Source organism: Nyctereutes procyonoides, unplaced genomic scaffold (genome assembly GCF_905146905.1).
Source record: "Nyctereutes procyonoides isolate TBG_1078 unplaced genomic scaffold, NYPRO_anot_genome, whole genome shotgun sequence".
Lineage (NCBI taxonomy): Eukaryota > Metazoa > Chordata > Mammalia > Carnivora > Canidae > Nyctereutes > Nyctereutes procyonoides.
In genome coordinates this window covers 20,563,394-20,704,463 of record NW_026575037.1, presented here as the reverse complement: position 1 = coordinate 20,704,463, position 141,070 = coordinate 20,563,394, and the positions used below count along the sequence as shown (strand labels likewise).

General features: G+C 42.6%; 2 protein-coding genes and 1 long non-coding RNA gene across 14 annotated transcripts; 2 read left to right on the top strand and 1 right to left on the bottom strand.

Annotated features, from left to right (window-relative positions):
* The first annotated feature begins 19,431 nt into the window (after positions 1-19,431).
* Positions 19,432-50,145, top strand: LOC129505914 (membrane cofactor protein-like). Of its 6 annotated transcripts, none has more exons than XR_008663630.1 (12): positions 19,432-19,643; positions 24,752-24,931; positions 25,262-25,361; positions 28,870-28,955; positions 29,854-30,051; positions 36,647-36,829; positions 39,709-39,756; positions 44,403-44,453; positions 44,949-44,984; positions 45,531-45,591; positions 45,903-46,013; positions 47,131-50,145. XR_008663630.1 is itself a non-coding variant. In XM_055319268.1 (11 exons), the coding sequence occupies exons 1-11, from the start codon at positions 19,526-19,528 to the stop codon at positions 47,156-47,158; spliced, it is 1,089 nt and encodes a 362-aa protein (XP_055175243.1). In that variant the 5' UTR covers positions 19,432-19,525; the 3' UTR covers positions 47,159-50,145. The 6 variants fall into 6 exon arrangements, 4 of the variants coding, with proteins under 4 accessions (XP_055175243.1, XP_055175244.1, XP_055175246.1 ...); XR_008663631.1 differs by having other exon boundaries at positions 45,903-46,027; XM_055319268.1 differs by lacking the exon at positions 45,903-46,013.
* LOC129505916 (uncharacterized) lies at positions 26,110-69,787 on the bottom strand. Of its 2 annotated transcripts, XR_008663632.1 has the most exons (5): positions 68,333-69,787; positions 53,625-54,480; positions 45,457-48,032; positions 30,005-30,125; positions 26,110-27,164 (listed from the first exon to the last, which is right to left on the bottom strand). It is a non-coding gene; the product is annotated as an uncharacterized LOC129505916 (long non-coding RNA). The 2 variants fall into 2 exon arrangements; XR_008663633.1 differs by lacking the exons at positions 26,110-27,164; positions 30,005-30,125; positions 45,457-48,032; positions 53,625-54,480 and adding an exon at positions 62,039-64,566.
* Positions 69,788-73,339: 3,552 nt separating this feature from the next.
* On the top strand, positions 73,340-120,635 carry LOC129505913 (membrane cofactor protein-like). Of its 6 annotated transcripts, none has more exons than XM_055319263.1 (13): positions 73,340-73,566; positions 81,692-81,874; positions 82,249-82,351; positions 92,525-92,619; positions 93,992-94,189; positions 102,959-103,141; positions 103,538-103,582; positions 103,688-103,732; positions 109,516-109,560; positions 111,219-111,254; positions 111,839-111,899; positions 115,568-115,639; positions 117,938-120,635. In XM_055319263.1, the coding sequence occupies exons 1-12, from the start codon at positions 73,440-73,442 to the stop codon at positions 115,617-115,619; spliced, it is 1,173 nt and encodes a 390-aa protein (XP_055175238.1). In that variant the 5' UTR covers positions 73,340-73,439; the 3' UTR covers positions 115,620-115,639; positions 117,938-120,635. The 6 variants fall into 6 exon arrangements, with proteins under 6 accessions (XP_055175238.1, XP_055175237.1, XP_055175241.1 ...); XM_055319262.1 differs by having other exon boundaries at positions 115,568-115,660; XM_055319266.1 differs by lacking the exon at positions 115,568-115,639 and adding an exon at positions 112,455-112,488.
* The last annotated feature ends 20,435 nt before the right edge of the window (positions 120,636-141,070 follow it).

Below are 141,070 nucleotides of genomic sequence, written 5' to 3'. Positions count from 1 at the left end.
GGCTGCTCTCCTTGACCAGCCATGTGACGTGTTCAGTTACGCAAAATTTCTCGAAGGATCCCTGACCACAGAGGTGCCAGGGCTTCAGCCCATCAGGAACCAACCTCAGTTTCCCCATCAGGAAGGAGCATCCCTCCACCCAGGCTTGAGCATTTCTCTTTTCTGTGATCTTTTCTCTCCTTTTGTTTCTTGGCTCACAGAATTGCAGTCTTGTCTTATTGGGCTGGCTTTGTTTTTAATGTGTGTATGCGTAATCTTCCATAACGTCTCAGGAAGTAGGTAAAATCTGCATCGCAAGTCGCCTTTTCATGAATGGGAAATGACAGAAGAAAAACAAAGATGTGACTAATTGATTACAGTAAAATATTTATTCAGGTCAGGATGCAGGAATAGACTCTGCACAGAAAGATAATCCAACAGCACCATTTATAGCACATACAGCACATTTCAGCAAAATGCAACCCAGGATATCAGATACATTGTAGCCATTTGTTTTTTAAAAAATACATTATGTTCTCTCTTACCTCTGCAATAAGGTATCATAGATGCAGCTAAAGAAGTTAGTGAACAAAGTGCCAGATCGTCCTTCCCCACTCTCTGCCCATCCTTCTTCCAAGAAACCACAGGCGGCCGCTCACCAGAGTTGGCATGAGGCTTCGAGGCTGCTGCTTTTCCCCCTACATCATAACCGATTTCAAATGGTGCTAGACAAAAACAGACTCTGAACACCAGGAGAAATCGGTCAGCCTGTGTAAGAGATGGGTCCGGTGGTGCTCCTGGGGGTCCTGCACTTGGCCGTGCAGGTGGCAAGTCTGACTCCAGCTGCACCGCAATGGCAGCTGAATGTTCCAGGGCATCTAGGAGCAGGTGCAGTGCTGATGTGGATGGAATCGTCCTCCGGGTACAACAGAGGAGAAAATCCCGGTATGAGTCATGATGAAATGGAAAGCTATCAGGTCAAGTTCCCAAACACCAGACAATAAGCAGTTCTGAGTCAGGAAGATACATACAAAGAGAATTAGATTAGGCCAACTATTAACCAGTAGATTCCTGGAACTCACACCTTAGGGTAGACTTCTCATGTTCACATGTAAACCCTTTCATCCCTCTGGACTTAAAACAGATCCAGACTAAAAGCACCTCTCCTTGCACTCTTGTTCCTACTCTTTATCATGTTACCTGGTCCTTGAAATCTTACCACTCTCTAGTGAGAAGAGGCAAACAAATATAAGACAATGGAAAACAGAGGGGAAAAAAAAGAATTTTCCTTAAGACTTAGGGTAAATTGCTCAAGATACCAGCCCTAGGCCTTCCTAAAAAGGAAGCTGGGGAAACCAATTAGGGACTTGCAAGAATACACAGGGAGCAGTTTGAGAGAAAACAGCAAGCCAAATAAGAATTATTTGAATGCTAGCATCACAGAATGAAGAACTTCTTGGGATGCTCAAAAATACCATATTTCCTATTTCAATGGCCCAGTTAGGCCAGAGACCTGATTTATATAATCTTCCTCACAGTAAGTGGTGATCTTGGGCTCCCCTTTAAGCCTAGAATATGATGCTAAAATATGTATGGCCTATATTTAACTGTGTAGTCTCAAGACTACTGTAACACAGTATTGCCTGGCCACTAAATAAATTTAACTCCAGAAATCATGGAAAAGGTAAGACTTTACTGGAATATCCCAGCAAGGCTCAAGGAAGTATTACATTATGTGACCCTTATAAAAATGTCCTAAAATCCACTTTACCCATTTCAGTTCTCCAAGGATCCATGTGTTAATGCAACTGCTTTCTGAGAACCTAGCTTCTTTCTCTTCTACCCAGATTGTCTCTCAAAACCTTCAGCTGAAGTTGGCTTATTGTTCTACTACCCATCTCACTGCCTGGATCTCCTACTTCACAAAAGTCTCCATGACCTTTCTAAGGTAAGTGAAGTTTCTTTAGCAGAGTTCAACACAACACAGCACTAAAAAAGGAGCAAGGAAATGCAGAAACTATCTTAGAATGCAGGATAGGGAGAAAGAATATATTTATCCTGCATGTAAATCTGGAAACTTTAACCTCATTAAAACTAAAGAAATGCAAAAGCAAGGGGCAAGATACCTTCTCCCCCCCATTACATTAATGACAATAGAAAGGTTCTTTTTTATTTAAAAAAAAAAAAGTTTATTTATTCAAGAGAGAGAGGCAGAGGGAGAAGTAGGCTCCATGCACGGAGCCCATTGTGGACTCCATCCAGGGACTCCAGGATAAGGCCCTGAGCCCATGGCAGACGCTCAACTGCTGAGCCACCCAGGGATCCCCAATAGAAAAGTTCTTATGTGAACATCCAATAAAAAGCAAGGATGTGATGAAACGGATATCCTCATATGTTGAAGATACCACAGCAACTGGCAAAAAGCCTATGAAAAACATGGAATATATAGAGAGAATAATACAAATATTCATACCAATTAGCCCTCCTAGGAATCCACTCTAATGGAATATTTTAATTTGAAAAATATTTCATGCATTTTTATCAAGGCCTTCATTACAAATAAAACTGGAAACAACTTAATTATACAATAGAAATCTTGGATTGCACTGATACATCCACTAGAGTTTCTATTTATTTGCCTCTGTCTTTATTTGGATTTCTACTGTATAAAACGTAAATGCATGGGAATGCACGTTTTTACTGTGTAAAAACGTAGATGCATGGGAAAATGTACCAGAATGGATTGTACAAAACATGTCAGAATAGGAGGATTATAGATGGTATCTTTTGTTCTGTAAATTTTCTGCTGTAATTATTTTATTTTAAAAGTATTAACAGGGATCCCTGGGTGGCGCAGCAGTTTGGTGCCTGCCTTTGGCCTGGGGCGTGATCCTGGAGACCCGGGATCGAATCCCATGTTGGGTTCCTGGTGCATGGAGCCTGCTTCTCCCTCTGCCTGTGTCTCTGCCTCTCTCTCTCTCTCTCTCTGTGACTATCATAAATAAATAAAAAATTAAAAAATAAATACATAAAAGTATTAACAAAGAAAAAAAACACATACTTTGTGGAGTGCACAAGATAAAATGAGTGTGTGAGGGAGACCGATGGCTTTTTATATTAGAAAAACAGTAGACTGTATGCTGAAAAGAAATCAGGATGAATCGTCCCCGGCTGAAAGCTCCTGTTTGATCCTGCTGCATGCCACACTTGTGTCATCCTGGCTTTTGTCTTCCCTTCAGGCACACGGGATGCTCTCACAACTGGTAAATTTTGAGAAGGGTTTGATGAGGGGCTTTAACACCTTTCACAGTAAGTATTCACTTACAATGAAAGAAACGTAAAATGAGAGATCAACATCTCTTACAATTCCAGCTGGAAGGAAAGAAAGTCGAAATTCAGGCCACAGTGTGGCAAGATTGGCATCCCTACAGGCATGTAGAGTGAGTGTCCTTTATGGAAGTTTCTTAAAAATATAAAAAAAAAAGGATTTTATTTATTTATTCATAAGAGAGAGAGTCAGAGGGAGAAGCAGGCTCCCTGTGGGGAGCCCAATACGGGACTCGATCCCAGGACCCCAGGATCACGCCAAGCCAAAGGCAGACACGCAACCACTGAGCCACCCAAGCACCCCCTTTATGGAAGTGTCTACGCTGGCTTTGAATTGTTACAAATGAATAAGCAACCTTCCTTTTCTAATGGAGCTGGAGAGCACAACTTCCTCTTTGGTTGATAACCCGGGAAGCTTCTCAGGATGGTAGTTGTGTTCACTTGCACAAACTGGAAGCCACAGAGCCCAATCTCCTAAGCCCATTTCCATGACCTGCCTACATAAGAGGAGTGGTTTTGGGGTAGACTTTGCTGCCTAGAAGAGCTTGTGCCTGTGTCTAACACGAAGACAGAGGAGTTTTAGGTCCTGGGGTGCCGGAGGCAGGAGCTCCAGTGCTGTTCTCACCTATTTGCTGAAAGGCTGCTCTGGATTAAAGGTCACAAACTGCTCTGCTCACCCCTTATCTAAAACTTTGTGGTAATACAACTAATGCACCAGATTAAGCTGGGAGCAGTTTAAAGGTAAACTTACTCTTAAAGGTAAGCCTGTGTGAGGTGTTTCTTAAATGTAGAATTTATAGTTACATATAAAAAACTCACTGGTAACCGCCAGTGGGACTAGGTATTTAGAGTTTAAAACCTATGGGTTATGTTTTCCATGCCTTCAGTGACCCTGTTTTACTGCCTGGGCCTTTTCTTTGGTGCAATCTTTCTTTCACCCATCGTTGTTTCCTGTTGAATAATTCTAACATACAAAAACGGTAAGTACAGCCATATTCTTCTAAAAAAAATATTTGTAACTGTACTTTACTCTTTTGGAAGCCACAGAGAAGTAAAATAAAACTTAAAAAAAGCACTACTACATAATATATAATAATCCATAATTATAAAGAAGGCCCTTGATGTATATTATGGGTAGAGAATTATTCACACTAAAAGCAATATATATGACAATAAGAACACTTAAAAAAAAGCTTAGAATTTTAAGAAGGATTCAAATTTTACAAAAAGGGAAAATAGGCAGAAGGAATTTTTCCAAATTTCCAGTGTTGATAAGACAGTTGGTATCCCAGTTTTGCTGAAACATTCCTAACCCAGACCTCTGTATGCAGACTTTATCAAGGCACTAGAAGTTACATAGTGTGTCCCACTGGCACACACATTACAGGTTGCCAGTGTCAAAGAACTGAGGCTTTTTGAAGGGCATTAAAAAATATTTTGTAAACCCACCTAGTTTTTAAACTTTTTTTTTAATATTTTATTTACTTATTCATGAGAGACAGAGAGAGAAGCAGAGACACAGGCAGAGGGAAAAGCAGGTTCTCTGTGGAGCCCAATGTGGGACTTGATCCCAGGACCCTGGGATCACGACCTGAGCCAAAGGCAGATGCCCAACCCACTGAGCCACTCAGGTGCCCCAATATTTAAACTTTCTAAAACCTTACAAGGATTAGATCGAAATAAACATTTCTGAGTAGGAAGAGAACGTATCCAGCTTTTGTATTCACTGATTGATTGACTGATTTTATTTATTCATGAGATACACAGAGAGAGGCAGAAACAGGCAGAGGGAGAAGCAGGCTCCTTGCGGGGAGCCTGATGTGGGACTCGATCCCTGGACCCCGGGGATCATGCCCTGAGCTGGAAGATAGACGCTCAACCACTGAGCCACCCAGGTACCCCTTTGCTGATTTATTTAGAATAAAGTCTGCAAGGTCACAGTCAATACTATCAGTGTTTAACCATGATAAAGAAATTCTATACCCATGAGGAACAGTTTATACCTTTAAGAGAATAGCTTGCTATAGCAAATGTTCTAAATAAAGTCTCCTAATTAAAACAAACCTAACAGAAACTAAAGTTGCTCTTTCAGAGGAGGCCAGTGTACATTTTTTAAAAGCAGAATATTACAGCAGAGCACCTTACAATCTAGTCAGGAACTCAATTTCATGATAAAATAATTAGCAGAGATTTACATTTAAATCTTTATCCTTCCTAATATTCTCTACATGTTATGGCTTGATAGGTAAAGACACTTCATTCTTCTTCATTATAAAAAAAGTGAAAAGTAGCCTTGATGCTTTCTATTAGCAAAAGTCTATCAATAACCTCTTCCCCTTAAAGTCTCTTTTAGTACTACTACAGTTTTAAGTCTTAATTTTTTTTTTAAGTTAAGGCTGAACTAAAGTAGTTGAGGCTTCTCACTTTCTATTTCTAGACCAATATCAAGTTAAAACTAGCCCAGGCAAATGACTCTCTTAGAAACATTCATGACTGCCTCTCCCATCCTCTCTTCTCCCAAGGACTTCATTCTGCATTCCTATGGCCTGTTCCTAGTTCAACTGAAGGATCAAATTCTTAAGTCTAGCATTGATTTGTTTCCTTCATGTAACTTAAGACCATTTCTTCATATTATCATCCTTGGGCACAAAACGGATTCAATAGCCATTTCATAAAAATTATTTCTTTAGGGATCCCTGGGTGGCGCAGCGGTTTGGCGCCTGCCTTTGGCCCAGGGCACGATCCTGGAGACTTGGGATCGAATCCCACGTCAGGCTCCCGGTGCATGGAGCCTGCTTCTCCCTCTGCCTGTGTCTCTGCCTCTCTCTCTCTCTCTCTATGACTATCGTAAATAAAATAAAATTTTAAAAATAAAAAAAAAAAAATTATTTCTTTAGAAATGGTAGGGTGCCTTGGTGGTTCAGTGGGTTGGGGATCTGCCTTTGGTTCAGGTCATGATCCCTGGTCTTCTGGAATTCCTGCTCAATGGGGAGCCTGCTTCTCTCTCTCTCTCCCCTCCCCGTCTTAGATAAATTAAAAAAAAAAACACACACACACAAAACAATTATCTTGTCTCATCTAAACACCCTCAGATCATACACCATGTGTATGTTCATGTATTCCAGGTTTTAAAATCTGCCCCTGTTGTGCCCATGTTCTTTCTGAGTGTGACAGCCTCACACAAGCATTCTGTGATCAGTAGCGACCAGGGATGTGGCTGGGAGTAAGATCACGGTCTTTAACCTTAAAGCTTAGAGAGTAAACCCCCAAACATCGAAGTAACCCACCAGAGAACCTATCACATATATGTAATCCATGAACATTTCAAAACTTCTCTAAGCCTTTACTTTTTGGGCCTGTTTTCACTTCTTGGGATATGAGATTACTGTAAGAAAATGCCATTTATTTTCGTGTTAGAAATAACACATAAGATCAGCACGAGGAAGTGTTGGATGCCCAAGATCCTGGTGTGGAAGCAGCTGGGTAATTAATCATTGTTCTATGTCCATGTGTGCGTGAAGCTGATAAGACTAAGTGGCTGCACCTACATAGGGTGAGCTGACTATTCTGGATTTAAAGCATTTCTCACAGGAAGGGCAGGAAGGCCCCATCAGGGAAACAAGAGGGAAGCCACATGACAGGCACAGAATAGGAGTGGAGGGGACCTTGGCTCTTGCTTCCACAGCCATGCAGTTTCCATCAGAGCCCCAAAACACAGAACAGGATAGAAGGCCTGCTCTGTGGGAGCCGCAGGATCAAACCAGGCCCGGAGGGGTGCAGGCACAAGTCTGCGTCTGACGCAGGAGACAACTCAGAAACTACCCAGGTTTTTTTGTGGTAGCACTCTTAGAGGACGTTTAGCACACACATTTCATTTTGTAAGTATTTATTGATCACTTCTCTGTTCCAGGGACAGTTCTGAGGCTTGTTAAGCACCCATCAGTGAAGATAGACTCCTTTATGGAGTTCTCATTCCAGTGCCAATAGAGAGACTAAAAATAAGACACATAATTAATTAAAATAAAGGGGGATAAAGGCTAGGAGAAAACAGGGCAGAGTGAGAGAGCTCGGGAACGGGGGTGAGGAAGAGACGCAATCTTTAATACGATGGCCCCATTGAGCAGCATTTTAAAGTGAGATTGTGTCTGTGTATATATATCCTATTTTAAATTTTAAGTTTTTAGTAAATCTTTAAGCTATTTTTTTTAGAATAAATGTTAACTGTGAACTCGTTAAGTTTATTTTTTATTTTTTATTTTATTTTATTTTTTTATTTATGATAGTCACAGAGAGAGAGAGGCAGAGAGGCAGAGACACAGGCAGAGGGAGAGGGAGAAGCAGGCTCCATGCACCGGGAGCCCGACGTGGGACTCGATCCCGGGTCTCCAGGATCGCGCCCTGGGCCAAAGGCAGGCGCCAAACCGCTGCGCCACCCAGGGATCCCCTTTAAGCTATTTTTTTAAAGATTACTTTTTTAATGCCTTGTTTAGCCAGCAACTTAGGAGTGAAGTGGCCAGAAGTGGTGTTAACAGGGAAAACAGGAGCTACAAAATAGGAGTCAGCTGTCTGAGGTGGTGGTTAGCATCCAGGAGAAAGCAATGTTATTATTTAGTGGCACCTTCTGGCAGTTGCGTTGTGATCTGAGACGGAAGGACCTGATGGCTCTAACTAGCTCTCTCCTCCATCAGGGAATTCTGCTGCAACCGTCTACCAGGTAGTATATCTTCAATTGTCCTAAACTTACCATAGGTTTCAAGGTTGCTCTTTCTTTTAATATACTAACACTGAGCTTGGGGAGCAAGCCTGCTTCACACTTGTGTCACATGGCTAATGATGGCATATGCCTCCTCGATCCTTAGCTTTCCCAGTTTCTGTATGTCTATGGGTGTACTCCCTCTGCCCCACACTGCACTTCCCACTCTATTACATTCTCTTGTCTCCTTGATCTCTAATACGTTCCTCCCTGGCCCCTCAGCCCCAGCAGAAAATGAGCTTATCGTGAGCAGAGACTACCTATAGGTACTCAAAATCATTTTTATTTAATGATTTTGGACTTCCACTGGTACAGTCGTCAGGATTAATAAGAATAGTAACAGCTAATATATATTTGTTTACAAAATATTTTAAAATTTGTTGTCTTCTTTGGCTCCCAAAGCAACTGTGAGGTAGGTTGGCCCAATAACATTGTTATCCCAAAGCAGAGAAGATTCTGAGGAGCAGAGAAATTCAGTGACATGCTTAAAATCACAACAGAAGGAAATTGTTCGGGGGTACCGCTTCAGTCCTGATGACTGGACTCCGAATCCTGGCCCCATTCAGCTATCTGGAAATAATTTCAGCCGCCACTGCTTCTGAATCAGATTCTGTATCACCAAGAACTGCATACATTACAAAGGTGAAATATTTCCTTTTTTCTTTCAATATTCCTCCTTCCCATCAATTTTACTTGATCTTTTTTTAAGCTACTCTGGTACATTAAACCAGTATCCTTTTAGAGAATAGTAGGCAATTCCTCCTTTTTTTTTTTTACTCTAGTCTGAGTTATTAGCTTATAAGAAAATTAAAGTATTTCTGTAAGGGACTCTGTCCTTATTAAGGTTTGGTGAAAATGTTCCTGTCCATTTACACAGACTAGCAGGTTCTGTGATTTACATCAGTGGCCTTTCACTAGTCAGAAACAAGTGTCATCTGCATACCTTATATCTCACTATATATTTACACGATAATTTGTGACAAAGGTTAAATAAGGTAAGTCATGCACTGATATCTGAGGAATAATAGATTCCTCCATTCACAGCCCATTTATCCTTGCCTCCGATCCATTCCCATTCCTGTACAATCCAGCTTTCCTGCATATACTCAGAGCTCTCAAGTACTCAGAGCTCTCTAGTCTTCACTGGTGACAGAACTCTTAAGACCACTCCCTATAAAGCATCCTTGCATAATTCCATGTTCGCAGGAACTACCATCAATTAGGTGGACAGCCACTCCTTCAGCACTCACTAAGGCTGCATTGTCTCACACCCATGTATCACTCATTGGTCAAAACCAATTTCAGGCATTCCTTAGCTAACCACGTAGTCATTTCTCCTGGAAGCCCTCCCAGAACACCTATCAGTACCACCCTCTACTCTTCCTCATGTGTGGCACTTGTTTGCTCTTCCTCATCCTGTGACCACTTTGGCTCCTGATTCAGTCTTCCCTGACACTTTTGACTCCTGATTCAGTTCCTTTCTGTTGTGAGGGATGATACCCTTCCTTGTTCCAATTTCCAAGAAAGGGTAAGAGTAACTAGTAAATAGGAAGTACTGGTAAGTGGTGGAATGAGTTAGCTCTTTGTGCTTCCTCCCTAAAGTCCCTATTGTTATTAAACATATTTGAAATCTCAAGGTACTGGCACTGAATCACTTATCATTTCATTTATGTACAATCAAGTGCTTGCTTAACTCTGGAAGAGGCAGAGATCATGAGCTTTGCAATCAGTAAGACATGTGTTCACATCACTTACTAGTATGAAACCCTCAGCAGGACACTTACCTTCTCAAAACCTCATTTTCCTTGTCTGAAAAATAGAGATAATCATCCTGACCTCACTTAGTACAGTGCCTCGCTTAGGATGAAGGTCAGAAAATGTTAGCTATTGTTATTTTACACGTGACTGTTATTGGCATTTAGAAGGGATTAAATCCTTGGAATTATTCTCAGTCCTCATATGCCTCATGACAAGGACCACTGGGAGTTAACTCTCCACACCATGGGAGTTAATTGTACAGAAAACAGAACTATCTTTGCTAAAACAGAAAAAGGAAGCCTTATGTAAGATCGCCGTACAGAGCTTATGACCTTGCCAGGCTTAAATGTCACAATCGGGCAGTAAATGATTATTTACCAGTCAGAATTACTTTGGAAATAAGTGTTGTTTTAAGGCATGGACACCTGTCTCTAAGAATTCAGACTCTTCTGACAATGTACAGGATGGTTTTCACATTTCAAAACTTCTGAGTTTTGACTTAGTCCTGAAAGGTGGGATTTGGTATGTGTTGCTTTTACATATCTTGCAAAGACTTTAGAAACTTGAGTCAAATTCTGCCCTAAATTTCAAGATGAAAGCTGCTGGCTAATTTCCCCCAAGACTGAAATATATATAACTAAGATATTTTCCTATTTTTCTTCCTCTGCCAATTAGCACCAATACAGATGAAAAACCTAAAGAGAATATCCATTTAAGTCCTCAAGAAGACAGCGGCATACAGCCTCAAACTCTGCAAACAAATCAGGAAAACAGCAGGTACCTACCGTACATATCGAATTCATTATGTTGTCAGGAACTCAAATACTGAAAATGAGAACAGGATTTGCACATGATGATGCTCTAGTTGCATCACTGGTACCAGGGGAATTAGAAAGTACTTCAGGAAGTGGAAAGGCCTTGGTGGTTGTTTTTCTTGGGACTCTGGTTGCTTCCAGGGAGTTGGGTGAGGACTGTCAGCGCTGTGCCCAGGCACTGTTTTCACAAAGCTTTCCGTAGGTTTGTGCAGTGATGCCATGAACCTTTGAGAAGGAAGCTTTCGTTTTCCTTGTGGAACCCACGCATTTGCCACTTGGGTGTGCCTCCCGCTCCCCCACTTCCCTTCAATGTGCAGGGTCACCTCAGGATCCTGAGGAGACTCTGGACTTCCCCTCCTCTGCTTCCCCATTCTCCCTGAATTCTGTGCCACAGCTGGCCTCCTGACTGCTCTGTCCTTTCTATCTGCCCCCCACAGAGGCTTGTCACCACACCTCATTCCTGCAATCCAGGAATTCAGATACCAGCTTACTAGCATAGCTATTGTGTCCTGAATGTTCAGCTGGTTTGCTAAAGGATTGGGGTGAAAGGGAAATTATACTACAACCCAAAGTGGCCCACAACTTAGAATTGAATATTAGAAATCACCAAACTAAAAAATAAAGTTTTACTGCAACACAGTCTCACCCACTGTCAGCCTACTTACCACTACAACAGCTGAGTGAATAGAAGCCACAGAGAGGGCAGCCACGGTGGCTCAGCAGTTTAGTGCTGCCTTCAGCCCAGGAGACCTGGGATGGAGTCCCACGTCAGGCTCCCTGCAGAGGGAGCCTGCTTCTCCCTCTGCCTCTCTCTCTCTCTCTCTCTCTCTCTCTCTCTCTCTCTCGAAGGAGCCGCCACAGAGACCCAGAGACTGCATGATTGTCTCTGCAAAAGTTAACTTAAAAACTATTTCACAAGAGGGCTTAAAATAGCATTTAATTTCTCCTCATTCCTGCCAAGTGACTTTCCTAAACATTTTACTACCTTTCTTCCAGTTTAGTTGCAATAACCTGGCTCAGAATCCACTTACTCAAGGAGCTCTAAGTGCTCCAAACCAAAATGATGTCTTTCTTTAACTCAAAGCACTTGCTGTCTATAACAATATTTTAAAAGCAAACTATTTCCTCTTAAGTACTCATTATCAAAAACAGAAAAGAAAAATATAAAAAATATAAGAATTACCTGAAATAGCCTCCACCCACTGGTTAGTATTCTTAAGCTTCTTTGCATGTTGTTTTACATTTGCAGGATTATAAAGAGAAAATATTGACTGTATAATATTGAATTCTGATTTTGTTTTCACCAAATGACAACCGTTTCCTTTATAAAAAACCTTATATCCTATAGTAGTCAATATTTCATTTGTTATTATTTTGCCTATTAACACTATTGTATTCATTTGCTCATTCCTACATTCTTCAAAACATGCATTAGTCATTTATAAAATGTACCATATATTGTGCTTCTATCTTTTTTCTCATGCTAACTTATGAGTAAAGGCTCACTTTTTAAATTTCCCTAAATTTCTGAGTAGAGACTTAATCAAATGACAAGTGTAAATATTTGAGAGAAAATTTATCAGAAATTCATTATAACTAACCATTTAGAATTTTTCTCTTACATCAAGGTATGGGTCAAATTGTGTACATTGACTGTGGATCAACTTTTAATAAAATGGGAGGAAGTCATTAATGAATTTGTCTCCAATCTCCTTCTAAGACTGGAATTTTGGCCATATTGTTCTATAGGAGAAAGGTTGATCATGTGGTAGACCAGGAGTGAGTCACAGTCTGTAGCTTGCTTAAGACCTGGGCACCCGGGGATCCCTGGGTGGCTCAGCAGTTGAGCGTCTGCCTTCAGCTCAGGGCCGGATCCTGGAGTCCCGGGATCAAGTCCCATGTCGGGCTCCCTATATGGAGCCTGCTTCTCCCTCTGCCTGTGTCTCTGCCTCTCTCTCTCTCTCTCTCTCTGTCATAAAAAAAATAAATAAAATCTTAAAAAAAAAAAAAAAAAAGACCTGGGCACCCAAACCAGGCACAAGGTCAGAGAGGGTGATACAGGTAAAGAGGCAGATTCCAAAGACACAGCTGCGAGCTGAAGGACGTGAGAACGTTGAAAGATGATGCAGGTAACACATAATGTTGGGAAGCCTCGTGAGATAGAAAGAGAACAATGATGAGGCATCAGGTGGCAAGAATAATAGGGGTGTCAGCTGAGCTGATGAGCCTCAAGAGGGGTCTGGTCTGTCCCCTGGCCTTAAGGAAGAGGAGAGGTTCCAGCAGGGCCAGAGAAGAGTTTGGACGTCTTGGACTAGCCAACATCTTCTTTCAGTCTTGACTGTGTTAGGGAAAGAGGACATGCTCTCTGAGGCTGACCCTCCTCCAAACTGCCAGCTCCTGTTTACTTTCCCCTGCCATGCCATGGCTCAGAAACAAGAGGCAGAAATTTTTTGTGCGTTATGAGGGACCTTTATGTTTCTGGAACAAGGCCTTTCTAACAAGTTGCTCAACACTGAGAACACACTTCCTTTGACAAAAAAGGCAATGAGGAAAGGTCAACTTATTCCTTAATGTCTCTTATCTACTCAGTGTCTCAGTATTTTCTTGTGCCCTACCTAGCAACCACTAAGGAGGGCATAAACACTTCTTCTAAACTCAGACTTATGTGTAATGCTAGTAACACGATTTTAATGAGTAAATTCTGGGGGGTTCGCTTGTCACTCATGCTGTCACCCAAATAAAAATATCCTGTTATATCAGTGCCCTTCCCTTCCTTGAGAAAGTACTCTCATGCTGGAGAACATCTTGAATTAAAATGTTGTTGGAAAGGAGCTAATTCAACAGAGGAAGATGTGAAACTCATAACTTCTTGGAAGTGACCTCACAGAGATACAAACATGTGCACCTGAAGATGCTGAAGTGCTCCCAGGAGCTTGGATACTGTCACTCCATATGCTCTTTCCTTGTGCTGGAAACACACATCATCCAGTTAGGGGAAAAGTCTGCACTAAAGCTATATAAATAGTCTCAATAACTTAAAGGAAGGTGTCTCTTAGGATTTCTGTTTACAAGTCTGTTCTTCACCTTTCTTATTTTCAAATGCTCTTGCTACACAGAATGGTCTCCTTAACAAGAATATCAAAATCCAGGCTGAAGATGTGAAAAACATATAAGTCACATACAATTATACTACTCAGTGGTAACTGCTGTTAATATTTGATTTTCTGCTAACCTTTCTTCATAGATGTTTTTTATACACACGTCTTTTTTTTTTCTGTAGAGCAAAATCTATTAGATCAGAGTAATCTAGCTAGATCAGTTTTTATGTTCTCTAGGGAAAGAAGTATTTTCTGTTTATTAAAAAGGCATTATGGGCAGCCTCGGTGGCCCAGAGGTTTAGCGCCACCTATAGCCCAGGGCCTGATCCTGGAGACCCAGGATCCAACCCACGTCAGGCTCCCTGCATGGACCCTGCTTATATCTCTGCCTCTCTCTCTCTGTCTCTCATGAATGAATAAATAAAATCTTAAAAAAAAAAAAAAAGGCATTAAGTGAATCTGGGAGAGAGGTTTTCAGGAGAAACATTTTAAACAATGAGCTTTGGATATTTCCTAAGCTCTATTTCTAAATCAATTTGAACTATGTTCTAATATAAAAAATATTATTTTAAATAAAAGAAGTTTCATTATAAAAGGAAGGGACTTAGTTCTGTGTAGACTCAGAACACATCAATAAATTAAAAAACCGTGACTTTTAGTAACTGCAAAATTAACGTACAAGTATAGAACTAAGTGGTCCTGGATTCCCACACTGGTTCACGTACTTACAGATCAAAAATTTATTTGGTATGATATCATGGGTTGTGCTAATGACCTAGAGAATATCAGAGCCTTTCTGGATATTTAACAACAGGTTTGCATAGGAGTACTGCTAACCACTGTACAATTCGGGTTTAGGTGGCTTTTAGAGTCTAGTCTGTCACACTTACCTTGAAAACATACAGAATGAACTGCACATCAACTTGAAGTTTTCTTTAAAATCATGGAAGATAGGAAAAAACAGGAGCAGCAAAGTCAACTGACAAACTAGGAGGAAAAAATTACAACCTGTATCACAGACAAGCATAACTGGAATATTTGGAGAGTTAAAAGTTTAAAGGCCAACCCTCCCCACCCTACTTCCCTTAAATAGACAAAGGACATACCACCAAGCCACCAAGAGAGAGGCAGGTAACCCATGAATATAAGAAAAGATCCTCAATGGTTTTGCTTGTTGAAACTTAGGGAAATCTAGTAGGTCCTGAGTGTCTGAAGAAGTACACTTTAAAGGAGGGCTAGAAATTAACTGCTGGCAATTGGACTTTCTTAGAATTAAAATTCCCTATCACAAGAAAAAAATATAGGTTCCTCTCTCTTCCCAGAATGCAGTAGGTCAGTGAGAACTGTGATTAACTGGTATCTGATGCCTGGTACATTGAATTTAAAGAAATTCATGAGATTCTTTGGTCTGTGACATCAGTGACACATGGGAACTGCTGTGTATACTAACACGGGCAAAATACTGAATTGCCAACTTTCATTTGTGTCGCTGAGCAATTCTGTTAGCCTCTGGCCTTCCATTTTTCATCTGAACGTAGCGCTGGACCAACTAGTCTCCAAAGCTATTATTACTGCTAACAATCTAACTTTTCTTCTAGTTTCCTTTCTGTATACCTTACACGTAAGTGTGACACGTAATTTCAAGTCTATGCCGTTTAAATAAAATGTTCTGTGTCCACGTGTGTAACGGGGAAGGAATAAAAGATTTTTTTTCTTTCTACATCTATGCCGGCATATGGTTTGTAATGTGTTTACTTTTTGAAGCCTTTCAAGGCCAAGCGGAAACAAAATGTTCCTTCGGAGACAGGCCCTCCTTTCTGGACATGAATGTGTTCAGAATCCTGTGTAGGGTGAGGTTTACCACTGGAATGCTCTTGCTGGTAACAGCTCAGTATGGCCAACCGGCTGCCAGGTGCGTACCAGGTACAAATAGAGGCGGCACCCCTTCAGGGCCAACATGAAAATGATGGCTTAAAATTATCCTGTGTTTAGTCATTCTCTTTCAGGTTTTCAGATACCTAATGTGTAATTCACCAGGACACTGAAAGCTCTGTCTCAGAGTACTCACAGGCTCACTCATGCTGCTACCGCCACCTCTGAGAAGCATGATGTAAACACGAATGTAGGAGGCCACGTCTCATCCAACATTGTGATTTCTTTTACAGAAGTTGGCCTCTGTTTGATGACATCCCCACACATCTACCTCAGCCCGACTGCCATTCATAAAGGAGATCTAGCACATAGCTCAAAACCTGGCGTACACACAGGCATATTCTCCATGTTCTTTTTCACTCTGTCAGCGTGACAAAATCTTTAGGGGCAGTTGCAGGAAAACAGGAGCCTTTACTGCCCTACATCACTCAAAGCCTTGACTCTTTTTTTTTTTTCTTTTTAAGACTTTATTTATGATGGTGGGGAATGCACAAGTCTGGGGAGCGGGGGGGGGGGTGGGGAGAGAGGTAGAGGGAGACGGAGAAGCAGGCTCTGCACTGAGCAGGGCGCCTGATGTGGGCTTGATCCCAGGACCCTGGGATTATGTCCTGAGCTGAAGGCAGATGCTTAATGGACCGAGCCACCCAGGCGCCACCCCCAAAGCCTTGACTCTTGAGTTTTATTCCTGTCGAGGCTACAGGATGTTCACTGTCAACACTCTGTCTTTGAACTAAGTCACTAAAATGATCTCAAGGCTAAGAGACAGACAGTAGCTCCACTTCATATCACGGTTTGCCCTGCTTGATACAGGAGTGTTTTCTGTGTGTAGACAGTTGTAGTTCCCTCCTTTCGAGGCAAGCCCCACTTTGTTCCTAGTGTCTAAAATTATTAAAATCTCTCAGAACTTTCCCAGCATTTCTTTGGTAAATCCATGCTGGGGGAAATTGGCAGAGACACGTTAGATGCTTCTGACAGCAACACCTGTTTATTTCATACTGTATTCATAGGCATTTATTACACACCTACGACAGACCTACAACTTTCTTAGCACTGGAGCTACAGAGGAAAACTCTATCCCTGTCTCATGGAGCTTTTCCAGAAAAATAGGGAACGGGGCTCAGAACCTTTTGAACGGAGCCTTAATGGATTCACATGAAAATAAATCAATGTGAGATTTTTCAATTATTTTTAGAATGGTTGATCAACCCCAGGTATATATTTTACTGATTGAAAGAAAGTTCCAGTAAAACCCCAATTCTTAAATGTAATCAAGCTTTTGTAACTAGGAAACCAAACAGCAGCCATTTTTTTGGGCCATCTTTTACTTTTAAGAAGTAAAAATTTACTTCTAAGACTAGAAACAGATGGGAAAACGTTATCATCTGACAGAGATGTAACTGACATATACCTCTGTACATAGATGGATCCAGAGAACAATAAATAGACTCCCGTTTTTCACAAATAAGTGTCAACATTGAACAGAACATTTCTGTTGTATCACTCTCTCCGTACCTGTAAAAATGAACAGGAATGATTTCCTCTCTTTGAGTTTCCTACTCAGTCTCCTTAATTATACCTCCTTCAAGTCAGTGTCATATGGAATCTCTGGATCTTAGAGCACAAGATAATACGGTGTTTTAGATATCACTCCCACACTTACTGTTTTATATGCCCTGCCAAGAATCCAAACGTTGTGCTGTTGTGGGAAAAAGAGAAAATGCCATGGTTTGGACATTTTTAATGCCTCTGAACTATAGAATTCTTTAAATAGGCATAGAGTTTGGTAATTCCAGAAGATGCACTTGAAGTTAATACAGAAAAGCTTACATTTCATCACCATTCTGTTATATACCTTAATCCTGTGTGATGCAGGATCAACCCTCATCATTCTATGAACAAAATAGCAGTTGATATATAGGTTGGACTGAAAAATGTTTTTCTTCATCTGATTCCTGTGACACAGGGTCAGTAAAGAAAACTGAAAAGTGCAAGGAAAATGAAAAACGCATAATCCCAATGGATATTAGTTAAGTCTGGAGAGTTTTCAACTAATAGCTCACTGGGAATACCAAAGGCAAATGCTTATTGGGAGTCCTTTTTTCTGGACACATATATATTGTAGTTTCTCACATAGATTTTTTTTTTTTTAAGTGCTTCCTGCATAGACATTCCTAACCGGAAAGGCACCTATCAACAATTCCTTATACTTTTGCTAGACACTTAGGATATTCTTTTTCCCCAAGATCATCTATCTTCGGTCACAGCTCTGACGACTTATTTGGGATAAACTCCAAGTGGAACTAGTGGTTTAAGTCATGTCCACTGGAAAACTTACCACACAGAAAAGTTAAATTAAGAGGCTAAGCTTGGGGCCGCGGTGGCTCAGCGGTGGAGCGGCTGCCTTCAGCCCAGAGCGGGTCCCCGGGGTCCCGGGATCGAGTCCCGCATCAGGTTCCTCACTGGGAGCCTGTTTCTCCCTCTGCCTGTGTCTCTGCCTCTCTCTCTCTCTCTGTGTCTCTCATGAATAAATAAGATCTTAAAAAATAGGGATCCCTGGGTGGCGCAGCGGTTTGGCACCTGCCTTTAGCCCAGGGCGCGATTCTGGAGACCCCGGATCGAATCCCACGTCGGGCTCCCGGTGCATGGAGCCTGCTTCTCCCTCTGCCTATGTCTCTGCCTCTCTCTCTCTCTCTCTGTGTGACTATCATAAAATAAATAAAAATTTAAAAAAAAAAGATCTTAAAAAATATATATATATAATCATATATTAAAGCCTAAGCGTGAGGGTGTCAGCCCCCCTCCCCCCAGTAGTTCCTGCTTTGCCAGCTCAGGGGAGCAACGTGTCTGTCCCTCTCAGGCGCGCTTTCAATGCAGGCCACGTGACTCTCCCCCCCCCCCCCCCCCCCCGAGAAGTCGCACAGGTCCCACCGCAACTCTCCAACAGATCTGGCTCATTCCTCATTCTCCGCTTGATTTTCCACTGAGAGGCTGTTTCACCAGAAAAGGTCTCCCTCCTGCGGAGCAACTTTTTTTTTTTTGGATTTTATTTATTTATTCATGAGAGACACAGAGAGGGAGGGCGGGAGGGAGGGAGCGAGTGAGCGACACAGGCAGAGGGAGGAGCAGGCTCCCTGAGGCGCCCGACGCGGGACTCAATCCCGAGGCTCCGGGGTCACGCCGGGCCCCGCCCCCCGGGCGCCCCGCCCTTACCTTCTCCTCAGGGAAGCGCTCCCTTGCCGCGGGCAGGAGGCCGCCCTCCGCCGCCTCCCTCGAGGACGGGCTCGGCGAGCGCGGGCAGCGCCCCGGGGCCGCCACGCTGCGGCCGCACGACGACCCCGCTGCCTGGGCTCCGCGCTCTCCCCTCAGCGCGCCCTTCCGCTCCGGCCCCGGACGACGGCGGCGACGGCCCCGCCCGCTCCGCGGCCCTTCCCCGCCCGCTCCGCGCTGGCCGAGCTCCCGAAGCCGCCGGGGGCCTCCGCTCGGCGCGCACACGGGGTCGCCGCGGGACGAGACCCAGGGGCCCGGCGACCCGGGGGCGCGACGCCAGCACGCGCGCGCCGGCCGCGGAGGCCTCTGGGTCCCACGGCCCGGCCCCGCCCCCGGCCGCCCGCGGGCCCCGCCCCTTCCGCGAAGGCGAGACGCTTCCGCCCAGGCCCCGCCCACCTCCCGCCCAAGCCCCGCCCCGATCCCACCAGGCTCCGCCCACTTCCGCCCAGGCCCCGCCCCTATCTCTCCCTGGCCACGCCCCTCCGTTGCGCACCTGCCCGGGGATAACTGGGGGTGGGGGATTGTGGCGTGCGGTGCCAGTCCTCGGGGAGGAGTCCTCCCGGCCGGCTCGTAGGCTCCCGCTGGGCACCTGCAAGATGACGGCGTCCCGCGCACCGCGCACCAGCTGTCCCTGCTGCCCGGAGAAGCGCTTTTCTTGGCGCTTGGTCGGGATCCTATTGGTGGCCCCAGTGCTCCTGCTTTCTCTAAACTCTGGTAAGAGCCTGGAGAGGTTATGCCCTCTGGCCCTGAGCTGGAGCAGATCCGGGGAGCTGGCCGGAGGTACCCAGGGCCCTGGAGCTTTGCGTCCTTGACCTCCTGATCCTGATTTCACTATTGATCTGCTTGCACGCACACAAATGCAAGCACAGACAGTTTTGCTCACTGTGAGAACCCACACAGTGGCAGTCAAGACAAGGATGCTAAGACTGATTGACAACGGCAGACAAGACATACTGCTAGCGAGTACATAACCCAAGAGAAGTGCTCTGGAGGAGAGGAGCTTGATTCTCCGGTAGCATTTAACAAGGACTAGTGGCAGAGAAAATCTTTCACTAAAACTGGCCAAACTCTTCTTCTGTGGGATTCTGTACTTACTATTCCCTCAGACTTGCAATATTCTCCGCCGGCCCTTTGTATATAAGGCTCCTTCCTCTCATTCAAGCTCAATTGAGATGTCACCCCCCTCTCTGACCACCCTATCTCAGACACGCACACTCCAGCTCAGATCCCTCCCTGATGGGGAGACACTCTTGCCAAACTGCTTGCTCTCCCCACTAGAATGCAGAGAGCTCCTCTGTCTTGTCACACTTGTCATTCAAAATGCCCAGCTTTTTGCTCAGTATCAACAGTCTTGTATAACCTTTAAGTATCAGAAAATGAAATACAATATTCAGCTGAGGCTTATATAGAGTACCAGCAAAAGGTTCTTTAAAAACCCAGGGTTAGGATGGCCTTTCTGTGGTGCCTAAGCTAAGGCGGGGCAGCTGATGTCAGAAAGGCTCTGTCTCCTACTGTTTATGTAGACTCTGCGGTGCCCACAATACTCTTGTCTTGCTTGTTACTAGTGGGGAGGGGCCGGTGGCAATAAAAAGAAAGCAAAAAGAAAAAAAAATTTTAAAAGGGATCAAGTTAAAAAAAAAAAAGGGATCAAGTTGAGGTTAGCCATGGAGCTAACAATGAAGGAGACCATGAATATTGTTTGGAGGAGAGGAAATACAATGAATAGGGTGAAAATTGGAAGGTCACAGATACTTAGGAATGCAGAAAAGGAAGTTGCAGGTTCAAAGGTAAAATCAGGATAGGTATGGAATTAGAGAAAGCCCAAATGAGGCCTCATTATGTCGGGCAGAGAAATACGGAAATAGAATACACATGTCCGTTTTGAAGCAGCTCCCACGCCCAGAAGCAGGTTTGTAAGCAGACAGTGTTGTGCCTGGAGGCTCGCCATCTCCAAGGCACTCAGTTGCCAGCTGCGTGAGATCGCAGAAGGGAACATTTGTCCAGTTCGGGACCAGTCCTACTCTTCCAGAAGGAGTCTCTGCCTCAGTGGAGAAAACCCACCATCTCCTGTTGTGAGTGGTGTCTTTAAGTCTCTCCTTTCTCTCTAATGAAGAAGCCAAGATCCCTAAGTGCTTACTTACAGGACAGTTTCTTGGTCTCCTTCCTCTGCAGATTATAAAGCAGAGACAACAGTCCTTATCTGGCCAATTGTTAGGTTACCAGGATACTGGGAGATAGGCAACAGAAGAAATTGCGTGGCCAGATCTTTCTCCAGTGCATAAAACTTAAAGATGATTATTTTCAATATTAGATGCATCTCAGTGTATTCTTCAGCATGGTGTTCTGTTTGACTGCGGTGGCCCTTTGAGCGCCAGATGTTTTGCCTAGCCCCTCCAAGGGACATCCTGTGCTCGGTGTTAGGGCTGCATGTGTGAATGGCGTCAGCCAGGGGGACTATTAAACACAAAAACTTGTGATAGTGCCTGAAAGATCCATGCTGAGGACAGTCCAAGAGGAGGGGACTGGGCACTGCCTCCCGGGGAAGTGGAAAATGCTTGCTAGAGGAGCAGTTGACTGGGTTCAGTGTTAAGAAGTCAGGGGTTGAGCAGGAGCCACAGCTGAGCAGGAAGGAAGGGTGTTCAGAGCAGAGGGAGCAGTGTGATGGGTCAGAGGCTTAGACACATGACATGGCTGGGGGCATTCGATGACTGCAGAGCTACCCGGTGTGGCAGCAGGAGGACAAGGGAGGCAAGAGAGAGCCCGAGGACTAGATCCCAGAGCCAAACATTGTGAAGAGCAACAGGATAGTCAGCAATGAACAATCACCATCATTAAAATTCAGACATGACGTTATTATCTGTTCTTTCAGGGCACCTTGAGCCGTTTTGTTGGACTTAATACATAGCGAATCGAAACCAGGGTTACTTTAATTTTTCCAGACTCAGTAGAAGACCATGTCTTGAGGACTACATCGCTAAGTGTTTTGGTGGAAGCACGGGAGGGTTTCAGATGAGTGTGGTGGGAAGCAGTGTTGCCTAGTTGCTGGGGATGTTGTCTTGGACAAATTACTTAAGCTGCTGTGCCTTAGTTTGCTCATCTTACAGAGGGGAAAATAGTATCCTATTCATAGGATGAGTATGAAGTTAGTTAAATTGCCCTTAAAATAATGGTACACAGGTAGTGCTGAAGGTTCGCTATTGCTAAAATTATAATATCACCACTGTTGTTTTAAGAAAGAAGATGTAGAATCTTTGGTTACCGTACTTGGGGAAAAAAATCCCCATTATTTGGAGTTCTCCTTTGATACTGTTAAATACTGTTTGTAATAATAACAGTAATGGAGATTGGGTCCATGATAAAACAAGAAAGCATAAATATTTTGACATGAGAGAAATCAAATACTCTGATAAAGGGAAAGAGCTGTCATTCAACCAATGAAAAAGTTTGAAGAGAGGCATAAAACAACAAAGACAAAAATGATGATTTGGTGATTTCTCTGGAAGACATTGGCTGAGCAGAAAAGAATTTGAGTCTTTGTCTAAGAAGATCTGCTAACTGCACTCATTCAGCTGTGGTGCTGGGCATTACAAGTGCAGTGATATGTCATAGGTGGTCCTCAGAAGGTAACAGTCTCGGAGGGAGTACAAACAATAACGACTTAGGCTTTGAGGCATTCTGTGGAAGAAGTAAATCGAGCATCGTGAGGACACTTCACCTAGTTTTTTTTGTTTGTTTTTGTTTTTTTTAAATATTTTTTATTTATGATAGTCACACACAGAGAGAGAGAGAGAGGCAGAGACACAGGCAGAGGTAGAAGCAGGCTCCATGCACCGGGAGCCCAAGGTGGGATTCGATCCCGGGTCTCCAGGATCCCGCCCTGGGCCAAAGGCAGGCGCCAAACCGCTGCACCACCCAGGGATCCCTCACTTCATCTAGTTTTCTGATAAGAGATGTCAAGAGCCACAAGAAGTGGCATGCCACTGAAACTGAAAGATGAGTGGGGTGGGAGGAATGTGGGATCTCTGGTCAAAGCTGAAGTTAAATGATGCAAGGAGATCTGGAGTGCTGATGTAGTTTAGGCAATTGAATGGACACTGTAAGGAATCGAATAGGGCTTGAGAATATTATTCAAGAGTGAGCAGAGCCCTGATAGGGACAAGCTTTACAAGTCAGCTAGCCATGATAAGGAGCCCTTAGGCATTGTCATGAGGGCATTAGGGAAGTCATCGAAAGGTATCTGACTTGGAAGAGTTTTGGTCACTGTCGTATCAATGTGACTCTGGCAGCAATGTGAAACCTGAAATGAATGAAAGGTGGCGAGATAGGTAAGGGGGCCTGTTCAGAAACGCTGATAGCACTCTAGAGAAGAAATGGCAGTGGTGTGAACTTGAAGCAAAGGTAGAATTAGAGCGGTGGATCAGACATTCGAGCTGTGAAGACCATCTGTTATGTTTGCTGAGCGTGTGTGAAAACAAAACTATCTATCTTGTTTGCTGGGCAAGGGGTCACACTCTGGTTTCATTATGTTATTTGAGAGAGCATGACGTTTTCCAAGTGGAGTATGTGTGGCTAGAACCAAACCCAAGTCCTGGTACACAGCAAAGCCATTCACAGAGACATCAGGTATGCAGCAAGGAAAGTTTGAGAGGCAGTCAATGGAGGAGACAGGAGAGTAAGCCTGAAATTATCCTCTCCAAAGGGGGAGAGAACAAATTTTGTTTTGTTTTGTTTTGTTTTGTTTTTAATAATCATAGGGGTTAGGTTATATACATGTTGATGAAAATGGCAGGGTCTTATCCATGAGGTAGATGGAGCATGTACCTTAGTGACATATACGCATACATCCCATGTTCCCTTTGAAGTGGATGCTCAGCATCAGAAGGAGGCAAAATTTAGCCCCTGACCTCAGGAAATTATCTTAGGACAGGAGCAGAGGCTATGGTCCTGTGCTGAAAGCCTGTATAACCTGCTTTGGGTCTTAGCTCCTTATATCTGGTAAAGAATGCACAACCTTGCTTATTCATGGAATAGAGCCATATCCGCTGACCTTGATTCCAGGCTTCTGCAGAGACAGCTCATCAGTTTGTTAGTAGGTCTGAAAAGATACAATACCTGATTAGGGAGACATAGTTCTCTGTTAAAAAAAATGGGGGGGAGATATAAACTTTCTGGTAGTATTAACCTCATTTACCTTATGGGGTATAATTTCAGGGAGGCAATTGAATATGGACTAATCACGTGTTACTCTAACATTTCTGAAGCCTCCACTGGGTACAGAGTGCAGTAGAAAAAGATGACCTATGATCTCTGACCTCTAGGAACTTGCCTTCTGTGAGGAGACTGAGCCCGAAGTGACAAATTATCATCGTTTTTTTTCAGACTATGGAAGAGTCATTGGAGCAGAGTGCTATGGCCTACAGAAGGCTTCTTAGAGGCAAGGCGAGTTTTGAAATGAATTTAGGAAAAAATGGGGAAGGTTGCATACCTATATATATATTTAAGACTATAAACATTGGGGTTTTTTTTGTCTCTTCAATCTATCATTGCAAGAAAATTCAACTTATTCCCCATCAAATAAAAAGTTATTAGGCTGTTATTTAAAGCAAGGCAAGGGACATCCTCCATGACTCCCACCACCTGGGTAAAAGCATCTAAGAATTAATAAAATCTTGCCAAGGGTCTTTCCATTTATGCTGTATTACCTGCCTACTGCCAGACCACAGCCCTTGGCTGGTGAATGAAATAAATACTTACATATATTTTTAAAAATACATAAAATAAAACATTAACATTTTCTCATTTTCTTATTATCTTATCCTTAGATGCCTGTGGTGAACCACCAAAATATGACTCTATGACGCTGAAGAGTATCCTTAAAAACTATTATGCAGTTGGGGAGAAAATATTTTATGAGTGTAATCCAGGGTACTACATTACGTTTCCTGTCTCGACTTATTGTGAGAAGAATCACTCATGGTTCCCTATCCCAGAAGGTTGTTCAAGTAAGTGAACAAAAAAACTGTGCGTGTGTGTGTGTATGTGTGTGTTTTTGCTTTCGCTGGAGACTTATAAATTTTACAGCAAGATTTTTTCTCATGTGAAAATTGGTTTCAGATAGCAGTACTCTTTCCAGTATTTGAGAAATCCCTAGGGGATCTTTTTCTTGGTGATTGTTTATCTGGTTAAATGTGAATTTTAAGTTTGTACACCAGTTAGTTATAGAGAATAATATTGCATTAATTGCAGAGAGTAGTGCAAAATTTTGATTTTGATTTAAATCTGTTTTGAAATCAGTGTTAAAAAAAACACAAATTTTAAAATTTTTATTTTAGAGAAAGAATGTAATTATCCAAGAATCAAAAATGGTGAATTTGTTTTCCCAAATTTCACCTCGGGATTTAATGATCAAGTTCACTTTCATTGTGATGAGGGGTAAGTTGCTCCTTAGAGGAAATAAGGTAAATGTTACTAATTCCATTTTTTTGTTTTGTTTCTCAAGCTTTCCCAGAAAGTGGATTTTATTTGCTTTCTATGTGACAAGTCACACTTATTGCCATACAACCCTTGGGCTTTTTATAGAGACTGAAAAGATGCCTAAGTAATTCAGAGAAATTTATATTGAAGGAAAGCAAAATTGTCTAATACTTAATATATCTAATAATAAGTGTATTGTAAGCATCAAAATGTAGTAATCACAGCAATTTAATTCTTGACAAAGTGCACCCTATTTAAAATGCCAACTCTCACATTTGAAGGAAGACTCACAGAAATACTGTCTTCTTGAAGTCCTTTATTTCCTTACTTGTATTGTCTGGTTATTCTCTCCATTACTGTGAACTGGGTACTAAAGTCTCCAACTAGCAGAAATGACTATTATGTAGAAATGTGTATCTCTTTATTCAATTCTGTCAGTTTTTGCCTCATATGTTTTGATGGTCTGTCATCAGGTGGCATAAATGTTCACAGCTGTTAAGTCTTCTCACTGTGTGAACCCTTTATTAATATATAATGTATTTTGCCTCTTGTAATATCTTGATTTAAAGTCTATTTGGTCTGATATAAAAGTATAGTCAACCTTACTCTCTTTTGATTACTATTTGCTGAAATATCTTCTTTAGTTCATTTACTTTCAACCTGTTTTTGTCTTTGGATCTTAAGCAAGTATATAGTTGGGTCATGTGTTTTCATCCATTCTACCAATCTCTGTCTTTTTTTTTTAATTTTATGTATTTATTCCTGCGATATATATAGAGAGACACAGGCAGAGACACAGGCAGAGGGAGAAGCAGGCTCCATGCAGGGAGCCCGACATGGGACTCAATTCCAGGTCCCCAGGATCACACCCCGAGCCAAAAGCAGACGCTCAACCACTGAGCCCCCAGGTGTACCTCCTCTTGTGTATATTCTATGACTGTTTTCTATGTGGTTATCTTGGGGATTATATTTAACATCCTGAAATTATAACACTCTAATTTGAATTTATAGCAGTTTAATTTCATAACATACAAAAACTCTGCTCCTTTATAACTCCATCCCCACTCCATTTTGTTGTTTATTACACAACATTACATCTTTATACATCGTGTGTCCCAAAACATAAACTGATAGTTCTTTAAATTAGTCCTTTAAGTTATGTAGAAAACAAGATTTGGAGTTAAAAACTAAAGTTTCAGTAATACTGTTTTATATTTCCTTTTTTTTTTCTTTCAATGTATCAGTCTCTTAAGTTATAAAGAAAACAAAAAATTGCAATCATAAGCCATTGTTACAATAATATAAACTGTTATAATTGCTCATGTATTTGCTCATAAGCCATTGTTACAATAATATAAACTGTTATAATTGCTCATATTTATTTCTCCATATGGCTCAAAATACTTTCTCATATCTTTTCACTTCATCTTGCAGGACTCCCTTGAGCATTTCTTATTGCTTGCAGGGGATATGTAGTGGTCACTAACTCTTTCAGCTTTTGTTTATTTATAAAGTCTTAGTTTTCTCTTCACTTTTGAAAGATAGTTTTGCTAAATAGATGATTATTGGTTGATGGTTTTTTTTCTTCTTGCACTTTTTTGAGTATACTCTCCCAGTGTCTTCTGGCCTCCAAAGCTTCTGATAAGAAATCTGTTGATATTATTATTGAGGATCCCCCCTTGTTTGATGATGACTCTCTTCTCTCTTCCTACTTTTGAGATTCTCTCTTTGTTCAGTGTTTTGGTTTTTAATGTCTGGCTCCTGAGAGGGGAAAAAGTGAAAAATGAAGTGAGGAACAAAGAACACTGGATGTTTAAATGCCCTGGAAGTCACTTCAGACAGTTAGAAAGGGACTTATGAGAGTTAGGGGTAGGTATGATGAGAGTGGCTGCCCACTTCTTTGACTGTTTCTCTGTGATTAGAAGCAGAATTCAATAACAGCACGGATCCTCAATGTCTGGAGGACAGGGTCCCTTTTGCCCCTCCCCCCATGCTCCTAAAACTGCTTCTAAGCTGCTCCAGGAACAAATACACAGCTGCCTGCAGTGGGTGGGAGATGCGTACCTGACACTGTGTTAAGATGATAGTGACTGAAATCAATGCAATTCACCTGTCCAAGTCTTTCCTTAGAAATTACAAGCCATCAACAGACTCTGGAGTTCCACAATAACTCCATCAGGCAGATTCTGTCCTTGCAGTTGTCTGGTTGGGGAAATAGATTCTTAGTACTTCCTACTCTGCCATTTTCCCAGAATCCTCTCCTAAATACCATTGTGTAGAAAAAAGGCAATTGGATCCATATATAAACAGCTTCACCAACTATTTTTTTTACCTTGATCAAGTAAAAATATTGGAACATCTAGTTGGTAGTTATATAGAGAGAGCCCGTTAAGCAGTTTGAGGGGTACCAAACACTTAAGACATATTCTCTTCTCAAAGAAGTTGTAGCCTTATTAAGAAACACAGTATATACAGAGAGGTGTCAAAGGAAAATAATAAATGAGAAGTAGCGAATAAATGGAATTATTCATGATTACTACAGTAGGAGTCTAGCAGGAGAAAGGAGTACCATGAACTTAAAACCCAAGAGAAAATTTCATTGAGTAAGATTCCTGAGCTAGACCCAGAAAAATATTCTTACCTAAAAAATATTAACAAGAGCTAAAATTTAGCTAGCACTCACTATGTGTCAGGTGCTAGTCTAATTTAATCATTTAAACAGTCCCATGAAGTATGCAATGTTATCCCCTTTTCATAAATGAGGACGCTGAGTAATAGGACCATTTAGGGACTTGCCTGAGCTCAAATCCAAAGTGATTCATGGAGCTGGGGCTCAGATCCAGACAGGCAAGCTCTAGGGCCTAATCTCTCTACTTGGTCGTTGATTTTACTGAGAAGAATGGTGTGAACATAAGCATAGAAATGAATGTGTAGTGTGATCGCTAGAGATAGCAAAGAGACCAGACTGACAGGTATATGGCAGATTTATTTAGACATCTTTGCTTTTGGTCAATGAGTACTCAAAATGTAGAAACTCTAATTAATTGTAAATATGGTTAGCACTTTCACTATATACTGTTATTTAAGAAGCTTCTCTAAAAAAAAATAAAATAAAAAAATAATAAAAATAAAAAAAATAAAAAAATAAAAATTAAAAAAAAGAAGCTTCTCCCTCAAACTATTGTTGTGTAGTAAAGCAACAGTATTAAAATTTTCATTTTTGGGATCCCTGGGTGGCGCAGCGGTTTGGCGCCTGCCTTTGGCCCAGGGCGCGATCCTGGAGACCCGGGATCGAATCCCATGTCGGGTTCCCGGTGTATGGAGCCTGCTTCTCCCTCTGCCTGTGTCTCTGCCTCTCTCTCTCTCTGTGACTATCATAAATAAATAAAAAATTAAAAAAAAAATTTTCATTTTTATGTGCATCTTGTTAACTAACAGAGAAAATAGAAAGTTTTTCTTTTCTCAGTTATCACTTAGAAGGAAATGCAATTTTGACTTGTAACCTTCAAGGAGATGAGGTGTATTGGAGTGATGAATTCCCACAATGTGAAAGTAAGTAAATTTTCATTTTAGAATTTAGATCTGCAAGCCTCAATCTTTTAGGCCTCAGATCCCCTTTAAGCTTTTAAGTTGACAAAGATCCCAAAGACCTTTTCTTTATGTGGGCTGTGTTTATTGATATTCATCATATTGGAATAAAAAAATGAGAAGTTTTAAAAATAATCATTCATTCATGTTTAGGAATAGTAAGCTCAATACCTGTTAACATATGCAACACATTTTTATGAAAAATAAATCTTCCATAGCAAATACTGAAAGTAGTCCCATTGTTTTACATTTTTGCAAATCTCTTGAATATCTGGCTTAAAGAAGGATATCTGAATTCAGTCTCTTGTGAAATCACATAATTTGTAGCCTTGGAAAATTTCATGGTTATGTTCATAAGGATGAAAGTGAAGAAAGACAATATCTTGGTATTATTGTGAATCACTCATTTAGCAAATGGGTGTATATATATATATACACTGATGTAAAAACTGATGTATTTAAATATTTCAAGAATTTCTCAGCTAGCAGTAAATTTTATTTTTAATTACAAGCATATTAATTTAGCATATTTATTAATTATTTAATAAATTTAGCATATTTAATTTTCTCATTAAATTTTCAGTACCTTTTATAATGACTAGAACAAAACTTAGCATGGCCTTATAAAGTAATAATAAGTATTTTATATAGGTATTCAAGAAAATGAACTTTGTTTTGAAAATTCATTTGTGTATGGTTTGAATTTGGGATAATACATTTTCTCATAGAAACTGAAATAGATATTAGATTCACAGCTAGCCTATAGAAATTATGTTAATGAATTACTGAAGGTAGCTCATAGGACTTTATAAGGCTCTCTTACCACCTTTCCTTTATTTCTTCTTTTTATTTCCTTTATAAGAGATTTACTGTCAACCACCTGCAAAAATAAAAAATGGAAAACACACCAATAGCCACAGAACTATTTTTGAATATAATGAATTAATTACTTTTAGTTGTAATCATCTAAAAGGATCAGATCAATATTCCCTTGTTGGAGAAAGAGAACTTACTTGTATTGAGAAAAACAAGTGGAGTAGTCGCCCTCCTCAGTGTAAAGGTAATGATATTTCCATTTATTTCCTTCTTCATTTGTAAATTGTAAATTTGGAAACATTTTGTAAATAGTTTTATCTGTAAGTAAACAAAATAGTCATCTGTGCCTCCTCCTGGTAAATTGACTTCCAATGTAGGTTAATACAGGTCGAGTGAAATCAGTTCCAATTATAGAGTTTCCTGCTCCTCATCCCAAATGTTCTCAGCATTCTAGTTCACATGGTGGACTGTGTATATGCATGAGTTAGGAATTTTTTTGCTTGAAAGAACCCAAAAATTCAACACATACTGGGTTAAAAATAAGAAAATTTTTTTCTTATAAGATATGAAAGTTCTGGCTACAGAGTAAATTGTAAAAGAGTAACCATCTCACTGCCAAGAGATAAGCTCTGGACAAAACATATTTTAAAAACAATGTTTAAGGGATCCCTGGGTGGCGCAGCGGTTTAGCGCCTGCCTTTGGCCCAGGATGCGATCCCGGAGACCTGGGATCGAGTCCCACGTTGGGCTCCCGGTGCATGGAGCCTGCTTCTCCCTCTGCCTGTGTCTCTGCCTCTCTCTCTCTCTCACCGTGTGCCTATTATAAGTAAATAAAAATTTAAATAAATAAATAAATAAATAAATAAATAAATAAATAAATAAAAACCATGTTTAAGACACTGGAGAGTGATCGAAAGCAAGGAGGCACTAGAGGGATTTTACTCTTGGAAGAAAGGAACCACTGAATAACAGCAAAATATTTATTCTTTTCAAGTGCACATGGAACATTCTCTAAAACGAGCAAGATAATTTTTAAGAAATTTCAAAAAACTGAAATTTTTCAGAATACATTTGTTTATTGCAATGGAATGAAGGTAGAAATCAAGACAGATAACCCAGAAAATCTTCAAATATTTGATAATTATGCAAGACACTTTTTTTATTTTTTATTTTTATTTTTTTTTGCAAGACACTTCTAAGCAACCTATGAATCAAAGAAGAATTCATAAGAGAATTTAGAAAGTGTTTTGAATTGAATAAATATGAAAACATGGCATATCAAAATTTGTTACAACAAAAACATTGCTTTGAGGAAAATTCATAACATGAAATAGTTATGATAGAAAAAAAGAAGTCTTAATAATCTGTGCTTCTAAAAAGAAGAGCAGATTAAACTCAAAGAGACAGAGGGACACCTGGGTGGCTCAATGGTTGAGTATCTACCTTTGGCTCAGGTTATGATCCCAGGGTCCTGGGAGATCGATTCCTGCATCAGGCTCCCTGCAGGGAGCCTGCTTTCCCTCTACCTATGTCTCTGCCTCTCTCTCTCTCTCTCTCTCTCTCTCTCTCTCTCTCTCTGTGTGACTTTCATGAATAAATAAAATCTTTAAAAAGCAAACAAACAAGGAGACAGAAGGAGATAATATCAATAGAAATAAGTCAATGAAATTGAAAAGAGAAAATTAATGAAACCAACACCTGGTTCTTGGAGATAATAAGATATATAACGTAGCCAGACTGAAAGAAAAAGAGAGGATACTTTATCAGCATCAAGAATGAAGAAGAGGACAACACTAAATATCCTACAGATGTTTAAGGGATAATAGGGGAATATTATGAAAACAACTGTGCCTATAAATTTGACAACTTATATATGAAATAGGCAAATTCCTTGAAAGATACAAAATACCAACCAAAGCTCACTCAGATATACATAACCTGAATAGTCATCATCTTTTTTTTTTTTTTAAGTAAACTCTGTGCCCAATGTGGGGCTTGAATTCACAACCCCATGATCAACAGTCACATACTTTACCCACTAAGCCAGCCAGGTACCCCTGAATAGTCTTATATCTATTAAAGAAATAGAATGTTTAGTTAAATACCTTCCCACAATGAGAACTGCAGGCCCAGATGGCCTCCATAGAAAGTTCTAACAAACATTTCAGAAATAAAAAATAGTATGTCTATGCAAATTCTTCAAGACATATAAGAAAAGAGAATACTTCTCAACTCCTTTCATGAGAACAGCATTATCCTTATGACAAAACCAGAAAAAACTTTGCAAGAAAATTACAAACAATATCTTTAATGAACACAGAATCAAAACTTCTCAACATAATATTGACAAAGCAAATCCTGCCTTATATAACAATAATAATACATCATAGCAGAGTAATATTTATTCCATAAATGCAAGAATTCAAATGTAAAAATTAATCAGTGTAATTTACTAGATCAAGACTCTGGATAAGAAAAAAATGTGACTTTCTTAATAGATGTTTAAAAAAAGCACTTGACAGAATTGATCTTTTTTGGGATAAAATTTCTCAACAAGCTAGGAATGGAAAGGAAGCAACTATCTCATCATAAAAGGCATCAACAAAATCTCAGAGCTAACGTTATACTTAATTCCCTAAGTGTAAATAAGACTAATTTCCCCCAAGGTAGGAAAAAGAGGAGGAAGTCCATTCTCACCACTCTATCCAGCATTGTACGGGATGTCCTAGCTACTACGAGGCAAGAGAGAGAATTAGGCCTACATGTTGGAAAGTAAGAAAGTAAGGCTCTGTTCCCTTATGACTTGATTATGTAGAAGATTCCAAGGACCTAAGTTTTAACAAGTTTGCAAAATATAAGATCAACGTACAGAAGACAGTTATATGTCTGTATAATAGCAATAAATCATTAGAAATAGAAATTTTAAGAAGTATTTACAGTAGCTCCAAAACATAAAATACTTGAGTATAAATCTAACAATATATATGTAATATTTTAATGCTAAAATATACTAAACACTAATAAAGGAAATTAAACCTTAATAAATGAAGAGATATACATTAGTTATGGTTTAGAAGATTCAATATAATAGTTCTCTGTAATTTATCTAAATTCAGCAAAATCCCAATAAAAATCCCAGCAGAACTTTTTGTATAAAATAAACTGACTACAATTTATATGGAAAGACAAAATTACTAGAATAGTGAAAACAATTTTGACAAAAATTAGTGGATTCACTCTGATATTAAAACTATATAAAGCATACGTAAGGCATATAATCAAGACAATGTGGTATAGGTGAAAGCATAGCTATATAGAACAATGGCATAGAATACTGAATCCAGAACTAGATGCTTGTCAATATATCCTGTTGATTTTCTTCAGGTGTACAGGTGTACAAACAATTCAGTGGAAAAACGATGTTTTCAACAAATGGTATAGCACAATTAGAGATCCATGTGCCAAAAAAAAAAAAAAAAAAAAGGAACCTTGAAACCTTGACTAATGTTAGCACCATAATCCAACAGTTACTCAAAATGGATCATAGAGATCCAGTAAGTCCACTACTGGTTATTTGCCCAAAGAAAATGAAAAAGAAAAAAAATTTTAAAAAGATATATGCACTCCTGTTTATTACAGTATTATTTACAATAATCAAGATACGGAAGCAACCTGAGTGTCTATCAATAGGTGAATCACTAAAGATGTGATGCACACACACATACACACACACACAGAGGAATTTTACATAGCCATAACAAAGGATGACACTTTGCCATTTGTGAAAACATGAATAGGCCTGGAGGATACTGTGCTAAGTGAAATAAGTCAGACTGAAACAAATAAATATCATATGATTTCACTCATATGTGGAATCTAAGAAACAAAACAAATGAAGAAACAAACAAAACTAATTCAGACCCGTAAATACAGAAAATATGGTTGCCAAAGGAAAGAGAGGTAGAAGATGAACAAAATGGGTGAAAGGGAGTGAGAGATACAAACTTCCCATTATAGAATAAATAAGTCATGGAAATAAAAGGTGCAGCATAGAGAATGTACTCAATGATATTGTGTGGTAACAAGTGGTGACCACACTTGTGGTGAGCATAGCATAACATATAGAGTTGGTGAACACCTGAAACTAAGATAATGTGTGTCAACTATATTCAAATTTTTAAAATTAAAAATAAATAAAATTTAGAGGGAAAATGGATCATAGATTACATGTAAAACCTAAAACTGTACGATTTTGGCAAGAAAACATATAAAATATTTGTGACCTAACCAAAGATTTATTAAATACCACCCATAAAGCATGATCTTTGAAAGAAAAAAATTTAAAAAAAAGAAAAAAAAATTGCATGTTCTAAACTCAAAACTTCTGGTCTACAAAAGAACTGTTAAAAGAATGGGTAAAAAGTGAGCAGTAGACTGGGAGAAAATATTTGCAAAGCACCTATCTGATAATGGACTTTTATCTATGATACATAAAAAATTCTCAAGCTCAATAATTAGAAAACAAACTAGTTTTTAAAAAACGAACAAAGTATTTGAGTAGACCTAGTTCAATAAACATGATATATGGACGGCAAAAAAGTACGTGACGAGTTTCTCAATATAATTAGTAATTTAAGAAATGTATTTTAAAACCAAAAAAAGATACCACTAAACATCTATTAGGATGACTGAAATCAAAAACAAATAACTTACCATATGATTCATCAATCAAAATAAAATAAAATCATACTCACATAGGAACCTGTGTGAGAATATTCAGCTGCTTTAGTTATAATCACCCCAAACTGGGAACAACCCACTTGTCCTTCAACTGGTGAGTGAATAAACAACCACGGTACATCTACACAATGGAATACTCCTCAGCGATAGAAAGGAGTGTGCTCTAATCCATGCAGCAACGAGAATGAATCTCTAATGCATTATGCTAAGTGAAACAAGCCATACTCAGGGGCAGTGGTCCCATTATGACATTCTGGAAAAGCAACTGTATAGAGATAGAAAACAGATCAGTGTTTGGCTGGTTGGTGAGGGGGTTGTGGAGGTGGGGAGGGTTGATTACAAAGGGGCATGAGGAAATGTTGGGGGGTAATGGAACTCTTCTGTGTCTTTACTGTGGTGATTGCATGATTATTTGCATTTGTCAGGCCTAATACAGCTGTACACTTAAAAGGGTGAGTTTTACTGTATGTAAACTGTGTCTAGCAAACATAAGGAAAACCATTAGTGCAGTTAACAGCAGTGTAGCGCGACAGGGAAAAGATCGGTGAACCTGAAGTCAGGAGAATATGATTGGAAACGAATGATTAGAAAGAGAGAGACTTACAGATCCGTGGAAGAAGAGCAGGAAGTCAACATACGTGCTGTTGGTACTTCAGAAAGAGAGGAGAAAGAGCAGTATGGAGGTGATTTGAATAAATATTGGCCCCAAATTACCCACATTTGTCCCAAAACAATAACCTCACAGAAACAAGGAAGTCTGACCCCAGCAGGATAAACACATTGTTCTAATTTACCAAGAAACCCCCACTGAACTAAACACATCATGGTAGAACTAAAAGGGTCAAGGCAAAGCAGCCAGGAAGAGGGGAGAATAAACACATGTCACAGTGTCCTCCCCCAAGTAAGAGTGACAGCTGACTCATGCTGAGGAACAGTGGAGACCGGAAGACAGTATCTGCTAGCGTGCTGGAAAAACCCCAAAACGTGTAATCTAGAATTCTCCGTCAAGGAGAAGTCTTTCAAGACTGAGGTGATGAAATGAAACCTTCTGAGATAAACCCACGCCAAGGAAATTTGTCATGAGCCGACCTGCACCATGGGAATTGCTACAGGAAGTTCCTCAGGCAGAAGGGGAATGAGAGCTGATGGAAAGTCAGAACCCTGGGGAACAGAGGAAGAGCAGTCCTCTCGTTGAAAGAGCAGTCCTCTCTCCTCTTTCTGGCCCTTGTCTGTTGGTCAGATTGAACGTCCTAGGATGTTCTGGTGTAGTCCCTGCCCCAACCCTGTGGTGTTGGTTTTTGGTTCCAAATTCTGCCAAGCCCCTTAGTAGATCCTGAGAGCGATCTATCAGGTCATGACCAGTAGTTTACTTGGTAAGAAGCAGAGTAGAATGGGAAATTGAGCAGAGTCCACTGGCATGAGGCTAACTTTTGTATTTCAGGCCTGCGTGCTCACATACTGGTTTACAGGGTAAAATGTGCCATTTGATCTCTAGGCTGCAGGCCAAGATGTTTGGAAAACGCTGCCCTAAGTCCACTGGCCTTTCCATTTCTTGCACATCTCTGTTTGTGTATGTTGTTGCTCCCTGAGAACGACCTTTCTGCGTATGTGTGCATGGCTACCTGCTTTTCGACTTTTAAGTTTGAGCTCAAGTATTACTTTCTCAGAAGAGTATGTGTTCCCTGCTTTCCTGGGAAAGCAGGGTACTGCAATCAGTGTCAGCATGACCTTTAAAAAAATCCCTAGAGCAAAGGACGATCAAAAGTTGCTCTTGAACTTACCCCAAATGTGTATGTGGCGGTCAGACCTTTCTCAAAACTTGTCACTAATGGGAAAAAATGTAGGAAAGCCAATAAACTATAATGTTAGTCTTCTCTAGGAGGAAAATAGTTACTAGATTTTTCTAAATCCATTTCCCTGGAGTTAAAATATACATATATATACCAGGTTCTTACGTAGTTTTTTTTTCCTTTTAATTAACATCTTACCTTTCATTCCTTGTATTTTTCTTCACACTGGGAATTATTATTTTGCACAATTTTTTCTGATCCTGTGCTAAAGTAGCTTTCCATTAATTCTAGAGTTTCTCTATTTTTCAGTGGTCAAATGTGACTATCCAGTAATTGAACATGGAAGACTGATAGCAGGAATCAAAGAAAAATATTACTACCAAGCAATGGTTCTACTTGAATGCCTCCCAGGCTTCTATCTTAATGGCAGCAACAGAGTGTTCTGTGGTGAGAATAGTACTTGGGATCCTAAAATACCAAAATGTATTAAAGGTACAAATGTCTTTTTCCATCTTTTTGTTTTAGTTTTTATTTCTTTGACATTATATATCAGTGATACTGAATCACTGAGAAAAGGAAATTTTAGTATTTAACTCTGTCTTGTATTTATTTCCATGACAGAGACATGACATAATTTCTATGTTGTGATTCTGTATATTTTCATAGGGTCTTAACATGTCAGTTATATAAATTTCTCCTGTATAGTAGTTTTTTAAGACTTTATTTATTTATTTGACGGAAGGAGAGAGAGAGGGAGAGCACAAGCAGGGGGAGCGGCAGGCAAAGAGAGAGGGACAAGCAGGCTCCCTGATGAGTAAGGAGCCGGATGTGGAGCTCTATTCCAGGACCCTGGGATCACGACCTGAGCTGAAAGCAGATGCTTAACCGAGTGAGCCACCCAGGCGCCCCTTGTGTAGTATTTTTATGTATAAGAATGCATAGCAGTCGCTTTTAGAGTGAATTGAAACATGAAAATGTTTACATTTATAGGTCAACAATAAAAGGTATAATTCATATAAATGAAATGAAAGCAGTAATTCCCAAGTAGTTGGTTCTACATCATTGTGTTTTTCAGTACCAACTTCTCCCAATGTAAAGCCTCTAATTTTTTTTAAGATTGTATTTATTTATTCATGACAGACAGAGAGAGAGGGGGGGGTGCAGAGACACAGGCAGAGGGAGAAGCAGGCTCCATGCAGGGAGCCTGATGCGGGACTCAATCCTGGGACTCCAGGATCCTACCCTGGGCCAAAGGCAGGCGCCAACACTGAGCCACCCAGGGATCCCCATAAAGTCTCTAATTTTGAGTCATTCAGATTAGTACTCTCCTGCTTATGTTTTACAAAAATCCTTTACATTCATGTGATTTACACTCATTCATCACTTTTAGTAATGAAAGGATGAAGGATATGTGTATAGTCATTTTAGTTGTTATATCTAATTATTCTAAAATTATTTGGTGTAGTCTGCAGATATAAACAGGTGTGTAAAGCTGGGCAAGTTACATAAAGTGCAAATGGGATGCATTTAGCACTTAGCACAGTACCTGGCATATAGGAAGCTCCTAAAGGTAGCTTATATGACTTACAGGATCACTCGAATTAATATTAGTGAAGAAGGCCTATAGCTTCTGTTTTTTAACATGCATGTTTTCTGTGTCATTGCATTTGCTGTTTTATTCCTTTTAAAAGTGATGTAATCTGTTAGCTCCTTTAGGGTATCTTCCTGGTCCAGGACTATGTCTCAATTACTGGACTGCAATCAGCTTAGTTTTTGTTTTTTTATGTAGCACAGTATATTTTTTTTAAGATTTTATTTTATTTGAGAGAGAGAGAGAGCACACAAGCATAGAGAGGGGCAGAAAGAGAGGGAAAAGGAGATTCCTCCCTAAGCAGGGAGCCTGATGTGGGGCTCATTCCCAGGACCCGGGATCATGACCTAAGCCAAAGGCAGACAGACGCTTAACCCACTGAGCCACCCCGGTGTCCTATGTAGCACAATTTAAACTGGGAAATTTCTGTTGTCTCCAGAATAAGACCTGTATGTCTTCCTCCAGCCCCATCCCTTCCTGCTTCACACAATTATTCTTTTTTTCTTCACTGCACCTAAATTTGGCAACTGCACCTAAATTTTATTTGGCAACTGCACCTAAATTTCATAGCAACCAAAAGCCTAGAAAAATCTTTATTAATTGAAATGAAATGGAGATTTCTTTCAGAGACTGCTTGTCAGCTACTCTACTTAAGACTTGAAAGATGATTTTACTATGATGGAAGGAAATATATTCCTGATTTCAGTGCTGCTGTCTCTGACCTCTCTTTGCAGCAGAAAGAAGGAGATGTTAGGAATAGTGGGAAGAGCATTAGCCTGGGCTGACCTCACTCACGGTTTTGATTGGCTCTGCTTATTCAGATAACCTCATTTCTGTGGACTCTAATTTCCTATGTCATGAAGGTGTTGACCTCAAACACATCATGATTATTGGCTTTTAATTTGTATATTTCCTATGGCCATACTATTTCAAAGGATTTGGAAGAATTATGCATGTTAACATGGTAATGAGAACACTTCTTTTTATAATTCCTATAAACCTAGCCTCCTTGTGTACTTTAGTTGAGTGCTGTGAGGCTTAGGGGAAATAAATGGTTCTTTTGGTGGGCTGATAAAATAAGATTGTATGTGAAATTTATATTCCTTGACCCATCCATGTTTACTCACATGGTCCTGGTGGGTATACACACTGTGGTATACTATGTTTGTTGATATGCTCTTTTGAAGGAGTTGAACCATAAACATTTCATAAGAGATTTATAAAAAACTGATAGAGTTTAGTTTTTGGAAGAATCATGAGAAAAAGCTTTTGGAGAGGAGAAGCTACAGGGATCTTTTTCAAAAATAAAATCAAAACTCTCCATGGGATTGTCATTTTTTATCATCAATTGAGAAAGTCTTTATCAAAAGATCAGCAACATAGAATGGTGTTAAGGCATATCTAAATGTGCAAATATATTTTAAAAAGCCCAAGAAATACTAGGCAGAGAAGAAAAAAGATATGTCTTATGTAGTATGATACCACTTGGATGGTTTTTTTTTTTTAAGATATGTGTGTTTACTCTGAACACATTATTTTTATGGTTTATTATCAGTTAACTTCCAGGATTTCCATATAATATACAAAGCTGTAGTGAATGTTCTTGTGTACTTATGCAGATATATATTAGGTTAAATACCTAGAAGTAGAATTGCAAAGCTTCGAAAGCATGTGTGTTTTTCATTTTGAGAAATTATGAATCATTTTTAAAAATAAAAAATCAAAATTAAATCCATAATTTTATATTGATAAGGCTGGTGAATCAAATTTCTTTTCCCAGGTTTCAAGCCTACTCATCCAACCAAACCTCCAGTTTCAAGATATCCAGGTTCAGTAATTCTTTCTCCTGCTTATATTGCTAACAACTTTATAAGATGATGAGTGCAAAGTTATATCTTGTTATAATTTGCATTTTTAAAATAAATCGTATTTATTTATTCATGAGAGAGAGAGAGAGAGAGAGGCAGAGACACAGGCGGAGGGAGAAGCAGGCTCCATGCAGGGAGCCCGACGTGGGATTCGATCCCAGGTCTCCAGGATCATGCCCTGAGCCAAAGGCAGATGCTTAACTGCTGAGCCACCCAGGCATCCCTGCATTTTTTAAGTTACCAATGAAGCTGAACATTTTTGGTCTACATTGATTTATCCATGCCTTTTGCTCATTTTTTGAAATTAGGTTTCTAAAATATTTTTCTTGTTGATTTGTGAAAGCTCGTTATTATAAGTTAAAACCCTTCTAATATGAAGTGAACATTTTTTTTCAGGGGCTTTTTGGCCTTATTTTCACTAGTCAATTTTATTTTAAGATTTTTTTTATTGTATTCAATTGGTTATAGATTGCTTTTTTTGAAAATATTTTATCTATTTATTTGAGGAGGAAGGAAGGAGAAAGAGCATGAGGAGGGAAGGGGAGAGGGAGAAGCAGAACCCTGCTGAGCAGGGAGCCTGATATGGGCGGAGTTCCACCCCTGGACCCCAGATCATGACCTCATGATTGCTTTTTATAACTTTTTGTTGCATGAGTGGCATACAAATATATTTTTGTAAATTTTCAAACATTGTGAAAGTGTACAGAGCAAAGAATTACCCTTCTTTTTTTCTCTAGTTGATTAACTAAATTAATCATAGTTATTAGTTTAGGGTGTCTATTTCTGTACATCAACATCCTTCGATATGTAGTTATACATATAGTTGGACATCTTTTCTTTTATCTTAAATAAAATTGACATCATATTGTATATATTTTTCTGAAACTTGCACTTTTTCCATTTAATGTCTTATATGGGGGTTGTATTTAGATTTACTAGGTCAATGATGACCTTGAAATGTATACCATATTGATTTGGTTAGCTATTCTGTTAGTGTTCTTTTACACGTGTAGTTATTTTATATCAATAGATAGATGGATTAGCAGATGTAATGATCTTTTCCCTAATGGCTACACATGTTGTGTCTTCCTTATAAAAGTTTTAGGCTTTCCCCATGCTACAACTTTATAAACATTTTAACCCTGAGTTCTGATTGCAGTCTTTGCATTTAAATCATTGGTGCATCTGAAATTCATTATGGTGCATGGAATGAGACAGCGTTCCTGTCTCCTCCACCCACCCCCACCCGGTGGCCAAGGAGGGACATCTGTTGAGTAAATTGTCCTCTCTCCAACAATTTTCAAGAGCCACTTTTGTTGTCATTAAATTCATAGGTCTTCTGGTCATCTTTCTGTTTCCTTGGACTCTGACAATTCTCAGGGCAGCACTGAATTGTTCTTTTTTTCTCCCCACTCTAACAGAACTATGATCTGTTTTAATATGTGGCAGGAACACCTTTTCAGAAATATTTGGACCATTCTGTATGTTAATAAAAGATAAGCTTTTATTATATTTTATTACTATTTTAACCATGGTAAGTGTACATTTCAGTGGACGCTACCATCCATCTCTAAAACTTTTCTATCATCTCCAATTGAAACGTTACATTCATTAAACAGTAACTCCACCCCCCCCCCCCAGCCCTGGTAACAATTCTGTTTTCTGTCTTTAGGAATTTGGCCAGTCTAGGTATTTTATAGAAGTGAAATCATTTCTGCCACATCTCACTTGGATGTAAATCGTTGTCAGATTCAACATCATGAAGCATGTGCTCTTATTTGCTTCGAAGGGTTTTATAGTTTTAGATCTTTAGCATCTTTGATCCATTTTGAATTAATTTTCAAGTTTGGTGTATGGCAAGAGTTAAAATTCATCCTTTTGTGTATGTGATTATCCAGTTTTCAAAACCATTTGTGAAAAAGATTTCTGTTTCCCTATCAAATGTTATCAGCACCCTTGTGGAGAATTACTTGACTGTATACGCAAAGGTCTATTTTTTGGCTTCTAGTCCATTGGTCTGAATGCCCGTGCCATTCTGTTTGATTACTGTAGCTTTATAGTAAGTTTTTAAATCAGGAAGTATGACCCTTTCAAGTTTGCTTTCTCTTTTTCATGATTGCCTTGACTATTCCTAGTCCCTTGAGATTCTAAATGAATTTTTGGATGGATTTTTCTATTTCTGCAAAGAGCATCATTAGGATTTTGATAGCGGTTGCACTTCATCTGTAGATTGCTTTGTATCATATATACATCTTAACATTAGTAGATCCTCCAATCCATGAACACAGGATTGCTTTCCCTTTGTGTCTTTTTAAATTTCTTTCTACAATATTTTATAGTTTTTCAGTATACATGTTTATTTCAGTCTTTTACTCTTTTTGATTCAATTGTAAATGGAATTGTTTTCTTAATTTCCTTTTTAGATTGCTTCCTTTTAGTGTAGAAATGCAATTGATTTTCACGTGTTGACTTTGTCCTACAACTTTACTGAATTCATTTTTTAGTTCTACCAAGTTTGTGGTGTGTGTATGTCTCTGTGTGTGTCTGTGTAATCTTTGGAGTTTTCTATGCAAAAGATCGCGTCATCTATGAACAGAGATAATTTTATTTTTTCCCAATTTAGATGTCTTTTATTTCTTTTTTTACCTAACTGCTCTGATATAAACTTGCAATATTATGTTGAATAGAAGTGGCAAACACAGGCGCCCTCTCCTGCTTCTGACCTTTAGGGAAAAACTTTAGCCTTTCACTATTAAATATGTTGGTCATGGAGTTTTCATAAATGGCTTTTGTTAGGTTGAAAAGTCTTTCTATTCCAGACCAACTTTGAAACTGTTGTAACGTCCTCCTCTGTATTTTAATTTTAAATAGAATCATGTTGAATTCAGGCTAATTTTGAGGATATGGTAGCCCAATATTTGCTTCCACTACACAGAATATTTCCTGTGACAATAGAAAACTGTCCACAGGAAATATCAGTGGGCAGGAAGAAGGTTGTTGATGACATCAAATATAAATTTATAATTTACATACTGGCACAAAAACAGACACATAGATCAATGGAACAGAATAGAGAATCCAGAAGTGGACCCTCAACTTTATGGTCAACTAATATTCAACAAAGGAGGAAAGACTATCCACTGGAAGAAAGACAGTCTCTTCAATAAATGGTGCTGGGAAAATTGGACATCCACATGCAGAAGAATGAAACTAGACCGCTCTCTTGCACCATACACAAAGATAAACTCAAAATGGATGAAAGATCTAAATGTGAGACAAGATTCCATCAAAATCCTAGAGGAGAACCCAGGCAACACCCTTTTTGAATTCAACCACAGTAACTTCTTGCAAGATACATCCACCAAGGCAAAAGAAACAAAAGCAAAAATGAACTATTGGGACTTCATCAAGGTAAGAAGCTTTTGCACAGCAAAGGATACAGTCAACAAAACTCAAAGACAACCTACAGAATGGGAGAAGATATTTGCAAATGACATATCAGATAAAGGGCTAGTTTCCAAGATCTATAAAGAACTTATTAAACTCAACACCAAAGAAACAAACAATCCAATCAGGAAATGGGCAAAATACATGAATGGAAATCTCACAGAGGAAGACATAGACATGGCCAACAAGCACATGAGAAAATGCTCCGCATCCCTTGCCATCAGGGAAATACACATCAAAACCACAATGAGATCCCACCTCACACCAGTGAGAATGGGGAAAATTAACAAGGCAGGAAACCACAAATGTTGGAGAGGATGCGGAGAAAAGGGAACCCTCTTACACTGTTGGTGGGAATGTGAACTGGTGCAGCCACTCTGGAAAACTGTGTGGAGGTTCCTCAAAGAGTTAAAAATAGACCTGCCCTACGACCCAGCAATTGCACTGTTAGGGATTTACCCCAAAGATACAGATGCAGTGAAACGTAGGGACACCTGCACCCCGATGTTTCTAGCAGCAATGTCCACAATAGCCAAACTGTGGAAGGAGCCTCGGTGTCCATCGAACAATGAATGGATAAAGAAGATGTGGTTTATGTATACAATGGAATATTCCTCAGCCATTAGAAACGACAAATACCCACCATTTGCTTCGAGGTGGATGGAACTGGAGGGTATTATGCTGAGTGAAGTAAATCAATCGGAGAAGGACAAACATTATACGGTCACATTCATTTGGGGAATATAAATAATAGTGAAAGGGAATAGAAGCGAAGGGAGAAGAAATGGGTAGGAAATATCAGAAAGGGAGACAGAACATGGAAGCCTCCTAACTCTGGGAAATGAACTAGGGGTCGTGGAAGGGGAAGTGTGCGGGGTGTGGGGGTGACTGGGTGGCGGGCACTGAGGGGGGCACTTGACGGGATGAGCACTGGGTGTTATTCTGTATGTTGGCAAATTGAACACCAATAAAAAACAAATTTATTATTAAAAATAGAAAAAAATAAATTTATAATTTATGATACCACTCTTACTGAGAAACATTAGGGAAAATGAAATTATAAGTAGTTTTATACAAAGGCAAAAACCAAAAATCAGTGAATTTATGGATCTTTCAGCTTTCGTCTTTCTTTTTTACTTATTTCCATTTTTTCCCCTAGGTTATCCTGAGGCCAACGAATATCTATCAATTGACGACTTTGAAGAATTAGGTATAATTTTGACTACTAATTACTCTGCATTATGAGGGCTTGGAGTTCTACATGGACATATCTATTGTGTTCCAATTATTTGTAGTTAAGGAAGAAACAAAGTTTCACAAAATTTGACATTTACAATTATTTTAGTAGTCTAGATAAGATAATAAATGTAAGTGGTACTATGTATGGAGACCTGTAGGTAATTTACTCTAATTTAGGGAATTCTAATGGTCCTCATGAGCTTTACTAAATACCCTGGTGTAGTAGTGACAGCACAAAACAATGAAAAGTCAGATTCTGCTGAAGAGTTTCACAAAGTCCATCCTAAATCTGATAAAAAGAGTTCTGTGATCAGAATGAGCTGGACCTACTAGCACTTGTGCCCAAACTAACCTGAGCAACAGTTCTGTTGCCATAGCATATAGATGATCTGATCTAAATTAGATGCAGCTACCCCCCTGGGACCATTGTGTGCTCAATCTTCAAACTGTTTTCATTTTTTCTCAGATGTAGGCATCCTTGCTGTGATTGTTCTCACTATCCGTAAGTAGCCCAAACGCCGATGCCACTTAAATCAAAATATGACTGCCAAGAATTGCGTTATTTTTTAAATGACTTTTCAGTATCTATAGTTTATATAGCTTGAAATGAAGTACACCAGTCTAGAACAGCCTGACCTTGTATACGATACACTGATACACTACACACTACTACACTACACACTACGTTTTGCTGGTGGATGTATACCCTTTTATACTGTATGTGTCCACTTAGTAACAAAGCCTACTAAACACTACATGTGTTTTCGGGATGATTGGTCATGAGTTTGTGTCCCAAAGATGCTTTGGGTAATTTTCTAAACTAAGCAATTATTCTTCTGTGGTTTACTGTGGACTGTTCAAGTGACTCCAGGGAATGGACTTTAGATAGTGAAGAGTCCAGACAGAATGTAAAAAGATAATGTGCTTAAATAAAATAACATTTTTCTGACCACTGAAATGCAACCGACACTTACTTATTTCTGCTGCTAAATTTTGAGTCTTGGCAATCCATTCTCAGAGTTCTATGTCCTTTCCCGGTTTCTTACAGTTGTTGGCATCGTGGTACTTTGCACCTGCCTGTACAGATGTCTTAAAAGGGAGAAGAAAGGGTAAATTAAAGTATATTCCTTCCAGCTCATAATCCTTCTCACTCTTGACATACTTTTGTGCAGCTTTTTTATTTGTCCCACATGCTGTCTTTTTTGAAAACTATGCCTTTGTGAGTGTGCCATCCTGTTTGCATGTGTTTACTGAAACAATCTCTGGCTGCTTTTACTGTCACTGCACCCAGATCTCTCGCAGAGTGGCTCCAGCTATTAGGACTGCAAGAAACATTTCTGTGGGATTTGAGATTTAAAATATGTATCAAATCATGGACCATTCTGGTGCCTTCCCTACCCAGCTTTACCCTATTTCCTAGATTGGACTAGTGGCTGAGATTAGATTTAGAACTGTTCACTGTGAAGACTTGGGATGGTTATATGCACTGGAATTTTTACGATGGAAGTTTCCATCTGTCTATGCAACTCAGGTAATTATAAAAAGGTATGTAAATTCTCATGCAAATGCCCAACCTGATTTGCTTTTATTTAGAGTCGATACTTATCCTTGTTAAACTGGGGAAGGAAGAGCAGCACCATTTCATTTCCCTCTTACGTTCTCTTAATTTACTAGGTTGCCATAAAACTGATGGGGTTTATTAACATTACTGACGGGTAAGATTTACAAGGCACTGCATCAGCTCTATTCTTGTTTTTAATCTATAGAACAGCAAAAAAGAAGAGGCTTATAATAAAAAAAAAGTGTACAAGTACATATCTTCTAGGGAGAATAGAGTTTTTAAACATCAAACTTAAATTTTAATGAAATCTCTTTCAATTTAGCAAAAGACATAGAACAAATCCTAGAGCACAGACTAAGATTAGGTGCTTTGAAATGTCTGATTTGTAGTGATTTTTTTTTTTTTTTTTAGGAATTTTCTTTCCCTGTAGCTTTGGAAATAGATTTAAGATCAAATCTAACAATTTTTTTAAAGATTTATTTATTTACTTACTTACTTACTTGAGAGATAGAGTGAGAGAGCACAGAGGGAGAGAGAGAAGCAGACTCCCCACTGAACAGGGAGCCCCATGTGAGGCTCCATCCCAGGACCCTAGGACCATGACCTGAGCTCAAGGCAAATGCTTAACTGCCTGAAACACCCAGTCACCCCAACTCTAATCATTTTAAGGCTCTTGGTATTCATGGTTTTATGATATATTTTGTCTTTATATTAATCATTTGGTTTAGGCTATGTAAAAAAAAAGTACATTTTTTTACACAAAGAACTCAAAGTTTTTTATATTATTGCTTATCCTTTTTAAGTCACAAAGCCTTCATTTGAATCTTCAGTCTTATATTTGTAGAACACATGATATGTATATTGGATTTCTCAATCAGTAGTATATCTTCTAAATTACAAATACACAATAGTAGTGAGTAGGAAATATTGTCAGTGGACTATTTGTACAAGTCCATAAGTTTTGTGTAGAAAGAACTTCTCACAAAACAAAACAAAATAGCTCTCTGCTCCTCAGTTTTCCCTTTTTATTTAAATTCTCCTACATCAAAATACTTACTGGTTCCTTAACAAGTATTACTCTCTCCAGCTACCAATTAATGGATCTTGCAACCTGAGCCTCTGGTTTAATTTAAGATGGCAACGTTGGAGGACCCTAAACTCACCTCCTTCTCACATGCACGGAATCTACAGCTACATATAGAGCAGTTCTCTTGGAAAGAAATCTGAAAACTAACTGGATGGACTCCTATACATTTGTGGATAAAACACACATCAAGGGGCCCTGGCTGGCTTAGTCAATGGAGCATCTCTTGACCCTGGGGTCATGACTTCAAGCCCCACATAGGACGTGGAGCCTGCTTTAAAAAAAAAAAAAAAAAAAAAAAAAAACAAAATTCACATCAAAATGGGTAGGAGAGACTGGAATAGTATCTCGCCATAAACTCCTCCAAGAGTGGTAAACCCACAGTCAGGCAGGAAACCCACAACTCTGAGCGGCTTTCTGGGAAGCAAAATGTTTGAACCCCACATCTGGCACCCCATCCTTTAAGACCTGCACCGGAGAGATGGGTCTGCAAAACATCTAGCTTTGAAAGCCAATGGGGTTTATGTCTCGCAGGCTATATATAGCAAACTGAGAAACAGTTCCTGTAGTGCTCCTGTGGATTGACTTTGGCTAACCCCCCAGGGTACAATGGAGAGGCAGCTGTCTTGTCTTCCAGTGAAAGAGACCTATTTGCATGTCTTAAAAACTTTGGCCTGGAGGGCAGGCATCTAATGTCATACACACCTAGCAGGCAACTGAAATACTCTTCAAAGCCCATGAAGGCTGGAGGGCCCCATCTTCCTGTTGTCCCTCCGCCTGGCTCTCAGCTGCTGGTATCTTTCAGAAGGGAGCTTGTGCCCACATCCGAGGCTTTGGTGCTTGTGGCTGCCACCCAGAGAATGCCCCTTGGTGGCCTGGCACGAACATCCATGGGATTTGCAAGACTGTAACAGAGAAGGAGCTATTAACTGGCTATACTCTAGGACACGGCACTGAGGCAGCAGCCAGAAGTGCCCCCCCCCCCCAGTCTTTCTGTGAAAGAGGCCTATAGCTTATCCACACAGCTGAGGCCTGAGGGATTTAATTTCTGTTTAATTGATGTTTTCTGAATATGTTGCCCTTTAGGGAACGGAGGTTGGAGGTGAATATACCACTTACCAGAGTAAATCCACCTCAGAGGCAGAGCAGATGCACCAAATGGTTTCCACAAACCAGTGCATCAGTTTATCTTTTGATCCAATTAAAATCTTAAGATCTATTGAACTTATTTTCTAGTTCTAGTACTCTCATGAGTGCAACCACTAAGCCATAATGCTGACATTTTAATTTGTTTTAAATGTAGTCACCATCCTTTGATGCTGCTTTGAACTGTGCATGAATTTTGGTATGAACATCTGGCCTGTTTTCCCTTAAATGACATTTGTAGGACAACTTAGCAGAGCCTCCCTAGTAGTATATAGGTGGGGAAACAATTTTTAAAATACTCTCCATATGTAAAGAACTACAATTCAAAATAAATTATTCATTTGCAAAGAAAGTAATTTTAAAATGTTTTTGTTCAAAGATTAATGCCAAGCCTTAGGATTCATTCTTTCAACAGCTCTAAGATGTGTTTTATATATTGTTTAGTGTTAAGTGCCTTTACGAATATGTCTATGCTGCTTCTGCCCTTAAACATTACAAAACAGAAACCTGATTTTGAACAAGTTTGACTTCCTTAACTAAGAATACTTTTGGAAAATATTCTAAATAGGGTAGGATTCTATATGTTAACTATTTGTAATTTCTTGGTGATTTAAAGAAGCTAAAAAGTGTATGGCATCGGTACTGCACTTTTGAGAACTTTTTAAGCAGGCTGAGAAATCAATTAGGAATTCAGAATCAGTTGCGAACTCCTGTACGACATCAGAGAGCCCTGGCTCTCCTAACAAGAATGCCAGCCGGTGGGAAGAGTGAACACTGCGGCCTTGCAGAGGACTCTACTCTTTAAGGAAATTGGATTCCACTCTAAATTCTGGCAATGGGTCATCTTCTCCCTACACTTGAATAAAGAGGTGTCTTCCTTTAGACAATGTCATGTGAAAGGGGTGAGTTTAGCAGGAATATATCCATCAGTTAACCTCAGGTTGTATCAAAATCTTACTTTTTAAGAGCATCTCAGGCTGAGTAAAAATTCAGCCACGTATTTCAGAAAAGAAAACGGGGTTTCTGCCTTGGTCACACAAGGGGACAGAAAGAGCAAACAGCTGAAGTAGCATTTGATGCTGGGGCCCAACAGAAGGGGGCCTGTGAGTCCTCACACCAGGCAGGGTCTCTCAAAGAAGCCCCATGGGCAGAGGACGGCCCCTGGAATTCAGATGATGCTTTTCCCCTTGTTTTGTTTTGTTTTGTTTTGCACTTTTATATATTTAGCAGCACAAATTAGGCCAAAGAAATGTTTCCTGGAGAAGGATGTGATTGGGAATGGAGCGCGCACCAGAGTTAAGAATTGTCCTACAGATAAAGGCCCGTTCGTGAGGCGCTGCGAGTGTTCCCTCGGGGATCTGGGCAGGGACTTGGGGAAGAGAAGCTTGAACGTAAAGAAAGAGGAAATCTGAATTAAGCACAGCGGTGAAGTTTTATAATCCCCATGCCCAGACTTTTCAGGGACGTAGCACTTGCTTAGAAAGAAGCAAGGGATGGCTGTACTGTTTATTTTTGACAAGCCGAAATGGAGCGTCTTTCAACCAAAGATCATTATGCTTTTGAAAACAGACTTTTATAGTCGTTTCTGCTTCAGATTTAGATTTTTCATTTTAGTAGATTTATATGGCAAACGGATGTATATGTGTAAATATAAATTCTGTTTGTCAGATATTGACAAATGCGTGGGCAAACCTTTAAATGGAAAGTTCCATGGAAAGAAACGCTTGGAGCCTGTGAACAGTGTGTACAGCTGTCAGAATGGATTTGCAGTGAAAGGAGAAGCCTCGTGGGCAGGGGTCTTTACCGTTCATTGCTTGAAAAGTGGATCTTCAGATGTTGCAAAAAATAAACCGTGAGCCGTGGAGAACCGTATGGGCGGCGACGTGTGCGTTGGCAGAGTGTCCTCCCCCAGAGCACAGGTGGTGTCGCGGACTGGGCCCTGGGCGCCCTCCTCCTGCCCTGGGGCGCAGAGCTGCCGCCCTCCTCGAGGGCTTCCTGCGGGGAGACCCCAGCTGCCCCTGTCCTTGCCTGCACCTGCTGTGCACCTGCTCCCCTGCGGCCCGCAGCCCTCGGGGCCTTGGACACCTGCCTTCCTTGTCCTGGGATCAAGGCTACACTGGGGGACCCGGAAGCCCATGTCCCAACAATGAGAGCATCAAAGCTGATTTGTTTAACTAATAATAACGGTTTGCTTTTGTTCAGGGGGAAAAAAAAATCTTGGTCATTTTCCAGATTCGAGTTAAATCAGATTGTTAAACGTCCTTGATATTTTTGGAGCCACCGTTGCACATGGGAGTCACCTGGGGAGTTTTGCAGAGGCCTGAGTCCCACCTCCCAAAAGTTTCTCATGGACTTGATCTGGGATGTGGCCTGGGTATAGGGATTTTTTTTTTTTAAAGCTTCCCAAGTGATTCTAATATGCAGCTAAGGTTGAGAAGCTCTGCATTAGTGATTCTCAAGCTCCACTGCCGTTTCCACATATAAACACAGAAGGTAAAGGCTTATATTTACAAAATGCTGGGTCTTTTAAATTATTTTTTGAAAGATTTATTTTAGAAAGAGGAAGTTGGGGGAGGGGCAGAGGGAGATGGAGAGAGACTCTCAAGCAGACTCTCTGCTGAGCTCAGAGTCCCACTTGGGGCTAGATCCCATGACCCTGACATCATGACCTGAGCTGAAATCGAGAGTCAGACGCCTAACTGACCAAGCCACCCATGTGCTCCATGAAATGCTATTTTTTAAATTGAGCCTATTACATCAGAATACAGTCTGAGACATAAGATGTTGCCTAGTTAACAAAACATGGCTATTTGTGGTTGGAAAAACCAGAGGCAATCTTTCTGATAGCACTGGATGAAAATTAGGTTGTCTATAAGAAAACAATTTATTAAACTGTATTTGGCTTTAGCTAGAGACTACAGAATACTTTTTCAAATTGGCATAAAATGTACAAAGGAGCTTTTAAGGTAACTACCAAAAAGTCTCCTGTAGGAATGCTGAAGAGAGAGAGGATTGGCAGGAATCTGAATTTGCATTGTTTCAGAATATTTTTGCTTTAAAAAAAAATAGGCAGCTTTGGTATTTGAAAACTTAGTAATAATGCCTGACAGCTAACATATTAACCAAGAATGAACTTTCTTATATATTTTAATAATTGCATATTTCTACTCAAGAGCGGGATCTAACATAGTCTACTGACTCCCAGAAACGAAAAGCCAACTACCTGTGCACCTATATAATTTTTTCTCTGCTTACTTTTGCTTTAACCCTTTCCAATTCCATCCAGGAAAATTTGCACTAAAGGGAGTCAATCTTTATATCACGTAACACTGCTGCCCTCCTGTGGGCTCTCCGGGCATATGACGTTCCCGGAGTCCTTCCGACTTGGTCACTCAGAGGTTCCAGTCATCGCTGTGATTCCCAGAGGATATTTTAAATTTCATTTCGGATCTAGTATTAACTAAGCCTTTCTGTATTTCCTTCTGTGAAATTAACATTTTCATAAGGGGTAAACCCTGTTCCTGTTGCTTAAAGACGGGGAAAGTATAACTTTGGGGCCTGTAGTCAATCATTTTTCCCCTTCCTCTTTCATTTCCTTCCTCACTTAGAAAAGTGAACAAATGGCCACAAATATAGAGCATATGGAGCAAGCTCTCTTGCAAATGGGTAGTAAAATTGCTGTTCACAGGAGAAGCTGCTTATATTTACATTTTAAATAGGTATCTCCCCCTTACAAAGCTTTTTTTAAAAAATGGAATTATTTTATGTGGCAGTGGCAAGCCTTGTGCCGAACTATGGAAGCCAAGCAAGAGCTCCGGCATCCCGGTGCTCAGGGCCGGGGGCTTCGGGGCGCATCTGGCCGCCACGGCCCTTTAGGTGAGCACTTAGTCACGGTGCCTGGGGAAACGCCGCTCATCTGATCACCCAGCGCCACCTGCAGAGGCTCCTGGGAAACAGCCCCTCCGTTTGTCTTTGGCCTGGGCCTTGGGTAGCACCTGGGCAGGACCCCACGGCACCATGCTTCTCCCGCTCTAGTGTGCAGGCAGGTCTCGCTGAGACGCAGATTCTGAGTCCGGGGAGCCGGCTGGGGCCCAAGGCTGAGCCCTGCCCCTGACCTGTGATGCTACCTCTGGCGCTGAGGGCCTTGGCACGTGGGATCCGGGCGGGGCCCTCACTGTAACCACCAGCTTCCCTGCAGGGGAACCGTGGGGAAGCTGACAGCAGGAGGGGCGGTGTGACCCTGTGCTCTGCTGCCGGCCTTGGGGGTGGAGGCAGGGCCCTCGCGCCAAAGAGCGCAGCTCTGGGAGCTGGAAAAGCAAAGGAACGGATCCTCCTCGGACCTGGACCTCTGGCGGGAGCCCAGCCCTGCCAAGGCCTGGAGTCCAGCCTCGGGAAATGATGTCACACTTCCGGGACTGAAAGAAACGAGGCGGTGGTGTTTTAAGACGATGACCGTGTGAATGCTTGAGTGGCACCAAGATCCCCACGTTAAAATCCTACCCACCCCCCACCCCCACCCCAGGTGACAGGATTAGGAGGTGGGGCTTCTGGGGAGGGATTAGGTCAGGAGGGCAGAGCCTTCAAGCCTTCATGACTGGGATGAGTGGCCCTGTGAAGCGGCCCAGGAGCGACCCCTCAGCTCCTCTGGCCTGGGAAGGCGGTGTCTTGAAGCGGAACGCGGGCTCTCACCGGGCCCTGAATCTGCAGGGACCCCGACCTTAGACTTCCCAGCATCCCAGACCGGAAGTGCATGTTGTGTCTACGCTGCCCGGTCCCTGGTGTCGTCTTACAGCTGCCCAAGGAGGCTAAGACCAACCCCCAGTTGTTGTACTTGTTACAGGACACTCCTACACCCCGCCAGGGGTCCTCACACCCGTGTTGTGTAGGAAAGCCTTAGAAGCAAGCCCACAGAGGAGTGTCCGCACATCAGTCACCTGGGGAAACTTTGGGACAAAACTGTAGGTCCCGATCCCAGAACAGTATAACCAGACCCCATATGGGTGTACCCTAAAACTTGCATGGCCCTATAAACCAGATTCAAGATGTCTCTGATATCACACAAAGTACTCACTCAAGGGCCACAGTCCTTCTCCCTGAAGAGTCCCCAGGTGTAAGCCCCCCTAGAGACAAATCTGGCCAGTCACTGAACACCTTACAGAACTGGTTTGCCCTGCCCTCAAGGGTTCATAGAAACTTAGATTCACAAGTAGACCTCCTGCATCTTTTATAAAGTAACAAGAATCATCAGGCTGCTCTCCTTGACCAGCCATGTGACGTGTTCAGTTACGCAAAATTTCTCGAAGGATCCCTGACCACAGAGGTGCCAGGGCTTCAGCCCATCAGGAACCAACCTCAGTTTCCCCATCAGGAAGGAGCATCCCTCCACCCAGGCTTGAGCATTTCTCTTTTCTGTGATCTTTTCTCTCCTTTTGTTTCTTGGCTCACAGAATTGCAGTCTTGTCTTATTGGGCTGGCTTTGTTTTTAATGTGTGTATGCGTAATCTTCCATAACGTCTCAGGAAGTAGGTAAAATCTGCATCGCAAGTCGCCTTTTCATGAATGGGAAATGACAGAAGAAAAACAAAGATGTGACTAATTGATTACAGTAAAATATTTATTCAGGTCAGGATGCAGGAATAGACTCTGCACAGAAAGATAATCCAACAGCACCATTTATAGCACATACAGCACATTTCAGCAAAATGCAACCCAGGATATCAGATACATTGTAGCCATTTGTTTTTTAAAAAATACATTATGTTCTCTCTTACCTCTGCAATAAGGTATCATAGATGCAGCTAAAGAAGTTAGTGAACAAAGTGCCAGATCGTCCTTCCCCACTCTCTGCCCATCCTTCTTCTAAGAAACCACAGGCGGCCGCTCACCAGAGTTGGCATGAGGCTTCGAGGCTGCTGCTTTTCCCCCTACATCATAACCGATTTCAAATGGTGCTAGACAAAAACAGACTCTGAACACCAGGAGAAATCGGTCAGCCTGTGTAAGAGATGGGTCCGGTGGTGCTCCTGGGGGTCCTGCACTTGGCCGTGCAGGTGGCAGCTGAATGTTCCAGGGCATCTAGGAGCAGGTGCAGTGCTGATGTGGATGGAATCGTCCTCCGGGTACAACAGAGGAGAAAATCCCGGTATGAGTCATGATGAAATGGAAAGCTATCAGGTCAAGTTCCCAAACACCAGACAATAAGCAGTTCTGAGTCAGGAAGATACATACAAAGAGAATTAGATTAGGCCAACTATTAACCAGTAGATTCCTGGAACTCACACCTTAGGGTAGACTTCTCATGTTCACATGTAAACCCTTTCATCCCTCTGGACTTAAAACAGATCCAGACTAAAAGCACCTCTCCTTGCACTCTTGTTCCTATTCTTTATCATGTTACCTGGTCCTTGAAATCTTACCACTCTCTAGTGAGAAGAGGCAAACAAATATAAGACAATGGAAAACAGAGGGGAAAAAAAAGAATTTTCCTTAAGACTTAGGGTAAATTGCTCAAGATACCAGCCCTAGGCCTTCCTAAAAAGGAAGCTGGGGAAACCAATTAGGGACTTGCAAGAATACACAGGGAGCAGTTTGAGAGAAAACAGCAAGCCAAATAAGAATTATTTGAATGCTAGCATCACAGAATGAAGAACTTCTTGGGATGCTCAAAAATACCATATTTCCTATTTCAATGGCCCAGTTAGGCCAGAGACCTGATTTATATAATCTTCCTCACAGTAAGTGGTGATCTTGGGCTCCCCTTTAAGCCTAGAATATGATGCTAAAATATGTATGGCCTATATTTAACTGTGTAGTCTCAAGACTACTGTAACACAGTATTGCCTGGCCACTAAATAAATTTAACTCCAGAAATCATGGAAAAGGTAAGACTTTACTGGAATATCCCAGCAAGGCTCAAGGAAGTATTACATTATGTGACCCTTATAAAAATGTCCTAAAATCCACTTTACCCATTTCAGTTCTCCAAGGATCCATGTGTTAATGCAACTGCTTTCTGAGAACCTAGCTTCTTTCTCTTCTACCCAGATTGTCTCTCAAAACCTTCAGCTGAAGTTGGCTTATTGTTCTACTACCCATCTCACTGCCTGGATCTCCTACTTCACAAAAGTCTCCATGACCTTTCTAAGGTAAGTGAAGTTTCTTTAGCAGAGTTCAACACAACACAGCACTAAAAAAGGAGCAAGGAAATGCAGAAACTATCTTAGAATGCAGGATAGGGAGAAAGAATATATTTATCCTGCATGTAAATCTGGAAACTTTAACCTCATTAAAACTAAAGAAATGCAAAAGCAAGGGGCAAGATACCTTCTCCCCCCCATTACATTAATGACAATAGAAAGGTTCTTTTTTATTTAAAAAAAAAAAAAAGTTTATTTATTCAAGAGAGAGAGGCAGAGGGAGAAGTAGGCTCCATGCACGGAGCCCATTGTGGACTCCATCCAGGGACTCCAGGATAAGGCCCTGAGCCCATGGCAGACGCTCAACTGCTGAGCCACCCAGGGATCCCCAATAGAAAAGTTCTTATGTGAACATCCAATAAAAAGCAAGGATGTGATGAAACGGATATCCTCATATGTTGAAGATACCACAGCAACTGGCAAAAAGCCTATGAAAAACATGGAATATATAGAGAGAATAATACAAATATTCATACCAATTAGCCCTCCTAGGAATCCACTCTAATGGAATATTTTAATTTGAAAAATATTTCATGCATTTTTATCAAGGCCTTCATTACAAATAAAACTGGAAACAACTTAATTATACAATAGAAATCTTGGATTGCACTGATACATCCACTAGAGTTTCTATTTATTTGCCTCTGTCTTTATTCGGATTTCTACTGTATAAAACGTAAATGCATGGGAATGCACGTTTTTACTGTGTAAAAACGTAGATGCATGGGAAAATGTACCAGAATGGATTGTACAAAACATGTCAGAATAGGAGGATTATAGATGGTATCTTTTGTTCTGTAAATTTTCTGCTGTAATTATTTTATTTTAAAAGTATTAACAGGGATCCCTGGGTGGCGCAGCAGTTTGGTGCCTGCCTTTGGCCTGGGGCGTGATCCTGGAGACCCGGGATCGAATCCCATGTTGGGTTCCTGGTGCATGGAGCCTGCTTCTCCCTCTGCCTGTGTCTCTGCCTCTCTCTCTCTCTCTCTCTGTGACTATCATAAATAAATAAAAAATTAAAAAATAAATACATAAAAGTATTAACAAAGAAAAAAAACACATACTTTGTGGAGTGCACAAGATAAAATGAGTGTGTGAGGGAGACCGATGGCTTTTTATATTAGAAAAACAGTAGACTGTATGCTGAAAAGAAATCAGGATGAATCGTCCCCGGCTGAAAGCTCCTGTTTGATCCTGCTGCATGCCACACTTGTGTCATCCTGGCTTTTGTCTTCCCTTCAGGCACACGGGATGCTCTCACAACTGGTAAATTTTGAGAAGGGTTTGATGAGGGGCTTTAACACCTTTCACAGTAAGTATTCACTTACAATGAAAGAAACGTAAAATGAGAGATCAACATCTCTTACAATTCCAGCTGGAAGGAAAGAAAGTCGAAATTCAGGCCACAGTGTGGCAAGATTGGCATCCCTACAGGCATGTAGAGTGAGTGTCCTTTATGGAAGTTTCTTAAAAATATAAAAAAAAAAGGATTTTATTTATTTATTCATAAGAGAGAGAGTCAGAGGGAGAAGCAGGCTCCCTGTGGGGAGCCCAATACGGGACTCGATCCCAGGACCCCAGGATCACGCCAAGCCAAAGGCAGACACGCAACCACTGAGCCACCCAAGCACCCCCTTTATGGAAGTGTCTACGCTGGCTTTGAATTGTTACAAATGAATAAGCAACCTTCCTTTTCTAATGGAGCTGGAGAGCACAACTTCCTCTTTGGTTGATAACCCGGGAAGCTTCTCAGGATGGTAGTTGTGTTCACTTGCACAAACTGGAAGCCACAGAGCCCAATCTCCTAAGCCCATTTCCATGACCTGCCTACATAAGAGGAGTGGTTTTGGGGTAGACTTTGCTGCCTAGAAGAGCTTGTGCCTGTGTCTAACACGAAGACAGAGGAGTTTTAGGTCCTGGGGTGCCGGAGGCAGGAGCTCCAGTGCTGTTCTCACCTATTTGCTGAAAGGCTGCTCTGGATTAAAGGTCACAAACTGCTCTGCTCACCCCTTATCTAAAACTTTGTGGTAATACAACTAATGCACCAGATTAAGCTGGGAGCAGTTTAAAGGTAAACTTACTCTTAAAGGTAAGCCTGTGTGAGGTGTTTCTTAAATGTAGAATTTATAGTTACATATAAAAAACTCACTGGTGGGATCCCTGGGTGGCGCAGCGGTTTGGCGCCTGCCTTTGGCCCAGGGCGCGATCCTGGAGACCCGGGATTGAATCCCACATCGGGCTCCCGGTGCATGGAGCCTGCTTCTCCTTCTGCCTGTGTCTCTGCCTCTCTCTTTCTCTCTCTGTGACTATCATAAATAAATAAAAATAAAAAAAAAAATTAAAAAAAAAAAGAAGTCTTTAAAAAAAAAACTCACTGGTAACCGCCAGTGGGACTAGGTATTTAGAGTTTAAAACCTATGGGTTATGTTTTCCATGCCTTCAGTGACCCTGTTTTACTGCCTGGGCCTTTTCTTTGGTGCAATCTTTCTTTCACCCATCGTTGTTTCCTGTTGAATAATTCTAACATACAAAAACGGTAAGTACAGCCATATTCTTCTAAAAAAAATATTTGTAACTGTACTTTACTCTTTTGGAAGCCACAGAGAAGTAAAATAAAACTTAAAAAAAGCACTACTACATAATATATAATAATCCATAATTATAAAGAAGGCCCTTGATGTATATTATGGGTAGAGAATTATTCACACTAAAAGCAATATATATGACAATAAGAACACTTAAAAAAAAGCTTAGAATTTTAAGAAGGATTCAAATTTTACAAAAAGGGAAAATAGGCAGAAGGAATTTTTCCAAATTTCCAGTGTTGATAAGACAGTTGGTATCCCAGTTTTGCTGAAACATTCCTAACCCAGACCTCTGTATGCAGACTTTATCAAGGCACTAGAAGTTACATAGTGTGTCCCACTGGCACACACATTACAGGTTGCCAGTGTCAAAGAACTGAGGCTTTTTGAAGGGCATTAAAAAATATTTTGTAAACCCACCTAGTTTTTAAACTTTTTTTTTAATATTTTATTTACTTATTCATGAGAGACAGAGAGAGAAGCAGAGACACAGGCAGAGGGAAAAGCAGGTTCTCTGTGGAGCCCAATGTGGGACTTGATCCCAGGACCCTGGGATCACGACCTGAGCCAAAGGCAGATGCCCAACCCACTGAGCCACTCAGGTGCCCCAATATTTAAACTTTCTAAAACCTTACAAGGATTAGATCGAAATAAACATTTCTGAGTAGGAAGAGAACGTATCCAGCTTTTGTATTCACTGATTGATTGACTGATTTTATTTATTCATGAGATACACAGAGAGAGGCAGAAACAGGCAGAGGGAGAAGCAGGCTCCTTGCGGGGAGCCTGATGTGGGACTCGATCCCTGGACCCCGGGGATCATGCCCTGAGCTGGAAGATAGACGCTCAACCACTGAGCCACCCAGGTACCCCTTTGCTGATTTATTTAGAATAAAGTCTGCAAGGTCACAGTCAATACTATCAGTGTTTAACCATGATAAAGAAATTCTATACCCATGAGGAACAGTTTATACCTTTAAGAGAATAGCTTGCTATAGCAAATGTTCTAAATAAAGTCTCCTAATTAAAACAAACCTAACAGAAACTAAAGTTGCTCTTTCAGAGGAGGCCAGTGTACATTTTTTAAAAGCAGAATATTACAGCAGAGCACCTTACAATCTAGTCAGGAACTCAATTTCATGATAAAATAATTAGCAGAGATTTACATTTAAATCTTTATCCTTCCTAATATTCTCTACATGTTATGGCTTGATAGGTAAAGACACTTCATTCTTCTTCATTATAAAAAAAGTGAAAAGTAGCCTTGATGCTTTCTATTAGCAAAAGTCTATCAATAACCTCTTCCCCTTAAAGTCTCTTTTAGTACTACTACAGTTTTAAGTCTTAATTTTTTTTTTAAGTTAAGGCTGAACTAAAGTAGTTGAGGCTTCTCACTTTCTATTTCTAGACCAATATCAAGTTAAAACTAGCCCAGGCAAATGACTCTCTTAGAAACATTCATGACTGCCTCTCCCATCCTCTCTTCTCCCAAGGACTTCATTCTGCATTCCTATGGCCTGTTCCTAGTTCAACTGAAGGATCAAATTCTTAAGTCTAGCATTGATTTGTTTCCTTCATGTAACTTAAGACCATTTCTTCATATTATCATCCTTGGGCACAAAACGGATTCAATAGCCATTTCATAAAAATTATTTCTTTAGGGATCCCTGGGTGGCGCAGCGGTTTGGCGCCTGCCTTTGGCCCAGGGCACGATCCTGGAGACTTGGGATCGAATCCCACGTCAGGCTCCCGGTGCATGGAGCCTGCTTCTCCCTCTGCCTGTGTCTCTGCCTCTCTCTCTCTCTCTCTATGACTATCGTAAATAAAATAAAATTTTAAAAATAAAAAAAAAAATATTTCTTTAGAAATGGTAGGGTGCCTTGGTGGTTCAGTGGGTTGGGGATCTGCCTTTGGTTCAGGTCATGATCCCTGGTCTTCTGGAATTCCTGCTCAATGGGGAGCCTGCTTCTCTCTCTCTCTCTCCCCTCCCCGTCTTAGATAAATTAAAAAAAAAAACACACACACACAAAACAATTATCTTGTCTCATCTAAACACCCTCAGATCATACACCATGTGTATGTTCATGTATTCCAGGTTTTAAAATCTGCCCCTGTTGTGCCCATGTTCTTTCTGAGTGTGACAGCCTCACACAAGCATTCTGTGATCAGTAGCGACCAGGGATGTGGCTGGGAGTAAGATCACGGTCTTTAACCTTAAAGCTTAGAGAGTAAACCCCCAAACATCGAAGTAACCCACCAGAGAACCTATCACATATATGTAATCCATGAACATTTCAAAACTTCTCTAAGCCTTTACTTTTTGGGCCTGTTTTCACTTCTTGGGATATGAGATTACTGTAAGAAAATGCCATTTATTTTCGTGTTAGAAATAACACATAAGATCAGCACGAGGAAGTGTTGGATGCCCAAGATCCTGGTGTGGAAGCAGCTGGGTAATTAATCATTGTTCTATGTCCATGTGTGCGTGAAGCTGATAAGACTAAGTGGCTGCACCTACATAGGGTGAGCTGACTATTCTGGATTTAAAGCATTTCTCACAGGAAGGGCAGGAAGGCCCCATCAGGGAAACAAGAGGGAAGCCACATGACAGGCACAGAATAGGAGTGGAGGGGACCTTGGCTCTTGCTTCCACAGCCATGCAGTTTCCATCAGAGCCCCAAAACACAGAACAGGATAGAAGGCCTGCTCTGTGGGAGCCGCAGGATCAAACCAGGCCCGGAGGGGTGCAGGCACAAGTCTGCGTCTGACGCAGGAGACAACTCAGAAACTACCCAGGTTTTTTTGTGGTAGCACTCTTAGAGGACGTTTAGCACACACATTTCATTTTGTAAGTATTTATTGATCACTTCTCTGTTCCAGGGACAGTTCTGAGGCTTGTTAAGCACCCATCAGTGAAGATAGACTCCTTTATGGAGTTCTCATTCCAGTGCCAATAGAGAGACTAAAAATAAGACACATAATTAATTAAAATAAAGGGGGATAAAGGCTAGGAGAAAACAGGGCAGAGTGAGAGAGCTCGGGAACGGGGGTGAGGAAGAGACGCAATCTTTAATACGATGGCCCCATTGAGCAGCATTTTAAAGTGAGATTGTGTCTGTGTATATATATCCTATTTTAAATTTTAAGTTTTTAGTAAATCTTTAAGCTATTTTTTTTTAGAATAAATGTTAACTGTGAACTCGTTAAGTTTATTTTTTTATTTTTTATTTTATTTTTTTATTTATGATAGTCACAGAGAGAGAGAGGCAGAGAGGCAGAGACACAGGCAGAGGGAGAGGGAGAAGCAGGCTCCATGCACCGGGAGCCCGACGTGGGACTCGATCCCGGGTCTCCAGGATCGCGCCCTGGGCCAAAGGCAGGCGCCAAACCGCTGCGCCACCCAGGGATCCCCTTTAAGCTATTTTTTTAAAGATTACTTTTTTAATGCCTTGTTTAGCCAGCAACTTAGGAGTGAAGTGGCCAGAAGTGGTGTTAACAGGGAAAACAGGAGCTACAAAATAGGAGTCAGCTGTCTGAGGTGGTGGTTTAGCATCCAGGAGAAAGCAATGTTATTATTTAGTGGCACCTTCTGGCAGTTGCGTTGTGATCTGAGACGGAAGGACCTGATGGCTCTAACTAGCTCTCTCCTCCATCAGGGAATTCTGCTGCAACCGTCTACCAGGTAGTATATCTTCAATTGTCCTAAACTTACCATAGGTTTCAAGGTTGCTCTTTCTTTTAATATACTAACACTGAGCTTGGGGAGCAAGCCTGCTTCACACTTGTGTCACATGGCTAATGATGGCATATGCCTCCTCGATCCTTAGCTTTCCCAGTTTCTGTATGTCTATGGGTGTACTCCCTCTGCCCCACACTGCACTTCCCACTCTATTACATTCTCTTGTCTCCTTGATCTCTAATACGTTCCTCCCTGGCCCCTCAGCCCCAGCAGAAAATGAGCTTATCGTGAGCAGAGACTACCTATAGGTACTCAAAATCATTTTTATTTAATGATTTTGGACTTCCACTGGTACAGTCGTCAGGATTAATAAGAATAGTAACAGCTAATATATATTTGTTTACAAAATATTTTAAAATTTGTTGTCTTCTTTGGCTCCCAAAGCAACTGTGAGGTAGGTTGGCCCAATAACATTGTTATCCCAAAGCAGAGAAGATTCTGAGGAGCAGAGAAATTCAGTGACATGCTTAAAATCACAACAGAAGGAAATTGTTCGGGGGTACCGCTTCAGTCCTGATGACTGGACTCCGAATCCTGGCCCCATTCAGCTATCTGGAAATAATTTCAGCCGCCACTGCTTCTGAATCAGATTCTGTATCACCAAGAACTGCATACATTACAAAGGTGAAATATTTCCTTTTTTCTTTCAATATTCCTCCTTCCCATCAATTTTACTTGATCTTTTTTTAAGCTACTCTGGTACATTAAACCAGTATCCTTTTAGAGAATAGTAGGCAATTCCTCCTTTTTTTTTTTTTACTCTAGTCTGAGTTATTAGCTTATAAGAAAATTAAAGTATTTCTGTAAGGGACTCTGTCCTTATTAAGGTTTGGTGAAAATGTTCCTGTCCATTTACACAGACTAGCAGGTTCTGTGATTTACATCAGTGGCCTTTCACTAGTCAGAAACAAGTGTCATCTGCATACCTTATATCTCACTATATATTTACACGATAATTTGTGACAAAGGTTAAATAAGGTAAGTCATGCACTGATATCTGAGGAATAATAGATTCCTCCATTCACAGCCCATTTATCCTTGCCTCCGATCCATTCCCATTCCTGTACAATCCAGCTTTCCTGCATATACTCAGAGCTCTCAAGTACTCAGAGCTCTCTAGTCTTCACTGGTGACAGAACTCTTAAGACCACTCCCTATAAAGCATCCTTGCATAATTCCATGTTCGCAGGAACTACCATCAATTAGGTGGACAGCCACTCCTTCAGCACTCACTAAGGCTGCATTGTCTCACACCCATGTATCACTCATTGGTCAAAACCAATTTCAGGCATTCCTTAGCTAACCACGTAGTCATCTCTCCTGGAAGCCCTCCCAGAACACCTATCGGTACCACCCTCTACTCTTCCTCATGTGTGGCACTTGTTTGCTCTTCCTCATCCTGTGACCACTTTGGCTCCTGATTCAGTCTTCCCTGACACTTTTGACTCCTGATTCAGTTCCTTTCTGTTGTGAGGGATGATACCCTTCCTTGTTCCAATTTCCAAGAAAGGGTAAGAGTAACTAGTAAATAGGAAGTACTGGTAAGTGGTGGAATGAGTTAGCTCTTTGTGCTTCCTCCCTAAAGTCCCTATTGTTATTAAACATATTTGAAATCTCAAGGTACTGGCACTGAATCACTTATCATTTCATTTATGTACAATCAAGTGCTTGCTTAACTCTGGAAGAGGCAGAGATCATGAGCTTTGCAATCAGTAAGACATGTGTTCACATCACTTACTAGTATGAAACCCTCAGCAGGACACTTACCTTCTCAAAACCTCATTTTCCTTGTCTGAAAAATAGAGATAATCATCCTGACCTCACTTAGTACAGTGCCTCGCTTAGGATGAAGGTCAGAAAATGTTAGCTATTGTTATTTTACACGTGACTGTTATTGGCATTTAGAAGGGATTAAATCCTTGGAATTATTCTCAGTCCTCATATGCCTCATGACAAGGACCACTGCTCTCCACACCATGGGAGTTAATTGTACAGAAAACAGAACTATCTTTGCTAAAACAGAAAAAGGAAGCCTTATGTAAGATCGCCGTACAGAGCTTATGACCTTGCCAGGCTTAAATGTCACAATCGGGCAGTAAATGATTATTTACCAGTCAGAATTACTTTGGAAATAAGTGTTGTTTTAAGGCATGGACACCTGTCTCTAAGAATTCAGACTCTTTTGACAATGTACAGGATGGTTTTCACATTTCAAAACTTCTGAGTTTTGACTTAGTCCTGAAAGGTGGGATTTGGTATGTGTTCCTTTTATATATCTTGCAAAGACTTTAGAAACTTGAGTCAAATTCTGCCCTAAATTTCAAGATGAAAGCTGCTGGCTAATTTCCCCCAAGACTGAAATATATATAACTAAGATATTTTCCTATTTTTCTTCCTCTTCCAATTAGCACCAATACAGATGAAAAACCTAAAGAGAATATCCATTTAAGTCCTCAAGAAGACAGCGGCATACAGCCTCAAACTCTGCAAACAAATCAGGAAAACAGCAGGTACCTACCGTACATATCGAATTCATTATGTTGTCAGGAACTCAAATACTGAAAATGAGAACAGGATTTGCACATGATGATGCTCTAGTTGCATCACTGGTACCAGGGGAATTAGAAAGTACTTCAGGAAGTGGAAAGGCCTTGGTGGTTGTTTTTCTTGGGACTCTGGTTGCTTCCAGGGAGTTGGGTGAGGACTGTCAGCGCTGTGCCCAGGCACTGTTTTCACAAAGCTTTCCGTAGGTTTGTGCAGTGATGCCATGAACCTTTGAGAAGGAAGCTTTCGTTTTCCTTGTGGAACCCACGCATTTGCCACTTGGGTGTGCCTCCCGGTCCCCCACTTCCCTTCAATGTGCAGGGTCACCTCAGGATCCTGAGGAGACTCTGGACTTCCCCTCCTCTGCTTCCCCATTCTCCCTGAATTCTGTGCCACAGCTGGCCTCCTGACTGCTCTGTCCTTTCTATCTGCCCCCCCACAGAGGCTTGTCACCACACCTCATTCCTGCAATCCAGGAATTCAGATACCAGCTTACTAGCATAGCTATTGTGTCCTGAATGTTCAGCTGGTTTGCTAAAGGATTGGGGTGAAAGGGAAATTATACTACAACCCAAAGTGGCCCACAACTTAGAATTGAATATTAGAAATCACCAAACTAAAAAATAAAGTTTTACTGCAACACAGTCTCACCCACTGTCAGCCTACTTACCACTACAACAGCTGAGTGAATAGAAGCCACAGAGAGGGCAGCCACGGTGGCTCAGCAGTTTAGTGCTGCCTTCAGCCCAGGAGACCTGGGATGGAGTCCCACGTCAGGCTCCCTGCAGAGGGAGCCTGCTTCTCCCTCTGCCTCTCTCTCTCTCTCTCTCTCTCTCTCTCTCTCTCTCTCTCTCGAAGGAGCCGCCACAGAGACCCAGAGACTGCATGATTGTCTCTGCAAAAGTTAACTTAAAAACTATTTCACAAGAGGGCTTAAAATAGCATTTAATTTCTCCTCATTCCTGCCAAGTGACTTTCCTAAACATTTTACTACCTTTCTTCCAGTTTAGTTGCAATAACCTGGCTCAGAATCCACTTACTCAAGGAGCTCTAAGTGCTCCAAACCAAAATGATGTCTTTCTTTAACTCAAAGCACTTGCTGTCTATAACAATATTTTAAAAGCAAACTATTTCCTCTTAAGTACTCATTATCAAAAACAGAAAAGAAAAATATAAAAAATATAAGAATTACCTGAAATAGCCTCCACCCACTGGTTAGTATTCTTAAGCTTCTTTGCATGTTGTTTTACATTTGCAGGATTATAAAGAGAAAATATTGACTGTATAATATTGAATTCTGATTTTGTTTTCACCAAATGACAACCGTTTCCTTTATAAAAAACCTTATATCCTATAGTAGTCAATATTTCATTTGTTATTATTTTGCCTATTAACACTATTGTATTCATTTGCTCATTCCTACATTCTTCAAAACATGCATTAGTCATTTATAAAATGTACCATATATTGTGCTTCTATCTTTTTTCTCATGCTAACTTATGAGTAAAGGCTCACTTTTTAAATTTCCCTAAATTTCTGAGTAGAGACTTAATCAAATGACAAGTGTAAATATTTGAGAGAAAATTTATCAGAAATTCATTATAACTAACCATTTAGAATTTTTCTCTTACATCAAGGTATGGGTCAAATTGTGTACATTGACTGTGGATCAACTTTTAATAAAATGGGAGGAAGTCATTAATGAATTTGTCTCCAATCTCCTTCTAAGACTGGAATTTTGGCCATATTGTTCTATAGGAGAAAGGTTGATCATGTGGTAGACCAGGAGTGAGTCACAGTCTGTAGCTTGCTTAAGACCTGGGCACCCGGGGATCCCTGGGTGGCTCAGCAGTTGAGCGTCTGCCTTCAGCTCAGGGCCGGATCCTGGAGTCCCGGGATCAAGTCCCATGTCGGGCTCCCTATATGGAGCCTGCTTCTCCCTCTGCCTGTGTCTCTGCCTCTCTCTCTCTCTCTCTGTCATAAAAAAAATAAATAAAATCTTAAAAAAAAAAAAAAAAGACCTGGGCACCCAAACCAGGCACAAGGTCAGAGAGGGTGATACAGGTAAAGAGGCAGATTCCAAAGACACAGCTGCGAGCTGAAGGACGTGAGAACGTTGAAAGATGATGCAGGTAACACATAACGTTGGGAAGCCTCGTGAGATAGAAAGAGAACAATGATGAGGCATCAGGTGGCAAGAATAATAGGGGTGTCAGCTGAGCTGATGAGCCTCAAGAGGGGTCTGGTCTGTCCCCTGGCCTTAAGGAAGAGGAGAGGTTCCAGCAGGGCCAGAGAAGAGTTTGGACGTCTTGGACTAGCCAACATCTTCTTTCAGTCTTGACTGTGTTAGGGAAAGAGGACATGCTCTCTGAGGCTGACCCTCCTCCAAACTGCCAGCTCCTGTTTACTTTCCCCTGCCATGCCATGGCTCAGAAACAAGAGGCAGAAATTTTTTGTGCGTTATGAGGGACCTTTATGTTTCTGGAACAAGGCCTTTCTAACAAGTTGCTCAACACTGAGAACACACTTCCTTTGACAAAAAAGGCAATGAGGAAAGGTCAACTTATTCCTTAATGTCTCTTATCTACTCAGTGTCTCAGTATTTTCTTGTGCCCTACCTAGCAACCACTAAGGAGGGCATAAACACTTCTTCTAAACTCAGACTTATGTGTAATGCTAGTAACACGATTTTAATGAGTAAATTCTGGGGGGTTCGCTTGTCACTCATGCTGTCACCCAAATAAAAATATCCTGTTATATCAGTGCCCTTCCCTTCCTTGAGAAAGTACTCTCATGCTGGAGAACATCTTGAATTAAAATGTTGTTGGAAAGGAGCTAATTCAACAGAGGAAGATGTGAAACTCATAACTTCTTGGAAGTGACCTCACAGAGATACAAACATGTGCACCTGAAGATGCTGAAGTGCTCCCAGGAGCTTGGATACTGTCACTCCATATGCTCTTTCCTTGTGCTGGAAACACACATCATCCAGTTAGGGGAAAAGTCTGCACTAAAGCTATATAAATAGTCTCAATAACTTAAAGGAAGGTGTCTCTTAGGATTTCTGTTTACAAGTCTGTTCTTCACCTTTCTTATTTTCAAATGCTCTTGCTACACAGAATGGTCTCCTTAACAAGAATATCAAAATCCAGGCTGAAGATGTGAAAAACATATAAGTCACATACAATTATACTACTCAGTGGTAACTGCTGTTAATATTTGATTTTCTGCTAACCTTTCTTCATAGATGTTTTTTATACACACGTCTTTTTTTTTTCTGTAGAGCAAAATCTATTAGATCAGAGTAATCTAGCTAGATCAGTTTTTATGTTCTCTAGGGAAAGAAGTATTTTCTGTTTATTAAAAAGGCATTATGGGCAGCCTTGGTGGCCCAGAGGTTTAGCGCCACCTATAGCCCAGGGCCTGATCCTGGAGACCCAGGATCCAACCCACGTCAGGCTCCCTGCATGGACCCTGCTTATATCTCTGCCTCTCTCTCTCTGTCTCTCATGAATGAATAAATAAAATCTTAAAAAAAAAAAAAAAAAAAGGCATTAAGTGAATCTGGGAGAGAGGTTTTCAGGAGAAACATTTTAAACAATGAGCTTTGGATATTTCCTAAGCTCTATTTCTAAATCAATTTGAACTATGTTCTAATATAAAAAATATTATTTTAAATAAAAGAAGTTTCATTATAAAAGGAAGGGACTTAGTTCTGTGTAGACTCAGAACACATCAATAAATTAAAAAACCGTGACTTTTAGTAACTGCAAAATTAACGTACAAGTATAGAACTAAGTGGTCCTGGATTCCCACACTGGTTCACGTACTTACAGATCAAAAATTTATTTGGTATGATATCATGGGTTGTGCTAATGACCTAGAGAATATCAGAGCCTTTCTGGATATTTAACAACAGGTTTGCATAGGAGTACTGCTAACCACTGTACAATTCGGGTTTAGGTGGCTTTTAGAGTCTAGTCTGTCACACTTACCTTGAAAACATACAGAATGAACTGCACATCAACTTGAAGTTTTCTTTAAAATCATGGAAGATAGGAAAAAACAGGAGCAGCAAAGTCAACTGACAAACTAGGAGGAAAAAATTACAACCTGTATCACAGACAAGCATAACTGGAATATTTGGAGAGTTAAAAGTTTAAAGGCCAACCCTCCCCACCCTACTTCCCTTAAATAGACAAAGGACATACCACCAAGCCACCAAGAGAGAGGCAGGTAACCCATGAATATAAGAAAAGATCCTCAATGGTTTTGCTTGTTGAAACTTAGGGAAATCTAGTAGGTCCTGAGTGTCTGAAGAAGTACACTTTAAAGGAGGGCTAGAAATTAACTGCTGGCAATTGGACTTTCTTAGAATTAAAATTCCCTATCACAAGAAAAAAATATAGGTTCCTCTCTCTTCCCAGAATGCAGTAGGTCAGTGAGAACTGTGATTAACTGGTATCTGATGCCTGGTACATTGAATTTAAAGAAATTCATGAGATTCTTTGGTCTGTGACATCAGTGACACATGGGAACTGCTGTGTATACTAACACGGGCAAAATACTGAATTGCCAACTTTCATTTGTGTCGCTGAGCAATTCTGTTAGCCTCTGGCCTTCCATTTTTCATCTGAACGTAGCGCTGGACCAACTAGTCTCCAAAGCTATTATTACTGCTAACAATCTAACTTTTCTTCTAGTTTCCTTTCTGTATACCTTACACGTAAGTGTGACACGTAATTTCAAGTCTATGCCGTTTAAATAAAATGTTCTGTGTCCACGTGTGTAACGGGGAAGGAATAAAAGATTTTTTTTCTTTCTACATCTATGCCGGCATATGGTTTGTAATGTGTTTACTTTTTGAAGCCTTTCAAGGCCAAGCGGAAACAAAATGTTCCTTCGGAGACAGGCCCTCCTTTCTGGACATGAATGTGTTCAGAATCCTGTGTAGGGTGAGGTTTACCACTGGAATGCTCTTGCTGGTAACAGCTCAGTATGGCCAACCGGCTGCCAGGTGCGTACCAGGTACAAATAGAGGCGGCACCCCTTCAGGGCCAACATGAAAATGATGGCTTAAAATTATCCTGTGTTTAGTCATTCTCTTTCAGGTTTTCAGATACCTAATGTGTAATTCACCAGGACACTGAAAGCTCTGTCTCAGAGTACTCACAGGCTCACTCATGCTGCTACCGCCACCTCTGAGAAGCATGATGTAAACACGAATGTAGGAGGCCACGTCTCATCCAACATTGTGATTTCTTTTACAGAAGTTGGCCTCTGTTTGATGACATCCCCACACATCTACCTCAGCCCGACTGCCATTCATAAAGGAGATCTAGCACATAGCTCAAAACCTGGCGTACACACAGGCATATTCTTCATGTTCTTTTTCACTCTGGCAGCGTGACAAAATCTTTAGGGGCAGTTGCAGGAAAACAGGAGCCTTTACTGCCCTACATCACTCAAAGCCTTGACTCTTTTTTTTCTTTTTAAGACTTTATTTATGGGATCCCTGGGTGGCGCAGCGGTTTGGCGCCTGCCTTTGGCCCAGGGCGCGATCCTGGAGACCCGGGATCGAATCCCACGTCGGGCTCCCGGTGCGTGGAGCCTGCTTCTCCCTCTGCCTGTGTCTCTGCCTCTCTCTCTCTCACTGTGTGCCTATCATAAATAAATAAAAATTTAAAAAAAAAAAAAAAAAAAAAAAAAAAAAAAAAAGACTTTATTTATGATGGTGGGGAATGTGCATGCACAAGTCTGGGGGGCGGGGGGGGTGGGGAGAGAGGTAGAGGGAGACGGAGAAGCAGGCTCTGCACTGAGCAGGGCGCCTGATGTGGGCTTGATCCCAGGACCCTGGGATTATGTCCTGAGCTGAAGGCAGATGCTTAATGGACCGAGCCACCCAGGCGCCACCCCCAAAGCCTTGACTCTTGAGTTTTATTCCTGTCGAGGCTACAGGATGTTCACTGTCAACACTCTGTCTTTGAACTAAGTCACTAAAATGATCTCAAGGCTAAGAGACAGACAGTAGCTCCACTTCATATCACGGTTTGCCCTGCTTGATACAGGAGTGTTTTCTGTGTGTAGACAGTTGTAGTTCCCTCCTTTCGAGGCAAGCCCCACTTTGTTCCTAGCGTCTAAAATTATTAAAATCTCTCAGAACTTTCCCAGCATTTCTTTGGTAAATCCATGCTGGGGGAAATTGGCAGAGACACGTTAGATGCTTCTGACAGCAACACCTGTTTATTTCATACTGTATTCATAGGCATTTATTACACACCTACGACAGACCTACAACTTTCTTAGCACTGGAGCTACAGAGGAAAACTCTATCCCTGTCTCATGGAGCTTTTCCAGAAAAATAGGGAACGGGGCTCAGAACCTTTTGAACGGAGCCTTAATGGATTCACATGAAAATAAATCAATGTGAGATTTTTCAATTATTTTTAGAATGGTTGATCAACCCCAGGTATATATTTTACTGATTGAAAGAAAGTTCCAGTAAAACCCCAATTCTTAAATGTAATCAAGCTTTTGTAACTAGGAAACCAAACAGCAGCCACTTTTTTGGGCCATCTTTTACTTTATGTAAAAATTTACTTCTAAGACTAGAAACAGATGGGAAAACGTTATCATCTGACAGAGATGTAACTGACATATACCTCTGTACATAGATGGATCCAGAGAACAATAAATAGACTCCCGTTTTTCACAAATAAGTGTCAACATTGAACAGAACATTTCTGTTGTATCACTCTCTCCGTACCTGTAAAAATGAACAGGAATGATTTCCTCTCTTTGAGTTTCCTACTCAGTCTCCTTAATTATACCTCCTTCAAGTCAGTGTCATATGGAATCTCTGGATCTTAGAGCACAAGATAATACGGTGTTTTAGATATCACTCCCACACTTACTGTTTTATATGCCCTGCCAAGAATCCAAACGTTGTGCTGTTGTGGGAAAAAGAGAAAATGCCATGGTTTGGACATTTTTAATGCCTCTGAACTATAGAATTCTTTAAATAGGCATAGAGTTTGGTAATTCCAGAAGATGCACTTGAAGTTAATACAGAAAAGCTTACATTTCATCACCATTCTGTTATATACCTTAATCCTGTGTGATGCAGGATCAACCCTCATCATTCTATGAACAAAATAGCAGTTGATATATAGGTTGGACTGAAAAATGTTTTTCTTCATCTGATTGCTGTGACACAGGGTCAGTAAAGAAAACTGAAAAGTGCAAGGAAAATGAAAAACGCATAATCCCAATGGATATTAGTTAAGTCTGGAGAGTTTTCAACTAATAGCTCACTGGGAATACCAAAGGCAAATGCTTATTGGGAGTCCTTTTTTCTGGACACATATATATTGTAGTTTCTCACATAGATTTTTTTTTTTTAAGTGCTTCCTGCATAGACATTCCTAACCGGAAAGGCACCTATCAACAATTCCTTATACTTTTGCTAGACACTTAGGATATTCTTTTTCCCCAAGATCATCTATCTTCGGTCACAGCTCTGACGACTTATTTGGGATAAACTCCAAGTGGAACTAGTGGTTTAAGTCATGTCCACTGGAAAACTTACCACACAGAAAAGTTAAATTAAGAGGCTAAGCTTGGGGCCGCGGTGGCTCAGCGGTGGAGCGGCTGCCTTCAGCCCAGAGCGGGTCCCCGGGGTCCCGGGATCGAGTCCCGCATCAGGTTCCTCACTGGGAGCCTGTTTCTCCCTCTGCCTGTGTCTCTGCCTCTCTCTCTCTCTCTGTGTCTCTCATGAATAAATAAGATCTTAAAAAATAGGGATCCCTGGGTGGCGCAGCGGTTTGGCACCTGCCTTTGGCCCAGGGCGCGATTCTGGAGACCCCGGATCGAATCCCACGTCGGGCTCCCGGTGCATGGAGCCTGCTTCTCCCTCTGCCTATGTCTCTGCCTCTCTCTCTCTCTCTCTGTGTGACTATCATAAAATAAATAAAAATTTAAAAAAAAAAGATCTTAAAAAATATATATATATAATCATATATTAAAGCCTAAGCGTGAGGGTGTCAGCCCCCCTCCCCCCAGTAGTTCCTGCTTTGCCAGCTCAGGGGAGCAACGTGTCTGTCCCTCTCAGGCGCGCTTTCAATGCAGGCCACGTGACTACTCCCCCCCCCCCCCCCCCCGAGAAGTCGCACAGGTCCCACCGCAACTCTCCAACAGATCTGGCTCATTCCTCATTCTCCGCTTGATTTTCCACTGAGAGGCTGTTTCACCAGAAAAGGTCTCCCTCCTGCGGAGCAACTTTTTTTTTTTTGGATTTTATTTATTTATTCATGAGAGACACAGAGAGGGAGGGCGGGAGGGAGGGAGCGAGTGAGCGACACAGGCAGACGGAGGAGCAGGCTCCCTGAGGCGCCCGACGCGGGACTCAATCCCGAGGCTCCGGGGTCACGCCGGGCCCCGCCCCCCGGGCGCCCCGCCCTTACCTTCTCCTCAGGGAAGCGCTCCCTTGCCGCGGGCAGGAGGCCGCCCTCCGCCGCCTCCCTCGAGGACGGGCTCGGCGAGCGCGGGCAGCGCCCCGGGGCCGCCACGCTGCGGCCGCACGACGACCCCGCTGCCTGGGCTCCGCGCTCTCCCCTCAGCGCGCCCTTCCGCTCCGGCCCCCCGGACGACGGCGGCGACCGCCCCGCCCGCTCCGCGGCCCTTCCCCGCCCGCTCCGCGCTGGCCGAGCTCCCGAAGCCGCCGGGGGCCTCCGCTCGGCGCGCACACGGGGTCGCCGCGGGACGAGACCCAGGGGCCCGGCGACCCGGGGGCGCGACGCCAGCAGGCGCGCGCCGGCCGCGGAGGCCTCTGGGTCCCACGGCCCGGCCCCGCCCCCGGCCGCCCGCGGGCCCCGCCCCTTCCGCGAAGGCGAGCCGCTTCCGCCCAGGCCCCCCAGGCCCCCCCCACGTCCCGCCAGGCCCCGCCCGCTTTCCGCCCAGGCCCCGCCCCTATCTCGCCCTGGCCACGCCCCGCCGTTGCGCACCTGCCGGGGGATATCTGGGGGGTGGATTGTGGCGTGCGGTTCCCGTCCCGGCGAGGAGTCCTCCCGGCCGGCCCGTAGGCTCCCGCAGGGCACCTGCAAGATGACGGCGTCCCGCGCACCGCGCACCAGCCGTCCGCTTCACCCCCTGAGGCCCTCCTGCTCGCCGCGCTGCTCTCAGCATCTCCGGGGCTTCCTAATGCTCCTCCTGCTACACTCCTGGGTTGTGGGTAAGAGCCTGGAGACGGCGTGCGCCGCCGAGGCGAGCAGGAGCGGGCGGGCAGGCCTGGGCCCGGGCCCCGGCCCCGGGAGCTTGGCCTGGTGGGTCGGGAGCAGGCGCGGCCCGGGGCGGGTGTGCGGTCGAAGGCTCGCGGGGCTTGGGGCGGTGAGCCCTGCGGGTGCTGGGCGCGGCCCGCGGGGTCACCTGGTGGAGCTGCGAGCCCGGCGATTGCTTGCGGGGTTTCGGGCCGGAGCGCCGGGGTGGGGGCTGGGCAGCGCGGACCCAGGGCTTGGGGTGGGCTGGGTGTCGGTGCCCCGTGCCTGGGGCTGTTGCTAGGATCCGCGGTGTGCCTGCGAGCGGTTTGTTCTCTGTTCCCCGGCGGGGCGATGCCCTGGGGAGAGGGCTGCTGTTTGAGGCGCGCTGGGTGTTACTGGGCGTGTGCTGCGGGGAAGTAGCCTGGGTGTGGGTGTGGGTGTGGGTGTGGGTGTGGGTGTGGGTGTGGGGTGAGGAAGTTCACCGCTTGCTTTGCATGGGGGCTGGGGCGAGCGGGGACTCTGGGTGCGAGCACGCGGTGGGTCCCTGGGGCCCGGGGGGGGGGGAGGGAAAGCCACACTTTGCTTTTTTATTTTTTTAAAGATTTTATTTATTTGCTCATGAGAGACACACACACACACACAGAGAGAGAGAGGCAGAGACACAGGCAGAGGGAGAAGCAGGCTCCATGCAGGGAGCCCGACGTGGGACTCGATCCCGGGACTCCAGGATCACACCCCGGGCTGCACCAGGGCTGCCCACACTCTGCTTTTTGTACCTAAAAACAACAGCCCTCTTGTCCGAGATCATATTAGCGTTGGTCAGCAGGCTGTTCCTTTTCCTTTTCCGTTTTTGTTTTTTTTTTTTTTTTGGTCTTTTTTATTCCCTTTGGACATAGAATCATCTTCCTGTTTCCGTGCAATAGACACTGCCCAGTTCCATTACTTAATCGCTTTTTGCCTTTGTCTTCTTATTTTCATAAGGGTGGGTCATATTTAAGGGGAATTCTGAATACATTGGTAGCTTACTGACAAATGAGTGACCTAAGAAATACAGGGTAAGGCACGTCAGTCTGGTTTTCCCTTATACCCATGAACTGAAACTGAAAGCCCATCCATTACATTTGTTTTATTGTGTCGTGGAATAACAATTAGTGTTTATATTATATACATATGAGCTAAAAATGACCTGCTTGTTCCGGAACACAGAAGCAGTTTGTTTGGGGGCCACCATTTTTAGTACTTTGGCATATTTCTTTCTGTCTTCATCTGAACCTGTGTTTCTCTGCCCAAGTGCTTTCTAGGACCCCATTACATGTACAGTTTGTATGCTGCATTCTTTTCATCAGTAGCATTCATTCAGCACCTATTTGCCTTGTGTGTACCAGGTTCTGTGCTGGTCCTGAGGATACGCTGGTGAGTGAAAACAAAACTGTCCATTTCCAGGATCCTAATATCACCATTGGTCGGCTTGCACTCACACAAATATAAGCAGAAGCGGTTTTGCTGACTGTTAGGACCCCGGTGCCAGGCACACAGTGGCAGTCAAGAAATAGTTGCTAGAATTTATTGGGTGAGGCAGACAAATCGAAACATACGTAAGTAACCCAAGAAAAGTGCTCTGGAGGAAAGGAGTTTGATTCTCTAATAGCATGTAACAATGGCTGGAGGCAGGGAAATGTTTTCTTACTGACCTAGGCAAAACTCTTACTCTCTGGGGCCTCTGTACTTGCTTTTCCCTCAGATATGGGACATTCTCCTCCCGCCCTTTGTATATAAGGCTCCTTCTCCTTCAAGCTTACTTGAGATGTCACCCCACCTCTAACCACCCTATCTCAGACACACACACTCCAGCTCAGATCCCTCTCTGACTGGAAGTCACCGCTGCAAAACTGTTTTCTGCTCTCCCCACTAGAATGCAGAGCTTGTCTGTCTTGCCACACTTGTGGTACCAGAGTTGCAATATTTTGCCCAGTGTCAACACTCTTGTATAATTATTCAGTGCCAGGAAATGAAATGTAGTAATGTAATATAATCAAGCGAATAGAAAAAACTCCTCCTGCTTCCAGGGAAAAAGTAAAGACCCAGGGTTAGGATGGCCTTTCTGGGGTGCCTAAGCTAAGGGGGGGGGGCAGCTGATGCCAGCGAGGCTCTGTGTCCTACTGTTTATATAGAGTCTGCGGTGCCCACAGTATTCACGTCTTGCTTGTTGCTGATCATCAAAAGTTCATTTCCATGGGAGAATTAGCCTGGGGAGGGGCCAGTGGCAATAAAAAGAAACCAAAAAGACAAAAAAAAAGTTTTTAAAAAGGATCAAGTTGAGGTTAGCCATGGAGCTAACAATGAAGGAGACCATGAATATTGTTTGGAGGAGAGGAAATACAATGAATAGGGTGAAAATTGGAAGGTCACAGATATTTAGGAATGCGGAAAAGGAAGTTGCAGGTTAAAGGTAAAATCAGGATAGGTATGAAATTAGAGAAAGCCCAAATGAGGCCTCATTATGTCGGGCAGGGAAATACGGAAATAGAATACACATGTCCGTTTTGAGGCAGCTCCCACGCCCAGAAGCAGGTTTGTAAGCAGACAGTGTTGTGCCTGGAGGCTCGCCATCTCCAAGGCACTCAGTTGCCAGCTGCGTGAGATCGCAGAAGGGAACATTTGTCCAGTTCGGGACCAGTCCTACTCTTCCAGAAGGAGTCTCTGCCTCAGTGGACAAAACCCACCATCTTCTGTTGTGAGTGGTGTCTTTAGGTCTTTCCTTTCTCTCTAATGAAGAAGCCAAGGTCCCTAAGTGCTTACTTACAGGGCAGTTTCTTGGTCTCCTTCCTCTGCAGATAATAAAGCAGAGACAACAGTCCTTATCTGGCTAATTGTTAGGTTACCAGGATACTGGGAGATAGGCAACAGAAGAAATTGCGTGGCCAGATCTTTCTCCAGTGCGTGAAACTTAAAGATGATTATTTTCTTTTCTTTCCTTTTTTTTTTTTTTAATTTATGTTAGTCACATACAGAGAGAGAGAGGCAGAGACACATGCAGAGGGAGAAGCAGGCTCCATGCACCGGGAGCCCGACGTGGGACTCGATCCCGGGTCTCCAGGATCGCGCCCTGGGCCAAAGGCAGGCGCTAAACCACTGCGCCACCCAGGGATCCCGATTATTTTCAATATTAGATGCATCTCAGTGTATTCTTCAGCATGGTGTTCTGTTTGACTGCGGTGGCCCTTTGAGCGCCAGATGTTTTGCCTAGCCCCTCCAAGGGACATCCTGTGCTCGGTGTTAGGGCTGCATGTGTGAATGGAGTCAGCCAGGGGGACTATTAAACACAAAAACTTGTGATAGTGACTGAAAGATCCATGCTGAGGACAGTCCAAGAGGAGGGGACTGGGCACTGCCTCCCGGGGAAGTGGAAAATGCTTGCTAGAGGAGCAGTTGACTGGGTTCAGTGTTAAGAAGTCAGGGGTTGAGCAGGAGCCACAGCTGAGCAGGAAGGAAGGGTGTTCAGAGCAGAGGGAGCAGTGTGATGGATCAGAGGCTTAGACACATGACATGGCTGGGGGCATTCGATGACTGCAGAGCTACCCGGTGTGGCAGCAGGAGGACAAGGGAGGCAAGAGAGAGCCCGAGGACTAGATCCCAGAGCCAAACATTGTGAAGAGCAACAGGATAGTCAGCAATGAACAATCACCATCATTAAAATTCAGACATGACGTTATTATCTGTTCTTTCAGGGCACCTTGAGCCGTTTTGTTGGACTTAATACATAGCGAATCGAAACCAGGGTTACTTTAATTTTTCCAGACTCAGTAGAAGACCATGTCTTGAGGACTACATCGCTAAGTGTTTTGGTGGAAGCACGGGAGGGTTTCAGATGAGTGTGGTGGGAAGCAGTGTTGCCTAGTTGCTGGGGATGTTGTCTTGGACAAATTACTTAAGCTGCTGTGCCTTAGTTTGCTCATCTTACAGAGGGGAAAATAGTATCCTATTCATAGGATGAGTATGAAGTTAGTTAAATTGCCCTTAAAATAATGGTACACAGGTAGTGCTGAAGGTTCGCTATTGCTAAAATTATAATATCACCACTGTTGTTTTAAGAAAGAAGATGTAGAATCTTTGGTTACCGTACTTGGGGAAAAAAATCCCCATTATTTGGAGTTCTCCTTTGATACTGTTAAATACTGTTTGTAATAATAACAGTAATGGAGATTGGGTCCATGATAAAACAAGAAAGCATAAATATTTTGACATGAGAGAAATCAAATACTCTGATAAAGGGAAAGAGCTGTCATTCAACCAATGAAAAAGTTTGAAGAGAGGCATAAAACAACAAAGACAAAAATGATGATTTGGTGATTTCTCTGGAAGACATTGGCTGAGCAGAAAAGAATTTGAGTTTTTGTCTAAGAAGATCTGCTAACTGCACTCATTCAGCTGTGGTGCTGGGCATTACAAGTGCAGTGATATGTCATACGTGGTCCTCAGAAGGTAACAGTCTCGGAGGGAGTACAAACAATAATGACTTAGGCTTTGAGGCATTCTGTGGAAGAAGTAAATCGAGCATCGTGAGGACACTTCACCTAGTTTTCTGATAAGAGATGTCAAGAGCCACAAGAAGTGGCATGTCACTGAAACTGAAAGATGAGTGGGGTGGGAGGAATGTGGGATCTCTGGTCAAAGCTGAAGTTAAATGATGCAAGGAGATCTGGAGTGCTGATGTAGTTTAGGCAATTGAATGGACACTATAAGGAATCGAATAGGGCTTGAGAATATTATGCAAGAGTGAGCAGAGCCCTGATAGGGACAGGCTTTACAAGTCAGCTAGCCATGATAAGGAGCCCTTAGGCATTGTCATGAGGGCATTAGGGAAGTCATCGAAAGGTATCTGACTTGGAAGAGTTTTGGTCACTGTCATATCAATGTGACTCTGGCAGCAATGTGAAACCTGAAATGAATGAAAGATGATGAGATAGGTAAGGGGGCCTGTTCAGAAACGCTGATAGCACTCTAGAGAAGAAATGGCAGTGGTGTGAACTTGAAACAAAGGTAGAATTAGAGCGGTGGATCAGATATCAAGCAGGAAGACCATCTGTCTTCAACTCAACACCAAAAAAATCCCAGATAATCTAGGTATAAAATGGACAGGTGACATGAACAGACATTTCTCCAAAGAAGACAAATGACCAAGAGCCTCAAAAAAGGATGTTCAATTTCAGTAATCATCAGAGAAGTGCAAATCAAAAGCGCAATGAGACATCACCTCACACTTGTCAGAATGGCAATATCAAAAGCATAGGGAAGTGGATAAAAAGGCCTCCTTATCCACTATTGGTGGGAGTTCAAACTGGTACAGTCACTGTAGAAAACAAATGGAGGTTCCCTAGAAATTTAAAAGTAGAATTGCCATATAATCCAGTAATACCACTACTGGTATTTACCCTAAATATGTGAAAACACTGATTTGATAAGACATATGCACCCTTATGTTTATTGCAGCATTATCTATAATACCAAAAATATAGAAGCAATCCAAGGGTCTATCGATATATGAATGTATAAGAAGGTGTGGTGTACATATACAATGGAGTATAATTTAGCCATAAAAAGGAATGGAATCTTGCTATTTGTAGCAATGTGGTTGGATCTAGAGGGTATAATGCTAAGTATAAGTCAGTAAGTGATAAATGCCATATGATATCAGGCACATATGGAATGTTGTTTGTGTTGCTGTTTTTTAGAAAGCATGAGTGGTGGGGAGTGGCAGAGGGAGAGGGATTGAGAATCTCAAGCAGACTCCATGCTCGGCACAGAGCCTGATGTGAGGCTCAGTCCCAAGACCCATCATGATTTACATGACCTGAGCCGAAATCAAGAGTCAGACACTTAACCAGCTGAGCCACGCAGGCACCCCTATGTGTGGAATCAAAGGAACAAAACCAATGAACAAAGATAAAAAGACATAAACTAAAAAACAGACTTTTAAATATAAAGAACAGACGGGTGAGGAAGTGGGTGAAATAGGTGAAGGATTAAGAGTACATTTATTTTGATGATCATTGAGTAATATATAGAATTGTTGAATCACTATACTGTACACCTGAAAACTAATATAACAGTGTGTGTTAATTATTCAGGAATTAAAAATTTAAGAACCCATCTGTCTTACTTGTGGGGCGTGTATGAGTGTAAAGACTCAAGAGACCACACTTTGGCTTCAATATATTATTTGAGAGAGCATGACATTTCAAGTGGAGCATGTGGTGAGACAATTGGTAATATACAGTCGGCACCCAGGGGAGTGATCAAGGATGGAGACCAGGATTTGGAAGGCAGCTCTTCTTAGTTGTAATGAGGTCAAGGGAGTATACACACTCACCCAGAGGGATGTGCAGAATGAAGTAACAAGAGTTCCTACAGCAACCCATGACGAACATCACAGCAGCAACCCAGAGACGAACATCTCTGCAACTGGCCAGAGAAGAAAGGGTAGCCAGAGGATAAAAAAACATTGAGTGTTCTGAGCAAGAAAGCAGTTTTATTGTAAAAGTGTGATGTTGCACTCAATTATTAAAGCGTATAAAGCTTGCAAACCCAGTTGTAAATTCTGCACATTTTTGAAATCATGTCTTATAACTGCACGTGAGGAAGAAGAAATACTTCAAATTAGTTGAACAAATAAATCATCCAACTGACATTTCTTTTTCCATTCAAATCACTATATATGAAAGTTGTATTTGGAAGTCTATCTTCTTCATCTGCTTTCAAGGTAGTTACTGAAATTGAATGCATAAAACAAGGAATACTTATATTTTTTAATCAGGGGCATGCTGTTACTTGATTTCTTTCTTGGTGGTTCCATGATTTCTAATGATGTAACTCATTTGTATCTAGAACGGGGTTATATCGCATTTCTAGTTGAAGGAATATAGGATCCTTTGATCAGCAGAGGAAGATGAAATTATATTTAAAATAATGCCCCAAAAAGGAAGCTTTTTTTTCCTGTAAGGCTGTTCAGGGTAGTAAACTTTGATATTTAAATGTTGTCTGTTCACTTGTGAGCAGCTCAGTCACTCATATGAAACACAAAATGAAGTCTTATATGAGAGACTTCAATGCCTACTTATCTTGATCTCTGAACTAAAGAATTCCTTTTTTTAAATTTTTATTTATTTATTTATTTATGATAGTCACAGAGAGAGAGAGAGAGAGAGAGAGAGAGAGGCAGAGACACAGGCAGAGGGAGAAGCAGGCTCCATGCACCGGGAGCCCGATGTGGGATTCGATCCCGGGTCTCCAGGATTGCGCCCTGGGCCAAAGGCAGGCGCCAAACCGCTGCGCCACCCAGGGATCCCTGAACTAAATAATTCTTATGTAATAATCACTTGTTACTCTAGCATTTCTGAAGCACCCACTGAGAAGAGAGTGCAGTAGAAAAAGAAGATCTGTGATCTCTGGCCTCTAGGAACTTGCCTTCTGTGAGGAGACTGAGCCTGAAGTGACAAGTTATCATTAGTTTGTCTTAAGCTATGGAAGAGGAATCAGGGCAGAGTGCTATGTACTACAGAAGGCTTCTTTAAAAAAAAAAAAAAAAAGATTTTATTTATTCATTCATGAGAAACACAGAGAGAATGGCAGAGGCAGAGGCAGAGGCAGAGGGAGAAGCAGGCTCCGTACAGGGAGCCCAGTGCAGGGCTCGATCCTGGGACCGCAGGATCTTGCCCTTAGCCAAAGGGAGATGCTCAACTGCTGAGCTACCCAGGCGTCCCACTACAGAAGGCTTCTTAGAGGAAAGGTGAGTTTTGAAATGAACTGAGAAAAAAGTGGGGAAAACCTAAACCAATGATTTTGTTTCTTCACTCTATTGTTGAAAGAAAATTCCATCTTATTCCCTAACAAATTAAAACCTAGTATGATGTTACTGAAAATAAGCAAGCCATATCTTCAAATACTATCACAACTTGAGTAAAAACATGGAAGAATCATTTAAAATCTCACCAAGAATCTTTCCACTTTTTCTGTATTACCTATCTGCTGGGAGACCATAGTGCCTGGTTGGTGAAAGAGGTAAGATACTTCATTTTCATGTTCTCATTCTCTTATCCCTAGATGCCTGTGATCCTCCGGCATACATCTCTATGAAGCCAAATGTTAGCAAAATGAACTTTGACCCTGGTGACACGATATTCTTTACCTGTAAACTAGGATACAAGCCTATTAGGTCTCCCCTTCTCATGTCTTCTGTTTGTCAGCCTGATAATACATGGACTCCTCTCAAGGAGGGTTGTACAAGTAAGTGTACAAAACTTTTTTTTTATTGTTCTAGAGATTTCACACATTTTAGGCTGCGTATTGCACTAATACAGTGATTGTTTTCTCATGTGAATGTACATTTTAGATAGCAGTGTAGTTTTTCAGACTTTGAAAAATCCCCAGGGACTCTGTCTTGGAAGCTGGTTACCTGGTTGAATTTGAATCTTAAGTTTGGCCTTATAATAGTCAAAGAAATAAAATAATACTCTCATGAATTCAGATGAGCAATGTAGAATTTTGATTTTAATTTAAATGTCTTGAAATTACTATGAAATATGCTAATTTAAACATTTAGACATTTTTAGATGCTTTGAAATTGCTATGAAACAATGAATTTAAAAATTTTCTTTTAGAAAAATCATGTCAACATCCAGGAGAACCCAGCAATGGCCAGGTAGTCCTTGTAGATGAATCTCTGCTCTTTGGTTCAAAGATTCAATATTCCTGTAATGAGGGGTAAGTTGTTCCTTAATGTAATAAATAAGATAAATAATTACTAATTCCATTTTTGTTATGCTTCTCTTCTTAAGCATTCCCATAAAGTTGATTTCATTGTCCTTTTATACGAGAAGGCGTACTTGGAGCCTAACAAGTCTCAGGCTTTTTATTGAAACTGAGAAGGTGTGTAATTAGTAGAAAGAAATTTAAATTGAAGAAAAGCAAAATTCTATAATATTTACTATAAACATACTGTAAGCATTAACAATGATGACTTCATTTTGCCAACAAGATGAACCCTATTTAAAATGACCAACTCTCAAAGTTGAAGTTCGGCTTATAGAAATGGGAGATCAAATTACCAACTGAAGATATTCTTATATTGAGATAATGCTAAGGTGTTACCATGCCAAAATTCACCTAGTTAGCCTGGACCATTATATTGATCAGGATTTGTTAGTTGGATTTTTGTGACTGCTACAAAGGTTTAAGTATCTCAAAAAGAGATACTGAGCGCTTAAGAATTACAACCTTTGTTCCATAGGACTCTTAATAATATATATTGGGGATACTGGGCATTTATGAAAAATGTTTGCCTAAAGGGTAAATGGAATACAATATGGAAATGTATAGGACTTTTTTTGTTTTGGGGTTTTTTTTTTTGAGAGAGCACATATGAGTGGCGGATGGGGGGTGGGCGACAGCAAGAGAGGGAGAGAGGATCTTAAGCAGACTGTATGCTTGGTGCAGAGCCTGAAGCAGGGCTTAATCTCACAACCCGGCGATCATGACCTGAGCCAATTATCAAGAATCAGAAGCTCAACCAATTGAGCCACCCAGGGGCCCTACATCTGATTTTTTTTTAATTGACTTTTTATATTGACTGCTACTTTACTGAATTCATTTATTAGTGCTACTAACCCTTTTATTTGTTCTGGTGGAATCTGTGGGGTTTTCTACAGATAAGATCACATCATCTGCAAACTGATAATTTTACTTCTTACTTTCCTGTTTGGATGTTTTGAATGTCTTTTATTTCTTTTTCTTGCCTAACTGCTATGGCTAGAATTTCCAGTACTGTGTTGAATAGAAGTGGTAACAGCAGGCATCCTTGACTTGTTCCTCATCTTAGAGGAAAAGCTTTCAGCTTTTCACCATTGAATATGATATTTAGTGTGGGTTTTTCATGAGTGGTCTTTATTATCCTAAAATAGTTTTCTTGTCTTCCTAGTTCATTCAGTATATTTATCATAAAAGAGTGTTGAACTTTCTCAAATGCTTTTTCTGCATCAGTTGAGATGATGATGTAGTTTTTGTCCTTTCTGCTGATGGGGCATATGACAGTGATCATTTTATTTCCGTGTAGTGTCTTTGTCTGGCTTTGGTATCATGTTAATGCTGATCACATAATGAATTTGAAAGACTTCCCTCTTGAATTTTTTGGAGAAATTTGAGGAGGATAGGTATCACTTCTTCTTTAAATGTTTGGTAGAATTCACCTGTGAAAACATCAGGTCTAGAGCTTTTATTTATTTTTTTTAAAGTATATTTTTTTATTATTTATTTATGATAGTCATACAGAGAGAGAGAGAGAGTGAGAGGCAGAGACATAGGCAGAGGGAGAAGCAGGCTCCATGCCCTGGGAGCCTGACGTGGGATTCGATCCCGGGTCTCCAGGATCGTGCCCTGGGCCAAAGGGAGGCGCCAAACCGCTGCGCCACCCAGGGATCCCGTCTAGAGCTTTTATTGAGAGAATTTTGATTACTGATTCAGTCTCCTTACTGGTTATGTCTATTCATATTTTCTCTTTCTTCATGGTTTAGTTTTGGTAGGTTTGTCTTTCCAGGAATTTGTCCATTTTATCTGTTATCAAACCTGCTGGTATAAAATTATTCATAGTACTTTATTATATTTTGTATTTCCATAGAGTTGATAGTAATGTTTCCACTTAATTTTTTTTTCAATAAATTGAGTCTTCTCTCTTTCTTAGTCCATCTAACAAAGGTTTGTGAATTCGGTTGATCTTTACAAAGAAACAACTTTTGGTTTCATTGATTTTCTGTATTGTTTTTCCCCTCTATTTTATTTATCTGCTCTCTAATCTTTAGTACTTACCTCCTTCTGCTAGCTTTGGGTTTAGTTTTTCTTTTTCTAATAACTTTAGTTGTAGTGTTTGGTTGTTGATTTCAGATCTCTCATTTTTTAAGGTAAGCCTTTATGGTCATAAATCTCCCCTTGGCATTGCTCTGCTGTATCCCATAAGTTTTGGTATGCTGTGTTTTCATTTTCATTCACTTAAAAGCATTTCCTGATTTCCCTTTTCTTATTTGATCCACTGCTTGTTTAAAAGCATGTGGTTTAATTTTCACAATGTTGTGAATTTTCTGGTTTTCCTTTTATTTTTTTATTTTTTATTTCTTGGCTGGTTTTCCTTTTAATATAGGTTTCTAACTTCATCCCATTGTGGCCAGAGAAGATTCTTGTGTTTTCCACATAGAGCATCATGTCATCTGTGAAGAGTAAGAGTTTGACTTTTTTGCCAATCACATGTCTTTTATTTCTTTTGGTGGTCTGATTGCTGAGGCTAGGACTTCTAGTACTGTATTGAACAACAGTGGTGATAGTGGACACTCTTGCCATGTTCCTGACCTTAGAGGAAAAGTTCTGTTTTTCCCCATTGAGAATGATAATTTCTTGTGGGCTTTTCATAGATGGCTTTTATGATATTGAGGTATGTTCCCTTTATCCCTACACTTTGAAGAGCTTTAATCAAGAAAGGATGCTGTACTTTGCTGAATGCTTTTTCTGCATATTTTGAGAGGATCCTATGGTTCTTGTCCTTTCTTTTATTTATGTAGTGTATCACATTGATTGGTGGATGTTGAACCACCCTTGTAGCCCAGGAATAAATGCCACTTGGTTGCGGTGAATAATCCATTTAAGGTACTGCTGGATCCTGTTGGTTGGTGTCTCGGTGAGAATTATGGCATGCATTTTCATCAGGGATATTGGTCATTAATCCTCTTTTTTGGTGGGGTCTTTGGTTTTGGGATCAAGGTGTAATGCTGGCCTCATAGAAAGAGTTTGGAAGTTTTCTTTCCATTTCTATTTTTTGAAACAACTTCAGAAGAATAAGTATTAATTCTTCTTTAAATGTTTGGTAGAATTCCCCTGGGAAGCCATCTGGCCCTGGACTCTTGTTTTTGGGAGATTTTTGATTATTGCTTCAATTTCCTTTTTTTTTAAATTTTTTTTTAATTTATGATAGTCACACACACAGAGAGAGAGAGGCAGAGACACAGGCAGAGGGAGAAGCAGGCTCCATGCACTGGGAGCCCGACGTGGGATTCGATCCCGGGTCTCCAGGATCGCGCCCTGGGCCAAAGGCAGGCGCCAAACCGCTGCGCCACCCAGGGATCCCCATTGTTTCAATTTCTTTGCTGATTATGGGTCTATTCAGGTTTTCTATTTCTTCCTGTTTCAGTTTGGTAGTTTATACATTTCTAAGAATGCATCCATTTCTTCCAGATTGCCTAATTTGTTGGCATATAATTGCTGATAGTATGGTATTAGAATTGTTTGTATTTCTTTGGTGTTGGTTGTGATCTCTCCTCATTCATTCATGATTTTATTTATTTGAGTCCTTTTTCTTTTCTTTTTGATAAGTCTGCCCAGGGGTTTATTGATCTTATGGATTCTTTCAGAGATCCAGCTCTTAGTTTCATTGATATGTTCTACTGTTCTTTTGGTTTCTACTTCATTGATTTCTGCTCTAATTTTTATTAATTCTCTTCTCCTGCTGAGTTTAGGCTTTATTTACTATTCTTTCTCCAGCTCATTTAGGTCATGTATTTGAGACCTTTCTTGTTTCTTGAGAAAGGCTTGTATTTGCTATATACATCCCTATTAGTATATAGTGAAGGGGATGCCTTTGCTGCATCCCAAAGGTTTTGAAGAGTTGGATTCTCATTTTCATTTGTTTCCATGAATTTTAAAAATTCTTTTTTAATTTCCTGGTTGACCCTTTATCCTCCATGTATTTGAGTTATTTCCAAATTTCACCTTATGACTGAGTTTGTTTCAAAGTATTGTGGTCTGAAAATATGCAGTGAATGATCCCAGTCTTTTGGTACCAGTTGAGACCTGATTTGTGACCCAGCATGTGATCTATTCTGGACAATGTTCCATGTGCATTTAAGAAGAATGTGTAGTCTGTGCTTTAGGATGGAATGCTCTGAATATATCTGTGAAGTCTATCTGGTCCAGTGTGTCATTCAAAGCCCTTGTTTCCTTATTAATCTGCTTAGATGATCTGTCCATAACAGTGAGTTGGGTGTTAAAGTCCCCTACTATTGTTGTATTATTATTAATGTATTTCTTTAGTTTCATTATTAATTGGTTGCTCCCATGTTACGGGCATAAATATTTATAATTGTTAGATCTTCTTGTTAGATAGATCCTTTGATTATGATATAATGTCCTTCCTCATCTTATTACAGTCTGGTTTAAAATCTAATGTGTCTGATATAAAGATTGCCACTCCAGCTTTCTTTTGATGTCCATTATCATGATAAATAGTTTTCCCACCTCCTCACTTTCAATCTGGAGGTGTCTTTGGGTCTAATAGAGTCTCTTGCAGACAGCATATTGATGGGTCTTCCTTTTTTATCCAATCTCATACCCTGTGTCTTTTGATTGGGGTATTTAATCCATTTACATTCAGTGTAATTATTGAAAGATATGAATTTGGTGCTTTGTATTACCTATAAAGTCACTCTTTCTGTATTGTGTTTGTTTCTTTCTGGTTTTTGTGATTTTAGGGCTCTCTGCTTAAAGGATTTCTTTTCATATTTCTTGCAGGACTGGTTTGGTGATCAGGAATTCTTTTAGTTACTGTTTGTCCTGGGAGCTTTTTATCTCTCCTATTTTGAATGACATCCTAGCTGAGTACAGTATTCTTGGCTGCATATTTTTCACTTTGCACCCTGAATATATCATGCCAGTCCTTTCAGGCCTGCCAGGTCTCTGTCAGTAGATCTTCTGCCAGTCTAATGTTTCTACCTTTGTAGTTTATGGACCTCTTATTCTGAGTTGCTTTCAGGATTTTCTTTGTCTCTGACATTTGCAAGTTTCACTATTACTTGTTGGGGTGTTGACCTATTTTTATTGATTTTTAAGGGGTTCCCTGTGCCTGCTGAACTTGGATGTCTGCTTTCTTCCTCAGATTAGGGAGGCTCTCCACTATAATTAGCTCCAATATACCTTCTGCCCCTCTTTCTCTTTACTCTTCTGGGGTCCAAATTATTCTAATATTGTTTTGCTTTATGGTATCATTTATCTCTCAGATTCCTCCCTCCTGATCCAGTAGTTGTTTTTCTCTTTCTCAACTACAGTAGTCTCCATCATTTTGTCTTCTACATCACTAATTCTCTCTTCTGCCTTATTTGTCCTAGCAGCTAGAGCCTCTATTTTTTATCGCATCTCATTAATAGGCTTTTTGATTTTGACTCTCTAATGTCTTCTCTGCTTTTTTCAAGCCCAACTAGTATCTTTATAATCATTATTCTGAACTCTAGTTCTGACACCTTATATATGTCCATACTGATTAGGTCCCTGGTAGTCAGTACTGCCTCTTGTTCTCTTTTTTGAGGTAAGTTTTTCCATCTTGTCATTCTGTGCATGGATGAATAAATGAGTGAGAGAACAAAATACTAAAATGGCAACAACAGCCCCAGAGAAATATACACTAAACAAATCAGAAGAGCTTTGAAACCAATAAATAAATAAATAAATAAATAAATAAATAAATAAATAAATAAATAAATATTTTTTTAAGAAAAAAAAAAGGTTGGGGAGAATAGAGCAATACAGTGGATCCTGTATTTTGGTCCATTTGTTTTTTCTGTTTTTTGTTTGTTTGTTTTTTAAAGATTTTACTTATTCGTGAGAGAGAGAGAGGCAGAGACATAGGTAGAGGGAGAAGCAGGCTCCCTGCAGGGAGCCCGATGTGGGACTCGATCCTGGAACTCAGGGATCATGCGTTCCGAAGGCAGATGCTCAACCACTGAGCCACCCAGGCATCCCATTTTGGTCCATTTGTTAGAAAAACAGATCCCCAAATTTTAAAGAAAGAAAAACTTATATATGTACAAAAGTAAAGTTAAATACAATAAAAGGATAGAATGTAACTGTAAAAATGAAAATTAAAAGACAAGCAGAAAAAAATATATAAACAGATAGGTGAACAAAACAGAGTAATATAACATATCCTGAGGGTATTTTGGTTGGTTTTTTTAGAAGAAACTACATCTCACAATTGTGAAGAAAGAAAAACTTGCATATATACAGAAATAAAATTTAATACATTGAAAGGATAGAGAGTAATTATAAAGATGAAAATTTTTAAAAACTTTAACAAAAGAAAACAACAGCAACAAAAAAAAACAACAAAAAAGTAGAAAAAAGAATATAATCAGAAAGATGAAGAGAACAGAGGCATACACTAGATTCTAGGTGTATTTTGGATGAAAATTAAAGAAGATCCTGTAAAAAAAAAGAGTTCATAAAATAAATTTATTGTAAGAGGAAAGAGAAAATTAAAATTGAAAGACTAAAGAATCTTGGGGGAAAAAACTGAATTCTATGTCCTATTTTCCCCTAGCACTGGAGTTTTACAGTTCTCAGTGATGGGTAAACTTTGTCTTGGCTGGATGTGCTTGCTGATCTTCTAGGGGAGGGGCCTGTTGCATTGATTCTCATGTGTCTTTCTCTAAGGCAGAATTGTACCACCCTTGCCAGGGATCCAGGCTAAGTAATCTATTCCAGATTGCTCTGTATGGCTTTGTTTCCGGAAGGCTTTCCACATCATGTTAGAGGATGAGAATGAAAATGTTAGCCTCCCTATCTCCAGCCCCTAGCTGGAGGGCCCACTCCTCAGGACACCTTCAGGGAAAAGCAGTCAATTCCTCCTTTTTCCCAGGTCTCCGACCTCTCTCCGTGCTCACCCAGTCTGTGACCAGCATTTTTTTTTTTTGAATTTATTTATTTATGATAGTCACAGAGAGAGAGAGAGAGAGAGAGAGGGGCAGAGACACAGGCAGAGGGAGAAGCAGGCTCCATGCACCGGGAGCCTGATATGGGATTCGATCCCGGGTCTCCAGGATCACGCCCTGGGCCAAAGGCAGGCGCCAAACCGCTGCGCCACCCAGGGATCCCCTGTGACCAGCATTTTTATTTCAGGAGTGCGACCCCATTTCAAGGCTCTAAACCCTGTGGAGTCCTGCCATTTGTTTAGGTCCCTGCTTGGAGAGCGTCATGCTGACTGTGCCACCATTCACAGTATAAGGCAACCATGAGCTGAAAGCTGACTCAGTTTTGCTGGGTAAAGGAACTTTGGTTGCCAGAAATTTTTTTTCTTTTAATACTTTGAACATTCGGTTAGCCCACTGTCTTCTAGGCTCCACATTCCAGATGTGAAATCTGCTAATCTTATTTAGGGTCCCTTTTAGGTGATGATTCACTTCTTTCTTCTAGCTTTCAAGATTCTCTCTTTGTCTTTTGAAAGTTTGATTATTATGTGTCTTACTACGGGTCTCTTTGAGTTCATCTGACTTGGAGTTTGTTGAGCATTTTAGATATTTATAATCACATCTTTCATCAAATTTGGAAAGTTTACAGCAATTATTTCTTTAAATATTCTCTGTGCCCTTTCTATCTTCTTCTGAGAGTCTTACAGTGTATGTCTTGGTCTGCTAATTGGTGTCCCAACAGTCCCTTTTGCTATTTACTTTTCTTCAGTCTTTTCTCTTTCTGCTCAATAATTTCCATTGCCCTCTCTTCAAGTTTGCCAGTTCTTTTTCCTGCATCCTCAAATCTGTATTTAATTCCTCTAATGAATTTTTCATTGCAATTATTGAACTTTTCAACTCCAGAATTTCACTTTAGTTTAATTTTAGTTTTTTTTGTCGCCTAATAGATGTTTCTATTTTGTTCTCACATTGTTTTCTTGACTTTCTACATTTCTTTCTTTAGTTCTTTGAGCATCTTTAAGGCAGTTATTTTAAAGTCTTTGTCTAGTAGATCTGCTGCTAGGACTTTTAGGGGCAATTTCTGTTAATTTACATTTTCCTTTGAATGGACCAAACTTACCTCTTTTTTTTATGCCTTGTAAGTTTTGTTGAACTATACATTTGAATCTACTAATGTAATTCTGGAAATCCGATTCTACCCTTTCCCTAGGGCTTGCTCTTTTATATTATTGTTGTAGCACATGTCTGGGCCAAGGATCAGCCTGACATGTAAACTGAAGGTCTTTTCAGTTGTCTCGGGCCTTTCCCTGGTCATGCACACTCACTTTTAATTTCCCCCACATATGCAGTTGTTCTTCAGTGTTTTAGTCTTCACTGTCTGTCTCCTGAGAGGGAAAAGGTGAAAAATGATGTGGAGAGCAGAGGATATTGGAAGTTGAATCCTCTGGAAGTCACTTCAGACTGTTAAAAAGAGGCTTACAAGAGTGGCTGCCCACCTCGTTGACTGCTTCTCTGTGATCAGAAGTAGAATTCAGTGATAAAAGCACAGATTCCCAATATTTGGAGGACAGGGTCCTTTTTGCCCTTCCCTCCGGCTCACCCAAACTGCTTCAGGAACACATACACACCTGCCTTCTGGTAGTGGGAGATGCATACCTGACACTGCGTGAAGATGATATTGACTGAAATCAATGCAATTTACCTGTCCAAGTCTTTCCTTGGAAGTTGTCAGCCATCATCAGAGTTCAGAGTTCCAAAATAGTTACATTGCATAGATTCTTAGAGTACAACTATTGTTTAGATGGGGAGATAGATTCCTGGTGTTTACTACCTTCCTATTGTCCCAGAATCATCTCCTAATGCATAATAATAGAGAAATAGTGAGTGAGCCTTGGGGGAAATGTCAACTGGAAACGTGTACCGGTAATTTCATTGTCTATTTTTTAACTTGATGAAGTAGAAATATTAGAGCATGTTGTCTGTACAGGCATACCTCAAAGATTAGGGGTTTGGTTCCAGACTACTTCAATAAAAGAATATTGCAAAAAAGTGAGTGAAAATAATTTTTTGATTTCCCAGTGCTTAGAAAAGTTAATGTTTATACCATACTGTAGTCTATTAAATGTGTAATAACATTCTCTCTAAAAAATACAATGTACATAACTTAGTTTAAAAATAGTTTGTTGACATAGAGACAGGAAGTCAGCAAATGTTGCAAAAATAGCTCTGATAGACTTGCATGATGCAGAATTGCCACAGACCTTCAATTTGTAAAAAAAAAAAAATACAGTATGTGCAAAATGCAATAAAGTAAAATGCAATAAAGCAAGGTATACATGTAGTTAATAGAGACAGCATGCTAGGCACTTTGAGGGAGTATCAAACATCTAAGACATATTCTCTCCTCAGAGAAGTTGTTGCCTTATTGAGAAACAAAATATGTACAGAGAATTGTCAACGGAAAATAGTAAATGAGAAATGCCAAATAAAGTGATTCATGATCATTACAATGAGAGCTCAGAAGGAGAAGAGAGTACTGTGAATTTAAATCATCAGGGAAGATAATGAATAGGCATATTCTTGAGCTACTCCTAGAAAGATACTCCAAAGATCATCAGTAAGAACTAAAACTCACCTAGCACTCAGTATATGCCAGATGCAAGCTCATCAAATCCTCAAAACAGCCCCTTGAGGTATAAACTGTCATCCTCTTTGCATAGATGAGAAAGCTGAACGAGAGAAAAAGTAAGAGACTTGCCTGAGCTCAAATAGAAAGCGAGTAATGGATCTGGGACTCAGATCCAGGCAGGTAAACTCTAGGGCCTAATCTCTCTACTTGGTTGTTGTCCTTACGGAGAAGAATGACAGGAGCATAGGCATAGAAGTAAATGTATAAGGTGAATCCTGGAGATAGCAAAGTGGCCAGACTGACAGGACAGATTTATTTAGATGTCTTAGTTCTAGGTCAGTGTTTATTTAAATGCAGAAACTCTTTTTTGGTTAAATTACAGATACTGCTAGCATTCTCATTATATGCCCTTCAAAGAACTTCTGCCACAAACTACTGTAGCACAGAGAAACAACCATGTAAAATTTGCATTCATTATTATATACATCTTGTTAACTGCTAACGAATCCAATAACTTTTTCTTTTCTCATTTAGTTTTCGGCTAGTTGGAAAAAAAAGTCTATACTGTGAAATTTCTAGTAGTGACAGTAATAAAGTGGTTTGGAGTGATGATCCCCCACTGTGTACAAGTAAGTATAGTCTTTTGTTAGGATCTAGAACACTAGTTCTTAAAATTTTTTGTTGGGATCCTTTTATGTTTTAAAATTAGAAACCACAGAGAGCTTTTCTTTATGTGGGCTATGTCTACTGGTACTCATTATAATGGAATTAGAAGTTTTTAAAATAATTTTAAAAAAGATTTTATTTATTTATTCATGGTAGACACAGAGATAGAGACAGAGACACAGTCAGAGGGAGGAGCAGCAGGCTCCATGCAGGGAGTCTGACGTGGGACTCGATCCTGGGACTCCAGGATCACACCTGGGCAGAAGGCAGGTGCTTAAACCGCTGAGCCACCCAAGGTGCCCTAAAATAATTATTAATTCACTTTTAAGAACTGTAAGCTCAATGCATATTAATATTGCCACATATTTTTTAATAAAACAGAATTTTCCAAAGGAAAGAATAGTGGCATTGCTTTACAATTTGCAAATCTCTTCAAAATCTGGCTTAAAGGAAGATGTCTGAGTTCAGTCTGTTGTGCTATCACTCAATTTGTAGTATCTGGATAATTTCACTGTAGACATAAGGATTAAAGTAAAAAGAGACAGTAATATCTTGATACTGGGAACTACTAATTTAGTGAATGAATATACAGTTGACCCCTAACACAAATTTTAACTATGCAGGTCCACTTATTTGTGTTTTTTTAACTGTACAGCACTATAAATGTATTTTCTTAATGATTTTCTTAATAACACTTCCTTTTCTCTAGCTTATTTTATTGTAAGAATATAGTATATAATACATTTATAAAATATGTGTTAATCAACTCTTTGTTTTCGGTAAGGCTTCTGGTCAATAGTAGGCTATTAGCACTTAAATTTTGGAGGAGTCCAAAGAAATATGAGGAGCTTCAACTATGAAGAGATCAGTTCTCCTAACCCCTACGTTGTTCAAGTGTCAAGTGACTTATAAATTATAAAGCATTTCTCAACTAGCACTGAGTTTTATTTTTAATCACAAGCATATTTTCTCATTAAAGTGTCAGCACCTCTCTCTTTTTAAAAAGATTTTGTTTATAAATTGTCAGCATCTCTTATAATGAGAACTTAAATGGCCTTCCAGATAAACATAGGCATTTTATATAGAGATCTTATATAAGTATTTAAGAAAATGGGTTTTCTAAAAAAAAAAAAAAAAAAAGGTTTTCTTCTAAAATTTCATGTCTACATTACTGGTTTGAATTTGGAATAATACATTTTCTCACAGAAACTTCTAAATGGATATTGGATTTATAGCTAGCTTGTAGAATTCATGCCGTAATGAATTTATTGAAGGTATCATAATCATTTCCTTTCCTTCTGCCTTTCATGTCCTTTTTTATTCTTACTTTTTAAGAGATACTGTGTCAGCCACCTGGAAAAATAGCAAATGGAAGATATACCGATAGCCACAAGGATGAATTTGAATATAATGAAGTGGTAACTTACAGCTGTGACAATTCACAAGGAACAGATGAATATTCACTTATTGGAGAAAATAAGCTTATTTGTTCTGGCGATGGTGAATGGAGTAGTAACCCTCCTGAGTGTAAAGGTAATATTTCCATTTCTTTCCTTCTTCATTTGTAAATATTTTGGAAATATTTGGTAAATACTTACCAAGTAAACAAAACAGCCACCTGTGCTTGCTCCTCCCATTAAATTGGTTTCTAATTTAATTTTCTAAAGGTTTATTTGGGGGGGGGGTGCAGAGAGCAGGGTGGGGAGGGGCAGAAGGAGAGAGACAGACAGAGAATCTCCAGTAGACTCCTCACTGAGTGGGAAGCCCAGTGCAGAACTCTGTCTCGCTATGCAGGGGATCACAGCTTGATCTGAAATCGACTTGGACACTTAACCAATGGAGCCACTAAGGCTCCCCTAATATAATTTAATGTTGGTCAAAGTGACTCAAAAGTAGTTCTATTTATAGAACTCCCTAGCCTTTACCATACATGTTTTTGGCATTCTAATTAATACATTGTGAAATACTCCTGTATGTATGCATGAGGTAGGATTTTTTTTTTCCTGGAAACATCAAAAAGCTCAGCATAAACTGGCTTTAAAAGTAAGTTTTATCTTGTATTACAAGAAATCTGAGAGTTCTGGCTACAGGAAATGGTAGAGCAAATTGTAAAAGACTAACACTCTCACAAATAAGAATGATAAACTCTGGACAAAACATGTTTAAAATAATGTGTAAGGTTGTAGAGAGTGACCAAAAGCAGAGAGACTATGGAAGGGATTGACTTTTGGAAGAAAGGGACCACTGAATGACAGCAAAATATTTGCTCTATTCAGGTTCTCATAGAACATCCTTTAATACCATATTCTATGGTAGTTTAACTATCATATCAAAATATGATAAAGATTTTTTTTAGTTGAAATTGTGCAGATTATATCAGATCACAATGGAGTGAATGTAGAAATAAAAAATTTCTATAAAAGCCCCAAATATTTGAAAATTATGCAAGATACTTCTTACCAATCCAAGAGTAAAAGGGGAGGTCACAAGGAAAATTAGAAAGTGTTTTGAATTGAAAAAAAAATGAACACAACATATCAAAATATCACTCTTTGTGGGATACAGCAAAAGCATTGCTTAGAAAGATATTTATGGCCTGAAATATTTATATTAGAAAAAGAGAAAAGTCTCAAACCCATGATTCAAGCTTCCACCTGAAGAGAAGAAGAAATTAAGCTCAAAACCTAGGAACAGAAAAAAACAATAAAGGAGGAAATGAACAAAACTAAAAAGAAAAAAAAATGGAGAGAATCAGTAAAACCAACCTGTGGCTCTTGGAGAAGGTCAATAAAATGAATAAACCTCTAGTCAGGCTGACAAGAAGAAAGAAGATACGAATTGGTAGTATCAATAATGAAAAAGAGGACATCACTAAATATCTTGCAGACATTTAAAAAAATAATAAGGCAACGACTTTATGCCTATAAATTTGACAATTGAAACCTCTCACAAAAAGAATTATTTAGATCCTATATCCTCACTGGGGATTTCTGCCAAATATGAAGGAATAAATAATAGCTTTGTACGAACTTTTCAAGAAAATACAAGAGAGAGACTACTTCTCAGTTCATTTTGTGAGGACAGCATTGCCCTGATTTTAAAACCAAACAAAAACCTTGCAAGAAAATTACAAGTAATATCCATAATAAAGATAGAACCAAAACTCCTTTACAAAATGTTAACAAATCAAATTCTCTCATACATGAAAAGAAAAATGCATCATAATCAAGTAAGGTTTATTCCATGAATGCAGGGTTGATTCATATTCAAATATTTGTCAGTGCAATATATTGTCTCAAGACTATATGGAAGGGGAAAAAAACTACACATGATCATCTTAATAGAAGTTTAAAAAAAGGCAGCTGACTAATCATCTTTTCATGATAACATTTCTCAGCAAACTAGGAATCAAACAGAACTATCTCAATCTGATAAAAATACCACAGCTAGCATTATATTTAATGAAGAAAGATGAATTTATTTCCCCCTAAGGTAGGAAGAAGACAAGTATATCTACTGTCACCACTGTATTCAGCATTGTATCATATTCAACCTTCAGCAAGAGATAGAAATAGGAGCATACTGGAAAGAAAGAAATAAAATATAATCCTTGAGATGATTATTTAGAAGATTTGAAATACTGAAGTTTTAGCAAGTTTGCAAGACACAAGATCAATGTATAGAAAGCAACTATATGTTTACATACTGGCAGTAAACTATTAGAAACAAAATTTTTAAGTACCATTTACAACTTCAAACTTGTATAAATACTTGTGTATGAATCTAACAGCACATGTGCAAGATTTGAATGGCTAAAAACAGCTAAACATTTAATAAAAGAAAGAAGACCTTAATAAATAGAAATTTGGTAGCATGAATTAGAACACTCGGTATAATAAAGATGTCAATTCTCCATGGTTGATCTATAAATTCACAAGCCCGGGGGGAGGGGCAAGACGGCGGAAGAGCAGGGTCCCCAAGTCACCTGTCCCCAACAAATTACCTAGATAACCTTCAAACCATCCTGAAAATCTACGAATTCAGCCTGAGATGTAAAGAGAGACCAGCTGGAACGCTACAGTGAGAAGAGTCCGCGCTTCTATCAAGGTAGGAAGACGGGGAAAAAGAGATAAAGGAACAAAAGGCCTCCGAGGGGGAGGGGCCCCGCGAGGAGCCGGGCTGAGGCCGGGGCGAGTGTCCCCAGGACAGGAGAGCCCCGTCCCGGAGGAGCAGGAGCTGCACCAACCTTCCCGGGCGGGCGGAAAGGGGCTCGCAGGGAGTTGGAGCAGGACCCAGGAGGGCGGGGATGCCCTCGGGCTCCCGGGGACACTAACAGGCACCTGCGCCCCGGGAGAGTGCTCCGAGCTCCCTAAGGGCTGCAGCGCGCACGGCGGGACCGACCGGAGCAGCTCGGAGGGGCTCGGGCGGCGGCTCCAGGGAGGGAGCTGCAGGGCGGGAGCGCGAATCCAACAGCGCAGGCCCCGGAGCACAGGGCGCCGGGACACAGCCCAGGATCCGGCCTCCCCCGGGACAGGCAGAGGCTGGGAGGGCCCAGGACAGCGAGGACGCTCCTGCCCCGAGCTGAGCAGATCAGCGGCCCCGCCCCGGAGCCTCCAGGCCCTGCGGACGGAGAGCCGAGAGCCCCGAGCCCCGAGCCCCGTAGTTCCTGCGGAGGCTGAATCCAGGCTTCCAGAGTTGCCATAGCAACTGCGGCTGTTCCTCCTGGGGCCCCACGGGGTAGACAACCCCCGCTGAGCCCTGCAGCAGGCAGGGGCAGAGCAGCTCCCCCAAGTGCTAACACCTGAGAATCAGCACAGCAGGCCCCTCCCCCAGAAGACCAGCTGGACGGACCAGTGATACTCCCCCGTGTTCCAATACAACTTGTTTTTGGCCACTCTGCACTGAGCAAAATGACTAGAAGGAAAACCTCACCTCAAAAGAAAGAATCAGAAACAGCCCTCTCTCCCACAGAGTTACAAAATCTGGATTACACTTCAATGTCAGAAAGCCAATTCAGAAGCACCATTCTACAGCTACTGGTGGCTCTAGAAAAAAGCATTAAGGACTCACGAGACTTCATGACTGCAGAATTTAGATCCAATCAGGCAGAAATTAAAAATCAATTGAATGAGATGCAATCCAAACTAGAAGTCCTAACGACGAGGGTTAACGAGGTGGAAGAACGAGTGAGTGACATAGAAGACAAGTTAATGGCAAAGAGGGAAACTGAGGAAAAAAGAGACAATCAATTAAGGGACCATGAAGACAGATTAAGGCAAATAAATGACAATCTGAGGAAGAAAAACCTACGTTTAATTGGGGTTCCCGAGGGCACCGAAAGGGACAGAGGGCCAGAATATGTATTTGAACAAATCCTAGCTGAAAACTTTCCCAATCTGGGAAGGGAAACAGGCATTCAGATCCAGGAAATAGAGAGATCCCCCCCTAAAATCAATAAAAACCGTTCAACACCTCGACATCTAATAGTGAAGCTTGCAAATTCCAAAGATAAAGAGAAGATCCTTAAAGCAGCAAGAGACAAGAAGTCCCTGACTTTCATGGGGAGGAATATTAGGGTAACAGCAGACCTCTCCACAGAGACCTGGCAGGCCAGAAAGGGCTGGCAGGATATATTCAGGGTCCTAAATGAGAAGAACATGCAACCAAGAATACTTTATCCAGCAAGGCTCTCATTCAAAATGGAAGGAGAGATAAAGAGCTTCCAAGACAGGCAGGAACTGAAAGAATATGTGACCTCCAAACCAGCTCTGCAAGAAATTTTAAGGGGGACTCTTAAAACTCCCCTTTAAGAAGAAGTTCAAGTAACTCTGAACGTGAATGGGCTTAATGACCCCATCAAAAGGCGCAGGGTTTCAGACTGGATAAAAAAGCAGGACCCATCTATTTGCTGTCTACAAGAGACTCATTTTAGACAGAAGGACACCTACAACCTGAAAATAAAAGGTTGGAGAACCATTTACCATTCAAATGGTTCTCAAAATATACCCTAAAAACTACAGAACACTTCTGAAAGAAATTGAGGAAGACACAAAGAGATGGAAAAATATTCCATGCTCATGGATTGGCAGAATTAATATTGTGAAAATGTCAATGTTACCCAGGGCAATTTACACGTATAATGCAATCCCTATCAAAATACCATGGACTTTCTTCAGAGACTTAGAACAAATTATTTTAAGATTTGTGTGGAATCAGAAAAGACCCCAAACAGCCAGGGGAATTTTAAAAAAGAAAACCATATCTGGGGGCATCACAATGCCAGATTTCAGGTTGTACTACAAAGCTGTGGTCATCAAGAGAGTGTGGTACTGGCACAAAAACAGACATATAGATCAATGGAACAGAACAGAGAACCCAGAAGTGGACCCTGAACTTTATGGTCAACTAATATTCGAAAAAGGAGGAAAGACGATCCACTGGAAGAAAGACAGTCTCTTCAATAAATGGTGCTGGGAAAATTGGATATCCACATGCAGAAGAATGAAACTGGACCACTCTCTTGCACCATACACAAAGATGAACTCAAAATAGATGAAAGATCTAAATGTGAGACAAGATTCCATCAAAATCCCAGAGGAGAACTCAGGCAACACCCTTTTTGAACTTGGCCACAGTAACCGGAGAAGGACAAACAGTGTATGTTCTCATTCATTTGGGGAATATGAATAATAGTGAAAGGGAATATAAGGGAAGGGAGAAGAAATGTGTGAGAAATATCAGAAAGGGAGACAGAACATAAAGACTTCTAACTCTGGGAAATGAACTAGGGGTGGTGGAGGGGGAGGAGGGCGGGGGGTGGGGGTGAATGGGTGACGGGCACTGAGGGGTACACTTGACGGGATGAGCACTGGGTGTTATTCTGTATGTTGGTAAATTGAACACCAATAAAAATTAATTTATAAAAAAAAATAAATTCACAAGCCCAACAAAAATCCTAGAAGAATTTTTAAATTATTTTTTATTTGAAAAAATATTTTTAAAGGTTTTATTTATTCATGAGAGACAGAGAGGCAGAGACATAGGCAGAGGGAAAGCATGCTCCCTGTGGGGAGCCTGATGTAGGTGGGACTCAATCCCAGGACCCCAGGATCATGACTTAAGCAAAAGACAGATGTTCAACCACTGAGCCACCCAGGTGCCCGAGCAGCAGAATTTTTTATATAAATTGACAAGCTGAATCTAAAATTAATGAAAAAACTAATGAAACAAAATACTCAAAGCATTTTTGAAAATAATTTTATAACTCTCATTCTTCCTGGTCTCAGGACTTAATTATGAAATATAGTATTAAAGCATATAATCGAGACAGTGTAGTATTGTCGAAAGGGTATATAGAGCAATGGAACAGAATATAGTCCAGAAATAGACCCTTCCAGATGTGTCCAATTGATCTTATCATAGTTGCACAAACAATTCAATGGAAAAATGATAAAAGTACAGGCATAATTGGACATAAATATTCAAAAATATCAAAAAGAACCCTTAATTCATGTTAATACAGTATAAAAATGTTTACTCAAAATGGATAATGGATGTAAATGTAAAATCCAAAACTAAAAAAGTTTTACTAGAAAACAGGAAAAGTTTGTGACCTAGCCAAAGATTTCTTAAATACAACCATAAGAGCACGATCCTTTAAAGGAGAAAAAAATCAATGACAGACTTTTTAAGAGCTCAGAATGTCTGCTGTCACTCACACAACACTGTTAAAAGAATTTTTTTAAAAAGTGCCATGGACTGGAGAGAAAATATTTGCAAAACACATACCTAATAATGGACTAGATAGATAGATAGATAGATAGATAGATAGATAGATAGATAGACAGAACAGTTCATTTTTTTTTAAATGGGCAAAATGTTTACATTTATCTATTTAATCAAAGAAGATATATGGATGGCAAAAAGTACAAGAGAAGTTGCTCAATATCATTAGCGATTACAGAAATGTAATTTAAATGACAGTGAGATACCTAGATGCCTATTAGAATGGCTGAAATTAAAAAAAAAAAACAAAAACAAAAACTAAAAGCTAAAAACACCATATACTGGTAAGAATATAAAGCATTGCAACTTTCATACACTTTTTTAAGAATGAAAAGTGATATGACCTCTTTGGAACACAGTTTGGTGATTTCTTATAAAACTAAGCATACACTTACCATACAACTCAGCAATCCAAGTAAGATGAAAATACGCTCACATAGGAATCTGTGTGAGAATATTCAGCTGCTTTAGTTATAATCACCCCAAACTGGGAACAACCCACTTGTCCTTCAACTGGTGAGTGAATAAACAACCACGGTACATCTACACAATGGAATACTCCTCAGCGATAGAAAGGAGTGTGCTCTAATCCATGCAGCAACGAGAATGAATCTCTAATGCATTATGCTAAGTGAAACAAGCCATACTCAGGGGCAGTGGTCCCATTATGACATTCTGGAAAAGCAACTGTATAGAGATAGAAAACAGATCAGTGTTTGGCTGGTTGGTGAGGGGGGTTGTGGAGGTGGGGAGGGTTGATTACAAAGGGGCATGAGGAAATGTTGGGGGGTAATGGAACTCTTCTGTGTCTTTACTGTGGTGATTGCATGATTATTTGCATTTGTCAGGCCTAATACAGCTGTACACTTAAAAGGGTGAGTTTTACTGTATGTAAACTGTGTCTAGCAAACATAAGGAAAACCATTAGTGCAGTTAACAGCAGTGTAGCGCGACAGGGAAAAGATCGGTGAACCTGAAGTCAGGAGAATACGATTGGAAACGAATGATTAGAAAGAGAGAGACTTACAGATCCGTGGAAGAAGAGCAGGAAGTCAACATACGTGCTGTTGGTGCTTCAGAAAGAGAGGAGAAAGAGCAGTATGGAGGTGATTTGAATAAATATTGGCCCCAAATTACCCACAATTGTCCCAAAACAATAACCTCACAGAACCAAGGAAGTCTGACCCCAGCAGGATAAACACATTGTTCTAATTTACCAAGAAACCCCCACTGAACTAAACACATCGTGGTAGAACTAAAAGGGTCAAGGCAAAGCAGCCAGGAAGAGGGGAGAATAAACACATGTCACAGTGTCCTCCCCCAAGTAAGAGTGACAGCTGACTCGTGCTGAGGAACAGTGGAGACCGGAAGACAGTATCTGCTAGCGTGCTGGAAAAACCCCAAAACGTGTAATCTAGAATTCTCCGTCAAGGAGAAGTCTTTCAAGACTGAGGTGATGAAATGAAACCTTCTGAGATAAACCCACGCCAAGGAAATTTGTCATGAGCCGACCTGCACCATGGGAATTGCTACAGGAAGTTCCTCAGGCAGAAGGGGAATGAGAGCTGATGGAAAGTCAGAACCCTGGGGAACAGAGGAAGAGCAGTCCTCTCGTTGAAAGAGCAGTCCTCTCTCCTCTTTCTGGCCCTTGTCTGTTGGTCAGATTGAACGTCCTAGGATGTTCTGGTGTAGTCCCTGCCCCAACCCTGTGGTGTTGGTTTTTGGTTCCAAATTCTGCCAAGCCCCTTAGTAGATCCTGAGAGCGATCTATCAGGTCATGACCAGTAGTTTACTTGGTAAGAAGCAGAGTAGAATGGGAAATTGAGCAGAGTCCACTGGCATGAGGCTAACTTTTGTATTTCAGGCCTGCGTGCTCACATACTGGTTTACAGGGTAAAATGTGCCATTTGATCTCTAGGCTGCAGGCCAAGATGTTTGGAAAACGCTGCCCTAAGTCCACTGGCCTTTCCATTTCTTGCACATCTCTGTTTGTGTATGTTGTTGCTCCCTGAGAACGACCTTTCTGCGTATGTGTGCATGGCTACCTGCTTTTCGACTTTTAAGTTTGAGCTCAAGTATTACTTTCTCAGAAGAGTATGTGTTCCCTGCTTTCCTGGGAAAGCAGGGTACTGCAATCAGTGTCAGCATGACCTTTAAAAAAATCCCTAGAGCAAAGGACGATCAAAAGTTGCTCTTGAACTTACCCCAAATGTGTATGTGGCGGTCAGACCTTTCTCAAAACTTGTCACTAATGGGAAAAAATGTAGGAAAGCCAATAAACTATAATGTGAGTCTTTTCTAGGAGGAAAAAAGTTACTAGATTTGTCTAAATCTATTTCCCTGGAGTTAAAATGTACATACATATACAGGGTTCTTGGGTATTTTTTTCCTTAATTAACAACTTGCCTTTCATTCCTTGTCTGTTTCTTCCCACTGGAAATTACTGCTTTGCATTATTTTTTCTGTCCCTGTGTTAACGCAGGTTTCCATTAATTCTGGAATTTCTTTACTTTTCAGTGGTCAGATGTCCATTTCCAGAACCCGAAAATGGCAAACTGGTGTTGGGATTTAGCAGGAAATACTACTACAAAGCAAGAATTGAATTTGAATGCCTTTCAGGGTTTTACCATAAGGGTCCCAATTTTGCAGTCTGTGGCAGTAACAGTACTTGGGAGCCTGAGATGCCGATGTGTCTTAAAGGTACAATGGATATCGTTTTCCTTCTTGTCTTTTTTTATTATTATTATTATTATTATTATGTTGTTTCTTTGACATTAAATATCAGTGATGCCAGATAGTTGAAAAGAAGCAATTTTAGTATTTAACTCTGTCTTGGATTTATTTCCCTGATAGATAAATGACAAAAAGAATTGTGCTATTGTGATTTTATATATTTTCATAGGGTCTTTGCATGTTATGTATATACCAATGTATATAAATTTCTCTCATGTGTAAAAAGGAATAGCCATTTTCCAGAAAATTGAAGCTGAGACTTTCTACCTAAATAAGTTAAGAATGAAAGGCATACTTCATATAAATGAAAAGAACACAATAATTCCCAGGTGGCTGATCCATTTTACATTATCTTTTTTCCAGTGCTGATTCCTCCTACTACCAGTCCTCCGATTTTGAGTCATACAGGTTTAGTAATTTACTGCTTATATCCAGAAATCTTTAAAATTCCTGGTGTATGTGCCGGTAATAACTCCCAGTCATTTGATACATTTACATTATTTTGTTTTCCAGTGTCGAGTCCTCCCAGTACAAACTCTCCAATTCCGAGTGTCTCAGGTTTAGTACCTTCCTGCTTATATTTTTAAAAATCCTCTAAATAATTAATTACATGCATTCATCATGTTCAGTAATGAAAAGAGGAAGAACATATTGATAGCCACTTTTAAATTGTTCATGATTCTAAAACTATTTGCCATAGTGTACAGATATAAACAGATATGCAAACTTGGGCAAGTTATATAAACGTTAAATGTGTCTGTATTTGTAAAATGATTTAATGCCTTCCTCATGGAGTGCTGGCAAACTTTTAATAGGATTCATTTAAAACAGCACAGTGCCTCGCATATGAGAAGTTCCTAAAGGTAGCTTATATGACATAACTCGCATTAATATGAGTGAAGAGGAAGGTCCTTGTCTTGTTTTAACATATATATTTTGCTATGGCCGAAGGAAATATCTTCCAGATTTCAGAGTTGCTATCTTTGAACACCATTATTTGTATGATTTATTGTCATTTAACATCTGGAATTTACATCTTAAAATACAAAGCTATAGCAAAGTTTGTTATGCATATATTCTGATGTATTTGTGCAAATACATATTTGCACAAATTACCAGAAGTAGAATTAAAAAGTTTAAAATGTATATTATTTTCACTTTGAGAAATGGTCAATCTTTTTAATATCAAAAATCAAGATTAAACCCATAATTCTGTATCGATAAAGTTGGTGAACCAAAAGAAATTAATTTTTTCAGAATCCAAGCCACCTCATATGACTATACATCTGAGTTGAAGTCATCCAGGATCAGCAACTCTGTATCCTACTTTTACTAAGAGCTTTATAAGGCGATGGGTTAAAAATGATGTCATATATTAATTTGCATTTCCCTAACTATTAGCGAAGCTGAACTTTTTTTGGTCTACTTTGATTTATTCATGTCCTTTGCTTACTTTTCTCTTATGTTTCTATAATATTTTTCTTGTTGATTTGTCAGAATTCATTATAAATGAAAGCCCTGTTAATGAAATGAACAGTTTTTTCTAGGTTTTTTCCTTTGCCTTAATTTTACTAGTCAGTTTTCTTTTTCAGATTTTTATACTATTGGATATAGATTGCTTTTTATAGTTTTATACATAAGTAGCATATGAATATAAGTCTATAAGATTTCAAACACTATAAAAGTATATAGAATAAAAGATTAGCTTTTATATAGAATATAAGATTAGCTTTTTTTCTCTTTCTCTAGTCCATTACCTGAGTTAATCACTTAATAGTTTTAGGGTGTCTTTTTATCTATTTCTGTACATAAGCATCCTTTTATGTGTAGTTATATATATTTTTGTGTTTTGTTTTCCTTTGTTCTTAAATTAAAATGGCATCATTTTGTTCATATTTTTCTAAAACTTGTACTTTTTCCACTTCATGGATTGGGGTTGTATTTAGATATATTATATCCCATCCTTTTTCATGATGACTTTAAGATATCATCAGGGGCCTTTTATATGTGTAGTTGGGTATATTTATCTTTTCCCTAATGGCTATGTGTTTTGTCTTTTTTTTATAAAGTCTTTAGGTCTTCCCCATGCTGAAACATGTATTTCAACCATGCATTCTGATTACATTCTTTGCATTTAATTTGTTGATGCATCTGAAACTCATTGTGGTAGGTGGAGTGAGATAGGGTCCCTCTCTACCCTACCCATCCCCATTCAGTGGCAAAGTAGGAACATCTGTTGATTAAGTGGTCTTTTCTCCAGCTATTTTCAAGTACCAAATTTTATTATAAAATTCATGGGTATTCTAGTCCTCTTTCTATTCCCTTGAGCTCTACGTTCTTGCACCAGCACCAGATGATGTTTTTATCACAGTACTATGATACGTTTCAATATCTGGCGGAACACTTTTTTTTCAGAAATGTTTATAGACTATTCTGTGTATTAATTTTTTAAAGATTCTATTCATTTATTTATTTGAGAGAAAGAGAGGGAGAGTGCGTGGGTGAGGAGCAAAGGGAGAGAGACAAGCAAATTCCGTGCTGAGCATAGAATCTGACATGGGGCTCGGTATCAGGGCCCTGAGATCATGACCTGAGCCGAAATCAAGAGTCGGATGCTTAACTGACTGAGCCACTCAGGCGCGGTGCCCCCGTGTGTTAATTGCTTTAAATAAACTTTTGTACCATTTTAACCATTGTAAATGTACATCTCAGTGGCAGTAAGTGCATCCACATTATTTATAACCGTCACTACTACGTGTATCTCCAAAATGTTTTCATCTCAAATTGAATCTTAATTCCTACTAAACAGCAGCTTTCCATCTCTCCACCCTTCTGCCACTGCCACCTGACCCCCAGCATTGGCACCCACTATTCTACTTTCTGTCTCTGTGAATTTGACTATTCCAAGTACCTCATAAAAGTGGAGTAATGTCTGGCTTATTGCAGTTAGCATAATGTATTCTGCTTATTTCGCTTAGGATAATGTTTTCAAATTTCATCCATCTTATAGCATATAGAAAACTTATTTCTTTTTCTGGCTGAATAAGAAGTCCATTGTATTATGTACCACATTATGTTTATGCATTTATCTGTTCGGTCATTTCTACCTTTTGGCTATTCTGAATCATGTTACTCTGAATAAAAGCATTTGAGTAACTGTTTGAGGCTCAATTTTCAGTTTTGATGGTTCATCTATCTACCTAGGAATGGAATTGCTTGCGTTATATGGTAATTCTGTGTTTACTTTTCTGAGAAATAGCCATACTATCTTCCACAGTGGCCATACCATGTTACCTTCCCATTAGTGATGCACAAAGATTACAATTTCTTTTTTAAATTTTATTTAAATTCAATTAAATAACATATAATGTATCATTGATTTCAGAGCTAGAAGTCAGTGATTCATCAGTCTTATGTAATACCCAATGCTCATTACAGCAAATGCCCTCCTTAATGCCCAACCCCCAGTTACCCCATCCCCCACCCCACTCCCTCCAGCAACCCTTAGTTTGTTTCCTATGATTAAAAGTCTCTTATGGTTTGTTTCTTATGTTTCATCTTGTTTTATTTTTTCTTCTCTTCCCCCATGATGCTATTTTGTTTCTTAAATTCCACATATAAATGAGATCATAATTGTCTTTCTCTGATTGACTTATTTTGCTTAGTTTAATATCTTTTAGTTCCATCCATGTTATTTCAAATGGCAAGATTTCTTTTTTTGATGGCTGAGTAGTATTCCATTGTGTATTTGTGTGTGTGTATATATATCTTTTGTATCCATTCATCTGTTGATGGACATCTGGGCTCTTTCCATAGTTTGGCTTTTGTGGACATTGCTGCTATAAACATTGGGTTTCAGGTGCCCCTTCAGATCACTACATTTGTATTTTAGGAATAAATACCCAGTAGTATAATTGCTCAGTAAGATTCCAGTTTCTCCACCTCTTTGCCAACACTTGTTCTTTTTTTTTTTTTTAAGATTTTCTTTTTTTATTCATGAGAGGCACAGAAAGAGAGGCAGAGACACAGGCAGAGGGAGAAGCGGGCTCCCTGCGGGGAACCCTATGCGGGACTCGATCCCAGGACCCCAGGATCATGACCTGAGCCAAAAGCAGACGTTCAATCACTGAACCACCCAGGCATCCCGCAACACTTGTTCTTTTTCTGTTCTTTGATAATAGCTATCCTAACACATGTGAAGTAGCATCTCATTGATTTTTGTTGTTTTGTTTTGTTTTGCTTTTTTGAAGTAGGCTCTGCCTAGCACGGACCCCAATGTGTGGCCTGAACTCACAACCCTGAGATCAAGAGTTGGAAGCTTAACATACTGAGCCTACCTTCTCATTGTGGTTTTTATTTGCATTTCCCTAATGATTAGTGATTAGTCGTCTTTTCGTGTGCTTATTGTCTTTTGCAGATCTTTGGAGAAATGTCTATTCAGGTCCTTTGCCCATTTGCCAAGTCATTTAATTGGCGATTTCTTTTTTTTTTTGGTATTGAGTTTTTTGAGTTCATATATTTTGTGTATTAGTGCTTTATCAAGTGTGTGATTTGCAGATGTTTTCTCTCATTCTGTGGATTGCCTTTTCACTCTATTTACAGTGTCCATTGATGGACAAAATCAGTGCCCATTGATTTTCATGAAGTCCAGTTTATCTATTTTTTCTTTTGTTTCCTGTGCTTTTGTTATCACATTCAAGAATAGTTGCCAAATCTAACATCACAAAGCTTGTTCTGTATGTTTTCTTTTAAGAGTTATATACTTGTAGCTCTATATTTAGTTGTATCCATTTTTAGTTAATTTTTGTGGATGGTGTAAAGCAAGGGTCCAACTTCATCCTTCTGAGTTTGGATATCCAGTTTTCTAAGAACCATTTGTTGAAAATTTTGCTCTTTCTCTATTAAATATTCTTAGTACCCCTAGTGGAATCATTTGACCATAGTCATAAGGGTTTATTTTTTGAGTTCTTTATTCTGTTCCATTGGTCTGTGTGTCTGTATTTTGCCAATTGCTTCTCTATTTGATTGCTGTAGTTTGTAGTAGTAAGTAGTAAGTTTTAAAATCAGGAAGTGTGAGTCCTCCCAACTTTGTTGTTCTTTTTCAAGATTATCGTGGCTATTTTTAGTCACTTGAGATGCCATATGAATTATAGGTTGTTTTTTTTTTTCTGTTTCTGCAACATGCATATTCAAGATGGTGATGGGGTTGCATTCAGTCTGTAGATTGCTCTGTGTAGTATTAACATTTTTAATAATATTAAGTCTTCTAATTCATGAACATGGAATGTCTTTCCACCTATCTTCAGTTCATTTCAGCTACGTTGTGTGGTTTTCAGTCCTTCACCTTCTTGCTTGTTTTATTCCTATTTTGTTTGTTTTGGATGCTATTGTAAATGAGATTGTTTTCTTAATTTCCTTTTTTGAATTGTTCATTGTTAGTATATAGAAACATAGCTGATTTTTGTGTGTTGATTTTGTGTCCTGCAGCCTTGCTGAATTCATTTATTTCTAATTTTGTGTGTGTGTGTGTGTGTGTGTGTGTGTGTGTGTGTGAGAGAGAGAGAGAGAGAGAGAGAGAGAGAGAGAGAGATCCTTAGAGTTTTCTATGTAAAGGTCACAACATCTGGAACAGGGATCATTTTATTTCTTCCTTCCCAACTTGGAAGCTTGTTATTTCTTCTTCTTGCCTAATTGCTCTGACCAGAACTTCTAATATGTTTAGTGAAAGTGGAAAATCCAGGCCTCTTGTCTTGTTCCTGAACTTAAGGGAAAAACTTTCAGTCTTTGGCCAATGAGTATGATGCTAGTGATGGCTTTTTCATAAATTTATTTTATTAATTTCATAAATTTATTAATTTCATAAATTTATTTTATTAATTTCATAAATTTATTGTAACAATAAATACTTGAATTTTTTAAAGATTTTATTTATTCATGAGAGAGAGGCAGAGATATAGGCAGAGGGAGAAGTAGGCTCCCTGCAAGGAACCTGATGCAGGACTTGATCCCAGGACCCTGGGATCGTGACCTGAGCCAAAGGCAGATGCTCAACCACTGACCACTCAGGTGCCTCCATAATTTTAACAATATACTTACAATATAGTTGCATATTGTCACAGGAAATGTTACTGGATATGAAGAATGCTGATCACATACAAATTTACAATATTTTATGATGCTACTTTTAATGGGAAACATTCATGTATATAAGTAAAACAAAATTATGGGTTTTTGCATGAAGGCAAAAATTCAAAACCTATGAATTTAGAGGTCTTTACGCTTTATTTTTTTCCTCTCTCTCTCTTTTTTCTTAACTTATTTCTTTTTTTTTTTCCCCCTAGGATCTCCCAAGCCCAGTGATGAAACACCACCTAGTGACACTTCAGGTACTATTTTGGTTATTAATAGCCTTGTATTATGAGACCCTAGCATTCTACATGTAAATATCATATTTCAGTTACCTGTAGTTAGAGAAGAAACAGCATGTCACAAATTGGTAATGAGTAACATTTGGGGGGCACCTGGGTGGCTCAGTGGTTGAGCATCTGCCTTTGGCTCAGGGCGTAGTGATCCCAGGGTCCTGGGATCAAGTCCCATATCAGGCTCCCCACACAGAGCCTGCTTCTCCCTCTGCCTATGTCTCTGCCTCTCTCTGTGTGTTTCTCATGAATAAATAAATAAAATCTTTTAAAAAAATGACACTTGGAGTTATTTTAATAGTGTAGATACCATGACAGATGTAAGCAGCAGTATGTGTGAATACATATAGACAATGTAATTGAGAGGTACTTCCCCAAATAGGATTCCTAGTAGGGTGAGGTAACTTTCTTAAATGCTATAATTATATATAGGTTAAAATACATAAAACATAACTTGCTGTCCATGTGGTAGTGTTATTTTTTTATGGCAATTTGTAGATCAGTTTTCTTTCTCCTTGTATCTTATATACATATGCCTTAAAGTGCTACAGGTTGATTTAGTTTTTCCTAGGACACACTGGCATGGCAAACTTCATGTAGGCTAAGATAGTCCACACAATGTATGTTAAAGAATATGAAAAGAAAAAGTATAGTTGTGACACTTAAATATAATGATTTCTTGATAAGTAAATGAAGAGAAGTATCTATTTTATTTATATTAGACTAGTGTCATATGGTTAACCTTTTTATAACTCTTTAGGCTTGTTATATTTGCTCTGAACACTGTAGTCAGACTCTGATTGTGCCAGTAAAAACAGTGTGATCTTAAGGTATTAAGCACTTGATAATTTCTTATGAAATGAAAAGATCAGACTTCAACGTGACATTTTATGTTTTGACTTCCAGAACTTTAATATAAATAATAGCAGTTTAGAAGCAGGGGTACTCTTGACATCACTGCTAAGAATTAAGATTTTGTAGTATGATTTATTTCCTTCTGGGTAGTCAAAAACAACGTTTAAGTTTCTATGCATTATTTTTATCCATGTGCCCTGGTATTTCATTTATGTACTTAGAATTTCCTTGGTAATTAGGATTATGTTTTAGTTTTAGGGGATGGAGGATCAGAAGGGGTTCATGATAAGATAAAGTATTATTTTGAAGGTTCTACAACTAACATCTGTGTGATAGACAAATGGAAATTCATCTATGACTTAGTCCACATACTCCACTTTTGTGGAAAAAGTATGAATTTCTAACAAAATCACAAACGATGGAATGAATACTGAACTAAATAAACCAACTATAATGGAGTAATCCCTTTTGAAACAATTTTCTTCTAATCTACTAAATAATAATTGTCCTAAGTTTTACTGATACGGTAACTATAGCACAAAACAATCAAAAGTAAAGTTCCTAACAAAGAGTCAGTTTTACAAGGTGGAGCCTAAACATGGGATCCGAATCCAAGGGTTTTGTGATCAGAATGAACTGGACGTGCTAGCACTTGTGCTAGAACCAGACTGAGGAATAGTTCTGTTGCCATAGTGTATAGGTAATCTGATCAAAGTTAGATGCACACCCTTATGTGCACAACCCTTAAAATGTTTTCGTTTTTTTCCCAGGCAAAGGATACATTGTTGTGATTGTTCTCTCGGTCTGTAAGTACCCCAAACTTTGATGCCACTTAAATGAAAATATTACTCAGAAAAAGTGCATTAATTATATGTTTATTTAATTAACATTTTATTTTTAAAATTAAATTATTTTAAACTTAACTTTTCAGTGTTTATAGTTTATATAGCTTGAAATGAAGTACACCAGTCTAGGACAGCCTGACCTTGTATACAATACACTATGTTTTGCTGGTGGATATATGTCCTTTTATACTATATATGTCCACTTAGTAACAAAGCCTACTAAACACTACATGTGTTTTTGGGATGATTGGTCATGAGTTTGTGTCCCAAAGATGCTTTTTTTTTTTTTTTCCAAAGATGCTTTGAGTAATTTTCTAAACTAAGCAATGATTCTTCTGTGGTTTACTGTGGACTGTTCAAGTGACTCCAGGGAATGAGCTTTGGATAGTGAAGAGTCCAGACAGAATGTAAATAGATAATGTGTTTAAATAAAATAACATTTTTCTGACCACTGAAATGCAACCAACACTTACTTATTTCTGCTGCTAAATTTTGAATCTTGACAATCAGTTCTCTGTTAAATATTGTTTCCTGGTTTCTTGTAGTTGCTGGCCTTGTAGTCATTGTCATCATCGTGTTCATAGTGTATCGACAAAAGAAGAAAGGGTAAATAAAAGCATATCCCTTCTAATTTATGGTTCTTCTTACTCTTGACATAATTTGTGCAGCTTTTCTGTTTGTCCCGCATGCTGTGTTTTTCTAAACTGTGCCTACATGAGTGTGCCATCCCAGTTGCATTTCTTTACTAAAAATGTCTTAGGTTGCATTTACTGTCACTGCACCCAGAGCCCTCTCTGCAGAGTGGCTCCAGCTATTAGGACTGCAAGAAACATCTCTGTGGGATTTGAGGTTTAAGTTCTATAGCAAATCATGGACCTTTCTGGGTCCTTTCCCACCTAGTTTGACCCTATTTCCTAGATTGGACTAGTGGCCGAGATTAGATTTAGAACCATTCACTATGGAGACTTAGTTGTATGCACTGGAATTTTTACAATGAAATTTTCCATTTATCTATGTAACTCAGGTAAGAGGCTACATGGGTTCTCAACCTGATTTGCTTTTTTTTTTTTTTTTTTTAAGAGTCATTACTTAACCTTGTTAAACTGGGGAAAGAAAAGCAGCAGTATTTGATTTCCCTCTTATGTTCTCTTAATTTACTAGGTTGCTGTAAAATGGTTGGGGGTTGCTGACAGGGGTAAGATTTACAAAGCACCTCATTATTAACTTTATCTGTGTCTTAATCTATATAAATGAAAGGTGGGGAAGCTTAAAATAGAAAAAATTTACCGGTATATATCTTCTGAGCAGAGGAGGTTTTCTAAGCCTCAGACTTAAATGAGTTATAATTTAGGAAAGACTTAGAATAAATCCCGGAACACAGACCAAATTAGGTGCTTTGAAATTTCTGATAGTGATTTGTTTTTTCCCTATTGATTTGAAAATAGCTTTAAAATCAAACAAATAACTTTAAGACCTTTGGTATTCATGGTTTTATGATATATTTTCCCATATATTTAATCATCTGGCTTAGGCTATGTAATAAAAGTACATTACTTACTCATAAAGAGGTCAGACTTTTAAAACATTAGTTTTTCTTTTTTTAAATTTATTTGAGAGATAGAGTGCAAAAGCATGAGGGGCAGAGGGAAAAGGAGAGAGAAGTTCAAGCAGATTCCATGCTGAGCCTGGAGCCTGACACAGGGCTAAACCTCATGACCCTGAGATCAGGACCTGTGCCAAAACCAAGAGTCGGACACTTAACCAACTGAGCCACCAAGGCGCCCCTGCTTAGTTTTTTTTTTTTTTAATACCCACAGTGCCTTCATTTGAGTCTTCAATCTTATATTTGTAGAACACATGATATGCATATTTGATTTCTAAATCAGCAGTAAAATTATGTATACATAGCATTCTGAGTAGGAAATATGATCAGGGAAATATTTCTACAAGTCCAAAATTTTTGTGTAGAAATAGGTTCTAAAATAAAAAACAAAACAAAATATCTCTCTGCCCTTACTTTGTTTAAAACAACACTGTGTCAGGGGCACCAGTGTGGCTCAGTAGCTGAGTGTCTGCCTTTGGCTTAGGGCATGATCCTGGGGTCCAGGGATTGAGTTCCGCATCAGGCTCCTCACACAGAGCCTGCTTCTCCCTTTGCCTATGTGTCTGCCTCTTTCTGTGAGTCTCTCATGAATACAAAACTAATATATTTACAAACAAAACAGTGCATCAAAACACATACAAGTTCCTTAACAAGTGTTAATGATACTCTCTGTAGCTACTGTTAACAGGTCTTTTAAAAGTGAGCAATTATCTGAGCAGTGTACCCCAGATGAAAGATTTCCATAGCATTACCGATCTGAGATTCTGTGTCCAGTGAGCTCGCGGTGATACTGCTGCTGAGTTACCAGGGTGGAGAATATTATTGTTGTACCCATATTTTTGAAATGTGAAGAAACGCCATCAAACTTAATGGTAAAATTTTCCCCTGTTTAAGATAATTGAATTTTCTAAAAATGCCACATCTGTGTGTATGTTTTTTTTTAAAGTGTGGGCTAATGTTTAGTTTTATGTTGCTTTTCAAAAAAAAACCAAAAAAACAAAAAACCAACAAGATTTCTGTTTATTCTTTGCACTGCTTCATGTCCATCGTCTTTCCCCCTGAGTGGTGTTGCCTCGAAACTTCCTCATGAGACTCTCGGGTGCATGCAGTTCCTTCTCTCTCTCTAGCGGCTAACCCTAGAAGCAGGGCACTAGGCACAGACAGGCCCAGATTCCTGCTAACACTTGGTCCAGAATGGATTTTGATGTAAACTTGATGACTTGGGAACACAGTTGCCCTTCTGCAGCCTCTATCCCAAAGGACACAAATAGTGTAAGTTGTCATTTTTCAGAGCACCAAACGTATATGAATTATTTGATGAGCATGGCCTCATGCCAAAGTGTTCTGCTAGGTTGTCTGTTCCTTAGTCCCAGCTAGGAATAGATTGGGATCCCAGGGCGTGTGAAGCAGGCCACACCAACACACCCTTGCCTTCTTCGTTCCAGTTTCCTTTCTTAACTAATCTGCCACCATGCTCTCTGGTCTGGGAGTCCCCAGCCCTTCCTTGCCCTGTGCTTTGTGATGGCTTGAGTCCTGTTTTGCTTGTCATGACTGCGTAGCTCAGGAATACGGATGCCATTGGTTTACACTGATGTGTTCATATATGGGGAGTGATTTTCATTTCATAAATGCATGATTTTCTCTACTCTGGTTACATCATCCCCGGGGAAATGAGAGTTTACCGACATCCATTCGAATTATTTACACAATTGATGTAGTTTATTACCTGTGACTAAATAGGTTTTCCTTTCTTTCTATTAAGGATACTTATTATTTGGTATAACTGAAACGTATTTCTATAATAATGACTGATCCAGTAACTTTATAAGTTTTAAGCTGTCTGTGCTTCAATGAAGGTTACAGGAGGTTTGGGGATTTACTACATCCAGTGGCCAGATGAGGCAGTGAGGAGGGTAGTGACATGGGGCAAAGCAACCAAAGGATCAAATCAACTTTGAACATTTTTCCACTTGGCTCTCAAATTCTTGAGCTTTCAACAAACTCTTAAGAAAATTTAAATGACTGATAAATAAGAAAGGATTTTGTAGTTAGTCAAGAGAGCAGACTTTAGATCCATCCCAGAAAAATGGGACGTCCAGTCGTAAGATTTGCAGACGCCTTCCCTGGGGGTGCAAACAGATATACCTCAGGAGGACACTGTACTTGACATGCCTGAAAATGTCTGCCTTGTCATGACATTGACTTTTTTTTTAATGATAAATATATTTTTTATTGGTGTTCAATTTGCCAACATACGACATTGACTTCTCAGACAGTAGTGCATGGATTTAACATATGCTCTGTGTATTCCGTCTAAATCCGAGGTGTGAGAGACAAAGGGCCATTTGTCCTCACACAGTCTTACTGTGAAAGTTTATTTTATTAGCATCAGGCTAAATGGATTCAGAGGTAAACAGATTGCACAGAAATTTAGAATCTGTTCATCTACTGGGTGATCTATAAGACATCAGAGTTAAAGTCACTTCTTACACAAAATTCCTGCTTCAAGTACCTAAATGAGTATCAGAAATTTGTAATTTTATGAATCTAATTGTCAGCTGCTCTTCCCTTTTCCTCTGCCATTGATTTTTATCCCACTTATGACGCTGTTCTACTTCCTTTTGGTTTGATATGACTGTTTTATTCAGCCCTCTTCCCTTCCTCTGTTCAGCACATACCAAACTGGTGAGAGCCACAGAGAAGTAAAGTTTAATTCTCTCTGAGAAGAAGAGATGAGAGAAAGGTTTGCTTTTATCATTAAAAGGTATTGGTTTTGTGTGTTTCTTGTCAGAGATGTCCTATCTAGAACAGAAAATATTCAATGAATATTTAGGTATCAGTACCCTGAACTAACATATATTGGCAGTAAACATCCAGGCAGACACTTAGATTCCTGTTCTGTTTGCTAAATTATTGATTTTTTTTATACTATTCCTGTTTTAAATAATATGTCCTGGCAGGCTTTTACTTTGACACAGGCTCCAACTGAGTAATGTCTCCATTGTCCTTTTATCAGACTGTCTGGCTTCCTTGACCTCTTAGTAGCTGTGAACCCAAAAGTGCAGAAATTTTTTATCCCAGTGAGAAATAATCATAAAGTCTGTTCATTTTAAGTGCAGGGAGGGAAAATATCCTTTTTCAGAAACCAAAATACATTTCACTTAATTTTGTAAAAGCATTCAATTTCAATTCACAAATATTAACTTTAAAGACATTTGTCAAAAAAAATTATAAAAAAAAGGCATTTATCTGTTTTCCATGAACAGAATATTTTTAGTGTACAAAGAGAAACCAAACAAAAACTCCTTAGATTTTGAAAAACTGAATTGGCTTGCCTTAGACCCTTTGAGTCAATCCACTTTGGGTTGTCGAATGAAATGAATTGGAAGTGTTCCTCTCTTTGCGCCAGAATGTGTGTCTCCCTGGCCGGGAGGAGAGAAGAAGTGATTCTCACCACTTACAGTGTGAGGTGCTACCTTGTGTTACAGCCAAGAGTTGGGGAGCAGACTCTACAAAGGCCAATAGGAAGGGCAATGTCTTGGTAAAAGCAGAGTGGTGTCTTGGGTCACAGGAGCAAGAGGAAGATAGGACACACCAACCAGAAGTGGCAGTCGGGGCCCGCCCAGTCCCGTGAATCTTCTTGGTTTCTTAGACCTTTGAAAAGGCTACAGCCAACCAGGAAGGTAGCTTTCAGTCTGTTGGGAGCTTCAAGGTGTCTATAAACCTTTGAAGGTAATCTGTTGGATGCTGAAGGTAATATAAAACATCCATCATTAGTAATCCAGGGTTAGATTTTTCACCACCCTTAAACTGCTTCTTTGTTCTGTCAAATAAGTGTTTCTTAAAATTTATGTGAATCCTTTGTGTCTTTCTCCTCTTTTGGAGTCTATTTAAAATTCTGTTCAAAGAACAGGATTCCACCACTGTACAAACAAAAGAAGTACTGACTCCAAAAAGTAGAAGAATATGGCAGTCGTGGAGAATTCACGGACGGTCCTAACTCACAATATCAACTGGCTCACAGTAGTCCTCCGGAAATGGCTCCATCACAAGTGTATTTTTGTGACAGTGGTGGCTCATCTGATGGCCTCCCCGCCAAAGAAGTCTGAGGGTATCCCAAAACTAACATGGTTATTAGTTAGCTCTTAGGGTGGGGAGGCCTCCCTGAAATGTTCACCGTGGCTCACAGACTGGTGAACAGCTGACTTGTCCAGAGCTGGTTTTCATCTGTCCCTTCTAGTCATTTCACTAAGGCAGGGACTGGACCTGTGTTTTCCAATTCAATAGTTGATAGTCTTGTGGACTTCAAAGTGCCTAGTCCTGTATCAGTTGTGCTGTAACCATAAAATACACACCAGACTCTAAAGACTTAGTATAAAAAATGTAAAATAACACGTATATTGGGTTAAAAGTAAAATACATTAAAATTAACTTTGCTAGCCTCTTTTACTTTTATTAACGTGGCATCTAGAAAATGTAAACTTAATCCATGTGATTTGCAGCACATTTCTTTGGACAGCACTGGGCTAGAATAATAGATGTTAGAAAGATGTCTATCGTTACCATAAAATTGTGATGTTATTACCCTTAGTTATTGAAGACAATTTCTTAGTGAAACATATGATTTGCTTGACAGTAGGGCTAACTGGGGCAGTGTTAGACCTGAAGCCTGGTGGAATTGTTACCTTCTTAATAGTTTCATCTCAGAGCCAGGTTTAAAATTTCAGTATAAGCAAAATAGGTGTTTCTCTCCAGTTTTTCCCATTAGCCCTCATTTTAATTTAAGTGAGAAAATATTTACTATGTACTTTGTGTCATACTGCTCTGTTGTTTTGGAGAGAATCAAAAATATAATACAGGGATAGAAGGGTTTCTAGAGTGAGACTAGTAGCATATTTGAAATTATTTTTAAAAAGTCATTTATTTCCTAGTTCAGGCCCTCTTCCAGTTTCTTTAATTGTCAATTTTCTAAATAGACTTTGGAATTGAACTTATGTACTTAATGATATTTATCTTTAATACTTTTTGTCTCGCCTTATAGGAAAAGTGATGTTAGAGTGGAGTACAGTGCATGCCAGGATAAATCAGCTACGACAACAGAGTAGATGCGCTAAATGGTTTCTACACATCAGTTTATCTTTTGAGATCCACAGTAAATTCACACAGCTTCTATGGAAAACAGTATAAACCTTCCTCAAAAAATTAAGAACAGAGAACTACCAGATGATCCAGCAGTTCTACTCATGGGTATATATGCAAAGGAAACAAAATAACTGTGTAGCACTGTATTACTGCAGCAGCATTTACAAGAGCCCAGACAGGGAAACAACCCAAAAGAACCCAAGTGTCCACGGACAGATGAATTGTTAAAACGTGGTGTACAAATGCGGTGGCATACTATTCAGCCATTAAAAAGAAGGAAATCTTGTTCTTGAGGACAAAATATATGGACCCTCCAGGCATTTTGCAAAGTGAAAGAAGTCAGAGACAAATACTGTATGATCTCACTTATTTGTAGAAACTAAAAAACAACCAACAACAACAAACTCCTGGAAACAGAAACCAGATTGGTGGTTGCCAGTGCTGGGGGCAGAATTGGATGAAGGTCGTCAGAGGGGACAAACTTCCAGTTCTAAAATTAGCAAGAACTGGGATACGATTAATTAACGTGCGGCCTGGTGACTGTCAGTAGCAGTGCTGTATGTATATATTTTTTTAAAGATTTTATTTATTTATTCATGAAAGAGACAAACAGAGAGAGCCAGAGACACAGACAGAGGTAGAAACAGGGTCCCCGTGGGCGGCCCAATGCAGGACACAGCCCCAGGACCCCAGGATCATGACCTGAGCTAAAGGCAGGTGCTCAGCCACTGAGCCACTCATTTTTGTGCCCCAGATCTTAAAAGTTCTGATCAGGAAGGCAAAAATTTTTGTGACTAAAGTGATAGCTGTCAACTAAGTTGATTGTGGTGGTCATTTCAGAATATATACATTATCAATTCATGCTGTATGCCTTAAACATAGACAGTGTTACATGTCAGTTACATCAATAAAACAGGAAGGGGAGAAAAGGATTTATAATTATTCTGTAGTTTTTTTCACTCCCATGAATGCAACCCTTAAGGCATAACGCTAGCATTTTAATGTGGTTTGAATGTAGTCACCATCCTTTGATGCTGCTTTGAACAGTGTATGAATTTGGGTATGAACTTCTGGCCTCTTTTCCCTTAAATAACACGTGCACTTACAGGACAACTCGGCACAGTATGCCTGCTAGTATATAAGTGGGGAAATAATTCTTTTTTTAAGAATTTTTTATTTATTTAATCCTGAGAGACACAGAGACAGGGGAAACTACACTCTTGAGTGCACAGTGCTCGTCCCGTGGGGAAATAATTTTTAAAATAACTCCATTTGTAGAGAACTATATAGTTCAAGATAAATTACATTTCATTGTTTAAAAAAAAGGGATTTTAAAATCTTTTTTGTTCAAAGATTAATGCCAAGTCTTGATTCATTCTTTCAACAACTCTGTTTTAGATATTGTTTAGTGTCAAATGCCTTTACAAATATGTGTATGCTGCTTCTGCCCTTAAACACTAGAAAAAAGTGGGGCAGTTGAGTGTCTGCCTTCAGTTCAGGGTGGGATCAAGTCCCACATCGAAGCAGAGGGAGGAGTCCCACATTGAGGGAGTCTGCTTCTCCCTCTGCCTATGTCTCTGCCTCTCTCTTTGTGTCTCTCATGCACAAAGAAATAAAATCTTTAAAAAAAATTAGAAAAAAGAACACTGCGTATTGGGATTTTGAACATTTGACTTCCTTATTACTAAGAATGTTATTGGAAAATGCTCGAGGATAGAATTGTATATATATTTTTAAGTGTAATTTCTTCGTGATTTAAGGAAGCTAAAAAATGTATGGCATCGGTGCTTCGCTTTTTAGAACATCAGTAAGCAGTCTGAGAAATCAATTAGGAATTCAGAATCCGTTGCGAACTCCTGTACGACATCAGAGAGCCTTAAACAATGTCATGTGAAAGGGGTGAGTTTAGCAGGAATATATCCATCAGTTAACCTCAGGTTGTATCAGAATCTTACTTTTTAAGAGCATCGCAGGCTAAAACCAGAGTAAAACTTCAGCCATGTATTTCAGAAAAGAAAACGGGGTTTCTGCCTTGGTCACACAAGGGGACAGAAAGAGCAAACAGCTGAAGTAGCATTTGACGCTCGGGCCCAACAGAAGGGGGCCTGTGAGTCCTCACACCAGGCAGGGTCTCTCAAAGAAGCCCCATGGGCAGAGGACGGACCCTGGAATTCAGATGATGCTTTTCCCCTTGTTTTGTTTTGTTTTGTTTTGCACTTTTATATATTTAGCAGCACAAATTAGGCCAAAGAAATGTTTCCTGGAGAAGGATGTGATTGGGAATGGAGCGCGCACCAGAGTTAAGAATTGTCCTACAGATAAAGGCCCGTTCGTGAGGCGCTGCGAGTGTTCCCTCGGGGATCTGGGCAGGGATTTGGGGAAGAGAAGCTTGAATGTAAAGAAAGAGGAAATCTGAATTAAGCACAGCGGTGAAGTTTTATAATCCCCATGCCCAGACTTTTCAGGGACGTAGCACTTGCTTAGAAGCAAGGGATGGCTGTACTGTTTATTTTTGACAAGCCGAAATGGAGCGTCTTTCAACCAAAGATCATTATGCTTTTGAAAATAAACGGACTTTTATAGTCATTTCTGCTTCAGATTTAGATTTTTCATTTTAGTAGATTTATATGGCAAACGGATGTATATGTGTAAATATAAATTCTGTTTGTCAGATATTGACAAATGCGTGGGCAAACCTTTAAATGGAAAGTTCCATGGAATTACATGGAAAGAAACGCTTGGAGCCTGTGAACAGTGTGTACAGCTGTCAGAATGGATTTGCAGTGAAAGGAGAAGCCTCGTGGGCAGGGGTCTTTACCGTTCACTGCTTGAAAAGTGGATCTTCAGATGTTGCAAAAAATAAACCGTGAGCCGTGGAGAACCGTATGGGCGGCGACGTGTGCGTTGGCAGAGTGTCCTCCCCCAGAGCACAGGTGGTGTCGCAGGCCGGGCCCTGGGCGCCCCCCTCCCGCCCCGAGCGCAGAGCTGCCGCCCTCCTCGAGGGCTTCCTGCGGGGAGACCCCAGCTGCCCTCCCCCGGCCTCGCCCGCACCTGCTGTGCACCTGCTCCCCTGCGGCCCGCAGCCCTCGGGGCCTCGGTCGCCGCCCCTCGTTGCTCCCCCTGGGTGTCCTGGGTCCGGGAAGACACCTGCCTTCCTCGTGTGGGATGTGGCCTGGGTGTATGGGATTTTTTTTTAAGCTTCCCAAGTGATTGTAATATGCAGCTAAGGTTGAGAACTTCTGCATTAGTGATTTATAAAGCAATTTATAAATTTACGGTGACAAAGGCTTATATTTACAAAAGCAAATTAGGGTTTTATTAATTCAGCCTACTTCATTATTTTTTAAGATTTTATTTATTCATGATCGAGAGAGAGAAGCAGAGACATAGGCAGAAGGAGAAGCAGGCTCCCTGCAGGGAGCATGATGTGGGACTCGATCCCAGGACCCGAGTATCCCAGGACCCTAAGCCTAAGGCAGAGGCCCAACCCCTGAGCCACCCATAGGCAACTGAAGTATTCTAAAATTTAGTAATGCCTGACAGCCAGCTGCAACCAAGAAGGAGCTTCCTCGCATAAACATTTGCATATTTCTACTCAAAAGCAAGATGTAACATAGTCTACTGACTTCCAGAAACAGTGCAAAATTGAGTGCCTGTGTACGTGGATTTTTTTTTTTTTTCCACCTAAGCAATGCTGCTTTCATCATTTCCAGGATCCTGCAGAAAGGTTGCCCCAAAGGGGTCAATCTTTATACCGCGTGGCACTGCTGCCCTCCTGTGGGCTCTGCGGGCATAGGCCATTCCCGGAGTCTGTCCAACTTGGTCATTATTCAGAGGTTCCAGTCATTGTTGTGATTCCCAGAAATTTTTAATTTCATTTTGGATCTAGTGCTCACTAGGTCCTTGCTGCTTTCCTTCTGTGAAATCCAACATCTTAAAAGGGCTAACTCTGCCCCTTGTTGCTTAAATATGGAAAAAGTAGACTATTGGGGGCTGTGATCCTTACACTTTTTCCTTCCCTTCACTTATGTATCTGATGGCAAACGAGTCACCACAGGTATAGGTCACAGTGAGAAAGTTACCCGCCCGGACTCCTGACTTGCGATCCCAAGAAAACTTGCACAGGGGGAGTAAAACTGACGTTAGCAGGAGAAACTGCTTATGTTTACGTCATTTATCCCCCTTACAAAGCTTTTTTTAAAAAATGGAATTATTTTATGTGGCAGTGGCAAGCCTTGTGCCGAACTATGGAAGCCAAGCAAGAGCTCCGGCATCCCGGTGCTCAGGGCCGGGGGCTTCGGGGCGCATCTGGCCGCCACGGCCCTTTAGGTGAGCACTTAGTCACGGTGCCTGGGGAAACGCCGCTCATCTGATCACCCAGCACCACCTGCAGAGGCTCCTGGGAAACACCCCCTCCGTTTGTCTTTGGCCTGGGCCTTGGGTAGCACCTGGGCAGGACCCCACGGCACCATGCTTCTCCCGCTCTAGTGTGCAGGCAGGTCTCGCTGAGACGCAGATTCTGAGTCCGGGGAGCCGGCTGGGGCCCAAGGCTGAGCCCTGCCCCTGACCTGTGATGCTACCTCTGGCGCTGAGGGCCTTGGCACGTGGGATCCGGGCGGGGCCCTCACTGTAACCACCAGCTTCCCTGCAGGGGAACCGTGGGGAAGCTGACAGCAGGAGGGGCGGTGTGACCCTGTGCTCTGCTGCCGGCCTTGGGGGTGGAGGCAGGGCCCTCGCGCCAAAGAGCGCAGCTCTGGGAGCTGGAAAAGCAAAGGAACGGATCCTCCTCGGACCTGGACCTCTGGCGGGAGCCCAGCCCTGCCAAGGCCTGGAGTCCAGCCTCGGGAAATGATGTCACACTTCCGGGACTGAAAGAAACGAGGCGGTGGTGTTTTAAGACGATGACCCTGTGAATGCTTGAGTGGCACCAAGATCCCCACGTTAAAATCCTACCCACCCCCCACCCCCACCCCAGGTGACAGGATTAGGAGGTGGGGCTTCTGGGGAGGGATTAGGTCAGGAGGGCAGAGCCTTCAAGCCTTCATGACTGGGATGAGTGGCCCTGTGAAGCGGCCCAGGAGCGACCCCTCAGCTCCTCTGGCCTGGGAAGGCGGTGTCTTGAAGCGGAACGCGGGCTCTCACCGGGCCCTGAATCTGCAGGGACCCCGACCTTAGACTTCCCAGCATCCCAGACCGGAAGTGCAGGTTGTGTCTACGCTGCCCGGTCCCTGGTGTCGTCTTACAGCTGCCCAAGGAGGCTAAGACCAACCCCCAGTTGTTGTACTTGTTACAGGACACTCCTACACCCCGCCAGGGGTCCTCACACCCGTGTTGTGTAGGAAAGCCTCTTAGAAGCAAGCCCACAGAGGAGTGTCCGCACATCAGTCACCTGGGGAAACTTTGGGACAAAACTGTAGGTCCCGATCCCAGAACAGTATAACCAGACCCCATATGGGTGTACCCTTAGAATCATTAAAGGCTACTTGGGTGAGTCTAATTATAAGGTAGTGTGGAATCCTAGTAAGAATACACCCAAATTAGAACTTTACTTGCGTTCAAGCAAAGTCCTTAACCTTGCCCCAAACATGGACACCCCACCTGCTGAGTTGTCCCTAAAACCATACACCAGCTTCTCCTTGCAGCCCAGGGCCTACATCTTAGGTGAATTACCAGGTTCGAGACTTCACACGTTCTCTTTTGCCTAAATTGGTCAGATCGGACTCACGTCCTATTAATTCACCCACGCTCATTTCCACAGATGGGAAGTATTCGCCAGTTGACAAGTTGTGTGAGGCCTCAGTCCAATCCTCCCCCTCTCTCCACTTACCCACCTGCAGCTAAAGATGTGGCGAAACCTGGGTAAGGGGACTCCTGTCTGACACAGCATTTTCTCCCTAAGTGGACAGCATGGCCCTAAAAACTGGATTCAAGATGTCTCCAGAAGAAACATCCTGCTTACCAATTTGTTAGGAAGAGCTACCTTGGAGCAGCAATTTTAGGTAAAGAGCTGTGGCATCTAGAGTAATCAAGCGAATGAATCCCAAGTGAGAGGCACCTCTGCTATATGGGACATGCATTTTGCTCCCCAGGACTGAGCTGTGTGGCCCTGTTGAGGGCTCGCACGAGAGACCACCTCTATGGAAACGATGTCTCGAGTCATTGTTTTGCTGCTTCGATGCTGAACTGGACCTTCTAGCCATGTCTAGCACTTGGGGATGGGAACTGGAAGGAAGATCCATGTTGCCTACTTGCTTCATGTGTAAACCGAGGCTGGAGTTTGGGACACCTCAGGGAACCAAAAGTCGGTTGAATTAGTTACAAGCGAGCCAAAGCTGTTAGACCCACAGGTCTCCTGTACCTCACTTAGCCAAAAAGGGAGTAAAACAACTGTGGGTCTTAACGATTCCCACCATCACATCCTGCTCCTGCAGACAAGCACATGGATTCTTCACTCAACAGCCCGAAATAGCACTGCAGCTGCAGCGAGGGGGTGTGGCCCGTCCCCTGGGCAGTGTTCCCAGCAGATGCTGCACCGCCCCCCCATCCCCACCCCACTGGGCAGGGCGGCCATCTGGGGGATGCAGACTTGGGAAAGCTTCCCAGGTGGTACAGTTGCCACCACTTACTGTGAACCACTGGCATGGAATGTGAGTACTGCAGGTAGCTCACAGGTGGCCACACGTCAGGTGCCAAATGCTCACTCAAGGGCCACAGCCCTTCTCCCTGAAGAGTCCCCAGGTGTAAGCCCCACTAGAGACAAATCTGGCCAGTCACTGAACACCTTACAGAACTGGTTCACCCTGCCCTCAAGGGTTCATAGAAACTTAGATTCACAAGTAGACCTCCTGCATCTTTTGTAAAGTAACAAGAATCATCAGGCTGCTCTCCTTGACCAGCCATGTGATGTGTGTTCAGTCACACATAATTTCTCGAAGGATCCCTGACCACAGAGGTGCCAGGGCTGCAGCCCACCGGGAACCAACCTCAGTTTCCCCATCAGGAAGGAGCATCCCTCCACGCAGGCTTGAACATTTCTCTTTTCTGTGATCTTTTCTCTCCTTTTGTTTCTTGGCTCACAGAATTGCAGTCTCGTCTTAATGGGCTGGCTTCGTTTTTAATGTGTGTATGCGTAATCTTCCATAAAGTCTCAGGAGGTAGGTAAAATCTGCATCGCAAGTCGCCTTTTCAGGACCCCACGTTATCATGGAATCATGAATGGGAAATGACAGAAGAAAAACAAAGATGTGACTAATCGAATAGAGTAAAATATTTATTCAGGTCAGGATGCAGGAATAGACTCTGCACAGAAAGATAATCCAACAGCACCATTTATAGCACATACAGCACCACATTTCAGCAAAATGCAACCCAGGACATCAGATACATTGTAGCCATTTGTTTTTTAAAAAATACATTATGTAAAAAAAAAAATACATTATGTTCTCTCTTACCTCTGCAATAAGGTATCATAGATGCAGCTAAAGAAGTTAGTGAACAAAGTGCCAGATCGTCCTTCCCCACTCTCTGCCCATCCTTCTTCCAAGAAACCACAGGCGGCCGCTCACCAGAGTTGGCATGAGGCTTCGAGGCTGCTGCTTTTCCCCCTACATCATAACCGATTTCAAATGGTGCTAGACAAAAACAGACTCTGAACACCAGGAGAAATCGGTCAGCCTGTGTAAGAGATGGGTCCGGTGGTGCTCCTGGGGGTCCTGCACTTGGCCGTGCAGGTGGCAAGTCTGACTCCAGCTGCACCGCAACGGCAGCTGAATGTTCCAGGGCGTCTAGGAGCAGGTGCAGTGCTGACGTGGATGGAACCGTCCTCCGGGTCTGCAGCCTCGCCCCTCCCCGGGTACAGTCAGGTACCACATGGAGCACTGCCCTGCGCTCTAAGGCCCTGGGGACAGGTGACCCCTGGTGGCTGCTGCAAGCTGGCACAACCTCTGCCCCTGCTCAGAGGCAGAGATGCTTCTAAACCCAACACCCTCCCCACACTGTCACCCCTCCACAACCCACGTACGCTAGGGTGCATCTTCCTTGTCAAGGCCTTCCTCTCTTGAGTCGGCTCGGGCGGTGGGAGGAGGGCGCCTGTCCCACCAGCGGAAGCTCCTCTGCAGGCGGCCCTCTGCTGCGCTGCAATTCTTACTCCTAAAACACTGATTTCAAATGGTGCTAGATACAAAGATGGAAAAATCTAAGCCACCATGTGAAACCAGCTTCCAGAAGAAGAGGATCTCACTGAAGAGAGAGTGAAGGTGTAGCTGGAAGAGCCAGGCTCTTCGACGGGAGGTACGTCTTCTCGGAGTTCCGCTTGGGACGTGACATCGCGATCCATTAGACACAGCAAAGAGCTACCCAGTGACGCTGGACGAATGTTAAAGTCCCGGCTGGGGCTTCACACGGACGGCAGCAATACAAAACTCATGAAGCCTAGTTAATTCTGTTCAATTCCACAACCAGTCCTAACAGATTATTCTATGATAAAATACAGTCTCCCGGAGCTATTATGAAAAATGCACTGATATTTTCATTAGCATTGCCCTGCTTTGTAAAATATTTCACAGTACGTGAAGTCTTTTCTGCTGCTATCTCACGTCCTCAGGAAAGCAGCGCCCCCTCCGCCCCTGAGGTTCTAGCCAGTACACAAAGGGGAGTTCACCCGGGCCAGGTCCACTCTTCCCTGCGCCTGGGCTCCTCCTTCCCAGCCTTATGTAAGGCCCGGAACACTGGCAAATCTTATTTATCCTCTGCCGTGACACCCAAAAATGTGGTGTCCTAAAACTGTGTTAAGCAGATAATCCTCTAACACGAGAACGGAGTTTCATGTTGTTTTCAAAATCTATCTGAAAAGAAGATTTGCATCCTGTGTTCACATGAGATTTCCCCATCTCCTAAAATGCGACGCTTTGGGGTTGTCTGAGGCTGGGACAACATGTCTGTATTTCCCGGGATGCCACAACCAAGGAAAGAGGAGACGGAGTGGAGCCTGCACCTTCCAGGCTCTCGACCCGCTCGCTCTGCAGGCCTCTGCACGCAGGCTTGCATTTCCTGCGGCTCCTGGGAATAACAGCACATGCTGCTCCAGGAAAGAGCACTGAGGGTTAGGGCTCTCTACTCATGTCAGTCCCACGAAGCAGGTACTGTTCCCACGCTCGCGGGAGAAGCTGCTCCTTAACGTGGCTCAGGAGCCTGCTCACTGCCACGTGATCAGGACACGGAGCAGATCCCACGTCTCACTCCACGGTCCCTGTTTCTGCCCCTCTGCCCCCGGGCCTGCTCTGTGGCTGTTCTATCATCTCACTATGTTCCTGAGCTCAACTGTGAGCGGGGGCGGGGGCGGGGGAGGGGGTGGGGGGAGTCCTCGGCAAGGTTTCTGCATGGCCATGGCTGTGGAGGTGTGGACAACGTGTTTAGCTTGGGTCGACAGGAGCCCAGCTGGTTTTGTGGGGGGGAGGGGGACCTGGTGCTCTGAGCTGGCCTACTGTGTCCTCCTGCACCCATAGCATGGCTGTGGTCGGGGGCGGGTGGGGTGGGGGAAGCGCTGGAGATGAACCGCATCAATGCCTGTGCTGGACTCCAGATTCTGACCCCAGCACCCAGATCTGAGCCCAGGGCCTTTGCACAGCCTCAGGCACTGATGGGAGAGCAAGGCAGCGGCTCCAATTGAGGACACCTGCTGTCCACAGCTGGACCCCACGAAGCAGGTAACTTCCAGGGTTGTAAGGTCAGGAAGTAAGTGGAAAATAATAGTCATTTCTGTAGGGTCCTATAAAATGGAAGGCGTGGGGGGGCAATTGGAGCTCTACATTGGGTATTTCTAGCTTTTCTGCTTTTGATTCCAGGTGTACGCTCCCTCCTTAGCAACTTCCAACTGCCAGTAAGCGCAGCACCTTTCCTAACGTGTTGCCACACAGTGTTTTTCCGTGATCCAGAGGCCCCCTCCTGCATACAGCAGGCCTCTGCATATGCTGCTCCCTCTTCCCAGGACGTTCTCAGTCCACCCTCCCAAAGCTCCCGCCCCTCAACCCTCCCCCAAGTAACACAGGTCGCCTGAAGCTTTCCCCAGGGGAACCAGGGGTTTGGTTACACCCTCTCACAGCACCTGGTTCTTGTGAGTCTTTGGGATGCACATATGTCACGTGGTCACCAGGGTGCTGAATTACTGTGTCCCCTGCTGCCCAGGAAGCATCAGCCCAGAGTTCAGAGGAGGAGTGGCCCACGGCAGAGGTGCAAGGGTCACCGAGGGCGCTAACAGCCATTCACTAGAGTTTGGGCTCCCGCCACCTGAGCTCTACAACTCCGTTCTCTGCAGGAAGCGAGACATCACTGACAACACATCACCAGAACACTTATCTAACTCAAGATGAGGGGGAAGAAAGTCATCTCAGCACCAAAGCCTTTCGCCCTTCCAACCGCCCCGGATATAAGCTTCTGTTCGGGTCTCAGCCCTCCCGGAAGAACCAGGCTTTGGCTCACAGAGTCTGCTGAGCAATGACTCACTTACCTGAAGCTAGCTGGTGTTTTCGTTCCCGAGCTGGGTGTAGCTGGGTGCTCTGAAGGGGGCCAGGCGGGGTGTGCTCTCCCTGGCACCCAGCTTTGAAGGCCACCTAGGGCTCTGCCGTCAGAGGCGGATGTTGTGACCCTCCTGCCCAGCCCAGTGGCTCCACGCAAACTGGCCAGTGGGGAGGGTTTGCAGGGCTGGCCAGGAAGGAAAACCTCCCAAAACCCAGGGGTGGGGGTGTCACCTCTGGGAGGGGCCCCCATGCAGGAAGAGGGTTCGGGAAGCACGCTGCAGCCCCCGTCCATTTCTGTGCAGACGTTCTATTTGGAGGCTTTTCCACCCCCTCGAGCCGCGGACACTCCTCTGCCTGGGCAGGGCCCGAGGGTGGAGGAAAGGTCACCACACACTGAATCACAACACAGTGGCTCTAAGCCCTGCTCGGCCCAGACTCTGAGAACAGGGGCCTGCACTTCCCTGGAACGGCCCTCTGTTCTCCTAAAAAGAGAGTCGGCTCACGAAGACCGGTTCAAACGCTCCAGGTCTGGGACGGGAAACAGGACGGGCCGGAGAAGCCTCAACGGCGTGCAGCAGCAGCAGGGCAGTGACCTGGAGAGGCTGTGTTTTGTCTAAAGGCATGCAAAGTCAGATACCTTAAACACAAAAACAAAAAACCGATTCTGTGCAGGCCAAACACAAACATCGGAGGGTTAAATAGAATTCACAGGCCATGGGTTAAAGAACGGTCTGGGGGTTGCCAAGAGAGCTTCTACTGCATTCTAGAAATGATGCTGTCTGTGTCTTTTAAAGTCCTGAAAATCCCACGCCAGGCATGGTGCCCACAAAATAACAACACGGGAGGAAAACGGGGAGGAGAGAGCTCCCGGTGTGGGAGACGCATCAGCAAACCCAGGGCACCAGGACACACGCCCCCCGGCAAGCGAATGCTGCCGGCTTGCTCCGTGCTACCGCGACGACGTGCTCACATCCAGAAGGCCGGGCAGGTCCCCGCCAGCCCGCAGCCTCTGCCGCCCGCCCGCGGGCTGGGTGCTGAGTCACGGCTACTGACACGACAGCCGGGCTCAGCCAGCGCGGGGGAGGGGCGCCGGAAGCCCGGAGCGCAGCCCTCCTGCCCCCGGAATGCTGGTTTCCAGGCTCCAGGCCCGAGCAAGGGTCCTCCCGGGGAGCGAGGGGCCTGGGGAAGACCCCTGGGGAGACGGGGGCCGTTCTGCACCCCCCAGATGGTCCTGGCCCATTGTATGTGTGAACTGAGAGGCCCGGCCTAGCTTCCTGTCAGTCGGCTCCAGGCCAGACCCAGTGTCCTGGACATTTTGTCTTGAGCTGTCAGGGTGGGGCCTGTTGCCAACTAGCTGTGGTTAATGAATCAGAGGAAAGGGTGATAAAATGAAGGGTATGTGGATGGGGGGCCACGGAGGAGGAGAACCTGGGGCTGGCTCTCTTCCCCAAGGAGGGCTCGGCATCCAGGGAGCGGTGTGCTTCCCGGCCCCTGGATCCTGACGTGGGAATAACCTGCTCGAGACCCACTGAGCCCCTCAGATGCCTGTGGAGGTGACAGGGCAAGAGGTCACAGCCTCCTCAGCTCACGTGAGCTCAGCAGCAGCAACTCGGGGTTTTCCCTCGGACGGGCGTCCGGAGGCCTAGGTACCCAGGCAGCCGCTTTCCACAGCAGCGCCGGCTCCCCGTCCCTCCCTCGGCGCCACGGACGAAGGCCAGGCCTGCATCCGGAGGAGATCTCCCAGTCACACTGGTGCACTAGCTGGCCGGCTGGGAGGATGGGGTGCCTCGGGATGCTCTGGGGTGGGCGCGGGGGGCAGCAGGAGACAGCGGGGCGTGCAGAGGCTGAACGGTGGAGGGGCGGGGAAGCACGGAGGCCCCCACCTTAGCCCAGACAGCAGTGGCTCAGCTCGGGCAGAGGCAAGCAGAAAGTGAGCACGCTACGGCCCGTTACACACATACACGTGCCCACCACAGAGTTCACAGGTCCACGCAACCTCCCACCAAAGGCCGACCACGGATCTTCCCCCATCGCTTCCCAATCAGGTGCTCACGGTAGTGAAGATGGATGTGGCCGTGCAACTTCAGTCTCCGCTGAAATGAACTGGGAAGGCTGCGGGGAGATGTCCCAGAGCCCAGCTCCCCCCACCTCCCACGCCTGCCCGGGTGGAGCTGGGTCACCCTCACCCCTGCCTTCAGTGGCCAAGAATAACTAGCAGACACAGTACCCCAGCGGGCCCACCTCACGGGGCCCCATGCCTACTGGCTGGGGGAAGTCTGTCTCTGTCCCCAGAGCCCCTCTGGAGGCTCCAGGGCTCCGGAGCTCAGCCCCCAGTCCTCCTGGAGGGAGAGCGGGTCCTCGCCGTTGACACAAGCCCCACGGCCTTCCCGGAGCACGGCCCCCAGCAGGCTCCAGGACGCCGGGCACAGACCTGCCAACCTCCGAGCGGCGGTTCTACTCAGTACCTGGGCGCACACGTGGCAGGGCGCACACGTGGCAGGGCACACGGGCTGGGGTACACCCCGTGACATGGGTCGGCTTCCTCGGGTGTGGGCGGGAAGGCTGCCCAGACTCCAAAGCTAACCTGGGACACCTCTCCTGCCCGCCTCCCTTGCAGCTGGCCGGCTGGTGGCTGTCCCTACACCGCTAGGCCGGCCTTGTTCTGCTCTCGGGGCCTGGCCTGCCAGCCTTGGGACCTGGAACAGAGAGTGGAGGGAGGAGGCCAGGGGAGGGAGGGCGAGGGGGGAGGGAGGCTGCGGGGGAGGGGTGGAGGAGGAAGTTTCACAGTCTAGCACACTCCCATCAGATCAGAGAGAAGGGAACATGTACAACTTCCCCTTTTCGGGAGCTTCTCTGCCCCTGCCTTTGTTTCGGTTCCTTTCCCTCTGGACTGGGGATGTCTCGGCTGGTGGGCTGGGCAGGGGCAGGCGCCCAGGTACCCGGCCAACTGGGCCCTCGCCCGGCTCCATCCTGGGCCTGGCAGGCTCCCCCGGCCGTTACCCGGCATGCCCTTCTCCTTGTCAGGGAGGCCTCACCCTCTTGTTTTCAAAGTTTTATAACAGTATTGTTTGTTGTCCAGCAGATTAAATTCTTCTGGAGGCTGGAGGGTGGAGGCGGGGGTGTTGAGGGAGAGAGAGGAGGGAGGAGAGCGAGGGAGAGAAAATACAAACAACTTTCATGAGGGCCAAAAGATTAAATGAGCTCCTCTCTGAACACAGAGTTCACCTGTCTTGGAGAGAGGCCAGTGGCCAGGAGCATGTGTTCTCTTCCCCTCTGTCGTCCTCACCTAGCAGGGGGACGTGGGGTCTCAGACTTTCAAGGCTATGACTCAGGCTCAAGCTGAAAAGAAGAGAGCTAGTAGCGCTGGGGGTGGGAGCGACCCCACCCCCGAGGGGCCGAGCTGGGCCCAGCAAGGACGCCCTTGACCTCCGGCTCCTCAAGGCTCCGGATGACCCAACTCCGGGACCAGGCGGGAGGAGGCTTCTGTGGGCAGTCGCCCCATCTCAGAAATGGTTCTCCTCCGCCGTGAGCGAGGCGGGTCCGTTCACACTCAAAATAAAAGTAACACATTCAGTGACAGTCAGAGACCCTGAAAGAACAGCATCCCAAGGAAATGGTAATGCGAGCGCCCAGACAAATATTCACGTGACCTAAGGACTGAGCGAGAGTGGGAACGAGGAAAGAGAGGGGAGAGAAAATCAATATAAAACAAGCATGATCTTACAGACAAGGAGGGCCCCGGTGAAAGGTCCCCAGCCTGCCAGGCCTTGAGATGCTCAATGTGCAGACAGGAATGACACCCAAGGATACACGAGCCTGCATACGAAAGCAACCCTCCTTCCACCATTAACTGGTTTGAGATTTTGGGGTGACCAATAAATAGTTGCTCACGTGAGCACATGTGTGCCTTTGCACAGCAGGCAGTGCCAGTGGTCCTAGAGCCGTGGGCCTGCCCTGAGCTAGTCCTCTTCCACCTCCTACCCTCCTTCCAGGAGACCACGTCTGTCCCTGCCTCCTGGCCCAGCCCTCAACTCATGCACATCTCCAGGGCCTATCCAAGCTCCCTAGGGCTGGGGGACCAGCGAGGGTGGGTGGTGGCAGGGGTACAAACGCAGGATTACAGCAGCTCACAGCCCTTCCCTGGCAGCGACGAGGGACAAAATGGCTTTGTCCTCTTTTTTATTTACAAGTACTATCAGTCCTATAGGGTCAGTTCCAGAAGTGACTGACTCTGCATAAAGAAACAAGGTTAGTGCTCCAGGCCTGAGGCTCCTGTGCCCCCCACCCAGATCGGGCTCGCCTCCGAGGTGACAAGAAGAGACGGGGCAGCCCGGGTGGCTCAGCGGTTTAGCACCACCTTCAGCCCAGGGCGTGATCCTGGAGACCCGGGATCGAGTCCCACATCGGGTTCCCTGCCTGGAGCCTGCTTCTCCCTCTGCCTGTGTCTCTCTCTCTCTCAATCTTTGTCTCTCATGAATAAATAAATAATATCTCTAAAAAAAGAAAAGAAAAGACAGAGCCGACTCTAGGTCCTGGCACCCCAAAAGCTTGTGCTGTTCCAGGGACAGGTCTGAGAGTCCCACAGACTCGGCACTGGAGGGACCTTGTCTGGGACATCCAGTCCCTCTTCCCAGATAAAGAGGCTCTCTCTGTTTCTCCGGGAGCCCTGAGCAAATGGGCCACCATAGTTCTCCCTGAAGCGTGGCCTGGATCACCTCCCGACTGTGGGTTCCGGCATCCTCCTTCCCATCCTCCGGGAGGAGAGGAAGATTCTGGGTTCTATATAACAAACCTTCACGCAAAAGTTATCAAAGGCTTTGTCCAGCAAAAACAATTCCCCTGGGGCTTCCCCATGATGGGGTTTCTCTACGAGCCAAGCTTGCATCTGGGGAATACAAACGGACAGACACCCTGCGTGACCCCCGTCCTTCAAGATATATGCCCGGGGAGAGCCTACTCCATCATGAGTTAGCGTGCTATAAATAGGGACGCACGCTTCTCTCTCCCTTCATACAGGCTCTGGGTCTACCTGAATAAGGCCATTCAGAGGCCCACACGGCCAAGAAGACATACAGTCCATGCTGGGCCTCGAGCCTCCTCCTCAAGAATGGGCCTACACTCGGTACCCAGGGTGTCGTCTAGGCGTTCTCTGATTTGCCTTCCTCCCCTTGTGTCAGGCCCACTTTTTCAGCTCTATCAGGAAGCGATATTCAGAGCTGAAGCCAGTGGTTCTAGTATCTCACACCGTACAGCAGCCAATTCTTCCTGCGGGTGCTGCATATTAATGAGCCAGCACACAGGTAACATCCACACAACGCACACGCTGGGCAAAGCTCTGGGCACACCTGAGAAATCTGCTGGGGAAGATCCCACAATGAAGCCTCGTTTCTAAGTGAGCTACTTGGTAGCAACAGGACTACAGGCATGAGCACAAAGTGCCTACAAACGTGTTGGAATGGTTTGAAAAGCACTGCATATTCCAGAAGCTTCCAAACGTAGGAAGTCTCACCAGAAACACGTGGTGAAGGGCTGGCTTCCCGGCCAAGGAGCGCAAGCCAGGTTTTGTAAGAGCTCCAAGAAACTGAAAGAATCCGAGAACAGTAGAACCTGCACATCCTGAGGCTCCCTTCCCCAGTCGAGGTGTAGAAAAGGGATCTGAGGCTCACAGAGATCAAGTCAGAGTGGGCCGAAGACCCACTCCCCATCCCTGCCCCGCTGGCCGGCGGAACCGCCACCAAAACCGAAGGGAGTGACGTCTGGAATCAGGGGACCTGGGCGGGGGGGTGACCCGAATTCTGCAAGTACGTGCAAGTGGATCTTAGCAGGGCCGTCGGCGGCTCAGTTTCAACAACCGTGGGGATCCCACCCGCTGCCCTCACAGGCGGTGTGAGGACCAGACAAGGCAAATCTGAAAAGAGCTGCAAAACATCGCACCACGTGCACAAGACGCCAGTCACTCATCGATCAGGCTCGTGCCTGGATCCTGGCCCAAGGCCCTGCTCGCCACACCACTCTGGGGGCGGCACGGGGTGGGCTCACGGCTACGAGGCCCAGGGAAGTGTCCAGCAAAGCGGCACGCGAAGAACGTCCTGAAGAAATGTTACTAATTTTAAAACTCTGCCTCCTGTTCGGTGGTGGATTGTGCGGTGTGAGCCCGTAGCCCCGGGGACCCCTCCCCTCGCAGCCTCGGAGAAGCTCTGGGCGCTGCCGACAGAGGCCACCAGGGCCCAGGCTGGCCCTTATCACAACAGCCTGTGAGGGTCTGGGACCCTGGGCTGGCCTGCACGTGCTCTATTTTTGCTACCTTTTAAAGAGTCACTCGAGACTAAAAAGTCAAAATGGAACAGAGATATTTTTGTTTTTGTTTTCTTCTTCTTCTTTTTTTTTTTTTTTTAAATAGAAGGGCTTCAACAACCACGTGAGAAATGATGGCTAAATATAAAGGAAAACTTCCTGACGGCAAGGGGCACAGACCCTGAACAGGGAAGGCCCAGGAGGCAGGACCCAGTGTCCCGGATTTAGAGCAGGAAAGGCCAGAACGTCTCCCCGAGAGCACGGTGGCGTCTGCAATCAGCCCCTGGGGCACAGCAAGCCCCCAGCAGCTCCCATACCGCCCATCTGCAGACAGGCGCCTTGGTGGGAGCCAGAGCCCATATCCTCTGTCTCTTGGGTGATCTTCATCAGCCACCGTCACACAATCCCTGGCCCCTTCCCCGCCAGGAGTGAGGGGTCCCTGCAAGGCCGTCTCCATCCGCCCACCCTGATGGATGGTGATAGCATCTCTTCAGAAGAAAGGACTCGAGCTGTTCTCGGACAGATTGTGCAAGGCCCCTCCGCTTGCCTGTAACTCAGGCCTCTTTTCTTCTGTTCTGAGTTTCTGCCAAAGAAATACCTCCAAGAACATCCAGGGAGCCCCCTCATCAGGGCTAGCTGGCAGGCACCTTCGAAGAGATTCTGGTTCAACCCCCTCATTTTATAAAGAAAGAGACCGAGTCCCAGACAGGTCAAGCGAGTAAGATTTTTCCAAGGGAGCCGGGGCCAGAACAGCTGAGACTTCTATAGCTTGCCACACAGGCCCCACTTTCCCTGAGCCCCCCACAACCACAGCCCAAGGCGCACACCTTGTCCTTGTGTGACCTCGGTGACCCCCCTCCCCCACTGGCCACTGCCACAGGTGTCAGTCTCTGAGGTCCAGGTGGGCCAGGCTTCGATCACGGGGCCAAAGAGGGAAGAATCACGCGGCCAGACCCATCACGAGCCCAGCCTCTCCCCGGTAAACAAGTCCTGGGCCCTGCAGCACACACTGGAAACTTCCCCTCCCCCATCTCCCACCACCATCCACCTGCCTCAACCTCTTAAGACGTCTTGTGCACAAGCCTCGGGCACAAGGTGACTTCTCCCTCTCCTTCCCCCTGCCCCTTGCCTATGAGATAACGCTGCAACCACCTGCGCTGGCGGAGAGGCTGAGCTGACTTCCGCCTCCTGCAGGCACCCAAGTCACTACCAGCGACGTGGTGAAGACCTAACCCGGGTGTTCCCCTGTCTGTGAGGACAAGAGGGGCGCAGTGAGGAGGCTGAGGCAGAGACGCCAGCTGGCACCTGCTGGAGTGGGAGCCAGAAGGCCCAGAGCAACCACGGCTGGCGGAAAAGCCTTCATTGCCGGCGACCAGACACTTGACGTCTACTGCCACCTTGATCCCTGACTTGCTGCACATTCCTGGAAGCTATGGGAACCTTGGGTGACTTTGCCAGCTGTTAGGAGAAGCGAGGGGTGAACCACCGCACCGGTCTGAGCACATCGGGGGCTCCGTCGGGATGGCTTCCCCAGTCTCTTAAATTCCCTCCTGGACCAACAGCTGGATCCCTGCTGCTTCTGCGTGTGGCTGGCCCCCTTCCCCTGTGTGCCTCCATCACGTATTTCCCAACTCCCTTTCTCGCTATCATCAATGACCTCCCCCCACGCCAGCGGAAGCCTGGTTTCGTGGAACCCTGCGTCCCCGGCACCTCGCATAGCCCATGGCAAGCAGCAGGGGCCAGACACGTGTGTGCAGGAGGGCTGCGTTGGCCATGCACAGCCGCGCCTGTTTGCGGACACTGCCAGGGCGCTGCCTCTGCCCGGCCTCCCCCGGAGGGGGATGTTGCACAGCCGCCTGCGCTGCCTGCCACGTTCCCCTAGAGATCTGGCCTTTCCCTCGGGTTGCCATCCGCTCTGCTGGCTGCCTCGTCTCTGACAGTCTTAGCTCCCAAAAATGTCTGACTTCAGCCCAAGAAGAGGGTGAAGGGAAGGTGTGGGCTCTGCAATCAGTAGTGCCTGGCTTTCAATCTCAGCAAGTCCACTCGCTGAGTGTGTGACCTTGGTGGAGTCACATGCTATGGACGGCTTCCTTAACTGTAGAAGGGAAATGACACCTCCTTCATGTGGTTGCTGAGGATGAAATCAGATGAGCAAAGGGAGACCCTGAGCAAAGGTCAGTTTCCCCTCCCCGGGGAAGGGCCCGTCTTGTACCCTCACGCCTCATTACAGATCCTGATCCGGACTCAGGGCACACGCAGGCCCCTTGCAGGCTGCAGGGGGCCACGCTGGAGGAACTTGAGACGCGTCCTCCCCCGGCGCACCCCCACCCCCCGCCTCGATCCTGGTCAGATGGTGCACAAGCCTGTCCCCAAGGTCCTCCATCCATCCCCATGCCCCCACTCCTTCCTGCCCAGGCTCGACACTCCTGCATCAGGCTCTGCACAGACCTTGGCTGGAGGTGTTCTCCGGCTCTATCAGCTCGTGAGCAGCTCCTATGGAAGGAGCCAGCTAGAAACCAAACTCAGCCTATGCTTTCTTCACAGACACTCCCAGGCCCAGAAAAGCCAAGCAAAATGAGGGCCTCCCACGGACAGCCGGCTAGTGGAAAAGGCAGGATCTCTTACATAGCTCACAGGGAGGCAATGTGCCCAAAACAGTGACCAGCACGAGGTACACATCCTCTCTAAAGCTGGGGCTGCAGCCTCAGAGGCACTTGTGCCAGGGGACGGAGCCAAGATATGCATTAAACAATTCACAGCCCTGAGCAGACCAGGATTCAGCGGAACAGAGAAGGTGCTGACCAATCAGGTCCCCGGGCAGGGCCCCTCCCCAACACCTCCTGGCCAAGCCACACCAGCACAGCCCCGGTGCCACCAGCTCTGTTAACCTCTGCTGGACCCCAGAGGGAAAGGCCCCACACTGCCTCCTGGCTCCTGGATTGCAGGGATTCAAAGGTTGAGAATGAAGTGCCAGATACGCCCGGTCCCCCTCTCAGGGGATGCCAACTGTTCTGCTGGCTTGGGCTGGTGACACATAATGCCCGTGTCATGTCAGTAGAAGCCAGGCTGGTAAGCAGGGAGGAAAGAACTAAATGAGGAACAAAAATAGGAAAATCAACAGGGAAGCATCCACCCTAATTCTGGAAACATCAGAGGCCCCAGAGACAACTGCGTCATAGGGAAGCAAAACCAACTTTCCCTTTGCTTCCCACTCTGGTTATCTCAATCCTGCCAAGGGCAGGGCAGGGCTGTGAATGGGAGCAGCGGTGACCCCGAGCCAGGCCCAGGGCTGCACCACACATATGGGAGCAGAGGCTCCCGAGCACGGCCAGCAGCTTCATCCGGCCTCAGCCCTGCAGCCGTCGCTGGCCAGGTTCTGGCCGACACATCTTGAGGGACTTGGCCGGCTCCTCCTCATCTCCCCAGCTGCACCAAGGCTGATCTCTCCTCTTTATTCACGTTCCAGGTCCAACGCCCCTAGCGAACCCTCCCTACATTACTCCCGGAGGGGCTGAGACTTGTCAAATTCCTTTAGGGAAGAGACACCGGACTCTTCCCAACAGCCCTGGATTGATTCCTCACTCGGTGAGGACCTCGGGCTGCTCACGGCCAACTCAGAGACGCATCTCAGATGGGGAGAAGAGAAGATGGAACACTGACGGGCAGGCTTCACCAGTCGCTCCCGGACAACAGTGGGAAAAGGGTGGGGAGATATCCACGAGACCCGAGCAGAGGTGGGGGTCCCACGGGTGCCTCGGGAAATTAGCTGAGCGCATCATAAAATTGCCCAGCACCAACCCTTTTACCTTGAGCCCCCAGACAAATCTGCTGCTGGCTAACTTCAACCTGGCCCTGCTCGCCCAGGACGCCGCCGGAATGTGTCCCATAGGAGAGACGGCCTGGCGGCAAGCCAGGCCAGCGCCTATGTGTGCGATCTGAACTGTCTCTAAAATGCGACAGACCTGCCTGGTTCTGCGGACCACCATCATTTTTAATCACCGTTGCTATGCCTGTGACCGGCATCAAGTGAGGCAGAGAAAAAAAAAAAAGAGAGATTTCTATGTCAGCTGCCTAGAGATGCTCTGCAATGTTTACCAGGCCCAGAATTTTTTTTTTTTAAGGTGAAGGCAATGAGGGCCTAGAGGAGAAAAAGTGATTCACTCACTCAAACAAAGAAGAAAACCCCCCAAAGCAACCCTCCCCCTCAAGTAGAGCAAGAGCCCTGAGGCCCGCCGCCCAGGCCACAGTGTAAGCTCCACCGTGCACGTCTAAAGGCATCTAGAGTAAGAGCAAACACACACCGGGGACACGAGGAAGGGAACGGCCGCAGGCTCCCGGCACCCAAGGGGCTCTAACCCAGAGCCTCACGCTGGCTGGGGGGGGGGGGGCAAGGAGAGCTCCAGACCAGTCGCCGTGGTGACTGCCACACCCAGCCACGCATCCTGGCTGTCTCCCACACGCCGCCGCCCGCAGCCACCCGCAGAGGATCACTTGGCCCTTCCCCCAGGCCCTTGCTGGTTACTAACCCCATTCACAGAAAAGCCAGGAGTAGGAGAATGGAAAGAAGAGGGCATTGTCTGGGAGACTCTGAATGGAGACGTCTGAGGATTCCCTCCCGACTAAGGAAACCATCCGGGTGCAAAAAGACAAGGGGGCCAGGGGAAGGCCGGAGGAGGCGGCCCACACCTGACTTACCTGGGAGGCAGGGAAGGGGTTAAATCGCATTTTCTTACAGCATCTGGTTTCCAATAAGCAGCCGGGGGGTGATGACTCGCTGACAAGACTGGATCATGTCACATCACTCAGCACTTGGGGCCACAGAACCACAGCCGCAGGTGGCCCCGCCGCACCTACGAGAGGGAGGAGAGGCAAACGTCCGGCCCGTTCTGCCCTCTGCCACCCGGCCCCGAGGACGGCGGACTGACGGCAGATTTCCCCGAACCCCCCGACGGATGGACGGGAGGGGAGGGCAGGGAGCAGACACGGTCGCCGGAGGCCCCAGCCACATCTGCCGTCGGATCCTAAACACAAAAACCAAAGGACGGAGGAGGAAGAGGTAGAGGAGGGCAGGGAAGACGAGAGGTCCACAAGAAGCACAAGAGGTCAGAGGGCGTCCTGGGGCAAAACAAGGCTAACAGGAAACCAAGGCGACACGCAAGGGGCTGGGGGGTGACGCAGGCCACCCCGTGCCGTCGGCCACACTTTGAGCCTCTCGCCTGTCCTCCTCCAAACCCCCAAATCCAGCGAGAACCATCAGCCCCCGTCCTGGCCCGCCTCCCACATCAGACCTTCCGATCTATCAGCGTCTGGAAGAGGGAAAAGGAAAGAACGCTCGGCAGCCCGGAACCAGACACAGACACACAGCGCTTCCTGGAACGAAAGGCCCCCTCTGAGATGATGGCTCACACTCTCGGGGTTCCGGTTCCCTGGGAGAAGGGCTCCTCTCCCGCAGGGGAGGGCAGACATGTCCGATAAGAATTGCTTAGCACAATGCTATATATAGTCTAGGTTCCTAGCGGCCTAGAGATTTGGAGCTAGAACTTGGCAGAGAACCACGCTAGATGCTGGCAAAGACCGTCCTCCCCCAGCCAGCCAGCTGAGAGCCTCACCTCCCTGCTGGGGGCAGTGAGGGCAAGCGGGGCCCTTCCCGTCGGCCCATTAATAACGCCGCACTGAGGGACACGGGCTTTGGCTCCGTTTTAGGGAAAATCGACTTCTCCTGAACTGTGAGGGCGACGCGCGGGGGCTAAATACTGAGCTCTAGCCTCTCCGCAGCTCTCCAGCAGCACTAGAAAAATCGATCTCGTCCTCTCTGCTGGAGGACCAGGGGCAGGGGTCTGCAGGGAAAGGAAGGAGAAGGCACAGCAGCTGGGTGGTTTCAATAAACATCCATCGCTTCCGATGTTTGAAGGAATAAAAGAATGCAGACGGATACTTACTGCAGAGAGCCAGGCTGACAGGCATCTCCTTCCTTTTGTTCCAAATAAATGCAGAGGGGCCACTCTACGCGGCCGTATGGTGGCTGCCTTCTGCACACCAGCTCCATCCTCAGCTTAGCCGGAGTCTCCAAGAGGCCGTCACCTACTCACGGAGCACAACTCCTCTGAGTTCTCTGTGGGGAGGAAGCAGAAAGAAGGCAGGTAGGCTTGGCGCTCAGGGCCAAGCAAGCAAGCAATGGACTGCGCAGGCCTCGGTCTGGGTCCCCTTTGGGGGCTAATATGCGG

Bases quoted from the DNA above. Each gene is read 5' to 3' on its own strand.
- LOC129505914 (XM_055319268.1), top strand. From the start codon at position 19,526: ATGACGGCGTCCCGCGCACCGCGCACCAGCTGTCCCTGCTGCCCGGAG. The intron at 39,757-44,402 runs GTTCAGTAATTC...TTTTTCCCCTAG, and splicing joins TCCAGTTTCAAGATATCCAG to GTTATCCTGAGGCCAACGAA. The intron at 45,592-47,130 runs GTAAATTAAAGT...TACTCTCTCCAG, and splicing joins CTTAAAAGGGAGAAGAAAGG to CTACCAATTAATGGATCTTG.
- LOC129505913 (XM_055319261.1), top strand. From the start codon at position 73,440: ATGACGGCGTCCCGCGCACCGCGCACCAGCCGTCCGCTTCACCCCCTG. The intron at 103,142-103,537 runs GTACAATGGATA...TCTTTTTTCCAG, and splicing joins GATGCCGATGTGTCTTAAAG to TGCTGATTCCTCCTACTACC. The intron at 109,561-111,218 runs GTACTATTTTGG...TTTTTTTCCCAG, and splicing joins ACCACCTAGTGACACTTCAG to GCAAAGGATACATTGTTGTG.